Raw genomic sequence first — 144179 nt, 5'->3', positions numbered from 1 at the left:
AGCCATTTTTTTGTGGGAATATGTGTCTGAACCATTTGTTAAGAGCATTGTGGAAGAAAAAAAAACTTTAGCATTTTATAGCATTTAAGCTAGCGGACTTTTTCTATGTAAGTTAGCTAATTGTTCTTTTGTTGTACGTCCTCATTAAAAAAAAAAAAAATCTATACCTCAGCTCAGGTATTTTAATGTTTCATTTTCCTTATCCGATTACTCGATTATTTGAACTAACTAGTCCATCAATTAAACGACTACTAAAATATTCGATAGCTGCAGCCCTAGTAAATATATGAAAAAGAACATTTCGACCACTCCTTGATGTGTGCGATTTCTGCATCGCGACCCTTGCTATATAACCTTGTTTTACCCATAAAATCCCCAAAAAATCCAGCTAGGCCATTCACAGCTGTGTCTTGACACTCGGTGATACATGTGACATGGAGTTTTTGGATCGAAACAAGATAAGTATGCGATAATATCTCGTTAAAGTCATGGCGTCTGTAATTCTGCTCTCGCGTGCTCTTGCCTCCAGATAGGGTTTTGCTGTTAAAAAAACATTTTTTCTTAAAAATTGCCCTCCTGTCCAAAATTTTTCTTCCCCCAGAAAATTGAGATTTTAAACTGTCCAATGATGTATCACACATGCATATCGGACAATTTTGAAATTTGGCCAAATTGGGGGTCTCAGAGCCGAAATTCAAGTCACCTGAGTGTTTTCCGCCATAGACAAGTTTCCGACGGACTTCCACATTTCTGCTTGCGACTTCCGTTTTACACTTTCTCCAACCAAAACAACAGTGAAGCTGGAGGGGCATTACTCATCAAAATCCCTCAAAAAACACAATCTGGAAATGCCGCATCCGTCTGCCATCATCACGACATGGGAGGACAACATGAAGAAATGGCCAAGAGTCGCCACAACCAAATAGTTTTTGTATTTTACTGATTTAATGGCAGTAGATGGAAATGCAATCAGGGAACTGAAAAAATCTGAAGCATCCAGTTGAATGTGTCCAAAAGTATTGTCACTGAAGATCCCGATCGATCGGGTCCGATCACGTCATTTTCAGAGTATCGGAATCAGCAAAAGAATATCGGACATGCCTTTTTTTAATATATATATATATATATATATATATATTAGGGCTGTCAAACGATTGAAATTTTTAATCGAGTTAATTACAGCTTAAAAATGAATTAATCGTAATTAATCGCAATTCAAACCATCTATGAAATATGCCATATTTTTGCGTAAATTATATATATATTCTGTAAAATAATTTGTTGGAATGGAAAGATAAGACACAAGATGGATATATACATTCAACATACGGTACATAAGGACTGTAGTGGGCATTTCACTCTACTGTCATTTAAATCTGTCTATGCTGTCCTCACTCCGAAGCGTCTACTTTTTCCAAAGCTAGACAGCTAGTGAACGATGCCTTAATAATCAGACTTCTTCCTTTTTCATCTGATTTATTAAGAAAATAGCCTCAAACCATTGTCCTCTTTAGACCGTCATAAAACTACAAAAAAAAAAAGTACACAAGCATTGCATTAGCAACAACGTTAGCTTAGCACGCTATACAGGTTCACTAAACATAAACAAAAAGCGTCTCATACAAAAAATATAACATTTCGCTTACTAACATAATATGTACATTCTTTACAACAACCATACTTACGGACAAATCTTGTCCAAGGATCATATAAGCACAACATTACAACGTAGGCGTCAGCCCGGGACGTCGTGCAGCCATATTGAACTGGCAAGAAAGCAATAAACAATGTCGCAAAGCGACCACAAGAGTTCGCTGTTAGACAGCACAAAAAACCTTGCTGTAAAACTTACCAAAAGGCAGAATACTGTCTGAGCGGGACATGTGCGTTAATTGCGCCAAATATTTTAACGTGATTAATTAAAAAAATTAATTACCGCGCGTTAACGTGATAATTTTGACAGCCCTAATATATATATATTTTTTTTTTATTTAAATCGATTTCTACTTGTATTTAACATTACAGACAAAATGTCTTACACTCATCCAGAATAGTTTTGGCTTAAAGTAAGGCTATCAAATTTATTGCGTTAACGGCGGTAATTAATTTTTAAAAATTAATCACGTTAAATAATTAACGCATGCGCTGCACGAACCACTCATGCATTGTCGCGTTCAATCTATAAAGACGCCGTTTTACCTATAGATAGTGCTAACAGGCAGCGTATAATAAATAGAGAGAATTTTGACAGCCTTTGGAGCCATTTTTTATGTGGCTAAAGCCTTACAATACCTCTCTCAGCAATTAATTTCTTAACACCCTATATTCTTTCCCAACGCAGAGAAGATATATCAATTGGTGCCCCTATGCACAGTCATGGTTGCACTTCCCATCATGCATTTTGCCAGAAGTTAAATGGCTGCAGTATCATTTACTGAAAGCTCAACAAATACATTAGATGGCAATATTTAGTCATAATATACAAAGTCACATTTATCCTTTAAGAATTACAAGTCTTTCTATCGTGGATCCCTCTCACAGAAAGAATGTTAATAATGTAAATGCCATCTTGAGGATTTATTGTCATAATAAACAAATACAGTACTTATGTACTGTATGTTGAATGTATATATTCGTCCGAGTTTTATTCATTTTATATGATCGGGAAAAATTATCGGGAATGATTGGAATTGAATCGGGAGCAAAAAAAAAAAAGCAATCGGATCGGGAAATATGGGGATCGGCAGATACTCAAACTAAAACGATCGGAACAACCCTAATTGGCACCTGTGCAATTCTGTCAGATACTTTCAGATAATTTCTCCCAGAAAATGATTGCATTTACAAATGCTGTGGTAGTAATATCTTCACTTATTTGGCTTGCAATGAAAAAACACAAAAGAGAATGGAAAAAGAACTACATCATTATCATTTTACACAAAACTGGGTCGGACAAAAGTATTGACACCCTCAATCTAATACTTGGTAGCACAACCTTTAGACAAAATAATTGCGAACAACCGCTTTTGGTAGCCATCAATGAGTTTCTTACAATGCTCTGCTGGAATTTTAGACCATTCTTCTTTGGCCAACTGCTCCTGGTCTCTAAGATTTGAAAGGTGCCTTGCCTTCTCCATTCTGCCATTTTGAGATCTCTCCACACAGGTGTTCTTTGGGATTCAGGTCTGGACTCATTGTACCAAATAGAAAACTCACTTGCCTGTTAGTGGGAGTGTCAAAGGCTAGCCCTATAAATTCAACAAAATAATTACAAACAGAACTTTGGGATCAGAATAGTATCAATATTGACAGGCATTCTGCTCAAGCGACATTACAAAATTTGGACTGTGCGTCCCGAATTGGCAAATTAGCAAATCATTCACTTCCAGACAAAATGGAATTGGACACTTGTCGCAGTCACTGGCACAGAAAAGATGATCCTGACCCTGTATATACTGCATATAGGCCATTTCCAAACTTTCATTCCATAATCTGAGGTGGCTGACAGCAACCAAGCAAAGCAACTCGCACGCTGAATGTGACTTGCGGACTTAAACGGGTGCTTCCCAGATCTGGCTGTTTGCACAAAGTGTTTGCTTACCCGCGCCGACAGATGAGCCTGGCAACTGTGTTTGCACATATTAGCACAAAAACAAAAAAAAAAGTCTCCCCGATCCTTATTCACGCGGGCGGACACTGAACGTCCCCGCTCAGTGTTTGAGCAACACACTTGTTTGTGGAACAATTTGCTCCAAGCGGGTTTGGAGATGTCGTCGCCTCCTTAGTCAAGCGTTTCGCCTCTGGTCAGTTGAATGGCTCGTCAGATCGAAGAGAGATCGTTACATGGTTGTTTACGTTCATGTACCAGGGCAGCTATGTTGGCAGGTCGGAGCAAATATTGATTGTGATAAAGACACTTTCCTTTAATTTTAATTGATGACCTGTGTTGCACAGAGCTGGAAAACCAGAAGTATTAATTCTTGAGAGAGGAAAAGGAAATGGTGAAATTACTAAGGGAACGGAATTGTTTAAGAACGTCATACAAAAACTAGAAAAATTTGCTTGGGCATGCTTTGTTCTCTCATAGATCATTTCCTGTAAATTTTCGGTCACTTCCTATTCATTTTGGGGCATTTTCTGGTCACTCCTTGTTCATTGGCTGCCATTGACGGCACTAGACGTCCAATTCAATTTGACTTGAAGGGGCTACCGTTGTTTTTGGTAGCCCTTTTAACTCATACCCCCTCCGCTCCCAGCCGTTTTACTGGATTTTGACTGCATTTGCAAGGCTCACAGAAAATTATGCTCTATTGCTATACAAACATGGAACCAACTAAAACAAAGATTAGACTCTCTTCTTTCAGCAAGAAAAAAAAGTAAGTTCATATCTGTTTCCATTCTTTAGAAATCAGCATTAGAAAATAGCTTAGTTCGAGCAATTTTCAATTTCTGATGAAAAAACTGAGGAATTGAGCTTTTTGTGAAAGCATGCATTTCAAACATAGCTTTGACTTTAACACAGCCATTTTTTGCTTTAGTTAGATCCCAAACATCTGAATAATGTTTTCCTTATACAAAATATCATTAACAACAAGACAAATAGCACTTTTGATAGCAAAGTAACAATTAATTTACACTCGGGCTGTCAAAATTATCGCGTTAACGCGCGGTAATTAATTTTTGAAATTAATCACGTTAAAATATTTGACGCAATTAACGCACATGTCCCGCTCAGAAATTATTCTACCTTTTGGTAAGTTTTACAGCAAGGCTTTTTATGCTGTCCAACAGCGAACTCTTGTGGTCGCTTTGCGACATGGTTTATTGTTTTCTTACCAGTTCATTATGGCTGCACGACGTCTCGGGCTGATAATGTTGTGCTTATATGATCCTTGGACAAGATTTGTCCGTAAGTATGGTTGTTGTAAAGAATGTACATATTATGTTAGTAAGCGAAATGTTATATTTTTTGTATGAGACGCTTTTTGTTTATGTTTAGTGAACCTGTATAGCGTGCTAAGCTAACGTTGTTGCTAATGCAATGCTTGTGTACTTTTTTTTTTGTAGTTTTACGACGGTCTAAAGAGGACAATGGTTTGAGGCCATTTTATTAATAAATCAGATGAAAAAGGAAGAAGAATTATTAAGGCGTCGTTCACTAGCTGTCTAGCTTTGGAAAAAGTAGACGCTTCGGAGTGAGGACGGCATAGACAGATATAAATGACAGTAGAGTGAAATGCCCACTACAGTCCTTATGTACCGTATGTTGAATGTATATATCCATCTTGTGTCTTATCTTTCCATTCCAACAATTTATTTTACAGAAAATATATATAATTTACAGAAAAATATGGCATATTTTATAGACGGTTTGAATTGCGATTAATTACGATTAATGAATTTTTAAGCTGTAATTAACTCGATTAAAATTTTTAATCGTTTGACAGCCCTAATTTACACATAACTAACTGAGAAATGACGCTGTTGTGGCCGCGACAGCCGGGTAAAGTTTTCGCTCATCGCCGCCTGTCTCATAAAGATAGGGTTTTTTGAGTCTCTGCGGGGTCTGCTCGGCGAGCAGCACGGACTCAACGGCATCGTCCGCTGCACTGGTGGTCCTGGTCGTTCTGCTCGGTCGTCCAGCGCCTGGCATCCCGGGCGTCCTCTAGGTTGTTTTGGTCGTCCGCCGCCTGGCTTCCTGGACGCCATTCGGTGGTTTTCTGCCGGCGCCCCGGCCGTGCGGCCCAGCCATTCGTTGCTGTTGAATTAGGTTGCGGGTCTTACCAAATGCGCTCCTGCCCTCCAGTGGCCAGTTTTATTGCTTTAAAATGGGTTTTCAGCTTTGTGCTTTGGAGCTAAATTGAATCAGAACCCAGAGATGTCTCTTGTAAAAAAAAAAAAAAAAAAAACGTAAAAGACGTATAAATATGTCCTTGGGACACTGAAACAATTACAATTTTAGGAGCAAATGAGTTAATTTTCATCTTAGTCTAAGCCTTTTGGACCAAAATACTTATTTGTTTTAGTCATTTCGAAATGTGTTCGTCTTCGTCTAGTATCAGGCAACGAAAACTCAAAATTTTGACCATTTTTAGTCGACAATTTTCGTATTGGACAGCCCTTATTATAAGACGACCCCTTCTTTTTCAAGACTCAAGTTTAAAAAAAGACTTTTTGAACACCAAATTAAATAATTACAGTACATCTGAAACAAATGATTATAACAATATATTTGAGAGAAAAAGCATGTTATTTTGCCTCATTCAGATCTTAATATCGGAACATTTAAATATGTAAACTAAAGTGAAATTACATTCGTAAATGAATGACTTCTGATTTTTGAAATGTAAATAAACCAATCTTTTGTGATAAAACAACAAAATTGCAATAACTGCATTAACCATCGAAGTGAAGTCTAACTGTAGTCTTGAAACAAATCTGAATAAGGAAAAACATTGCAATAAAATAATGCAAGCTGGTTAAACTTGAGAGCCGCTGAGATCTGTCATGACAGAACATCGCTTCAATGATATCTGGCGCCATCTAGCGTCGTGAATGGGTATATGTCCAGACAGCGAAAATAAGACGACCCCCACTTTTTCAGTTTTATTTCAATGCTAAAAACAAACACCGTCTTACATTCGGGCCAATACGGTACATGGGGATGTGTCTTTTCTTTGTCGAATAACCTGCGTTTTTGCCCCTAACTGCAAACGTTAGGGACAAAATCAAAAAAAGAGCCTGCGTCACGTGAATTTTTGGAATGCTTGAAAGTTCTAACGTTGAGAATCTGTTAAAGTCTCGAGGCTTTGCTGCACACCGGGAAAAAAAATTGACGGCAATAGAATACGGATATTGTATGTGGGGAGCTTTTCTTTGCATCTCCACAGTGATGTGAAATAATTGCTGTAATGGTGAATGCTCATCTTTAGAGTGACAGGCTTATTTTGGCTCGCTCAGTTGCTGGCTGTTCATTGCAGAGACAACTAAGAAAAAAAAGAAAAAATAACAATGAAAGATTGGCAAGAAAATTGTGAAATATAATTGTAAATGGCCAAATTGCTAGCAGTCTATTGTATATCCAGAAAAGGATGACTGGGAAGGTTGAACTGATTTCAGGATTGAGGCAACCTTCTATTTGATAAATTTGAAAAAAAAAAAAAAAAAGGTTTCAGGATGTTTGATTAGCATTTAAAGATTAGCCATTATCGTATATGGCAGCCCCAGAAAATGTCAATCTTGCACTGTAATTACAGTGTTTTTTATTTTAATTTCTTTGTACACCTGCCAGAGGCAAAATTGTTAGCACCCTTCCTCTAAACAAAGAAAACAAAATGAGACTGTAATTTGCCAAAATCCTTTTTGTCAAGCCCCAAAGCTTTCGGGAAAACGAGTCTTGGACAGATGAGAGTAGGAGTGGGAACCCCTAACGATGATCTGACGATATGGCGATACAACGATTATCGATACATTGGTCAGGAAATCATTCTTCATTCAATCATAAACAGAAAAACAAGCTTCTGCTGTGAATTGGAATGAGTTTATCACTAGTAGACGTCCAATCCATTTGAAGTGGGAGGGATGGCAGCGAATGAACGAATGTTCATTCGCTGCCACCCTCCCACTTCAAACGGATTGAACATCTATGCAGGGCCGGCCTAGCCTATACGTAGACTATGCAGCTACTTGGGGCCCCTGACCACTAGGGGGCCCAGATAGGGGGCAATTGTTTTATTTATATTCTATTTTGTTTACTACAGTTTTCTTTATTTGACTTTTGTGAGTTTTGATACTTGATTACAAGCTTAAAAAAATAAACTTCTTTCTTTCCTCTTTTTGAAAAAGATTTGGCGTTATCTACTGTAAGTACTGACAATCATTTGGGGCGAGAAGTTTGAAGAATGCAGTGCAACAAAATCTGATTAATATACAAAATACGGACATATAGGTTGGATTGCATGTATGGGTTTCACAGTACACTGTGACGAAATGGTGGGCCAAAAATATGGGCCCCTTGGCATTATTTTGCATAGGGCCCCCAAATGGCCTGCGTCTATGGCCGTCTGTGGCAGCCAATGCCAGGCAATGAGGTAATTTTGTGCCAGTTAGGGTAATTTACCTGTTGATTTTTAGTTACTTCCTGTTAATTTTGGGGTATTTTATGGGTCACTTCCTGTTTATTTTGAGTTGCATAACAGGAAGTGACCTGAGAATCACCCAAATGAATAGGCAGTGACTCAAACTCAACAGGAAATGATCTGTAAATGAACAGCAAGTGACCTGTAAATGCCCTGAAAATCGGACAGAATGACTGTGAATGCTCTGGTTTCGAATGATTGAATGTTTCTAGTAGTGCTGCAACGATTAATCGATTAACTCGAGTGTTCGATTAGAAAAAAATATTCGAATTAAATTTTGTTGCTTCGAGTATTCGTTTAATTAAAGTGGCGTTTTAATGGTTTATTTTGAAAGTGTTTGCATTTAGTAGAGATGTCCCGATCGATCGGCATCGGGTCCGATCACGTCATTTTCAAAGTATCGGAATCGGGAAAAAAATATCGGACATGCCTTTTTTAAATATATATATATATTTTTTAATTGAATCGTTTTCTAATTGTATTTAACATTACAGACATAATATGTTACACTTATCCAGAGCCTTTTAGTTTTGGCTTAAGGTAGGGTTATCAAATTCATCCCGATTATGGCGGTAATTAATTTTTGTAAAAATGTATCACGTTAAAATATTTAACGCAATTAATGCATGCGCTGCACGACCCACTCACGCATTGTCGCGCTCAATCTGTTGTGGCGCCGTTTTACTTATATAGAGAGATAAAAGGCAGCGTAAAATGACTAGAGTGAATTTTGGCAGCCTTTGGAGCCTTTTATTATTTAGCTAAAGCCTTACAATCCCTCTCCCTACAATTAGAAATATCGTGGGAAGCAATACGGGGAAGCAAGGTAGTAATTGAGCTTTTTCTTAACACCATACGTTATTTCCCAACGCAGAGAAGATATATCAATTGGTAGCACTACGCACAGTCATGGTTGCACTTCCCATCATGCATTTGGGCATGGCTACAGTATAATTTACTGAAAGCTCAACAAATACACTAGATGGCAATATTTAGTCACAATATACAAAGTCACATTTATCCTTTAAGAATTACAAGTCTTTCTATCCGTGGATCCCTCTCACAGAAAGAATGTTAATAATGTAAATGCCATCTTGAGGATTTATTGTCATAATAAACAAATACAGTACTTATGTACTGTATGTTGAATGTATATATTCGTCCGAGTTTTATTCATGTTTTTCTTGATGCATAGCCAAAATGTATATGATTGGGAAAAATTATCGGGAATTATTGGAAGTGAATCGGGAGCAAAAAAAAAGCAGCGGCTCGGGAAATATCGGGATCGGCAGATACTCAAACTGAAACGATCGGATCGGGAGCAAAAAAACATGATCGGAACAACCCTATGCCACGAAAGATGCGCATGCTGAAAAGCACCTCATACCCACTGTGAAGTATGGGGGTGGGTCAGTGATGCCGTGGGGCTGTTTCGCTTCCAAAGGCCCTGGGAACCTTGTTAGGGTGCATGGCATCACGGATGCTTTGAAATAACAGGACATTTTAAATCAAAATCTGTTGCCCTCTGCCCGAAAGCTGAAGATAGGTCGTCACTGGGTCTTTCAGCAAGACAATGACCCTAAACATATGGCCAAATCTACACAGAAATGGTTCGCCAGACACAAAATGAAGCTCCTCCCATGGCCATCTCAGTCCCCAGACCTTGTTTTGTTGGCAAAAGGGGGTTGTACAAAGTATTAACACCAGGGGTGCTAATAATTGTGACACACGTTATATGATGTCAAATATATTTTTCTTTATGTGGGATTTTTTCCCCACTGAATGAATGCACTTGTATTGCAGGTTGGATTTTTCTCTTTTTTTCCATTAAGGTCCCATATTATTTGAATTTAGAAAATATATATTAGAAGCTAAAAAACACATCTTTTTCAGGGGTGCCAATAATTATGGAGGGCACTGTATATTTAGCCGTTTCTTGTGGGAATATGTATCTGAACCATTTGTTAAGAGCATTGTAAAAAAACAAAAAAACATTAGCATTTATAGCATTTAAGCTAGCGGACTTTTTCTATGTAAGTTAGCCAATTGTTCTTTTGTTGTACATACTGTAGATCCTCATAAAAAAAAAAAAAAAAGAAGAAGAAAAAAGAAATTATACCGTTTGAGGCTCAGCTCAGGTATTTTAATTTTCATGTTCCTTATCCGATTACTCAATTATTCAAACTAACTAGTCCATTGATTAATCGACTACTAAAATATTCGATAGCTGCAGCCTTAGTTTCTAGTCTAAATTAGGGGTCCCCAACCTTTTTTTACACCACGGACCGGTGAGATTGAGTCTTTTTTTTTTTCAAGAACCGCTGTTCTGTCAAATTTTGCACGCTTTTGCGGCGGTGAAAAAAGCCCTCTTTTATATTCAGTTGGACTCTCAATGTTATCCAACGGTGCTAAAAACTATTTACATCATAAACATACATGTGCAACACGAAAATGGCGTAAATTAATGCTTAACGACATGGCGAAGTCGTTAAGTGAGAGAGCTGCGTGCAGTTGTTGTGTGCAGCTAACATGGCAAACGTAAGTTAATATATAATATAATGGATTGGGCGTCGAGCACTGTCAATGAAGCCTTAGAGTGAACTGAGACACTATTTTGGTGAAAGATTTTGGTAGCAACTTGTCGGTTCCTTTTTATTTATTTATTTATTTTTAGACATTGACACCTTTTTAAAACGATATCTCGATTCTTTGCAGGAGCATATCGGTTACCTTTGGGCATACAAAGTATCACGATATATCACTATTTCGATATTTTGTCACACCCCTAGATGAGAGGAAGCTGGAACTTTTTTAGCAACTTACAAATTTCTGTTTGGAGACGGTAAAAAAAAAAAAATAAAATTTACATTCAGGGCTGCAGCTATCGAATATTTTAGTAATCGAGTAATCGACTGAAAATTCTATCGATTAATCGAGTAATCGGATAAAAAAAAAATTGGGGGGGGGGTAAAGAGCACTTATAAATATACATGAGAATAAAAGACATTTAATTCAATATTGAACCATTTTCAGTCAATCAATTTCTTTATTTTCGATGTACACTGTTGAAAACAGCCAACAATTGCATCTCAGATGTGATTAGAAAAAAAAATTCACTGCTTTCACTCAAAAAACTTCTAGATCTTATGAAAAACATATTTCTTTCCTAATAATGTAATTACGCTTGATAACACACATCCCTTGAAAGCTACGTGTTTTTCCCACGTGTTTCAATTGAATTTCCATTTGTGTCAAGCTATTTTTAAGTTCTAATTAAGTTTTAAGTTAGTCTAAACTGTAAGTACTGATAGGATTTTGAGTTTTTGCAGTGTTCAAAATAAATGTATGATACAGGCTGTATTGGAGCACATTAGGGACCAGTGCTACTTGGTGTTTTATCCAGCAATGACTACTGAGCTAAAACTGACAGTTAGCTTTATTATGTTTTAATTTTGCACCCTCATCACTCTACAGCGCTGAGTTTTTACAGATTAAATAAAGCCTGTATGTAAGACACGTTAGCCATGCATCGACAGTGGTCATAATTAATAGAAACTAGAGCTGTCAAACGATTAAAATTTTTAATCGAGTTAATTACAGCTTAAAAATTAATTAATCGTAATTAATCGCAATTAATCGCAATTCAAACCATCTATAAAATATGCCATATTTTTCTGTAAATTATATATATATATTCTGTAAAATAAATTGTTGAAATGGAAAGATAAGACACAAGATGGATATATACATTCAACATACGGTACATAAGGACTGTAGTGGGCATTTCACTCTACTGTCATTTAAATCTGTCTATGCTGTCCTCACTCCAAAGCGTCTACTTTTTCCAAAGCTAGACAGCTAGTGAACGACGCCTTAATAATCAGACTTCTTCCTTTTTCATCTGATTTATTAATAAAATAGCCTCAAACCATTGTCCTCTTTAGACCGTCATAAAACTACAAAAAAAAAAGTACACAAGCATTGCATTAGCAACAACGTTAGCTTAGCACGCTATACAGGTTCACTAAACATAAACAAAAAGCGTCTCATACAAAAAATAGAACATTTCGCTTACTAACATAATATGTACATTCTTTACAACAACCATACTTACGGACAAATCTTGTCCAAGGATCATATAAGCACAACATTACAACGTAGGCGTCAGCCCGAGACGTCGTGCAGCCATATTGAACTGGTAAGAAAAAAATAAACCATGTCGCAAAGCGACAAAAAGAGTTCGCTGTTAGATAGCGCAAAAAGCCTTGCTGTGAAACTTACCAAAAGGCAAAATACTGTCTGATTGGGACATGTGCGTTAATTGCGTCAAATATTTTAACGTGATTAATTACAAAAATTAATTACCGCGCGTTAACGCGATAATTTTGACAGCCCTAATAGAAACCTAACCCTCCGAAGGGCTAACGTTACGTGAGCGAGTGACAGTAACGTTATATTTATTCGCGCTGAGAAGTCTACTGCTTAAAGATGGCGGCTGTTTACTAACGTTGCCCAGACGCGGCCGAGTCTGTCATTTCGCATCTAGTTCTAAATGCATGCTAAATCTATGAGACGCCTCGGACATTACCTGCTACCACACTAGCATCATGCGGGTATAGTTTGTAGCAACGTCGGCGTAGTTTGTAGCGGCTGTCGGCTGCAGTAAGTTTTTTTTGGTGTTTTTTTGTTATTGCTTCTTCCTCTATGCACGTGACGTCAGCGCGTTGTCCCGCATTAAAAGTAGTCCGGGCAAAATGTGATGCTTAGAGCTGGCAAAATTAAACGATTCCTCGAGGTGAATAAAATTACTCGGCTCAGTTTTTAAACTCGAGTTGCTCGAGTATTCGTTTCAGCTCTAATTACATTTGATCAATTGTATGAAACATTTTAATATTGCCCATTTCTAATATACAGTCTCGAGAACAAATTTATCAAGTACATCCAGTGAAAGTGTTGGCGAACTGTCTGCTAGTCGCCACATCAAAGAAAGAAAAGCTCTTGCGTACGCCGCCGCAGAGGGAGGGCTCCTTCCAAAGCAGCCCGTAGAGACCGAACCATGCTGATAACCTTGCTGCTGTTGGGTGGCACATCACTGCCAAACTTCTAATCTCTTTCTGTTTATTCTACCAAGATGCATTCTCAGACTTTTCCCCATCTCTCTCTTAATGCTTTCAAGCCCTCGGAGGAGTTGGCTTCAACTTAGCAGTCTGTGCAAGCCTATCAGACCTCGGTTTTCTTCATCAAATTTGGTTTCAGAGGCTTCAGAGAGGAGCGGCGCTCACGGCGATCATCCTTTATAATTTCATTTCATTGGAGGATTTGGAAGCATATACTTTAGGTAGACTTGTAGTATCGATCGAGAGTTTTATACACAACCTATTGTTCATTTAAAATACGTAGTTTACCACATGTGATGGATTAAGAAGAAATTTGACTGTTTAATGTTGATTTTTATTTTTTTTTAATTTTACAGTGGGGCAAATAAGTATTTAGTCATCCACCAATTGTGCAAGTTCTCCTACTTGAAAAGATTAGAGAGGCCTGTAATTGTCAACATGGGTAAACCTCTACCATGAGAGACAGAATGTGGGGAAAAAAACAGAAAATCACATTGTTTGATTTTAAATAATTTATTTCCAAATCATGGTGTAAAATAAGTATTTGTTCACCAACAAACAAGCAAGATTACTGGCTGTCAAAGAGGTCTAACTTCTTCTAACGAGGTCTATCGAGGTCTGACGCGGCTCAACTCTTTAATTGGAGTAATGGCACCTGTTTTAACTCATTATCGGTATACAAGACACCTGTCCACAACCTCAGTCAGTCACACTCCAAACTCCACTATGGCCAAGACCAAAGAGCTGTCGAAGGACACCAGAGACAAAATTGTAGACCTGCACCAGGCTGAGAAGACTGAATCTGCAATAGGTAAAACGCTTGGTGTAAAGAAATCAACTGTGGGAGCAATTATTAGAAAATGGAAGACATACAAGACCACTGATAATCTCCCTCGATCTGGGGCTCCATGCAAGCTCTCACCCCGTGGCGTCAAAATGATAACAAGAACGGTGAGCAAAAAATCCCAGAACCACATGGGGGGGACCTAGTGAATGACCTACAGAGAGCTGGGACCACAGTAACAAAGGCTACTATCAGTAACGCAATGCGCCGCCAGGGACTCAAATCCTGCACTGCCAGACGTGTCCCCCTGCTGAAGAAAGTACACGTCCAGGCCTGTCTGCTACTGTTTTTTGGATTTTTCAGATTAATCTTTCATTGAATTACACAACAGTCGCCACAAATATTGCAGGAGGCCAACTGGAGCCCGCATGGATCGAGGTTCACTCAAAAAAAGCTGTCATATGAGCCATTTTGGAACCAATTGAATAATTAAAGGTTATTAGTAATTGTTTCTCCAAAATGGATAAGCAACAAGACTTTTGTCAGGCACTGTATAGGCAGAACATGATACTTTTAGGATTCTCAAAAATCTGTAAAAACTATCATTAGAGCTGTCCCGATCGATCGGGTCCGATCATGTCATTTTCAAAGTATCGGAATCAGCAAAAAAATATCATGCCGTTTTCTAATTGTATTTAACGTGGAGCCTTTTGTTAATTGGCTAAAGCCTTACAATCCCTCTCCCTATGATTGGAAATATGGGAAGCAGTGTGGGGAAGCAAGGTAGCAATTGATCTTTTTCTTAACACCTTATGTTATTTCCCAACGCAGAGAAGATATATCAATTGGTAGCACTACGCAGTCATGGTTCCACTTCCCATCATGCATTTGGCCATGGCTACAGTGTCATTTACTGAAAGCTCAACAAAAACACCAGATGTCCATATTTAGTCACAATATAATAAGTCACAAGTCTTTCTATCTGTGGATCCCTCTCACAGAAAGTATGTTAATAATGTAAATGTCATCTTGAGGATTTATTGTCATAATAAACAAATACCGTACTTATGTACTGTATGTTGAATGTATATATTTGTCCGAGTTTTATTCATTTTTTTCATAATGCATTGCCAAAATGTATATGATCGGGAAAAATTATCGGGAATGATTGGAATTGAATCGGGAGCAAAAAAAAGCAATCGGATCGGGAAATATCGGGATCGGCAGATACTCAAACTAAAACGATCGGGATCGGCTCGGGAGCAAAAAAACATGATCGGAACAACCCTAATCTGGATCATCTTTGCCTTGAGGAACTTTGAGGGAGAGATTGAAGTATGCGATGGAGCACCATCCTGCTGCAGAATTTGTCTCTTTTTATGGTTAGGAATGTAAGAGGCAACTAAGATTTGTTGATATTTCAGACTATTTATGTTGCCTTCCACCCTGCAGACATCTCGCACACCCCCATAACTGGATGTAACCCTAGACCATGATTTTGCCACCACCAAACTTCACTGTTTTGTGGCAAAAGGTGAATTTTCCAGATGAATCTTCCATTGAATTACACTACAGTCGCCGCAAATATTGCAGGAGACCAACTGGAGCCCGCATGGAACTTAGATTCACTCAGAAAACAGTGAAGTTTGGTGGTCTTAGCTTTCATATGAGCCATTTCTGAAACCAATTGAATAATTAAAAGTCAGGTTATTAGCAATTGTTTCTAGAAAATGGATAAGCGACAAGACTTTTGTCAGGGACTGTATAGGCAGACCACGATACTTTTAGGATTGTCAAAAATCTGTAAAAACTATCTAAAATACCTGGTTGGCTGTTTTGAAATATGGCTGGCAGTGGAAGAGATAGATGTTAACAATTATTTCTTTGAATGCAGAAACCCTGCTTGGAATAGTATCGGACACAAGTGACTCAAACGATGAAAGGTAAAATTCCGACTCGACGTTTCTCAAGGCTAATCATCATCTGACAAGTTTAATTGCTTGACCGCAATATTCCGCAAGATGAATGTCTTCCTTGTGTCCTTGCTGTGTTTTCTCAGCGTTGTACATCAGGTCGAATCAATGGATACGCACCATCGCTTCTGAAACACCCACGTTTTTTTGACTTCGCCTCCCTTTTCCCCAACCCCCCCAAGTTACGGGCTCCATTTAACTCTGGCTTCACGCTTATTAATTGCTCTTCCGGCTTAGGTTAAAAGCCCGGCGTAACAGCGGGAGGAGGAGACACATGGGGATCGGCTCCCGAGCGCGCATACGGGAACAAAGGGCCGCCACGAGGGTTCGTGCCTCCCATCGCTGGAGACCCGCATAGCGCCGTGGCTCAGCAGACAGAGGTTAGGACCACCACGACAAGATTTCCCTGGAGGGCTATTATCACCTACCTTCGGAAGATAAAAATGATTTCCAGACAGAAGAGCTTCCTTGCACACAGATGTACAGGCTCTGATACGGGGGGAAATAGCGCTCGGAGGATGTTTTTAATATAAGCAGTCATTGGTGTCTCATGTTGCAAAATGTGTGATTCATCATCAGTTTAGGCAAAAGGCGAGTCAAATGTGTTCTTAATCTCCCTCTTGCGACAAAATGTAAATATGCGTGCGTGGAAAACGAAACTGGAGGAAATTGGGTACAATATGAAGACTTAAAAGACTGAATTGTTAAAGGGGACATTCATAATATTTGATATTAGGTTTATTCTTAGAGTTAGCGGGGGTTTAACTCATTCACTCCCAGCCATTTTCACCGGTGCAACCCCCTTCGCTACCGGCCGTTTTACTGGATTTTGACTGATTTTGCAAGGCCAACAGAAAATTCTGTTCTATTGCTATATAAACATGGAACCCACCAAAAGAAAGACTCTCATCCTTCAGCAGAAAAAAAGTTAGTGCCTATCTTTTTCCATTCTTTAGAAATCAGCATGAGAAAATAGCTTAGTTTGAACAATTTTCCAATTTCTGATGAAAAAACAGAGAAATTGAGCTTTTTGTAAAAGCATACATTTCAAACATAACTGACTTTAACACAGCTATTTTTTGCTTTCGTTACATCCCAAACATCTACATAATGGTTTACCTCCAATTTCTGATGAAAAAACAGAAATGGAGCTTTTTGTGAAAGCATACATTTCAAACATAATTTTGACTTTAACACAGCTATTTTTTGCTTTCGTTACATCCCAAACATCTACATAATGTTTTACTTTGCAAGACAAATAGAGCTATTGATAGCAAAGTAACAATTTATTTACACATAACTAACTGAGAGATGACGGTGTTATGGCTGTGACAGCCGGGTAAACTTTTCCCTTATCGCCGCCTGTCTTATAAAGATTTTTTTGAGTTTCTGCGGGGTCTGCTCGGCGAGCAGCACGGACTTAACAGCATCGTCCGCTGCACTGGTGGTCCCGGTCGTTCTGCTCGGTCGTCCAGCGCCTGGCATCCCGGGCGTCCTCTAGGTTGTTCTGCTCGGTCGTCCGCCGCCTGGTATCCTGGACGTCCATTCGGTCGTCTTCAGTGTTGTTAATAACGGCGTTAGAATATAACAGCGTTACTTACGGCGTTATTTTTTTCCAGTAATAAGTAATCTAATTAATTACTTTTCTCATCTTGGCAACGTCGCTACCGTTACTGAGGCGGGAAAGGTGTGCATTACTATGCGTTACTAAGTTGGTTGAATAAAAAAAAGTCTGAGAGAGACGGACTCACGGAGACGAGAGAGCAGAGCAGGAGTGGGGAAGACGCTGTTGCAAACGCGATGCTAGGTGGCTCCAATAATACCTGACTGTAGCCATAGCCTACAAACTACGCCCACATGATACGGTAGATATCACATATTATAGAACTAGATGCAAACGACAGACACGGCTGCATTGGCAACATGTTTTAAGGACTACATGCGTTAGTAAACAGCCGCCATCTTAAAGCAGTACACTTCTCAGGAAGGCTCCGTTGTAGAGGACCTTCCTAGCAAATCTAAGTAACTTTTTATCTAAAATGCTCCTAAATCGACAAAACTTAACTTAAAATCTATCTTTAAACGATGAAACAGTTTTAAAACTTACACATGTTGAAAGTAGACGGAAGGGAACTAATGCAATAACGGGAGCAATTTTAACAACTTTAACGGTTGATTCACAACTTTAAATGACTTCCACACATAGCAAAGGTTACTATCTAGTTATTGCAATACCCTTTTGTCTAGTTAAGTGGAGGATAAAGAATTGGGCTCGGGCCAATTGTCCCCAAACCCTTTAAACTTCACATTGTGTGACCTGTTCTTTTTTTTTTTTTTTTTAGAAAAAAAAACAACATGAAAATTATCACTAGTTACTTTGCCAAGTAACTAATTACTGTTACATTCAGGTAACTGAGTTACTAAAGCAATTACTTTTTGGGAGAAGTAATTTGTAACTGTAATTAATTACTTTTTTAAAGTAAAATTAACAACACTGGTCGTCTTCCGCCGGTGACCCGGTCGTGCGGCCCGGCCGTTCGTTGCCATTGAGTCGGGTTGCGGGTCTTACCAAATGCGCTACTGCCCTCCAGTGGCCAGTTTTATTGCTTTAAAATGGATTTTCAGCTTTGTACTTTGGAGCTAAATTGAATCAGAACCCAGAGATGTCTCTTGTAAAAAAACAAAAACGTAAAAGACGTATAAATACGTGTTTAGGACACTGAAACAAAAATAGAACGTATTTATGCGTTTTTGGGAGCAAATGAGTTAATTAGTTGGCGGAGTTGATTTGATGAGTTGATCAAATTCCGTGCAGTTTCTCGTTTTTTTTTTTTTAAATTTCAGTGCTCCGGATTGGCTAAGCTAGCGCGATTCAATGGTCAGTTGAGCAACCTTCATTTACGTGAATGTCACTGAGGCCATGTTTATACGTAATAGGTTTTTTTTAAACAGATGCTCCTGCCCTCGTTTGTCTGGAAAAATAATTACATCTACACCATTTTGTTTGTTGGAAAAAAAGCATCCACAGCCAACCGCATTCATATATTTTCTAGTGACGTCACTTCCTCAAATCGGCAAAGAAGAATTACTTCTAAACTTGGTTTTAGAGTATTACAACAGAGTATTAGGGCCAAATAAAGAGAAGAAAAACTAGAGCTACAAGATTAAATTCATACTATTGCTAGGAGAAAAATTATACTGTATTATTACATAGGGCAATGTAGCTGAATAAGCAGCTATGTACTTTACGTAGCATGTTGCCACTTCCGTTAAAATCAACAATACTGAAAGGATGGAAGGGAATATCAATCTTTCCCCTAGTCACTGTTTGACCGTATTACTCTAACACACCCAATAAAAATAGCATTTAAATCATAATTTAAGAAAGAGAGTATATTTGATATTATGAGTAGTCGGAGTGATAGGAGTTTGCAGCGCCAAGACAACGGGCAGATAAGGGCATAACAGATACAGGATGCCTGCTGAATACAAAGCCCAACGCACGCGTCATGCAGCCTACTGAGCGAGATTGACGCTGACGGAGCAAGACAAGGTGATGGCCAAGACATCTACAAGACAGTCCAGAACAATGATTGGACCTCTCCTTCCACATGGAACATCTGATAATGTGGGAACCCGCGATTGAGAAGTGAACACTCAGCACTCAAGTGGTGCTGATAATTGCAAAATCCCCAACATCTCTTTGCCCTGACAACAATAACGGCCGAATTCTCCTGTCCAATCCACAACAGACAATAATCCTAAACAAAGCCCAAACACACCCTTCTTCCGGACAACAACCTGCCTCATCAGAGCCTTAAAAAGCCTGAATTCTTTAGCTAGCGCTGTCTTTTTCTCGGGAATCTTATGTTGACTTGTGATATGGTTAACCTGGAACCAGCTTTCCTCCCCGTCTGGGTCAATTTGCTGTTTTGCCTTGCTGTATGAGTGCTGTCGACTTGGAATAAATTGTCAAGTGGTGTTTCAAAACCTTTTCGGGTTTTTAAAATGGAGTCAATATAAGGGGAAAAACAAAAGTGAATGTGCGAGGTTTGGCCTTTTGGCTGGTTTCGGCCCGAGTCGTTGGAATTGCATCAGGGCAGTTCCGGCGGTTTGGCTAGCTAAATTCTTACAGTATCTTATGTTCTTTGAATCGCTTTTACAAATAAGGAAATCCTAAATGTTTCGGCTCATCGACATTAAATTATTATCCATAGAATGATTTATAATCTAATGCTTCGTTGTACCCCCCAGCTAAGGTACATGTACGTAAAGTGCGTAGCGGCTTACATTACTGCTACGTAATAATTTGTCTTTTTTTCTCGTAGCAATGGTACGATTTTAATCTTGTAATTAGAGATGTCCCGATCGATCGGGTCCGATCAGGTCATTTTCAAAGTATCGGAATCGGCAAAAAAATATCGGCCATGCCTTTTTTTAATATATATTTTTTCAAATTAAATTGTTTTCTAATTGTATTTAACGTTGCAAACATAATATGTTACACTCATCCAGAGTCTTTAGTTTAGGCTTAAGGTAGGGTTATCAAATTTATCCCAATAACGGCGGTAATTATTTTTTTAAAAAATGTATCACGTGAAAATATTTAACGCAATTAATGCATGCGCTGCACGACCCACACACGCATTGTCGCGCTCAATCTGTAATGGCGCCATTTTACCTATATAGAGAGATAAAAGGCAGCGTAAAACTAGTAGAGTGAAATTTGGCAGCCTTTGGAGTCTTTTTTTAATTGGCTAAAGCCTTACAATCCCTCTCCTACGATTAGAAATATCAAGGAAAGCAATGTGGGGAAGGAAGGTAGCAATTGATCTTTTTCTTTACACCTTATGTTATTTCCCAACGCAGAGAAGATATATCAATTGGTAGCACTACGCACAGTCATGGTTCCACTTCGCATCATGCATTTGGGCATGGCTACAGTATCATTTACTGAAAGCTCAACAAATACACCAGATGGCAATATTTAGTCACAATATACAAAGTCACAAGTCTTTCTATCCGTGGATCCCTCTCACAGAAAGAATGGTAATAATGTAAATGCCATCTTGAGGATTTATTGTCATGATAAACAAATACAGTACTTCGTCCGAGTTTTATTCATTTTTTTTCTGAATGCATTGCCAAAATGTATATGATCGGGAAAAATTATTGGGAATCATTGGAATTGAATCGGAAGCAAAAAAAAACAATTGGATCGGGAAATATCGGGATCGGTAGATACTCAAATTAAAACGATCGGGATCGGATCGGGAGCAAAAAAACATGATCGGAACAACCCTACTTGTAATCCTTTTTTCCTTTTTCTTTATTTGGCCCTAATACTCCGTCGTAGAAAATAAAATCAACAAGGCAAGCAAAAATGGCGACTAAAGTAGTCTATCGACCGCGACAGTATGCATGTTGACTCCAAATGTAAACATTCGTTTAATGTGTGATGGACGAACAACGTTTGTCACAGACAGTGACGTTTTCACAGTTACATCCAGTGTCCATATGATGGTGCTACAAACGCAGAATTCGCACATCTTTACTTTGGTCAGAGTTTTTAAAGGCCAAATGTGAAGTAAGATTGGCCAACCATGTTTTTGAATAATATCAATGGCTAAACAATTAAAAGCATATTTTCGTTATTTTTTTTAACGCAACACTTCCAGATTCTTTGTTTAACCCATAGCAACTCCCTTGACAACGAAATTGCTTTTCTTCGACAATCTTCGTAAATCTTCGGAATTATCGGCTCACCGAGAACTGCGAGGGAAGTCCGCCATACACACAGTATTGTTGCATTGCTTCTCGGTAAGATGCCACGGCGGTGTGTGGCGATGTATTGTTCTCAATCTAAAGAAAAGTTGTATGAGTGGCTTCAGGATAGAAGGGCACGTAAATGGACATCTTTTGTTCGCACTAAGTGAATGAATTTCACGCCATCATCGAGTCGTGTTCTCTGCTGCAAACACTTCGAAGATGCCTGCTTCCTCAACCGGTCTGCTTATGATCAAGGATTTGCCAAAAAGTGTGTGTGATTTTTGGATGGATGACTGATGACTTTGTCAAAGCAAAGCTGCCAACTGTTGTTGAATGAACAGTAGAAGCTAGCGACGTTAGCCGAAACTCGTGGCAATCCCCGATCATAGTTGTTGTTGCGTACGCTAGGTTAAGCATGTTTAAATTGTGCGTCATCTACGATCTTGTCCGAAAGGGTTAATCCACTGTCAATCGGGAAAGGGGTGTGGATGTGCATATTAGCGGGTCGGCGTCGCGGTAATTCACTGTCACGTTGCCGTAAGAGACACACACCGCCGGTGAGTTTGTGCACATTTATTTGTATTTGTATTATGTATTTCCACCTTCATGCTTCTAGCATTGCATTGCTTTTGGACGGTTCGGCGTTTCTTTCACGGTGATCGCATGAAAGCCTTCTAGTTTGTGTTTTATGAGAGCCACTGACAGGTGACAGCTGACAACTAGCGTGTTGATTTAGCGTAGCCATTGAGTCAATCTCGAAGCGAATCAGCGAGCGGCGCAGGTCACGCAGTGAATCATGGGAAATGTAGTCTCAGGACAACACTGAATTGGTGCTTTGTAATCTGTTCGCTTGTGTGAAAAAACTACATTTCCTCACGCCATTAGACGCCACTTCTACAGGCTCTAGCTATCGCTCCGCACAGCCTGCCGAGAGCCCCAAGCGTGTTCGTACTGTTAGCTCCATGTGTTAATAAAGAAACAAAGTTGTCAGCACGTCATGTGTTCGATACCTTCGTCAACAAAAAGCTCATAACAAGACACTATGCACGATCCGTTTAAGAGACGCTGGGATTTACCAATCTTGTAATCTCGATGGGTCTTGTCTCCATTCCATGTCAGGTAGTCTAGGCGCATTGTTTGCATCCTGATTAGCGTCTGGCTAATACATGTTAGGTCCAACATAAAATTCCAACCTCCTCTTCTTCCTCCAACTCTTCAAAAACTTGGATCTCCTCCCTTGCGCTCGATCTATCGCTTATCGCTGTTTGAATCATTGTTTGAAGGGTTTTGTATGGCGGCCGTATGGTGCGCCGCCATCGCTGTTCTCGGTGTGACGTATCACTTCCGGGTTCGTCCCTTTTCAGGCTCGAACTTCGGAAACGCGATTATTTTGTCAAATATACAACATATAAATTATTTTTTCATGCTTTATTTGTTGGACAATGTTTAATTACTTTAATTGTGACCCTATTTGCCATGTTATGAAATTACTTCACATTTGGTCTTTAAGAACCCTCGTTTTCAATGCCCAATATGTGACTTGATGGTAAGCCAAACCGTAGAATAAGTTTTTCTTTTTGCCAAGTACCCTGCTACGTGTAGACATGGCCTTGTACTAGGTGTCTTTTCCTTTTGAAATGGGCAGTCTTTTCCAGTTTTAATTTAATTGCATTATTCAGCAACCTGGGAACTCTCCCAGTTCAAATGAATCAGACAGATATCACCGTCAATGGCACAGAAACATGATCAAAAACGTTCAGTCCTTTCTTTCTAAATGGATTGGCCTATTTCACTTGGTTCCAGATGCTAGCTTTAAGAACCTCAAAGGGTACTACCCTGATGACAATACGACAGTGTGCTTTTATATGCCAGTGTTGCGGTCTAAAATTTAATACGACGGCTTATAAATTAATTTTGCATGGACGATTAATTAATAATTGGCCCCAACACGAAGTTGCAGAGGTGAAACGCGCACGCCACGGTTACTTTGTTCTAAACTACACCTTGAAGCCCGAGATGAATGTTGAGTGTCGAGGCGAGCGGGGGAGGTGGTGGGTAATAATCCTGGACGTCGATTGAAGTGGTGATTTCATTTAAACTCCCAAAGCCACAGGCACCAACACGAGCTGAGAGCCCACGCTGTCACGCGGGGGGCTTTCGGAATGAATGCGCGCGCTGTTGTGAGCCTGCGGGAACGGCCGTGGCACGTGTGGCCAGCAGGCGGGTGTTTAATGGGGATGAATCCCGGGGGTTTTAGCCATTATGGTTGTCGCCGGACGGAAGGAGGCAGCTCTGCACTGTTTAAATTAGCGCTGGATCAGGCAGCACATTTTGTACTGCTATAGTGCCTGAACTTTTAAAGATATTCAACCCTTTCAACACCCCGTATATTTTATCCAGCATTTATAAATCGAGTCAAACAATAGTGGATGAAATTGCGGTTCAGCAACGGTTTGATTTTTGAGGGCTGTTTCTACCAGAAAAGGCTAAATACTTAATCAGGACCTATGTGTTCAGATATACATAAACAGTGTTGTATGTTGTAGTGAGAAGACTGACCTGTTAGAGGCAGCATGGTGCCACTGGCATCAAGACTGCTGGAGAATACAAAGAATGAAGAACAGAGGCTTGGCTTGGCTTAGTTTGCAGTGGCAAACTTGTCATTTTAATTGTGTTTGTAAGACATGTTAGGTATTCATTAGCAAGTCAAGTCACATTTATTTGTATAGTCATTACATGGTTTCTCTCAGATATTTGCAAAGCCTGGTGGTAGAGAAGCCCACTGGAAGCTCACTACTTTATGGAAAAAAATAAAATGAAAATATTAATACTAGCGATGTCCTGATCGATCGGGTCCGATCACATCGTTTTCAAAGTATCGAAATCGGCAAAAAAATATCGGACATGCCTTTTTTTAATATATATATATATATATATATATATATATATTAAACCGTTTTCTAATTGTATTTAACGTTACAGACATAATATGTTACACTCATCCAGAGTCTTTAGGCATTGTTGATTTCAGTTATTAGTAATAGTAGTTTTTGTTTTATTTTTATTTCTGTTTTATTTATTTATTTTTATTCTATTTGTGATTAAATGCGATCTTTTGTCTTGGTTTTTGATTTAAATGTGATTTTTAGGATCTTCATGTGATGTAAAGCACTTTGAATTGCCTTGTGTTGAATTGTGCTATATAAATAAATTTGCCTTGCCTTGCCTTAAGGTAGGGTTATCAAATTAATCCCGTTAACGGCGGTAATAATTAAAAAAAAAAAATTATCACAATAAAATATTTAACGCAATTAATGCATGCGCTCCACGACTCTCTCCCGCATTATCGCGTTCAATCTGTAATGGCGCCGTTATCCATATATATAGAGCTAAAAGGCAGCGTAAAATGAGTAGAGAGAATTTCGGCAGTCTTTGGAGCCTCTTTTTAACTGGCTAAAGCCTTAAAATCCCTCTCTCATCAATTAGATATATCGTGTGAAGCACTTTGGGGAAAAACAGTAGTGGCTGATCTTTTCCTTAACACCCTATGTTACTTCCCTACGCAGAGAAGATATATCAATTGGTGCCACTATGCACAGTCATGGTTGCACTTCCCATCATGCATTTGGGCAGAACAGTTAAATGGCTACGGTATCATTTCCTGAAAGCTCAACAAATACACTAGATGGCAATATTTAGTCACAATATACAAAGTCACATTTATCCTTTAAGAATTACAAGTCTTTCAATCCGTGGATCCCTCTCACAGAAAGAATGTTAATAATGTAAATGCCATCTTGAGGATTTATTGTCACAATAAACAAATACAGTACTTATGTACTGTATGTTGAATGTATATATTCGTCCGAATTTCATTCATTTTTTTCTTAATGCATTGCCAAAATGTATATGATAGGGGAAAATTATTGGAAATGATTGGAATTGAATCGGAAGCAAAAAAAACAAAAAAACAATCGGATCGGGAAATATCGGGATCGGCAGATACTCAATCTAAAACAATTGGGAGCAAAAAAACATGATCGGAACAACCCTAATTAATACAGTCCTAACGAACAAAATACAATTCAAATAAATCATATGAATTGTGACTATGTATAATGAGTTCTAGTGAAAACGAACAAAATACAATTCAAATAAATCATATGAATTGTGACTATGTATAATGAGTTCTAGTGAATCTTTAAACAATCTATTGCTGATCACTCTTACACCTAGGCAGGGTTTCCCCTAGGATTTTTTTAAGCAGTGGTGCTGGGCTGCATCGGAGTCGGACAGCCTCACCATGTCGTGCCATGGCGAAATTGCATCATATGACAAATCTGAATTTTTTTTTCACATTTGTTTTCCTCAAGAAGAACCATAACAAAGATTTGTTTGAAATATTTCATTAGCCAGGCTAATGTCGAAGCTCACAGCTACGGTACATGTACGTAAAATGCGTAGCTGATTACGGCTACATTACCCTACGTAATAGTACCTTTTTTTCCTTGCAGCAATAGTACGACTTATATATCGTAGTCCTTCTTTTTCCTTTTATTTTGCCCTAATACTTACTTACCCCTTTCATGAGGCATTACCGCCGTCTACTGGGTTGACATTTTGGCCACAACGGCTGCCTAGTTGTTAAGTTTTTAACGATAAATACGTAAATAATGGCAACTGTTGACTAGGGTTGTTCCGATCATGTTTTTTTGTTCCCGATGCGATCCCGATCGTTTTAGTTTGAGTATCTGCCGATCCCGGTATTTCCCGATCCGATTGCTTTTTTTTTTTTTTTTTTCTCCCGATTCAATTCCAATCATTCCCGATAATTTTTCCCGATCATATACATTTTGGCAATGCATTAAGAAAAAAATGAATAAAACTCAGACGAATATATACATTCAACATACAGTACATAAGTACTGTATTTGTTTATTATGACAATAAATCCTCAAGATGGCATTTACATTATTAACATTCTTTCTGTGAGAGGGATCCACGGATAGAAAGACTTGTAATTCTTAAAGGATAAATGTGACTTTGTATATTGTGACTAAATATTGCCATCTAGTGTATTTGTTGAGCTTTCTGTAAATGATACTGTAGCCATTTAACTGTTCTGCTCAAATGCCTGATGGGTAGTGCAACCATGACTATGGGTAGTGGTACCAATTGATATATCTTCTCTGCATTGGGAAATAACTTAGGGTGTTAAGAAAAACATTAATTGTTACCTTGCTTCCCCACATTGCTTCCCACGATATTTCTAATCGTAGGGAGAGGGATTGTAAGGCTTTAGCCAATTAAAAAAAGGCTCCAAAGGCTGCCAAAAATTACTCTACTCATTTTACGCTGCCTTTTAGCTCTATATATGGGTAAAACGGCGCCATTACAGATTGAACGCGACAATGCATGAGTGGGTCGTGCAGCGTATGCGTTAAATATTTTAACGTGATAAATTTTTTAAAAAATTAATTACCGCCGTTAACGGGATAAATTTGATAACCCTACCTTAAGCCTAAACTAAAGACTCTGGATGAGTGTAACATATTATGTCTGTAACGTTAAATACAATTAGAAAACGATTTAATTAAAAAATGTATATATATATATTTAAAAAAGGCATGTCCGATATTTTTTTGCCGATTCCGATACTTTGAAAATGAAGTGATCCGATCGATCGACATCTCTACTGTTGACTTCTGTCTGAGCTTTGACTGTAAAATCCCATTTGGTGTCACATCGTTGCGCTGCCGATGATTGTAAACTTTTCTAGCAAAGTTTGATTTTTGACTCAGCTAGCTATCAGTAAGCCAAACCATGCTAGGCAATATGGGAAACGTAGTTTTGAACTGCTATGTTTGGAAACATACTGGTTGAATAGTTTGTCAGTTTACTTCGATTATTGTTTGTGTGCAATCTAGAACATTGAATGAGAATATCAATTGAATGGGAATAACAATTTGTCAAGGACAATTGTCGTGATAGTAAGTTATAAAAATGTTTAGTTGGCACATAGCCTACTGTGTGTATGTGTACTGACTGGACTACATTTCCATGGGTCTGCATTATATATATATATTTTAGTCATTATTATTAAAGATGTGATCGGGTCCGATCACGTCATTTTCAAAGCATTGGAATCGGCAAAAAAATATCGGACATGCCTTTTTTTAATCTATATATATTTTTTAATTAAATCGTTTTCTAATTGTATTTAACGTTACAGACAAAGTGTCTTACACTCATCCAGAGTCTTTAGTTTTGGTTTAAAGTAGTGCTATCAAATTTATCGCATTAACGGCGGTAACGCTGAATCACGTTAAAATATTTAACGCAATTAACGCATGCGCTGCACGACTTACTCACGCATTGTCACGTTCAATTTATAATGGTGCCGTTATACCTATATTTAGAGCCAAAAGGCAGCGTAAAATGAGTAGAGTGGATTTTGGCAGTCTTTGGAGCCTTTTATAATTGGCTAAAGCCTTATAATCCCTCTCTCAACAATTAGAAATATCGTGGGAAGCAATGTGGGGAAGAAAGGTAGTAATTGATCTTTTTCTTAACACCCTATGTTATTTCCCAACGCAGAGAAGATATATCAATTGGTGCCCCTATGCACAGTCATGGTTGCACTTCCCATCATTTATTTGGGCAGAACAGTTAAATGGCTACAGTATCATTTATTGAAAGCTCAACAAATACACTAGATGGCAATATTTAGTCACAATACACAAAGTCACTTTTATCCTTTAAGAATTACAAGTCTTTCTATCCGTGGATCCCTCTCACAGAAAGAATGTTAATAATGTAAATGCCACCTTGAGGATTTATTGTCATAATAAACAAATACAGTACTTATGTACTGTATGTTGAATGTATATATTCGTCCAAGTTTTATTCATTTTTGTCTTAATGCATTGCCAAAATGTATATGATCGGGAAAAAATTATCGGGAATGATTGGAATTGAATCGGGAGCAAAAAAAAAATCAATCGGATCGGGAAATATCGGGATCGGCAGATACTCAAACTAAAACGATCGGATCGGGAGCAAAAAAACATGATCGGAACAACCCTAATTATTATTTATTTTTTTTATTTTCAAACTGCATTTTCCCATCCAGCGTAAGGGGGCACACTTTATATTAAACTGATATAGACATCTTTGAGTGAACTTCGAGTAAAATTCAAGTATCTTGAGGCCGGGCTGAGTGTCCTCTTTTTTGGAAATCAAAATATGGTCACCCTAATGTACTACATTACCACAACAATAGTAGTCCTTCTGTTAACAGACCCATATCAAGCAGTATGGGGAAATTCTAATCGCCGTGTAAAGAGTTTTACTAATTTTGGTGTGAAGGTGAATAGTTTTTGTTGTTGTTCGTGAACTACAGTTCCACACAAACGCACCTCGAGGTATCATTTAGCTTAGCAAGAGAGGTATGAGAGTCATTTTTAGAGTGTTCCAGAGCTCGCGAAACTTGAAGAAAGCGCATTTATCAAGGTTTCGTCAGCCGTGATTACATATATCCATCTGCCAAAACAGCACAGATATACAGTGCCTTGCAAAAGTATTCGGCCCCCTTGGACGTTGCAACCTTTCGCCACATTTCAGGCTTCAAACATAAAGATATAAAATTTTAATTTTTTGTCAAGAATCAACAACAAGTGGGACACAATCGTGAAGTGGAACAAAATTTATTGGATAATTTAAACTTTTTTAACAGATAAAAAACTGAAAAGTGGGGCGTGCAATATTATTCGGCCCCCTTGCGTTAATACTTTGTAGCGCCACCTTTTGCTCCAATTACAGCTGCAAGTCGCTTGGGGTATGTTTCTATCAGTTTTGCACATCGAGAGACTGACATTCTTGCCCATTCTTCCTTGCAAAACAGCTCGAGCTCAGTGAGGTTGGATGGAGAGTGTTTGTGAACAGCAGTCTTCAGCTCTTTCCACAGATTCTCGATTGGATTCAGGTCTGGACTTTGACTTGGCCATTCTAACACCTGGATACGTTTATTTTTGAAACATTCCATTGTAGATTTGGCTTTATGTTTTGGATCATTGTCCTGTTGGGAGATAAATGTCCGTCCCAGTCTCAGGTCTTGTGCAGATACCAACAGGTTTTCTTCCAGAATGTTCCTGTATTTGGCTGCATCCATCTTTCCGTCAATTTTAACCATCTTCCCTGTCCCTGCTGAAGAAAAGCAGGCCCAAACCATGATGCTGCCACCACCATGTTTGACAGTGGGGATGGTGTGTTCAGGGTGATGAGCTGTGTTGCTTTTACGCCAAACATATCGTTTTGCATTGTGGCCAAAAAGTTCAATTTTGGTTTCATCTGACCAGAGCACCTTCTTCGACATGTTTGGTGTGTCTCCCAGGTGGCTTGTGGCAAACTTGAAACGAGACTTTTTATGGATATCTTTGAGAAATGGCTTTCTTCTTGCCACTCTTCCATAAAGGCCAGATTTGTGCAGTGTACGACTTATTGTTGTCCTATGGACAGACTCTCCCACCTCAGCTGTAGATCTCTGCAGTTCATCCAGAGTGATCATGGGCCTCTTGGCTGCATCTCTGATCAGTTTTCTCGTTGTTTGAGAAGAAAGTTTGGAAGGACGGCCGGGTCTTGGTAGATTTGCAGTGGTCTGATGCTCCTTCCATTTCAATATGATGGCTTGCACAGTGCTCCTTGAGATGTTTAAAGCTTGGGAAATCTTTTTGTATCCAAATCCGGCTTTAAACTTCTCCACAACAGTATCTCGGACCTGCCTGGTGTGTTCCTTGGTTTTCATAATGCTCTCTGCACTTTAAACAGAACCCTGAGACTATCACTGAGCAGGTGCATTTATACGGAGACTTGATCACACACAGGTGGATTCTATTTATCATCATCGGTCATTTAGGACAACATTGGATCATTCAGAGATCCTCACTGAACTTCTGGAGTGAGTTTGCTGCACTGAAAGTAAAGGGGCCGAATAATATTGCACGCCCCACTTTTCAGTTTTTTATTTGTTAAAAAAGTTTAAATTATCCAATAAATGTTGTTCCACTTCACGATTGTGTCCCACTTGTTGTTGATTCTTGACCAAAAAATTAAATTTCATATCTTTATGTTTGAAGCCTGAAATGTGGCGAAAGGTTGCAAGATTCAAGGGGGCCGAATACTTTTGCAAGGCACTGTAAGTACGCTTGCCCCTTTGCTATTGGATACGTTGTTGACGTTAGCGCGGCGGCGCTCTGAAAGGCTCTATTTTGGGCCGCACCTCTCGGCACAAATTCATTCAAACTTGCCGTTTCATCAAAGACGGCCTTACACCGCTCAGTTTCAACAAAAAGTCAGATTCAAAATACTGTAATGCCCCGGATGGGGGGGAAGAAGGAGAAGCAGAATGTTTTACAGAATGTTTATTTGGAAGTTGTTACATTTATCATTCGTAAAGCATCCAGTGAGGCATCACAATACAATTAGCCATAATATGTTAACGTGTAAAGCGCTTTGAGCGCCTTGAAAGGTGGAAAAGCGCTATATAAGTATGACACCATTTACCATTCTCTCCCAGCCATTTTCACCGGTGCAACCCCCTTCGCTTCCGGCCGTTTTACTGGATTTTGACTGATTTTGCAAGGCCAACAGAAAATTCTGTTCTATTGCTATATAAACATGGAACCCACCAAAAGAAAGATTAGACTCGCTTCTTCCAGCAGGAAAAAAGTAAGTTCATATCTTTTTCCATTCTTTAGAAATCAGCATGAGAAAATAGTTTAGTTTGAGCAATTTTCCAATTTCTGATGAAAAAACAGAGAAATTGAGCCTTTAGTGAAAGGATACATTTCAAACATAACTTTGACTTTAACACAGCTATTTTTTGACATCCCAAACATCTGAATAATGTTTTCCTTTTACAAAATAACATAAACAAGAAGACAAATAGTGCTTTTGATAGCAAAGTAACAATTTTATTTACACATAACTAACTGAGAGATGACGCTGTTGTGGCCGCGACCGCCGGGTAAACTTTTCCCTCATCGCCACCTGTCTCATAAAGATGGATTTTTTTGAGTCTCTGCGGTGGAGGCGTGCGAAATTTCCGATTCTTAGATTATTCACGATTCGGCCGTGAAAGATTCGAGAACGATTCACAAACATCCAAATTCCGATTATTCAATTGTACTAGGTTAAGCAGAACTAAAACACAGTCAGCGCGGTCTTCAGGACGCAATGAGGAACGGACCGAGAGTAAATATGTACAACTTATGCCACTAGATAAAAAACCATTAATACCTGACTGCGGCCGACAGTTGCTTCAAACAACGCCCATTTGTTATTTGCTAAAAACATACGGACTCATACGGCTATAATAGATATCACATACAGTATATGTAGAACTAGATGCAAAATGACAGACGACAGTGGTGTTAAAACATATAAATCAATAATCGATTTATAATCGAATCGGAGCCTCTGAATCGTAATCGAATCGTTAGGTGCCCAAAGATTCCCACCTCTACTCTGCGGGGTCTGCTCTGCGAGCAGCACGGACTCAACGGCATCGTCAGCTGCACTGGTGGTCCCGGTTGTTCTGCTCGGTCGTCCTTCGCCTGGCATCCCGGGCGTCCTCTAGGTTGTTCTGTTAGGTTGTCCGCCGCCTGGCATCCTGGACTTCCATTCGCTCGTCTTCCGCCGGCGCCCCGGCCTTTCGTTCCGTTGAATCGGGTTGCGGGTCTTACCAAATGCGCGACTGCCCTCCAGTGGCCAGTTTTATTGCTTTAAAATGGATTTCTAGCGTTGTGCCTTGGAGCTAAGTTGAATCAGAACCCAGAGATGTCTCTTGTGAAAAAAAATGTAAAAGATGTATAAATAAAAGATGTTCAATCGCATCATTTTCAAAATATCGGAATCGGCAAAAAAATATCGGACATGCCTTTTTTTAATATATATATATATATTTTAATTAAATCATTTTCTAATTGTATTTAACGTTACAGACAAAATGTCTTACATTCATCCAGAGTCTTTAGTTTTGGCTTAAAGTAGGGCTATCAAATTTATCGCGTAAACGGCGGTAATTTTTTTTTTTTTTATTAATCACGTTAAAATATTTAATGCAATTAACGCATGCGCTGCACGACCCACTCACACATTGTCGCGTTCAATCTATAATGGCGCCGTTTTACCTATATATAAAGCTAACAGGCAGCGTAAAATGAGTAGAGAGAATTTTGGCAGTCTTTGGAGCCTCTTTTTAATTGGCTAAAGCCTTAAATTCCCTCTCTCATCAATTAGATAAATCGTGTGAAGCAATGTGGGGAAGAACGGTAGTGGTTGATCTTTTCCTTAACACCCTATGTTACTTCCCTACGCAGAGAAGTTATATCAAATGGCGCCACTACGCACAGTCATGGTTGCACTTCCCATCATGCATTTCGGCAGAACAGTTAAATGGCTACAGTATAATTTACTGAAAGCTCAACAAATACCCTAGATGGCAATATTTAGTCACAATATACAAAGTCACATTTATCCTTTAAGAATTACAAGTCTTTCTATCCGTGGATCCCTCTCACAGAAAGAATGTTAATAATGTAAATGCCATCTTGAGGATTTATTGTCATAATAAACAAATACAGTACTTATGTTGAATGTATATATTCGTCCAAGTTTTATTCATTTTTTTTCTTAATGCATTGCCAAAATGTATATGATCGGGAAAAATTATCGGGAATGATTGGAATTGAATCGGGAGCAAAAAAAAAAAAGCAATCGGATCGGGAAATATCGGGATCGGTAGATACTCAAACTAAAACGATCGGGATCGGATCGGGAGCAAAAAAACATGATCGGAACAACCCTAGTATAAATACATCTTTGGGACACTGAAAAAATTAAAAATAGAACGTATTTATACGTTTGTGGGAGCAAATGAGTTAAGTCCACAACTGCATATATCGGTATGGGTTGATGTCGGTATTGGATTTTTGGAGTTGCACCATATTGGGATCAGAGGTTGCGCTAGACTTTTTCGTTGTCTGTGTTTTTGACTGACAGGGTCATAAAAATCCAGTCATAATCTATTTTTACCCGTCACTTAAATTTTTAAAATGATAATAATGACATATTCAATAGTATTTAGTTTTTGTTCATTTTTAATTAATATTCTGTCCGAACAAGCTTAACAGAGAATCCACACCGTGCCATCACACATCAAGCAGATGAATATGTAACTTTTTCTCCGCAGTGACAAAAACAGCTGACTGTGGCCCCAGTAGGTAGGCTACATATGGAACAATGAAATTAACAGTTCACCTGCTGTGGCCTGAACGCAGTATCACACCTTCCTCCTTGCTGCCGCTTGCTCGCTTGCCGAGGGCTGATTGCTTGTTTGCCCTTCATCCTCCACTGCATCAGTCCCTCTTTTTCACCTCTTTTATCAACACCATCGTCGTTTTGGGGCTTTTTGAAGAAACTTCGGAGTTTTGACACTCGGTTTCCTTGACATTTTTCCGAGTAAGGCCAACGACGTCATGCATCAAGAGAGACAATAGCTAATTAATATGCTCACTCGCCACCCAGTGGCCTGGGGTGTGAATTGCAACCTGTCAAAATGACAGATGGACTTCAGTTTTTTCCGTCACCGTTTTAAAAAAACGGTCAACGACGGAAAATATTCGGTTAACGCGACCCCTGATCGGGATATCGGTGAATAAGTCATTATGGCACAAATTGCTTGGCGCAAATTTGCCTCGAGTCTTACGTGCATGTTTTTGGTGGGTCTGATTGTCCCTAGACTACCTGGAGAAAACCCATGCAAATACATTGATAGAACAATGCAAACTCCACTTTTAGATGATTTGAGCTCATATTTCTGTTTTGCGGACTCCCTCTCCACGAGGACACTGTGCTGCCTCTATATCCTTCTCTCCTAATTAAATTATTATAGATAAAAAAATAAGCCAATATGCAGGTGCTGATATATGCCCCTGCACGCGTTGAGCCAGACCTCCCCACCCCCCTGCGTGTTTCTATAGTAATTTCCAGCCAATGATCAGTAGGTGTCCGCATCCCCGCGTCCTCACCTCAGCACCAATCAGCCACACACAGCGACAAGCAGCGGCGGTGGAGCGAGCAGGCAGGCAGGCGGAGAGACGCGCGCACACACACTCCACAAAGCCCGGGATCAAGACGCACACAACTCCCTCTCCTGCTAGGAGCGCCTCGTTATTCACCCAAAAAGAAAGGAAAATCAGCCTACACTTTGAAGGAAGAAAGTCGCTAACAACCAGAAGATGGCTCTTTTGTTTTGAGCGCCTTTCGGAGTGTGCGCGACTCTTAGTGGGGTTTTTTTTGGTGGTGTTTTGTTTTCCTGCTAGCGACCTCCACGCCGCGCTTCACGCATCTCTCAGCGGTAATGTGCGTGTGCACAGCCGCAGGCTGCTAGCACCTCAGGAACTCCTCAACGGGAACCTGGTAGGTAGGTGAAACCACCCTTACTATTCTGCTTCTAATGTGATTCAGCATCCTGCATGCATTCGTACGGCTTGAAAGTGACCTGCAGTTTTGGTATTTTTTCCCCAAAACGGCAATTTATTTGACTATTTTGATAATCGTGCCTGTGCATTTTTCTCCAGAGTTATGTTTATGCATGAATCTATTGGACGTTTCTATCTCTCTAAAGTTTGTTTACAGGCTGGAAATCAATGCCAGCCAGACTTGATTGCCTTTGGGCCCCGCGTGTTCTGCTCCACGGGTGAATTGATTAAGTAATAATCACCCCGAGGAGGTCTGATCATTAGGCGAGGTGGAGCTTCTGTTTACCGGGTTTGCATATGATGTCAATGTTAAAATCGCCTTGTGTGAAAATGCAGTTTTGACAAAATGTACACATTTTTGTTGATTTGAGATCAATTTAAACGGATAAAATGTCAGGTTTTCGAGCTATAGTCAACTGGCCATGTGGTGATTATAATGTATTTTGAGCCATGGAAGTGATTTGAATCGCCTTTTAGTGTCCCGGCAATGGATCGGCTTTGTCAATTAAGATGGGAGGCACAGCGAGGGAGTTGAGAAAAAAAAGGTAATGGAAGTAGGGCTAGATGTGTCTAATGGGGGCTTTTATCTGTGGAAACCGAATCCAGACAGACTGGGGTGAGAGATAGAGGAAATGAGGCACAGACGCACAGGCACAGACAGGATGACACTAGTTGGTCCAGGATCTGGATGCAAATTCCCTTGTGGCTCTCGGTGTTATGTCATTAGAGAAGTTAACCAGGTGATCTATTACGTTTGACGCATGGATTGTCGTTTTGTCTTATTTTGAATAGTTGCCGTCATGAGGTAAGAGTCTCTTAGTCTTAAACTAAAAATGTGTAACCTTTCAAAGGTATTTTTTTCGACTGCACATCATAACCTTGTCATGTTTTGAAGCACAAAAATGGGTCTCGCCCATTGGTAAAGACCATGGCTAGCGTGTAGTTGATAGTATTGGAAAACCTGACGTGTAACTGTTGTTCTTTTCTTCCCGCTTGTAGCACCAGACAAGATAGTTCAGGATGGTAGGACACTGTCGGTAAACAGTCGGAGTTTGACAAAGGCCGGAGTCATTTCGTTCGGACGCCCTCCTTTCGTCCCTAAACACCGACAAGCCCACCTCAGCCATGGCGAACCTAAGCAGCGCGCTTTGCATCGAAAACGGACAAAACGCGGACGTGTCGCTCTTACAAAAGGATAATCTTCAGGACGGTGGATTAAGCCAGCTTTTGGATTATAACGCGGAAATGGAAAGGTACCGGTCTTTTGCGAACTTTTACAAAACCAACGGGGCGTTCCCACAAACTGCCAAGATCGCCCGCATCACGACGCCCATTTTCCCCAGCGCCAGAATCGGCATGTCCCCTTGGAACTGCGATAACGCCATGCTTTGGGGGAGGAAATCAGCGGCAATAAACCCTAATAGGACCAGCATGCATAGAAACGACTCCCAGAGGCCGGGTAAGCCTGGCGTGCCGCCAGAGACGCTGCAAATGGCAAATAATAATTTCCTCTCTACCTTATCCCCCGAACACTGCAGACCTTTAGCAGGAGAATGCATGAACAAGCTGAAATGCGGCGCTGCCGAAGCAGAGATAATGAATCTCCCCGAACGCGTTGGAACTTTTTCAGCTATTCCGGCTTTAGGGGGCATCTCATTACCTCCCGGGGTCATCGTCATGACAGCCCTTCACTCCCCCGCAGCCTCGGCAGCCGTTACAGACAGTGCGTTTCAAATTGCCAATCTGGCAGACTGCCCACAGAATAATTCGTCGGCATCGAGTGGAAACCCGGCAAAGAAGAAGAGGAAAAGGTGTGGGGTCTGTGCGCCCTGCAGGCGGCTAATCAACTGCGGCGTCTGCAGCAGTTGTCGGAACCGCAAAACGGGCCACCAGATCTGCAAGTTCAGGAAATGCGAGGAGCTGAAGAAGAAGCCCGGCTCGTCGCTGGAGGTGAGAACCGGGGCTCGGCTTTGCCATCTTTTGCTATTATCCCCGCGCACTCCGGAGCATTAACCTTTTCATACAGTCACGTTCTAAGCCCTTGAAAATTGTTTCCATGCCCACCCGTGCCTGAACATCCCCCCGGCTTCTCAAATCTGCCTACCCGCCTAGCCTAATTGGCAGTAATTAGGGGTGTTTGTGCGAAGCGCAAGCTGAGCTTGGCTCAGACACCCTTAATTGCTGCCAGTCAGACTGGGGCTGGAACATATCCGAACAACCCAGCGCTTGGCTGGCCTCCAAGCGGGGCTGGGAAATGGTTTTCAGCAGAGAGCCATCCCTCTCGGCACCCGGTCATTTTAACCAATTATGGAAACCGTCTCTGGACGGAGAGAATCAATATCCCGCAAAGCCTCAGCCTCTGACCACCGAGAGATGCTGAAAGCGATGGGAGGAAGGCTGATGGCATTTCTCAAAACACCTCCTGACTTCAGTCTCCGTAGTAGTGAGGGTATTGGGCCCTGTTTGCTTGCTCTGAACAAACATGTATATTTTGGCGTCAAACTATGTGAATTACGATATGGGTCCAATCGTGGTTCAGTTTGGTCGGTGGTAAATAGGATTCGATGGTTGTCAAACAGGAAACAGAAGCATTAAGTGTATACTACCTTTGGTTTTGTGCAAATTTGAAGTTTTTTTTAACAGATTCTAAAAGTCTTGATCAAGTGCTGCGGTTTACGACATTGTCAAAACAGTAGTAAAGTCTTCATTGCGGTTACGTTTTTGTACAAAAATGACATAAAAACAAGTAACAAAAAGTGGACATTTCCTTACCTTTGATTACTTTTCATTAGGGCTGCAGCTATCAATTATTTTAGCAGTCGATTAATCTATCAACGAGTTAGTTTGAATAATCGAGTAATCGGATTAGGAACGTTGCAGTATTAATTTTAGGAGATGTAAAACAAAGGCTTGCTAAGATTGACCTTTCAAAATAGCATTAAATGCGAATACAAAATAAAAATAATTCAAAATACCTGCGATTAGACTCCAATGAGGATCTCAATACAACAACAACAACAACAAAAAACAATTGGCTAACTTCCATAGCAAAATTTGGGTAGCTTAAATGCTATAAAATGCTAACTTTTTGTTACAATGCTCTTAACAAATCTTTCAAACACATATTCCCACAAAAAAATGCCTAAATCTACCTATAAACTAAATTACAAATGCATTAAAAACAGATTAGCCCAAACAAAAACTTACCTTATGTTGGTCTTAACAAGGAGCAGCTGGATTCCACCATCTTAAATGAGTTGTGTCATATTCACTCTTGCCACTAGAAGGCAGTGTATCCACCCAAATCAATAAAACTAAATGCAAACACCTTCCAAGCAAACCATTACAATGCCACTTTAATTAAAGAATACTCGAAGCAGCAAAATTTAATTCAAAGTTTTTTTTCTAATCGAGTTAATCGATTAATCGTTGCAGCACTACTTGTCATCTAAAATCACGAAATACAAAAGACCCTTTCAACCTATATTTTATTCATATAATCGCTTAAAATGATAGTATTTGGGCTATTTGTTTGACATCATTCATAATACTCATTGTGTTGTTGCGGCTTTGCAGTCGAAAAAACTGTCAAAACTTTGCTTGAAAACACAATAACAGTAAAGCATAAGGTATAAACGAGGGGTGGGGTTCTTTATTGCCCGAGAGAGCCACAACACCCAACATATTTAAAATGCGGTTCCTCGAGAGCCATACAGATTGTGTGTGTATTTATATTATATAGTTGCAGAGTTGGATTGATAAAAATCTTGAGAAAACAACAACGAAAGCCTTACATCGTCACTTGAGATGTTACAATCGTTGGTCAGTTGCGTATATTTTCTGGAAGTGGAAACCACAACCAGAGGGACGTATGCATCACAGTGGCTGAGACAGGTGGAGTTTTTCAAGGCGGCAGTTTCATGAGTCTCACTCTCCTAGAATAAACAGGCGAAAAAGTCATGAAAGTGAAAACGATCTTCCGCCTGTGTGACTTGGGGTACGACACAGTTTACTTTCGTGGTTTTTAATTTGCCACTACACATTTTTATAGAATAAACAGGCGAAAAAGTCATGAAAGTGAAAACGATCGTCCGCCTGTGTGACTTGGGGTACGACACAGTTTACTTTCGTGGTTTTTAATTTGCCACTACACATTTTTATTTACTAAACTATATGTTATAGCCATGCTGCTGGTGAGCTCTGTAATGCCCGTCTCCGTGCTATCCGCGCCCACCAATAGGCATTGAATTGAAGCATATTGCAACGCACATTTGAAGTGTCCAAGATCAATGTAAGAAATTCGCCATGAGAACATCATAGCTCGTTCATGTCAAGCGAGCCGGCCAGTTCCATATTTAAGATTTACAAGTTGGTGGAGAGCCAGATGCAATCATGAGAAGAGCCAGATATGGCTCGTAAAGCCATAGGTTCCTGACCCCTGGCGTAAACAATAATCATGTCTGATGGCAAAATGAATAGAATTTGTTTAATGGGAGGAAAACTGTGATGGTAGTGATATGGGACGAGGGGGCCACGCCCCGCAGCTGTATTCCCTAACTACAGCTCTGCTGGTATTAGGGCTACAGCTATCGATTATTTTAGTAGTCGATTACCGTAATTTTTGCAAAATAAGGCGCACCTTTCTATAAGCCGCTATCCACCAAATTTGGCACGAAAACGACATTTGTTCATAAATAAGCCGCGCTGGACTATAAGCCGCAGCTCTCCTCACTGTATTCTGGGATATTTACACCAAAAGATATTAACCGGTAAAACTTTATTTGACAGCAGCAGCATACGACTGTCATAAGACCAAATGAACCACTATGAAACAATGAAGCTTTGCAGCCAAAGATTAATTTCTTCAAGACGTTTCAATTGGCCATCAGTGCTCCCTTGGGGGAGACAATCAACCTCTGCTGCCACCTGCTGTCAACACTGTTGTTGTCCAACCTGCCTCCTGGCATGCATTGCAGCGCTACAGATGTAAATAACAATCAAAATTCATGTTCTGTGCTAATTATTTCTTCAGTTACTGTTCTAGTTGTTTCATGAATTGCTAGTTATGGTATTTGGTAACACTTTATTTGACAGTGGTGCCATAAGACTCATTAAACCATCATAACTATGACATGACACTGTCATAAGCATTAATGAATGCTTATAACAGATGTCATTTAGTGTTATCTGGCAAATTATCACACTTTTGAATGGATGTAAAAGAGCCAAGCTGGACATAAATGGATGACACTTAATGACATAAGCATTCAGTAATGCCCATTATAGTGTCATGTCATAATTATGACAGTCTTATGGCAGTGTTATGACGACACTGTCAAATAAAGGTTTACCTATTAACCCAAATAAATCAACAAATAAACCATATTGGACTATAAGCCGTAAGATTCAAACTGAGGGGAAAAAGTAGCGGCTTATAGTCCGGAAATTACGGTAATCGATGAACTAGTTAGTTCGAATAAAATTTAGGTTAAAAATTAAAATAAATTAAAATACCTGTGCTGATTCTCAAACAGCATAAATAAATGAGGATCCAAGTACAACAAAAGAACAACAAATTTAATAGCAAAAGTCCGCTAGCTTAAATGCTATAAATGTGCTTTTTTTTTTTTTTTTTTTTTTTTTTTTACAATGCTGTTAACAAATTGTTCAAACACATATTCCCACAAAAAACGGCTTAATATATTTATAAACTAAATTACAAATGCATTTAAAAAAACATTCACTTAAACAAAACCTTAACAGGAAGCAATCCATTCAATCCAGCCATGTGAAATGAGTTGTGTCGTTTTCACTGTTGCCACTACAAGGGTGGAGTACAACAAAAGAACAAATGGCTAACTTACAAAGCAAAAGTCTGCTAGCTTAAATGCTATAAAATGCTAACTTTTTTTTGCAATGCTCTTAACAAATGGTTCAAACATATATTCCCACAAAAAAAAAATCTAAATTACGAATGCATTGAAAAAAGCATTAGCTCAAACAAAAACCTTATCTTGTGTTGGTCTTAACAGGGAGCAATCACTTCAATCCAGCCATGTGAAATGAGTTATGTTGTATTCACTGTTGCCACTAGAAGGCAGTGTATACACCCAAATCAATAAAACCAAATGCAAACACCTTCAAAACAAACCATTACAATGCTACTTTAATTCAACGAATACCCAAAGCAGCAAAATTGAATTCGAATCTTTTTTCGAATCAAATTACTCAAGTTAATCGATTAATCGTTGCACCACTAGCTGGTATGCCTGTAAATGAAACTTATAGGTTTCTCACAAAAGACGCAGTTGATGTTTTGATAGAACTTTGGAATAGTAAATACTGATATTGTTGGCAACTAAATTCAACCACGATGATGGACGTCCCGTTTTTTTGAATGGGTGACGCCGATGAAATTTCCCCCTAATTGTGGTTTAAGAAAATTTCAAGAGGTTTCCAAGTCTTGAATCATAAAGTAGCACTTAAAACTCATGACTTCCTTTGGCAGAAAGCTGTTTTAGTTTGTTGGCTGTGATGTTTACATGCATCGCATTGTTGAATGTGCAATAATGGCAGCACCAAGGTTTATGTGTTCTAATAAAGTGGTCCGCCCTGGTGGGTTACTACTTGAAATTGTACATCACATAAGGGGCAATTGGAAGCGTGTGGACCGTCTCTTCGCGTATTTTGTTTACAAACAGGTGTCTGAAACAGATGTCCGGGAAGTTGGTGTCACCGTGTCTTTAATGCATGGTTACTCACCAAAACAAATCCACACTTGCTTTTTAATACACCCTTCAGTGAATTTCGCTAATTCTGATTATGGGGTTTGATACTGGTAATTACAAGTGTACACCTTTCGTTTACGGAAATGGGTTGCAGGGTGTAAATCAGTGAGAGTGGGGAAACCCTTTTGCGGGTTAAATGTCAGTTCTAAGATTGCAGTCAGGTTGTACAACTCCCTCTTGGATTTGCCTAAAAATATATCTTGGAAACCCAAATACAGTGCTCAAATTTTTTTGGATTAATGCAAAGTTCTGTCAAATATAATGGCAAGAAAGAAAAAAATCTCAAGTACCGATTTCTGAAATTGAACAGGAAATCATCCATTTTGTTTTGAAGCAACCATTTTGGACGAATTCCAAGGCCCAAACTTTTACTAGGGAATTTACTTTCATTGAAAGCAGGTATCTAAACAGATGGGCAATGTTGGACTGCCATCTGATGTGGGCAGTGCATGGAATTAAAATTTTCTGATCGTTTCAAAGACTGGCCAATGGCAGCCAATGAAAAAGGAATTTTTTTAGGGATCGACACTCTTCTGGAAACATACATTTGTTTGATATGAGCCCCAGTGACAATGTATAGCCCTGAAAAGTAGTTTAACAGCAGTTTAGTTGTTTGTGGTCTCTAACATTGCCCTAACACCTCTAAACTGAGGCCTAGTCCACACGTCCCGCTCTTTATGATTTAATTTTTTAATCAGAAGTAGCAAACAAGTTGCATTTTAGGTGTTTATTCGAAACCTGGATATACATTGGTATGAAAAAGTGTCTGAACCTTTTGGAATTTCTCACATTTCTGCATAAAATCATCCTCAAATGTGATCTGATCTTTGTCAAAATCACACAGATGAAAAAACAATGTCCGCTTTAACTAAAACCACCCGAACATTTATAGGTTTTCATATTTTAATGAGGATAGTATGCAAACAATGACAAAAGGGGTGGGGATAAGTAAGTGAACCATCACATTTAATATTGTGTGGTAGCAATAATTTCAACCAGACGCTTCCCGTAGCTGCAAATCAGTCTGGCACAGGATTAGGACTAATCTTGGCTCATTCTTCTCTACAAAACTGCTGTAGTTCAGTCAGATTCTTGGATGTCTGGCATGAATCGCTATAATAAGGTAATGTCACAACATCTCGATACGGTTCAAGTCTGGATTTTGACTTGGCCACTCCAGAACGTGTATTTTGTTCTTCTGAAACCATTCTGAAGTTGATTTACTTCTGTGTTTCTTGTTGGTAAATGATGTTATACTTGTATAGCGCTTTTCCACCTTTCAAGGCCCTCAAAGCGCTTTACACTACATCGCCATCCACCTACTGGTGACGCAGCACCAGGAGCAACGTGGGGTTCAGTATCTTGGTCAAGGATACTCAGGCAAGTTCATCAGGGCGGAGAATCGAACCCACAAGTTGGGGGACAACTACTCCTACCACTGAGCCATGCCACCCCATGTTGTTGCAGCATCCATCCTCTTTTTAGCTTCAACTGTCTGACAGATGGCCTCAGGGTTTCCTGCAAAACATCCTAATAAACTTTTGAATTCATTCTTCCGTTAATGATTGCAAGTTGTCCAGGCCCTGAGGAAGCAAAACAGCCCCGAATTACGATACTTCCGCCACCATGCTTCACGGTGGGTATTATGTGTCGATGTTGGTGAGATGTTCAATTTTTCCTCCATACATGTCGTTGTGTGTTATTCCCAAACAATTCACTTTGGTTTCATCAATCCGCAAAATATTTTGCCAAAACTTCTGTGGAGTGTCCAAGTGCCTTTTTGCGAGCATTAAATGAGCAACAATGTTTTTTTTTAGACAGCAGTGGCTTCCTTCGTGGAGTCCTCCCATGAACACCATTCTTGGCCATTGTTTTACGTATAGTTGATGTGTGCACGGATATTAGACTGTGCCAGTGATTTCTGTGAGTCTTTAGCAGACACTCTAGGGTTCTTTTTTACCTCTCTGAGTATTCTGCGCTGAACTCTTGGCGTCATCTTTGGTGAATGGCCACTCCTTGGCAGAGAAGGAACAGTGCCAAACTCTCTCCATTTGTAGACAACTTCTCTGACTGTCGACTGATGTAAATCTAGACTTTTAGAGATTGTTTTGTATCCTTTCCCATCTTTATACAAATCAACAATCCTTGATCGCAGGTCTTAAGACAGCTCTTCTGACCGAGCCATGATGCACATCAGGCATTGCTTCTCTTCAAGACATTTCAATGTTTGTTTATTTATTTACTGTCATCATCATCGGTATCATTGACAGTTACAAGATGGCTTTGTGATATGATTAACCCGAAGAAAAAAAACGGAGAAAAGACAAGGGCTGACGGGAGGAGCATATGCTTATCAAGTCCCGTCCACTTCGACCAAGGACGCACAATCAATACATGGTAGAGTAGGCATTATACAGTGCGGTACATGAGCAGCTTTTTTTTTTTTTTTTTTTTTTGGTCTTCACATGAATTCTCTTCCCAAAAGTCATTGATTCAACGTAACACCTGGGTAAAGTTGTTGATCAATTGTAAGCTCATCGATTAGGATGATTGTCAGATTTGTGTAAGGAGGAATAGCCAGGTCTTACCAGGTGTGTGTTTTATAGTGGGCAGGGCAGCTTTAAGCCTCTCCTCAGTGATTGGACACACCTGGCTTAAATGTTTGGTAAAAATTGGTTTCAATCGCTTTTTTTTGTCTCCTTAGGCAGAGGGTTCACTTACTTATTTTTCCCCCTTCTGTCATTGTTTGCATGCTATCCTCATTAAAACATGAAACCCTATAAATGTTTGGGTTGTTTTAATTGAAGCAGACACTGTATTTTCATCTGTGTGATTTTGAAAGAGATCAGATCAAATTTGATGGGGATTTTACGGAAAAATGTGACAAATTCCAAAAGGTTCAGATACTTTTTCATACCACTGTAGTTGAACATGGTATAGCTTTGAATGTAGAGCCGTATCTCGGCTTGTAAGAACAAGAAAAAAAGTGCCCGGATAAGAAGCAACACCCAAAGCCCTGCGGGGCCATACATGCCATTTCAAATATTAACAGGTCGCTTATGTGATGTAAAACTTTTTTCGCAGTCAGTGACGGTTCCAAAACGTACCACCTTGGTAATTGATGTAGCAGACATGCAACATGGACAATTGCAAATCTTCACTTTGGTCAGAAGTGTCAAATTATCAGTCAATTTCAACACACGCTAATTGGTCCCGTGAAAAATAATGAAAACTGGACATTTTAATGAATATATAAAAACCCACCGGGGCCACGGACAGGACTTGAAAAGTGGACATATTCGGGCAAAAGAGGACATTTGGTCACCCTATCCAAACGAGTCCCACATGTGCAAGAGGCCTGTTCATCACTGCTAGCAGCTACCGTTGTTTTAGCGATGGGATGGCGGTTTGGATCGAATGCTTTCGGGGGCAGTAGGTTGCGCGTTCCTTGTCTAAAGTGGGCATCTGTCATGTCTAAATTGTTTACGGTTGAGTGATTTTTTGGTGCTGAACTTGACGAAGGAAGCAAACTTTTCCTGTCAAGACTGACAAACAGCCTCACTCTGGCTAAATACCCAAAGACACACAATCCCTCTCACCTCCTCTACCTTGTTGCCTTGTGAGCGATGATAAGCGACTGGCAGCCAGTTAGATTTGGCTGTCAGCATTTCCCACTCATGGGACTCACCCTGAACTAATTATATCTTAAGCAGCGGTTGGAAAAATGCAAATCAGAATTTTACTCACACCCCTGAAATCGGAGAGCCAATTTAATCTAATACCCCCTTTAATTTAGCGCGCTAATGCAAGGCCCTCGAGAGTTGCCCCGTGTCACCGCCGCGCCGTTCGCCGGCACGTTCCCGCCCTCGCTTTTCCCGCTCTGTGCTGGCGGGATGGATTAGCCGGGCGGAGGAATCTCATCTAACCTAGCGTTTTCCCGTGCAGCTATACCTTCGCTTAGGCTCAAAGGTCTTCAGTTATCTTTGTATGTGCGACCGTACGCGTGCCGGCGTTCGCCTCGGTTTAACTCGACTTGGTGCGCGGATAGTCACGTGGATCAGCCTCAGCAGTCGCGTGAATGTTAAATGCGCTCTTGGCAGTTTGCGTTGACACGGTGGTCCAAAAGGCCTCGGTGCGCCAAACAGGAAATGGCGAACAGCTGATACGAAGTGAATTTGGACTGCCGAGAAAGATTGATAAAGATTCATTCCGATGCATTTTGAATTGGAAGGGCTGGCAGTGAATATTTTTTTTCAATATTTCAATGCCATTGACGGTAATAGACGTCCAATCTTCAGTGGCACCTCGACATACGATCGCATCGACATACAATCCTTTCGAAAATTTGGCTCGACTTATGTCTCGACACCATAGGCGGAGTTTGACTTTTGGGGCAGGGGGGGCACAACATGTCGATGACCCTGAAACGCAGTGTTAGCAATAAAATTAACTAACAAGAATATGTATAATAATAATAAGTTGACAATGAGTTTCCCACCATTCTTGAGAGGAATTCTAAATCAGGCCGCTTAGGCAAGACTTTTTGCCAAGATCATCATCCATTGAATTTGGTATGCCTGCCGGTGTCGTGCCAATGTTGATACCCCAGTCATAAATTATATTCCCTGGGCGGAGCCATATGGAGGTAGAGCTGTGTCTTTATTAAAAAAATGTGTTTGAATGCAAAATAAATTTGAAACTCAAAAAAACAAAAAACAAATGCATGTGAAAGGTATTTTTCTTTGATCTTTTTTTTTTTTTTTTTTTTTTTTTTTTTTTTTGATTGAAGTACTGTTAATTTGTGTTTTGGCCACATTTTGGCTAGGACATTTTTTGCTTTATTATTCAATCAAAAAATAAGTTGCTTAAAAATATAGATTTTCAAAAAGAAAAATCACTTCAATCAAAAAAAAAAAAAAAAATTCAGTCATGGAAAAAAGTTTTTGAATGCGAAAAAATATTTGAGATTGAAAAATTTGCATTTGAACACAATTTTTCATTGAAAAAGTTTTCTTTGATTGAAGCAATCCTTTTTGTGTTTAGACCATATTATGATTAGGACATTTGTGTCTAAATCATTAAATCCCCCCCCAAAAAAATTCAATCAAAGAAAAAAAATTCTTTTTTAAAAAATATTTCTCTTCTCTAGTATACGTATATATATATATATATATATATATATATATATATATATATATATATATATATATATATATATATACAGTGCCTTGCAAAAGTATTCGGCCCCCTTGAATCTTGCAACCTTTCGCCACATTTCAGGCTTCAAACATAAAGATATGAAATTAAATTTTTTTGTCAAGAATCAACAACAAGTGGGACACAATCGTGAAGTGGAACAAAATTTATTGGATAATTTAAACTTTTTTAACACATAAAAAACTGAAAAGTGGGGCGTGCAATATTATTCGGCCCCCTTGCGTTAATACTTTTTAGCACCACCTTTTGCTCCAATTACAGCTGCAAGTCGCTTGGGGTATGTTTCTATCAGTTTTGCACATCGAGAGACTGACATTCTTGCCCATTCTTCCTTGCAAAACAGCTCGAGCTCAGTGAGGTTGGATGGCGAGTGTTTGTGAACAGCAGTCTTCAGCTCTTTCCACAGATTCTCGATTGGATTCAGGTCTGGACTTTGACTTGGCCATTCTAACACCTGGATACGTTTATTTTTGAACCATTCCATTGTAGATTTGGCTTTATGTTTTGGATCATTGTCCTGTTGGAAGATAAATCTCCGTCCCAGTCTCAGGTCTTGTGCAGATATCAACAGGTTGTCTTCCAGAATGTTCCTGTATTTGGCTGCATCCATCTTCCCGTCAATTTTAACCATCTTCCCTGTCCCTGCTGAAGAAAAGCAGGCCCAAACCATGATGCTGCCACCACCATGTTTGACAGTGGGGATGGTGTGTTCAGGGTGATGAGCTGTGTTGCTTTTACACCAAACATATCGTTTTGCATTGTGGCCAAAAAGTTCCATTTTGGTTTCATCTGACCAGAGCACCTTCTTCCACATGTTTGGTGTGTCTCCCAGGTGGCTTGTGGCAAACTTTAAACGAGACTTTTTATGGATATCTTTGAGAAATGGCCTTCTTCTTGCCACTCTTCCATAAAGGCCAGATTTGTGCAGTGTACGACTGATTGTTGTCCTATGGACAGACTCTCCCACCTCTGCTGTAGATCTCTGCAGTTCATCCAGAGTGATTATGGGCCTCTTGGCTGCATCTCTGATCAGTTTTCTCCTTGTTTGAGAAGAAAGTTTGGAAGGACGGCCGGGTCTTGGTAGATTTGCAGTGGTCTGATGCTCCTTCCATTTCAATATGATGGCTTGCACAGTGCTCCTTGAGATGTTTAAAGCTTGGGAAATCTTTTTGTATCCAAATCCGGCTTTACACTTCTCCACAACAGTATCTCGGACCTGCCTGGTGTGTTCCTTGGTTTTCTTAATGCTCTCTGCACTTTAAACAGAACCCTAAGACTATCACAGAGCAGGTGCATTTATACGGAGACTTGATTACACACAGGTGGATTCTATTTATCATCATCGGTCATTTAGGACAACATTGGATCATTCAGAGATCATCACTGAACTTCTGGAGTGAGTTTGCTGCACTGAAAGTAAAGGGGCCAAATAATATTGCACGCCCCACTTTTCAGTTTTATATTTGTTAAAAAAGTTTAAATTATCCAATAAATGTTGTTCCACTTCACGATTGTGTCCCACTTGTCGTTGATTCTTGACAAAAAATTAAATTTCATATCTTTATGTTTGAAGCCTGAAATGTGGCGAAAGGTTGCAAGATTCAAGGGGGCCGAATACTTTTGCAAGGCACTGTATATACTGTATATATATATATATATATATATATATATATATATTTTAATTGTATGCAAAGCAAATGACCGTCTAAGGTGCTCAAAAAATAATTTCGACCCATTATAATTTTTTTTTTTTTGTGTGTGCATTTCATTCATTTTTGTTGCAGTTTTATTGCTTTACACCTTTTATATATATCGGAAAGTCAATTACATGCAATGACACTTTTCGGTCACCGGGTGCAGGCCCCCCTGCCCCCTCTTAAAATCTGCTTATGTTCGACACATGACGAAATGCTCAATTTATGACAGCGTTGCAATTTCATTGTTTTGTCACAAGACAAACGCAAGGCAGATTTTCTTGTGAGAGAAATCAACATGGGTCCAAAGACTGTTCGTTCAGGTGTTGCAAACTTTGCGCTGGCTGAAAAAGACTCTCAGCCGCAAAAAACTCTACATTCAATTCAACAAGGAAGCACTTGGAATTACAACAACGCGGAATTACAGGACAACGTGACAAAACTCGAAACAAAGTTTGTAACCAGCCTTTATGCACATTTTATTGTCAGTGTTTGTAACCGTAGGCGGAGTTTTACTTTTGTGGGGCTGGGGGCAAAGCATGTTGATGACTGAAGTCAAAACTTTGGACACACCTAAACATTTTTACGTTTTGTATATTTTCACTAGTATTGTAAATCCTCTCTAAGTACATCAAAACAATGAACGAACATCTGGAATGGCCAAAAAAAGTGAAATAACTGAAAACGGGTTTTATACTGTACATTCTTCAAAGTATCCACCTTTGAGGTGTCGCCAAACTTTTGGCCAATACTGTATATATACGTATATATAAAACTGTTCAAGCTCAGTTGTTGTTGGTTGCGTTTGAAAGCTTAGGTTTACAGATATTCTAAATACCCATCTTGCCTTCAACAGGTGTAGTTTTGGCTTAGCAAAGCAAAAGCTAGTGTCTTAGGCAGAGGTTGCGCTAGACATTTTCGTTGTCTGTCATTTTGACTGACAGGGTCATAAAAATCCGGTCATAATCTATTTTTACCCGTCACTTAAATTTTTAAAATGATAATGATGACATATTCAATAGTATTTAGTTTTCATTCATTTTTAATTAATATTGTAACGCTTGCTTGGCGGCGAAAAATTAGACACGGAAGTCGTGGTATTTTTCTCCCTCTTTTTACTTTGCTTACCGCCAACAACACCAACAAAACAACAACTCCGCCCCCAAAGAAAAAGAGGCAACTATATAGACCCCAATCACCAACGTCACACAATAATCTTAATTGCGGTTGTCAGCCCAAAATCTTCTAAATATATATTAAATGCATCTTACCAGATATAAAATGACTACTACATAGCCTGTGGTGATCGTTTGGTGCCCAGATTTCTTGTCGAATTACAGCAGTCCATCTCGCTCTCCTCTTCGGGTCTCTCAGAATACGGTAGAACTTCAAGTCTCTCCGTCTATCTTCTCTGTTACTGCAACCAACCGCCACACACGCCTTCACCATTTTGATTATTAATGTTAAGGAGTAGAAAAACACTCCGTAATAGGAGGCATGTACGTAGCGGTAATGTGTAAACATGACGAGCTGACGGACAATATGGCGAATCCAGTCAGGGGGGCGGAGTTGTGACGTCATGTGATTGGGGTCTATACACAGGCGGCAATCTAGTCCACCAATTGGATGACGTGCTGGCACACCGGGTGCACCAATAAGAACCTCGCGTTGATGTGTCAATCATGGTGCCTCCGCCAGACCCTGGTGACGCTACAATATTCTGACAGAACAGCCAACGACGTCATGCATTAAGAGAGACAATAGCTAATTAATATGCTCACTCGCCACCCTGTGGTCTGGGGTGTGAATTGCAACCTGTCAAAATGACGGACGGACTTCAGTTTTTTCCGTCACCGTTTTAAAAAACCGGTCAACGACGGAAAATATTCGGTTAACGCGACCCCTGGTCTTAGGTTCTAGTCACATGATCTGCTCGAAAAATGATTCTGATCCATTATGAAATACGTTGTGGGATTGTTGTTCATTTCATTAATTTTGTTGTTTGTTTTATTGCTTTACAACTTTTATAGACAATATTTTAACAGCTAGGTCTTTATTTTAAAGGGGAAGTTCAGAATTTTTGACATTAGGCTTTATCTTGGAGTTAGCGGGGGTTTATTTAGTCGTTGGAGTTGATTTGAACAAATTCCGTGCAGTTTGTCAGTTATTTGCTAGTTTCAGGGCTCCGGGGTGGCTAAGCTAGCGCGAGTCAATGGTGGTTGAAATCAACTCCATCGACTAATTAAACCCCCGCTAACTCATAGATTAAGCCTTATGTGAAAAATTCAATTACATGCGTTAACATTTTTTTGTTGTCATTTTTATGTTGGGGCAGCAAAAGGAGAAAAATTGGTAAAAAGTAACTGACAAGTTACTTTGATAATAAAGTAATCAGTGAAGTAACTAGATTACTTTTTTGCGGTGTAATCCGTAATCAGTAATTAAATTACTTTTTTAAGTAATCTGTGACAACACTGCTTCCAAGACATGTTTTTAGCTCGTTAGCATCTTGCAATCGTCGTAAAAAAATGTTCCTCGACAGAATATTTTCGTTATCGTTAACGAAAGAGTCTTCAAGCCCTCCCAATTCAAATGAATTTGACGTCTACCGCTGTTAACGGCAGTGAATGAGTTAGCTGACCCCTAAATTTGAATCCAATTGCAAGTGACATCTTTTGTTTAGCTTTTGGTCCGTTCGTCTGATTGCATCCGGCGTCAAGTCATAACGGGCCTTCCCACACCAAGCGACCATTTAAATTCAACCTTCAGTCGCACTTTGAAGGTTACGCGTCGCATGCATAATTGATTTGTTTTTCAAGGTTTTTGGCTTGTGAGTGACGCCGCTAGACCTGGATGCGCTCCAGCGAAAATGCAAAAAGCAGCCTCTTATTAATTTCCGGATTCATTTTTGGGGGTAGAAATTGATTCCATAGGCAGTTTGGATGGATGAATATTATTCATCCATGAGAGGCATATATTGTTGTTTTTTTTAGTGTAGAACTGGAATAGAATAAAGGTCATAACAACAAGTGATGCGTTTCCCGTTTTGTAAGCGAATGTGGATGGCACGGAGGACAAAAACACAAATTGCCCAGAATTCAGGTTTTTTTTTTTTTTTAAATGAACAAAATGTCAAAGGCCGGCAGCGTGGAGTCACGTGCGTGGAAAATGGCACAGCATCCAAAAGCCACCCCACCCCCACCGCCTCACATCCCAGCGGGTTCCTTTGTGTCATGTTGATATGACGACGTGAAATGAGCGCCACGCGAAGGTGGCGCGTCTGCGTAGGAGCTTTTTTTTTTGCTTATTGTAGAAAAAAAAAAAAATGATAGGAAAAGAATGATAGGAAAATGCGGGACCTCGAGGAAAATAGCTGAGATTCAGCCTCTTAATGAGAGCGAGGCGACGACGGCGGCGGCGGGCCAGGTCTAATTTGTTGTAGGTGTGCTCGGAATAGATAAAGAGCAATCTGTAGCCTTCACCGTTCTCCTCCTCCATCCCCCGAACCTTTACCTCCCCCCTGGCCGATAACACAGAGTGCTCGCAGCCAATCTCAGTGGGCAGGGGGGAAAAAACTGCTCACGGAAAAAAGCCTGAGGGAGAGAAGACGGCCTTAAGATTTCCGTACTTAGCGGGTTTATTCAAGCTTTAAAACTGCAGATTAATTTGGGCTGAGCGGGATGAAGTGAGGCGACGTGGCGGCAAGCTTCTCAACCTAAAGGGCAACCTTAAGCCTCCATCAAGACAATAGGATTTCGCCGTCTGCCACAAATGATTATTTTCATAGTCGACTATTCAGTTATTTTTGCAATGAGTCGAATAATCGCTTAGTATTTACATTGGGGATGTCCTCGATCCAATCACCTTATCAAATCAAATCAGGCTGAACGCATCGTTTTTCAGAGGATCGGAATCGGGTGAAAATAATTGGGTTTTTAATTATTAAAAAAAAAAAAAAATAAATAAATATATATATATATATATATATATATATATATATATATATATTAGGGCTGTCAAACAATTAAAATTTTTAATCGAGTTAATTACAGCTTAAAAATTAATTAATCGCAATTAATCGCAATTAATCGCAATTCAAACCATCTATAAAATATGCCATATTTTTCTGTGAATTATATATATATTCTGTAAAATAAATTGTTGGAATGGAAAGATTAGACACAAGATGGATATATACATTCAACATACGGTACATAAGGACTGTAGTGGGGATTTCACTCTACTGTCATTTAAATCTGTCTATGCTGTCCTCACTCAGAAGCGTCTACTTTTTCCAAAGCTAGACAGCTAGTGAACGACGCCTTAATAGTCAGACTTCTTCCTTTTTCATGTGATTTATTAATAAAATGGCCTCAAACCATTGTCCTCTTTAGACCGTCGTAAAACTACACAAAAAAAGTACACAAGCATTGCATTAGCAACAACGTTAGCTTAGCACGCTATACAGGTTCACTAAACAGAAACAAAAAGCGTCTCATACAAAAAATATAACATTTCGCTTGCTAACATAATATGTACATTATTTACAACAACCATACTTACGGGCAAATCTTGTCCAAGGATCATATAAGCACAACATTACAACGTAGGCGTCAGCCCGAGACGTCGTGCAGCCATATTGAACTGGCAAGAAAACAAACCATGTCGCAAAGCGACCACAAGAGTTCACTGTTAGACAGCACAAAAAGCCTTGCTGTAAAACTTACCAAAAGGCAGAATACTGTCTGAGCGGGACGTGTGCACATTAATTGCGTCAAATATTTTAACGTGATTAATTAAAAGAATTAATTACCGGGCGTTAACGCGATAATTTTGACAGCCCTAATATATATATATATATATATATATATATATATATATATATATATATGTATATATGTATATGTATTCCCCAACCCCCCCCCCAAAAATATATATATATATATATATATATATATATATATATATATATATATATATATATATATATATATATATATATATTAGGGCTGTTCCGATCATATTTTTTTGCTCCCGATCCGATCCTGATCGTTTTAGTTCGAGTATCTGCCAATCCTGATATTTCCCGATCTGATTGCTTTTTTTTGCTCCCGATTCAATTCCAATCATTCCCGATCATTTTTCCCGATCATATACATTTTGGCAATGCATTAAGAAAAAAATGAATAAAACTCAAATATATTCATTCAACATACAGTACATAAGTACTGTATTTGTTTATTATGACAATAAATCCTCAAGATGGCATTTACATTGTTAACATTCTTTCTGTGAGAGGGATCCACGGATAGAAAGACTTGTAATGCTTAAAGGATAAATGTGACTTTGTATATTGTGACTAAATATTGCCATCTAGTGTATTTGTTGAGCTTTCAGTAAATGATACTGTAGCCATTTAACTGCCCAAATGCATGATTGGAAGTGCAACCATGACTGTGCGTAGTGGTACCAATTGATATATCTTCTCTGCGTTGGGAAATAACATAGGGTGTTAACAAAAAGATTAACTACGATCTATTCTCCCCACAATACTTCCCACGACATTTTCAATCGTAGGGAGCGGGATTGTAAGGCTTTAGCCAATTAAAAAAAGGCTTCAAAGGCTGCCAAAATTCACTGTACTCATTTAAAGCTGCCGTTTAGCTCTATAGATATAAGTAAAACGGCGCCATTACAGATTGAACGAGACAATGGGTGTGTGGGTCGTGCAGCGCATGCGTTAATTGCATTAAATATTTTAACGTGATAAATTTTTAAAAAATTAATTACCGCCGTTAATGGGATAAATTTGATAACCCTACCTTAAGCCTAAACTAGCCTAAGACTCTGGATGAGTTTAACATATTATGTCTGTAACGTTAAATACAACTAGAAAACGATTTAATTAAAAAATATATATATTAAAAAAAGACATGTCCGATATTTTTTTGCCGATTCCGATACATTGAAAATGACGTGATCGGACCCAATACATCTCTAGTATTTACATTGAGGATGTCCTCGATCCGATCACGTTATCAAATCAAATCGGGCTGAACGCACCGTTTTTCAGAGGATCGGAATCAGGTGAAAAGAATTGGATTTTTAATTTAAAAAATATATGGCGGAAAACACAGACAAGACTGAAAAAGCAGTTTCTGCTCTCGCACTCCTCTTTAAAAGAAACTGCTGTATTTTAACACAAAACATCTGTTATGTTTGATAGAACAATATGTCTATATGCTGCCATAGCAGATTCATGGCACATTAAGCCCCCGAACTATTTTTAATTTGTCTGTTTTACCCTGAAAATTCCGTTTACAGACATCGCGTAACCGCTTTTGTTTCAACCCAGCCATAAAACGAAGGTAGTTAATTATATTTATTAGGGTTTTTCCGATCATGTTTTTTTGCTCCCGATCCGATCCCGATCGCTTTAGTTTGAGTATCTGCCGATCCCGATATTTCCCGATCCGATTGCTTTTTTTTGCTCCCGATTCAATTCCAATCATTCCCGATCATATACATTTTGGCAATGCATTAAGAAAAAAATGAATAAAACTCGGACGAATATATTCAACATTCAACATACATAATAAACAAATATTATATAATAATAAACAATTAATATATATTTATATATTATATAATAAACAAATGCAGTACATAAGTACTGCATTTGTTTATTATGACAATAAATCCTCAAGATGACATTTACATTATTAACATTTTCTCTGTGAGAGGGATCCACGGATAGAAAGACTTGTGACTTTGTATATTGTGACTAAATATTGCCATAAAGTGTATTTGTTGAGCTTTCAGTTAATGATACTGTAGCCATGCCCAAATGCATGATGGGAAGTGGAACCATGACTGTGCGCAGTGCTACCAATTGATATATCTTCTCTGCGTTGGGAAATAACATAAGGTGTTAAGAAAAAGATCAATTGCTACCTTGCTTCCCCACATTGCTTCCCATTATATTTCTAATATTTCTAGGGAGAGGGGTTGTAAGGCTTTAGCCAATTAAAAAAAGGCTCCAAAGGCTGCCAAAATTCACTCGACTCATTTTACGCTGCCTTTTATCTCTCCATATAGGTAAGACGGCGCCATTACAGATTGAGCGCGACAATGCGTGAGTGGGTCGTGCAGCGCTTGCATTACTTGCGTTAAATATTTTAACGTGATACATTTTTTAAATTAATTACTGCCGTTATCGGGATAAATTTGATAACCCTACCTTAAGCCTGAACTAAAGACTGGATGAGTGTAACATATCTGTACCGTTAAAATACAATTAGAAAAAAAATTAATAAAAAAAAAAAAAAAAATTTTTAAAAGGCATGGCCGATATTTTTTTGCTGATTCCGCTACTTTGAAAATGACGTGATCGGACCCCATCCGATCGATCGGGACATCTCTATTTAAAAAACATTTGGACTATTTTTAGGTCAATCAACAATTCATCGCCTATCAAAACAGTCGATTCATTTGATAACGTGTTAGTTTAGAATTCGTCGATTAATCGTGGCGGCCCTACGGATAGATCCCCGACGCATTGCGCTTCATTAAACGCCTGCCCCCCTCCTGGCAAATGTTCTGTCAGCTTCCATCGTCGTCGTCCCCAGGCGAGCCCCGACACACGGCGCCGTTTGAGAATTCCCCCCATTTTTTGCACCGCCGCCAATTAGGGACAAAGCGTAATCGGAGGCGTCCGGATGATGCCCTCGCATTACGTGGCACGTCGCCTCCCTCTGCCCTTGTGTGATTTAACATCCCTGCTTCAGTGGTGACACAGAACTCATTGTCATTGTCTTTATGAGGAGAGAGAGGATGAGGACGGGGAGGGGAGTTAGCTCGTCGGAGGACGGACAAGCGTGAAAAGAGCAGGTGCGGCGAGGACGTTAATGTGTGGCGCTTTTAAATTTTAAACAGACGGCGGTAAATTATTGATGCCGACTCCAGCGGAGAAGTTAAAAGGTATCTCGTCATTACCGAGGGGCGAGAGAAGAAAAAAGCCCCGGGTGAACGCGTCGGAACGTCTCGAGGAACAAAGTGTTTTAATACTCCTCGCAACCTGATTGGTTTGTTTTGAATTTACACGTACGCCGAAGGTTTTCATCATATGCTTGGAAATGCTTGTCGTAAAAATCTGATTGCAAATTATAATTGGCACCCTTTGTCATTGACAGGGATAGACACCTATCCCTGTCAATGGCACTGAAATGTGATCAATCATTCACTATCCGCTTCAAATGGATTGGACATCATCTACAGTGGGGCAAATAAGTATTGTCAACCACCAACTGTGCAAGTTCTCCTGCTTGAAAAGATTAGAGAGGCCTATAATTGTCAACATGGGTAAACCTCAACCATGAGAGACAGAATGTGGATAAAAAAACAGAAAATCACATTGTTTGATTTTTAAAGAATTTATTTCCAAATTAGAGTGGAAAATAAGTATTTGGTGACCTACAAACAAGCAAGATTTCTGGCTGTCAAAGATGTCTAACTTCTTCTAACGAGGTCTCCACTCTTTACCTGTATTAATGGCACCTGTTTCAACTCATTATCGGTATAAAACACACCTGTCCACAACTTCAGTCAGTCACACTCCAAACTGCACCATGGCCAAGACCAAAGAGCTGTCGAAGGACACCAGAGACAAAATTTTAGACCTACACTAAGCTGGGGAGACTGAATCTGCAATAGGTAAAACGCTTGGTGTAAAGAAATCAACTGTGGGAGCAATTATTAGAAAATGGACGACATACAAGACCACTGATAATCTCCCTCGATCTGTGGCTCCATGCAATATCTCACCCCGTGGCGACAAAATAATAACAAGAATGGTGAGCAAAAATCCCAGAACCGCACAGGGGGACCTTGTGAATGACCTACAGAGAGCTGGGACCACAGTAACAAAGGCTACCATCAGTAACACAATGCGCCGCCAGGGACTCAAATCCTGCACTGCCAGACGTGTCCCCCTGCTGAAGCCAGTACACATCCAGGCCTGTCTGCGTTTCGCTAGAGAGCATTTGTATGATCCAGAAGAGGACTGGGAGAATGTGTTATGATCAGATGAAACCAAAATAGAACATTTTGGTAGAGACGCAGGTTCTGATGTTTGGAGGAAAAAGAATACTGAATGGGATCCGAAGAACACCATACCCACTGTGAAGCATTGGGGTGGAAACATCATGTTTTGGGGCTGTTTTTTCTGCAAAGGGACCAGGACGACTGATCTGTGTAAAGGAAAGAATGAATGGGGCCATGTATCGAGAGATTTTGAGTGAAAATCTCCTTCCATCAGCAAGGGCATTGAAGATGAGACTTGGCTCGGTCTTTCAGCATGACAATGATCCCAAACACACAGCCAGGGCAACAAAGGAGTGGCTTCGTAAGAAGCATTTCAAGTACTGGAGTGGCCTAGCCAGTCTCCAGATCTCTACCCCATAGAAAATCTGTGGAGCAAGTTCAAAGTCCGTGTTGTCCAACGACAGCCCCAAACCATCACTGCTCTAGAGATCTGCATGGAGGAATGGGCCATAATACCAGCAACAGTGTGTGAAAAGCTTGTGAAGAGTTACAGAAAACGTTCGGCCTCCGTTATTGCCAACAAAGGGTACATAACAAAGTATTGAGATGAGCAAATAAATTCTTTAAAAATCAAACAATGTGATTTTCTGTTTTTTGTTCCACATTCTGTCTCTCATGGTTGAGGTTTACCCATGTTGACAATGAAAGGCCTCTCTAATATTTTCAAGTGGGAGAACTTGCACAATTAGTGGTTGACTAAATACTTATTTGTTCCACTGTATGGCCGTCATTGGCAGCCAATGAGTTAATTCTTACTTGATTCATGGAGAAACACAAGCAGTTGCAAGGGCATAGGTTTGATCTCTATATTGGTAGGGACAATATAACAGCATAACCTGCATGTACACTTTTTGCTGGGGAAGGGACGTTAACTCATTCACTCCCAGCCATTTTCACTGGAGCAAGGCCCTTCGCTCCCGGATGTTTTACTGGATTTTGACTGATATTGCAAGGCCAACAGAAAATTCTGTTCTATTGCTAGATAAACATGGAACCCACCAAAAGAAAGATTAGACTCTCTTCTTTCAGCAGGAAAAAAAGTTAGTTCATATCTTTTTCCATTCTTTAGAAATCAGCATTAGAAAACAGCTTAGTTTGAGCCATTTTCCAATTTCTGATGAAAAAACGGAGAAATTGAGCTTTTTGTGAAAGCATACATTTCAAAAATAATGTTAAACATGGCTATTTTTTGCTTTGGTTACATCCCAAACATCTGAATAATGTTTTCCTTTTACAAAATAACATAAACAACAAGAGAAATAGAGCTTTTGATAGCAAAGTAACAATTTATTTACACATAACTGAGATGACGCTGTTGTTGCCGCGACAGACGGGTAAACTTTTCCCTCATCGCCGCCTGTCTCATAAAGATGGATTTTTTTGGGTCTGCGGGGTCTGCTTGGTGAGCAGCACGGACTCAACGACATCATCGTTCTGCTTGGTCGTCCAGCACCTGGCATCCCGGGCATCCTCTTGGTTGTTTTGCTCAGTCGTCCGCTGCCTGGCATCCTTCCGCCGGCGCACCGGCCGTGTGGCCCGACCGTTCGTTGCCATTTAATCTGGTCTTACCAAATGCGCTACTGCCCTCCACTGGCCAGTTTTATTGCTTTAAAATGGATTTTCAGCTTTGTGCTTTGGAGCTCAGTTGAATCAGAACCCATAGATGTCTCTTATGAAAAAAAGAAAAAAACAAAACGTAAAAGATGTATAAATACGTCTTTGGGACACTGAAACAATTAAAAATAGAACGTATTTATACGTTTTTGAGAGCAAATGAGTTCATAAGACCAAACAGATTGGGTGAACGGGGCTACATTTCTCACCAATATGAACCTAATTAATTGATAGGCTAAATGATTTATACAAAGTAAATCTGTATTGACCTGTACTAACTTTCACACCTCAAATTTATAACGTCTTAATCTAATCATTCTTGTTAAATCTAGTCAAATAATTTTCTCCATCTTGTTTTGAGTGTTAAAGGCACAAATTAACGTGTCATATTCTTCAATTTACTTTAAGTAAATATTATTATTTGTTCATATTGAGCCCATACATCTAAAAGTTGGTCATTTTTCACCAAAATCAAGAAAAAAAAAAGCTTTCAAACAATGTTTTCAGCAATATTCTTGAATTAAGAACACTCCTGACGAACAAGTTTTTCTTTTAAGATTAAACATACAAATAAATATACAATATAATATAATACAATATAACTTTTTGCTTAAAATAAGTCTGTTAAGCTTATTTTCAGCTAGCTTTTATTTCAAGAAATCTAAATGAGTAAAATTGAGCACTGTAGTAGTAGTAGTAGCAGCAAAATTAGTGTTGTGTTCCCCACCTCCACAACATTGACGTCTTTTTACATTACTTGCAGTGGTTGCTGCTGGAGGAAAAATCTTCTAATATCCCTCGTCTTTGAAGGGGGTGGGGGAGGTGGCATGTTGTATTTCTGTCAGGCTGTGAATGCGTGTGGGGGTCAAGTCATCAGCCAATCAAATGTGTGTTTGAGTGAAAAAAATAGACTGGCACATTCAGCGAGTGAAAAGGGGTCAATGTACAATGTAAGTCTGAACATAATGAAAGTACTGTAATTCACTTAATAATGGTAGGCTCAATTCTATCCTTACAACATATAGGAAGATAATCTAAATGACCTATATAACTAAAGTCATTATATGATGCAAATAATTTTGCTTAAAAGTTGGTGGGGATAATTTAAACATCCTGAAAAATTGGTAGTTTTATGTCCCTACCGTCCCTATCCAAACCTACGCCCCTTGAGCAGTTGTATAAAGACCTCTAGTTGTATAGAGACCTCTCAAATGCCATGGTAAATATTTTATTATGATTTATAATTCCATTATTTTCTATAGTAGTATTACTGCGCTTCCTCAAATAGCGAACTCAGCTAAATAAACACCTCTGCTATTTAAAAAAAAAAAATCGAAATGATTGATGAATAAATTCTCACCTCAGAAACTTTCACTGCAAAGTTTGCCTCGATAGAATTTTGGAGAAACCCGATTTTTTTAAAGCCTGACCTATAAATCTCGATAATTGTGATTCTGATTTGTCACATACACACAGCACGTACCTTGAACCTTCCAATCAATCTTGTTTAACTGTTAAACATTGCACATTATCTGTGAAACAAGACCGTTTTTAGTACTCTTAAAACAATAATTGAAAAGTTCAAAACATATCTTTCTAAACTACTCATTTTTAGGGTTACAGTTATACCTCGTTTTTCGCGGTTAATGGTTAATTTTTGTGTGTGTTCTATATATTTATTTGGATTTAGCATTGGAAAAAGATACATATAAGATATGTTTTTTTCTCACTTTTTTCCCCAAAGTACACAACCGTTCAAAAGTTTAGAGTGTAAGCAACCCCCAACTTTTGGACCGTAGTCTACATAATGAAAAATCTGTTGTGCGTGTGTATATATATATGGCGGAAAACACTCAGGTGACTTGATGTTCCCAATTTTTTTTAAACCTCTAAACCCTTACTCGAGGTGAGAGCATCAGAGAGCATAATTAAAGACACCGTGATTTTAACGAGATATTATCACGTACTTAGCTTGTTTTGATCAGAAAACTCTGTGTAGCATGTCTCAAGACACAGCTGTGAATGGCCACAGCCGGACTTTTTGGGGATTCTATGGGTGAAACACGGTAATATAACAAGGGTCCCAATGCAGTAATCGCAGACATCAAGGACTAGTTGAGATTTTCTTTTTTCAAATATTTACCTTTTAATGTTTTTTTTTTTCAATTTTTCTTTGTTTGGATCAATTATTCATCATCTAAAATATCTGGGGAAAATGAGACAGTAACAAAAAAAAAACAATTAAGCGATCGTTATGAGGTAGATATCCGTGACCTATTTACAGACACTATTTTTTAAATGCCTGTAATGGTGTTTAGCGTCTTATGACGCCGCTGTCAAATAAAGTGTTAACTATTAACCCAAATAAATCAACGAATAAGCCGCACTGGACTATAAGTTGCAGGATTCAAAGTGAAGGAAAAATATAGCTGCTTATTGTCCGAAAAGTACGGTAAAAAAGGCTCTAAGTGCAAGAAAAGAACAGTTGACCAACTTGCATAGTTAAAATCCACTAGCTTAAATGCTATAAAATGCTGACGATTTTTTTTAACAATGCTCTTAACAAATCGTTCAAACACATATCCCCCTCCAAAACAGCTAAATATACCTATAAACTAAATTATGAATGCATAAAAAAAACATTAGCTCAAACCAAAACTTACCTTATGTAGGTCTTAACAGGGAGCAGCTGTATTGTCATGTTAAATGAGTTCTCATATTCACTGTTGCCACTAGAAGGCAGTGTATCCACCCAAATCAAATAAACTAAATGCAAACACTTTCAAAACAAACCATTACAACGCCACTCTAATTAAACGAATACTCGAAGCAGCAAAATTGATTCAAACGTTTTTTTTCCGAATCGAATTACTCGCGTTAATCAATTAACTGTTGCAGCAATACTATATTCAATCGGTAGATAAGTTGATTTGATCAGTAAAAAATCAAAATTTATGAAATCGACCTCGACCTATCGATTTTAGCAACAAAATTGCTAAAACCGCGTTTTGTGTTTTTTTTATTGTGTAACATTCTGGTCATGTACATAATATTGTGTTAAATTGATCGAAGCCCCGGTATCATTGTGAATTTCGACTTTGTGATATCGTAATTAAAGAATTCATCACACCTAAAAATATTTTTCGCAGGGGAAAATGACAAATATTTCATTGAGTATACATTGGAAATGTTAGCCGCTAGCGCTAGAAGCGCTAACCAACTGCAGATGTTGAAGCCCCTGAATGAAATCGAATTTTGGCAGACTTTGTGATATCGTAATTCATAATTGATCACACCTAAAATATTTTTTGTAGGGAGAAATTAGAAATATTTCATTGAGTATACATTGGAAATGTTAGCCGGTAGCGCTAGAAGCGCTAACCAACTGCAGATGTTGAATCCTGTTTGATAAAATGTTGAATGTTGAAATCAGTTTTTTTGTTTTCTTACAGTCTTTACAGTTCAAATTAAGTAACAAAAGTCTATTTTTGTGCATTTCATCATATTTTATGATATCCAAATGCAATAAAAAAAATCAAATTTTTTAACAAACGGCCTTGTACAATAATTCCAGAAAATAACCTCATGAAGATTTTACGACCCTTTCAAATTCCACGATTTGACACCCAAATAGTCCCCGTCGAATAGCTTCTCGCGACGAGAGAGTTTGTCGGTTCAAAGGACGCCGAGAGCGCGAAGGGTGTCGTTCGTCACCGCGCGGCGAGCCGAAAGTGAAATCTGTGAGTGACAGCCGGAGACAGCGATATATATCGGCCAATGTGGGCTTTTTTTTCCCCGCGTCTCCATTTCTGCAAGTCAAATCCTCGCATGCCGCCACCTCCTCTATTGTGGCTCTGCTCGCACATTATGAATATTTCATGGCAAGCATCTGACACCATGCCCAGAAAGATATTTCAAGGTTTTTTTTTTCTACCCTTCCCCCCCTCTCCCACACTCCCTGACAGAAAGCCCGAGGTTAGAGAGCGTCGACGAGGTGTGAAGTGGGGCTTTGGCCCCCGGGCAATGGAACGGATTTACGATGGGTTGATCATCAGGTGGAGATTTCCCTTCCCCTCTTTTGTTTCCCACTGCTGATGAACTATTGAGACGTTCACAGTTTTTTGTCACTCGTTTGCTTAAGCGGTGTATGATTTCAGTCCAACTGGGAATGCCCCCCCCCCTCTCTATTTAATGAGGTGAAATTAGCACGGGAAAAGGGTTCTTATCTTACACCTGTGTTAACTGCTGGCGTCTTAAAAGTGGAGTAGACTGCTAATGTCGGTGCCAAACTCTGGTTAGGGTTGATATTCACGTGCAGTTAGTGACTTTAACCATTTACAGTCCGAGCATTTTTTTGTGAAATTAGGGGACGGTTTTTCTATGAGTACCTACAGTGGGGCAAATAAGTATTTAGTCAACCACCTATTGTGCAAGTTCTCCTCCTTGAAAAGATTAGAGAGGCCTGTAATTGTCAACATGGGTAAACCTCAACCATGAGAGACAGAATGATTTTTAAAGATTTTATTTCCAAATTAGAGCGGAAAATAAGTATTTGGTCACCAACAAACAATCAAGATTTCTGGCTGTCAAAGAGGTCTGACTTCTTCTAACGAGATCTAACGAGGCTCCACTCGTTACCTGTATTAATGGCACCTGTTTTAACTCATTACCTGTCCACAACTGAAGTCAGTCACACTCCAAGCTCCACAACTGCCAAGACCAAAGAGCTGTCGAAGGACACCATAGACAAAATTGTAGACGTGCACCAGGCTAGGAAGACTGAATCTGCAATAGGTAAAACATCTGGTGTAAAGAAATCAACTGTGGGAGCAATTATTAGAAAATGGAAGACATACAAGACCACTGATAATCTCCTTGGGGCTTGGGGCTCCATGCGAGATCTCACCCCGTGGCGTCAAAATGATAACAAGAACGGTGAGCAAAAATCCCAGAACCACACGGGGGGACCTAGTGAATGACCTACAGAGAGCTGGGACCACAGTAACAAAGGCTACCATCAGTAACACAATGCGCCGCCAGGGAATCAAATCCTGCACTGCCAGACGTGTCCCCCTGCTGAAGCCAGTACACGTCCAGGCCCGTCTGCGGTTCGCTAGAGAGCATTTGGATGATCTAGAAGAGGACTGGGAGAATGTGTTATGGTCAGATGAAACCAAAATAGAACTTTTTGGTGGAAATACAGTTTCTCTTGTTTGAAGGAAAAAGAATACTGAATTTCACCATACCCACTGTGAAGCATGGGGGTGGAAACATCATGCTTTGGGGCTGTTTTTCTGCAAAGGGACCAGGACGTCTGATCTGTGTAAAGCAGGGGTGTCCAAACTTTTTGCAAAGGGGGCCAGATTTGGTGTGGTAAAAATGTGGGGGGCCGACCTTGGCTGACGTCCTTTACAAGCAAATTTTAGCAAGCCATTTTGTGTGTCACATTTGCTTTATTATTTTATTTAAGTAATTTCAACAATCTCGCAACTAGCCTGTGTGGCGTTCTCTTTCGACTCTCGGGCTCTTGCGAGCTAACTTTAAGTTGCTTAAATTTTTAGCTGTGTATCTTCCCTGTAATCTTGTCATACATGTCAGCGTGTCTTGTTTGGTAATATCGCCTCACATTGAACTCTTCAAAAACAGCGACTGTCTCTTTGCAAATGAGGCAGACACAGTTGTTGCGTATTTTAGTGAAGAAATAGTCAAATTTCCACCTATCCTTGAAGCGTCGGCCAACGCAGTCAACTTTTTTGATGTTGTTGTTGATTATCGCCATTTTAGAAAATTGTAAGTAAAGGGTCACACGGGGTGATGTTGCCTAGAGTGCTGCTGCCTTTTAGTGGGTAAATGAGGAGCAGCATTTAGTGTGTAAGCTACTTCATATGCTGGTAGCAGTGCTGCTGACCAATTTATTCAGTCTGTGTGCGGACCAGACGTTATTGAGTTTATGACAGACGCTGGGGGCCGGATAAAATTTGACCACGGGCCGCATTTGGCCCCCGGGCCGGACTTTGGACTTGTCTGGTGTAAAGGAAAGAATGATTGGGGCCATGTATCGAGAGATTTTGAGTGAAAATCTCCTTCCATCAGCAAGGGCATTGAAGATGAGACGTGTCTGGGTCTTTCAGCATGACAATGATCCCAAACACACAGCCGAGGCAACAAAGGAGTGGCTTCGTAAGAAGCATTTCAAGGTCCTGGAGTGGCCTAGCCAGTCTCCAGGTCTCAACTCCATAGAAAATCTGCGGAGGGAGTTGAAAGTCCGTGTTGCCCGACAACAGTCCCAAAACATCACTGCTCTAGGGGAGATATGGCTGGAGGAATGGGCCAAAATACCAGCAACAGTGTGTCAAAAGCTTGTGAAGAGTTACAGAAAACGTTTGGCCTCCGTTATTGCCAACAAAGTAACATAACAAAGTATTGAGATGAACGTTTGGTATTGACCAAATACTTATTTTCCACCATGATTTGGAAATGAATTATTTAAAAATCAAACAATGTGATTTTCTGTTTTTTTTTTTTTCCACACTCTGTCTCTCATGGTTGAGGTTTAACCATGTTGGCGATTACAGGCCTCGTTAATATATCAACGTGGGAGAACTTGTGCTCTATAAGTGCTATATGTTCTGTGTTGTGTTCAATGAAGCCTATTAGGAAAAAGATAATATCGTGTCATTCTTCCCCATGCCATTCGCCACAATAGTTATGATTGTTGTGAAAGAGTTGCCATAGCTTATGCCAATAAATGGCGCGGCCTCAATGCATGCCTGTGTCCACTTATCTCTGCCTCTTAGATCTCAATGAACAAAAAACGGCGCCATTGTTGTATGTTTGCGGCAATGCATTAGCGGGTCATTCTGCGCATGTGTTAAATGCATTAGACATTTTAACGTGATTAATTTAAAAAATTAATTACCGCCCGTTAACGCGATAAATTTGACAGCCCAAATAATAATTCCTGTAATAATGTAAAGAATCCGGTTCTAATGTGCGGACGTGTTTTGCGTGCTGTACCTGAACGCACCACGTGGCTGACGTGACAGTGAGATAGGTGTGTTTGAGACTTTACTTTCTCTTTGAATATTCTGTTGTTGTTAGCGTCAACTGCGGTGGATAGTAGGCATGTTGTGTTGCACAAGTTCTGAAATAAATGATTTAAAAACCTGACCAAGCTGGCGATTTCTTTGGCAATGTTACCGATGTAAAAATAAAAGTGGTATCTCTACTTTCAAAATGAATTGGTTCTAGAAGCATTTTTTTTAACTTGAAACGCGTTTTCCATGTAAATGCCCTAATCCATACCAAGCCCCCCAAAATTCAGACAATATATGAACAAGTAACAAATACATGTTTTATTTAGATTATTGCACAATCATATCGAATTATGTATATATATTTTTAAATGGGGTGGGATCGGATACTGCGTCTTTCATCACCTCTCACTACTCTCACGGTATCTGTACAATATAGGCATTGACTTGCCAGACATGGTATCGGAACAACACTAATCGTCCTACAACGAATCTGTCTCGAAATTGGTGATTTAAACCCCTAATTTTTACACTTGTAAATATTGCTTGTCTAGTTACTACATGATAGTTTGACGCTCAGCAGACAGCGATAGATGTCCAATCCATTTTTAACCACCACATTTCAAAGAGACTGAACGTCCATCGTGACCCATGGCACTGAAAGATGATCATGCACGGCTTCGAATCAATCTTAATTGATTAGGTGAATCCTTTTTTTTCCCCTCTCTCGCTCTACTCGGGGAAGTGTTTCCATTTGTTGCAGCTGCTCTCCTCATGTTATTGTGTCTTTACTGGTTCAATTCAATACATTCACATTAGATTCTCTAACTCTAAATGCTAGAACGCTGCGTTTTCCCATTTTACAGCGACTGTTTTCAAACCACGGAATGGATCGCCCAACATTATTTGTCATTTAGATGGGATTGTTTATTTAATGTTGCTTGATTTCTTTTTAATGGCCCTGTGTTTGTATTGTTTTTATTTTTAAAATGGATCTTAGCCTGTAATAGATAAGCTGAAATCATGTCGTTTTCTTTCGATAACCATATATCAAGTTGATCGGGAACCTTCGGCTTCCTATTGGGTAAAGATGTATCAGGCACTAAAATAAAATGCTAAAAATACCAGAAAACGACTGACTAGTAATGGGAAAACAAGTTAAAATGAACTACAACCATCAGGTACTCAAACAAGATGCAACGCAACACTACCATCTTAAGGATAACTGGAATAAATACTTAACAAGGCAACAATCAATAGGTTAACAGTTAATCAGTGTTGTTTTTGGCAGCCATTTTAATTTTCCTCCTAGTCTTTTGGATGAAAATATTTATCAGCCTTAGTCATATTTTAGTAATTTCAAAATGTGTTCGTCTTCGTCTAGTTTTAGTCAACGGAAACTACAAATTTCATCTAGTTTTAGTTGACAATTCTCAAAATGTTTTCGCCTATAAACTTCAAAAGTTTTAGTCCATGAATAAATAAATAAAAGGTTTCCAACAATTTCGAATGAACATGACAGACGAGCACATAACTGTAGAGTCTATAAGGACATCACAATTTTCAGGATGATGATACACACTCAGCAGGAAAACACCACATTATTTGCAATTCATTAAACTCACCTGGACACCACGAACTGTATGCGAAAATTTTTTTCTAAGAGTTTAAGAAGAGTCACCGCCCTTAATGCTAATGCTAATGCCAACGCTATGCTAATGCTACAAATGAGTTTAGTGTGTGATGATCACTCAGAACCAACCTTTAAAGCTACATGGCAAAGCCAAGATAAGAAAACAAAACTTACCAAGCAGGACCTGACACATGTGTTTCACAAAAGGAGCCTGGAATGGGTACACACTTAAGCCTGTGTGAGGGGGAGGGGTAGGGGTGTGGTCATGGAGAGGCGCAGCACGTCACATGAGTGACACGGCCAAACACTGCTAAATGTGTTCTAACTACACATACAATAAGAAAATATCACACATTGTGGATTTATGACGGAAACTATGGCGAATTTTTATCTTGTTCTCGTGTCGTCAGACGACTGGCATCCATCTCGTTGTGTTTTAGTCTTTTCTAGCCACGTTTTCAGCGCGTCATCGTGACGTCATCGCCATGAAAAAAATTGTTCGTTTACAAAATATTTTCGTTATCGTCATCGTTGACGAAAACAACACTGCAGGTACTAAATCAGCCTTGAGACAAAAAAAATCAAAAATCAGGCTTCGAGGATCGGTGCGTATAGATCACTAGGATATATCTACCAAATTGCATTCTGCTCCTTAAAGAGAAAGTAAAGTAGGAGTTGGTTAGTACTCACCAAGAAAAGCAGAACAACGCAAGTGATTTATTTTGGAGCCCTCCCTCCAGGTGTGCTTAAAATGAAATTATATTTGGACAAGATCTACAAATATGAACTTATTTTAGTATTGCTAAATTTCATTAAAATTGTTCACACGTACACTGATGTGAAAATATACCAACTGTTGGTACCTCGACATACGGATTTACGGCCATGTCGTAAATCGTCGTATCTCAAGCATTTCATTATATGACGAGACAGATGACGAGTCAAATTTTACGTCGTATGTCAAAAAAATCGTATGTCAGTACCACAGTATAAATGCAAAAAATGAGTATCCATATTCATGAAAATACTAAAGCTGATGAAAACATATTGAAAACAACAACAACAAACAGAATTACGCTAACAAAACAGAAAACGTTGAAAAATTCCAAAATATTTATATATTTTTATTTTATTAATTTATTTTTCAAAATTGACCCCTTATTGATTGCCCAATCTTGTTTTCCCCCGGATTTTTCAGAACAAAAAGAAAAAGTTGAATTTTTCAGATTTACTAACACTTTTAAAATTATTTGAAGAAAGTGACGAAATATACACGACATTCGATATTCTAGCACAGAATTGATATTTTTTAGTCAAACCTATTCACATTAAATACATTTTCGGAAAGGTCTTTAAAGGTAACCACTGATAGAAAGACTTCTAGTTCTTAAAATGTTAGTATGAGGTAAAATAATTTGATATTAAAACCCCTCTCGATGTTTTCGTTTTTATAACATTTGTAAAATTAGTTTAACTAGTTTGTCACCATTGTTGTTAACACCGCAATGCACTGTGGGCAGTGACGTCAACGGGCGGGGCTGCCGGGCTTTCACAGTATGACTCTAACGATATAAGCATGTCATCTGTGCAGCCCTTTCAATTTGAACCCGAGAGGAACATTACTGAGCAGGACAGTACTGTCGATATTTCACAAACGAGCAGCAACAGTAAAATCAACAGGATAGACGGGATGATACGAGAGTAGACAAAATCGGTGTTCTGCTAAAATGTCCTACACTCAAAACATCCTACAAGAGGCGAATTTGACACTCAAAGTACTACCGTGCGCTTTCAGCTTGTTTTGTTTAGATGCATACCGGCAGAACGTACTAGCTTAAACGTAGTAATATGAAATAAGGTTGGTAAATAACGCTAAGTGACTAATCTGGTCAACAGATCAACAATCTGCTTTAAAGCTACCACAAGAAAACAATGCTTGGAAAAGTATGAGAGGGGAATACATGCACAAAGCATTTTGAGGCAATGAAAAGGTAATAAAAGACTCAATAAAACCACAAATAGTAAATATTCTGCGCTTTTAACTGATCTACGCATGTGAAAACGTCTCGCAACTTAGGAAGGAATAGCAGAACACCAGTAGTGTTCGTCACGTGAAAGCGACAGCTGAGGACTCCGCACTGTCGCTGAATGCAGGTAGCGTTCAAGACCACACTGTTTAATAACATTAACCAACACCACAAGAACCATGTTATTTTTTTCTACATTGATAGTATGTGTATTGTTTATCGATCTATTAGCTGCAATCAGTAACAAGTCCTCAGATGAAAACCAACAAATCTGTTATGGTCCGCGAATGTGGAAGCAAGCAGACCACAATAACAGTGGGATTGTGTAAAAGGGTTATTTGAACACACACAAAAACATGCAATTGCGAAAAGGGAGACAACAAAAGGGTCCGTGGCGGTAGGTTGGGATCAAATTTTTTTTTTTTTTTTTTTAATCTGAGTCAAAACCGTGGTGAGAGGCAGACAAATGAAAAACTAAAGGCAAGCATGCAACTCCTAACGAAGGGGTCAAGAATACAAACTGTCAAATGGCAGCAAGTCAAAATCTCGGCAAGCCGCCTAGGATCGGTTTAAAGACACTGCTGATATGCTAGGATTGGATGGAGGTACAAGGTCAGGAACTCATCCCACAGTTCTGTAACAAAACAATCCGACCAGGAGCAGAATGTGACAAAATCATGCCAGTCGTCATACTAGCTTTGCTTGCTAACTAGCACAGCTATTCTCCCAGTCCAGCTCAACTGCGTCATCACCCCCAGTGTGCATTGCGCGTGTAAAACATGGCACCCTCCGTAGGTCAAAACATGTACTAAATATTTTAGATTTTTGACTCAATGACAGTAATATATGTGTTTCTAATAACATATTTTAGTAAAAGAGTACAATTGTGGCTTACTAAAGCCTACAAGTCCGTGGTTCCCTGTAAATTTTCTATTTATTTGATAAGCTGAGGTCATTTTTTAGAATTGTCTGCAATTGACTTCTTCAATTTTGGCATCATTTACGGAAGTCTCATGAAATTCAAAACTTGGCATGCGTGAAGTAATTCCGACCAATCATAAGCAGCCTTTCAATGTTTGCATAACAACAAATGTTATGTGTACAAGTTTCCCTCTTTTTGGCCTCCATTTTTGATTCCCTCTTCTGTCTCTAAGCGCGAAATATTCCAACTTCTGCTCGAACCGCATTTTAATTAGGAAAAAGTTGATTTGCACCACGTCCCAATCGAGCTCCGATAAAGCCTCCACTTGGGCTGTTTGTCGTCACTAAGCCTAACCTAAATATTATGTTGATTTACAGTAAATATGCGGCGTTGTGCGTAAAGACCCTCTGAGTTGCCAGCTCCCACACAGATGCTGAGAAATCTGCTCCCAACAAGGCGGCCTCGCTCCTGCTTTGCATTTCAATTTGGCATTTCACAGAAGTTGCGGCGCGTTGCCTCGCCGTGAGCTTCGTTACACCCACGCGGCTCCTCGCTCGCTGTTCAAAGGCCCGCCACTCGGCTGGGAAATTGGGGATTTCCATAGCCGATCCCTCAGGTATCAAAACATCCAACGCACGTCCGGCACGTCTTTGCACCTTTTCGCGCTCTGAATTGATGTTCTGACCGCGCGGTCGTGCATTTCGCTACCGAGGCCTCCAGTTGGGATTTAGCGGACTTAATCCAGAACGTCGCAATTATTAAAGCTATTAATCCTGTATAAGACTCCCATTTGACTCATTGGCTGCCATCGACAGTGCGAGACGTCTAATCCATTTTGACTGGGAGAGGCTGGCAGCACGTTACATTAGTGACACGTCCAAACACTGCTAAATGCATTCTAACTACACATATAATAAGAAAATATCACACATTGTGAATATATGACTGAAACTATGGCAAATTTTCATCTCGTGTCATCCATCTTTTAGTCTCCCAAGACATGTTTTCACTAGAGCTGGGGATCTTTGGGCACCTAACGATTTGATTACGATTACGATGCAGAGGCTCCGATTCGATTATAAAACGATTATTGATGCACCCCCGTCCTTTTTTTAATTTATTATTTATTTTTTTAATGTTTTGTACATTAGTTCCAAAGTTTTTCAAAAATACTCTCAGGCTAAACCAAACTACTATTTCAGTATCAAGTTGACATATAAAAGTAAACAAATATACGTAAATAACAGTAAATAAAAAACTCCAGTCCCCATTCTGTATCAGCAGCTTTAAACTACATTCAATTAATTTAATGTTGTGAATCAACCGTTAAAGTTGTTAGAATTGCTCCCGTTATTCCATAATTTCCCTTTTGTCTACTTTCGACATGTGAAAGTTTTAAAACTATTTTAAAGATAGATTCAAGTCAATATTTTACCGATTTAGGAGTATTTTAGATAAAAAGTTAATTAGGTTCGCTTGGAAGGTTCGCTACAACAGCCTTGCAGGGAAGTGTACTGCTTTAAGATGGCGGCCGTTTACTAACGCCCGCATCTAGCTTTCTGTAGATGTGCTGCTAACGCTACCGAATCTATATTGCATTTAGTCCTATATAAATGATATCTACCGTAACATTATGTGGATGTACTTTGTATCAGCTTTTCGGCAGCAATCAGGTAAGTTGTTGTGTTTTTTTATCTCTTGGCATGAGTTGAGCATTGGCATTACCCGAGGGGCCGGATAATGAGAAGCATGATGTTTAGCTACTCTCGCTATGTTCTTCATTGCGTCCCGAAGACCACGCGGCGCGCTGAGTGCGTTGTACTTTCGCTTTACTTGGCATATTTCAATAATCGGAATTTGGATTTTGTGAATCGTTCTCGAATCTTCCACGGCCGAATCGCGAATAATCTAAGAATCGGAAATTTTGCACACCTCTAGTTCTCACCGCGTCATCGTGACGCCATTGTCCTGAAAAAATTGTTCGTTGACGAAATATTTTCGTTATCATCATTGTTGACGAAAACAACACTGGATCAAAGCCACCTAAGTACCGTATTGGCCCGAATATAAGACAGCTCTGATTATGAGATTATATCTCTTTTTCAAGACTCAAGTTTGAAAAAAGACTTTTTGAACACCAAATTAATTTTTATACAGAAATAATTACAGTACATCCGAAACAAATGATTATAACAATATATTCACGAGAAAAAGCATGTTATTTTGCCTCATTCAAATCATAATATCTGAAGATTTAAATATGTAAACTAGGGCTGTCAAAATTATCGCGTTAACGGGCGTTAATTAATTTTTTAAATTAATCACGTTAAAATATTTGACGCAATTAACGCAGATGGCCTGCTCAGACAGATTTAAATGACGAGAATGTGAAACGCTCACTTGTTAATTGTGTTTTATGGAGTTTTGCTGCCCTCTGCTGGCGCTTGGGTGCGACTGATTTTATAGGCTTCAGCACCCATGAGCATTGTGTAAGTATTTATTGACATCAACAATGGCGGGCTACTAGTTTATTTTTTGATTGAAAATTTTACAAATTTTATTAAAACAAAAACATTGAGAGGGGTTTTAATATAAAATTTCTATAACTTGTACTAACATTTTTCTTTTAAGAACTACAAGTCTTTCTATCCATGGATTGCTTTAACAGAATGTTAATAATGTTAATGCCATCTTGTTGATTTATTGTTGTAATAAACAAATACAGTCCTTATGTACTGTACGTTGAATGTATATATCCATCTTGTGTCTTATCTTTCCATTCCAACAATAATTTACAGAAAAATATGGCATATTTTATAGATGGTTTGAATTGCGATTAATTGCGATTAATTACGATTAATTAATTTTTAAGCAGTAATTAACTCGATTAAAAATTCTAATCGTTCGACAGCCCTAATGTAAACTAAAGTGCTATCACATTCGTAAATGAATGGCTTATGGTTTTTGAAATGTAAATATACCAATCTATTGTGATAAAACAACAATATTGCAATAACTGCATTTACCATCAAAGTGAAGTCTAACTGTAACTGTAGTCTTGAAACAAATCTGAATAAGGAAAAACATTGCAATAAAATGAGAGCTCTATCATGCCAGAACATCGCTTCAATGATATCTGGCGCCATCTAGCGTCGTGAATGGGGAGAGTAGCTGAGATCTGTCATGACAGAACAACGCTTCGATGATATCTGGCGCCATCTAGCGTCGTGAATGGGTATAATGTCTGGACCGCGAATATAAGGCGACCCCCTCTTTTTCAGGGTTATTTCAATGCAAAAAACACCGTCTTACATTCGGGCCAATACGGTAGTAAGAAAATATCACACATTTTGAATATACATATGACTGAAACTATGGCTAATTTTCATCTCGTGTTATCAGACTGGCATCCATCTCGTGATGTTTTAGTCTCCCAAGACATGTTTTCGCCGCGTCATTGTGACGTGTCCTGAAAAAATTGTTCTTTGACGAAATATTTTTGTTATTGTCATCGTTCACGAAAACAACACTGGATCAAAGCCATCTAAGTACACTCTCAGAAAGATAATTTCATCAAAATCCGCCCAGACGCACACACGTCCATTTATAAATGTATACATATCCATTTTTATTTGGGAGTATAACGGTACACAAAAATTTTAATTTCAGTTCGGTTTAAGTGCTCAGTTCTGTTAATTTCCGGTACAAAAAACGCAGGGGGGAAAAATACTTACAGTAGTTTTCACCTCACTATAAGCCGCAACCCACCAAATTTGACCAAAAAAAACCGCATTTGTTCATGCAGAAGCCGCATTGGACTATACGGCACAGCTGTACTCACTGTATTATGGGATATTTACACCAAAAGCTAACCAGTAACACTTTATTCGACAGCAGCATCATAAGACTATCATAAAACCAAATGAACTACCATGAAGCTTGGAACCAATTAGCTGCAAAGGAAAGGAGACAGTCAACCTCTGCTGCCACCTGCTTTAAACACTATTGTCGTCCAACATGCCTCCTAGCATGCATTGCAAAATTTATGTTCTGTGCTAATTATTTCTTCAGTTACTGTTCCAGTTTCATTAATTTATAGTTATGGTATTTGGTAACACTTTAATTGACAGTAATACGACCATCATAATTATGACGTGACATTTCCATAAGTATTAATGAATGCTTAGGGCAGATGTCATTTAGTGTCACCCGGCAAATTATCTCACTTTTGAATGGGTGTAAAACATCCGAGCTGGACATAAATGGGAGTTCGTGATAAAATAATCTGTCATAAGCATTCCTGAATGCCCATGACAGTGTCATGTCATATTTATGACGGTCTTATTATGCCCCTGTCAAATAAAGTGTTACCTATTAACCCAAATAAATCAACAAATAAGCCGCACAGGACTATAAACACTAACAGCAGGGTTCAAATGAGGGGAAAAAAGCGGCTTATTGTCCGAAATTTACGTTAAAATGCAAACAATAGAACTTATGTGAATAAATAAAAGTGACCCTTTTGGTGATACAGTGATCCCTCGCTACTTTAAGCTTCAAACTTCACACTCTCAAGATTGACATGCAATGAAACATGAAAGAAACAGCCATGACTGCTATGTTAATTTCACGCTTTTTGCAAAGTACTGTATATGGCTACTGTGATTATACTAATTGTGTGTAGTAACGCGTTACATGACTTGAGTAACTTTTTGAGAAAAATGGACTTCTAAGAGTAGTTTTACTAAGTTATACTTTTTACTTGAGTAGATTTGTGAACAAAAAAAAACAATACTCTGACTGCGCTACTTTGGGGTACATAAGAGTCGTTACATTTTTTCCTCTTTGTTCTACTTATTAGATTTATTTATTTATTTATTTATTTTTTGCTAGCGATGCCAAGCACAGAGATGTGCCTGGTGTATTACCAGGGGAGCTTTACCGATTTCACCAATGAGACGTCGAAACAATAATCACATGACTCCATTATACCAATCAGACACAAGCTTGCCGTTCTATCTTCACGCCAGCCAGCTCAATCGTGGTGTCTTTAAAGAGTATACGAAATAGCATTATTATGTGAATTAGAATTAGATTTGACTATATACAACAATTTAGCAAAGCGCAGATGACAGGAAATTAGTCTTTTAATCTGCCGGTTAGCCACGCCTACCGTTATAGGGCTCGAGCGTCCCCAACAGGTGGATGACGTCAAATGTCATTGTTTCAGTCTCTCTACTCCAATATTTTTACAGGATATTCTTTTTATCCAAGTATTTTCCCCAATAGCTAAATAAATGGCTTGAGAAGGACCAGTCAGCCCGTCGAGGAAGAACTATTCACAACGAGGAAAACGCGACAAAGAGAGCTGCAAAATTTCATTGTTTGTCTCTTTACTTCAATATTTTTACAGGATATTCTTTTTATCCAAGTATTTTCCCCAATTGCTAAATAAATGGCATGATCATGACAAATAACAGTCTTGTGCTAAATGGAATATGAAATAATAAAAATGCACTTATTCAGGACGACATGGCAAAATTACCACATAATGTTCATAACTGTCCACTTCACCTTTACTGTCGCACCTCCCGAACGATATTTTATGACGCTTAAATCGGACATATGTCATTTCCCTTCCCCGGCTTCGGAGAATGTAAACAAACCAAGAGGCGTGACAGCCAGCCGACATGCTAAGCCGAACCGAGTGATGTTTCAAAGTCTTCGAAGCGGAAAATCACACATAACTAGCCCGGATTATTTGACATGACGACTGGGTTGTCGATTGTCTTCGCGGATCGGCAAACCGCCTGGCAGAGAGCAATTTACAGCTGGTTCCCCGGAGGAGGGCGGCTGCAGCTGTTGTGCAGTTGACGTGCAGCTAATGTGCACGAGGAGAGCTTTCTACATGCCTATCAATGATCAAACGTAAGTAGTCCTTTATTTAAAGAAAGTTTGTAGTGTTTACTTTGTAATCGCTGTATTAATACAAAACAAGATGTTTACTCACTTCCTCGTAAGTCCAATGGTCCCACAGTAGTAGGGCTTGGCCAATATCCATGGTGAATGGGAACCTTTTGAAACTCCAAAAAGGCGCACACGCCTCTCCCTCATACAGCAAGATTTTTCTGCAGCCGTTTGGCTGGCGTGATGCGAAAAATAAACGTATTAATCCGCAAAATCAGCTGAATCCTTAGTCCTCATACACAACAGTAGGCTGTTTAGTGAAGAGGAGTCCTTCTCCCGTACACGTCACAGCGCCCTCCTCCTCAATGCAAGACCGAAGCCGGAAGTCACTCATTTTCATGCCGCGGGATTAAAATAAATATATATATACAGTGCCTTGCAAAAGTACTCGGCCCCCTTGAACCTTGCAACCTTTCGCCACATTTCAGGCTTCAAACATAAAGATATAAAATTTTAATTTTTTTGTCAAGAATCAACAACAAGTGGGGCACAATCGTGAAGTGGAACAAAATTTATTGGATCATTTAAACTTTTTTAACAAATAAAAAACTGAAAAGTGGGGCGTGCAATATTATTCGGCTCCCTTGCGTTAATACTTTGTAGCGCCACCTTTTGCTCCAATTACAGCTGCAAGTCGCTTGGGGTATGTTTCTATCAGTTTTGCACATCGAGAGACTGACATTCTTGCCCATTCTTCCTTGCAAAACAGCTCGAGCTCAGTGAGGTTGGATGGAGAGTGTTTGTGAACAGCAGTCTTCAGCTCTTTCCACAGATTCTCGATTGGATTCAGGTCTGGACTTTGACTTGGCCATTCTAACACTTGGATACGTTTATTTTTGAACCATTCCATTGTAGATTTGGCTTTATGTTTTGGATCATTGTCCTGTTGGAAGATAAATCTCAGTCCCAGTCTCAGGTCTTGTGCAGATACCAACAGGTTTTCTTCCAGAATGTTCCTGTATTTGGCTGCATCCATCTTCCCGTCAATTTCAACCATCTTCCCTGTCCCTGCTGAAGAAAAGCAGGCCCAAACCATGATGCTGCCACCACCATGTTTGACAGTGGGGATGGTGTGTTCAGGGTGATGAGCTGTGTTGCTTTTACGCTAAACATATCGTTTTGCATTGTGGCCAAAAAGTTCAATTTTGGTTTCATCTGACCAGAGCACCTTCTTCCACATGTTTGGTGTGTCTCCCAGGTGGCTTGTGGCAAACTTTAAACGAGACTTTTTATGGATATCTTTGAGAAATGGCTTTCTTCTTGCCACTCTTCCATAAAGGCCAGATTTGTGCAGTGTACGACTGATTGCTGTCCTATAGACAGACTCTCCCACCTCAGCTGTAGATCTCTGCAGTTCATCCAGAGTGATCATGGGCCTCTTGGCTGCATCTCTGATCAGTTTTCTCCTTGTTTGAGAAGAAAGTTTGGAAGGACGGCCGGGTCTTGGTAGATTTGCAGTGGTCTGATGCTCCTTCCATTTCAACATGATGGCTTGCACAGTGCTCCTTGAGATGTTTAAAGCTTGGGAAATCTTTTTGTATCCAAATCCGGCTTTAAACTTCTCCACAACAGTATCTCAGACCTGCCTGGTGTGTTCCTTGGTTTTCATAATGCTCTCTGCACTTTAAACAGAACCCTGAGACGATCACAGAGCAGGTGCATTTATACGGAGACCTGATTACACACAGGTGGATTCTATTTATCATCATCGGTCATTTAGGACAACATTGGATCATTCAGAGATCCTCACTGAACTTCTGGAGTGAGTTTGCTGCACTGAAAGGAAAGGGGCCGAATAATATTGCACGCCCCACTTTTCAGTTTTTTATTTGTTAAAAAAGTTTAAATTATCCAATAAATGTTGTTCCACTTCACGATTGTGTCCCACTTGTTGTTGATTCTTGACAAAAAAATTCAATTTCATATCTTTATGTTTGAAGCCTGAAATGTGGCGAAAGGTTGCAAGATTCAAGGGGGCCGAATACTTTTGCAAGGCACTGTATATAGCGATCGCTTCCACACACATCCAAGCGGTTCATATCATTCAGGAGCATAAAATACCGCGTGTATTATGAAATAAACATGCTTTTTCGTGTCACATGCACTTTATTAAAGCACTGTAAAAAATAAAAGTATTTGATATAGAGCAATCAACATGACTCGAAAGCGCAGATTTTAACCTCACTCTCAGTTTTTATTTGGCACCGACTGACCACGGAAAATCTGAGATATGATCCTTTTAATTTCAAAATAGTAATTATGAAGGAACGCTTCACTATTCACTAACTCGGAACTATTTTCTCCACTAGAGGGCAGTCATGCTCTTTGGACGAATAATGCTTCATTTATTTAGGTTTTTTTTCTCTTGTCGGAAGTCAGATTTTTTTTTTTTTTTTTTTTGGTACTTCTTTTGCTCAATGTGGTTATGTAATGTATTATTGTACAGTATCTTTAATACAATAGTCCATATACCGTATTGGCCCGAATATAAGACGGTGTTGTTTGCATTGAAGTAAGACTGAAAAAGTGGGGGTAGTCTTATATTCGGAGTCTAGACATTATACCCATTCACGACGCTAGATGGCGCCAGATATGATTGAAGCGAATGCTGAACTTGACTCCCCAGGCCAAAGCAACCCCTTATGGTTAAGGCAGTTATTGCAATTTTGTTGTTTCATCACAATAGATTGGTTTATTTACATTTCAAAAACCAGAAGCCATTCATTTACAAATGTGATTGCACTTTAGTTTACATATTTAAATGTTCAGATAATAAGATTTGAATGAGGCAAAATAACATGCTTTTTCTCTCAAATATATTGTTATTATCATTTGTTTCACATATACGAGTCATTTTTCAGAGGATCGGAATGGGTGAAAAGGATTGGGTTTTTAAAGTAACTCTATGTAACTTTTCAGTTTTGGTTGATTTTAGCGATGCCGGTGGACAAAAGCGGTAGTGTTTTGTCTTATGGAAGACTGCGTTTTGCATGAGGACCAGAGCTGCGTTTCCCATTAGGACCAGCACACACCCACAGTGTCGTAAAATCAATCAATCAATTGATCAAAATTCAATCTCCGGGTCGCCTGCAGATGGATTAAACAACATTTGCGTTTCCACCAGCTGTGTGAAGGATGAATAGTTCCGTATTGTCCCGAATATAAGACGGTGTTTTTTTGCATTGAAATAAGACTGAAAAAGTGGGGGGTCGTCTTATATTCGCGGTCTAGACATTAAACCCATTCACGATGCTAGATGGCGGCAGATATCATTGAAGCGATGTTCTGTCATGACTGATCTCAGCTACTTTAACCAGTTTGCATTATTTTATTGCAATGTTTTTCCTTATTCAGATTTGTTTCAAGACTACAGTTAGACTTCACTTTGATGGTTAATGCATTTGTTGCAATTTTGTTGTTTTATCACAATAAATTGGTTTATTTACATTTCAAAAACCAGAAGCCATTCATTTACCCATGTGATTGCACTTTAGTTTACATATTTAAATGTTCAGATATTAAGATTTGAATGAGGCAAAATAACATGCTTTTCCTCTCAAATATATTGTTGTAATCATGTTTCAGATGTACTGTAATTATTTTCTGTATAAAAATTTCCCATTTGGTGTTCAAAAAGTCTTTTTTCAAACTTGAGTCTTGAAAAAGAGGAGGTCGTCTTATAATCAGGGCCGTCTTATATTCGAGCCAATACGGTAGATAACTGCTCAGAAAAAAATACCATTGTTTTAAAAAAAAAAAATAGTAATCCAACAAAAATATAAACAGTTACTCACATTGTTACTCATTATTTGAGTATTCTTTTCACCAAATACTTTTTTACTTGTAATTGAATACATTTTTTGGAGGACTACTTTTACTTGAATAATATTATTTTGAAGTAACGTTACTCTTAATTGAGTAATATTATGGGCTCCTCTACCCACCTCTGGGCGTGGCACAATTTTTGTGGGAGTTTCTTGTCAACTGATGGTGAAGTTTATGTTGTGTGCAAGTAGTAACACCATAGTAAGTATGCTGTTTTTAGTTTTAATCTGCATAAAAATCTAAACAGATCATTTTTTCCCCATATTCTTCCACAGCATTGCAGAACACGATATTTTGTAGTTCTTGAAAAATCTGAATCCCCTAAAATGGCTGTCAATGTATGGTTGGCTTTTAAGAAAACAGCTGATTCATTCCACACCAGCCGTCCCAGTTCAAAATCTCACCTCCGCGGCGTCTCAAGATATCGAGTTGGGTCCCGCAGGAATCGGTTTTCCGAGCAGCCTCGCCCGAGATGGCCCCGCTCGGACAAGGGTGCTTATATAAAGCTAATTGAAATGGAAGCAGGCGCCGGTCGGAAGGTGATCTTGACTGCAGACGGCCGCCTCTGACCCGAGGGTGCGTAGAGCTCAGGCTCCCATCTGCGCGAGAAGGGATTTTCCTCGCGTGACAAATTGAAGCGCGGCGACGTCTACCAGCCCCTCTCCGGCAAATGACGTCCCCTGCGCTTTCGTCTGTGATGTTTGGAATTACAGACACGCACATTAGCGTCCCGGAGTCGAGCTGGCAAATATCCCCGAGATTTTAATGGTAAACTCCTACTGAGGCACATGACAAGCAGATGGATCTTGTGGCTACACCTCAGCTGGTGATGTCATGTATCCAGCAGGTGTTTCGCCTTTAGCTGCTGATGGAGAACATCTGCACTGACATCAGTGAATCGGCGGTGTCCGTAGCGGAGGATGGATGCTACACCGTTTATAATGTCAACCCTGCCTCTGTTCAGTATTCATGAATTTTTGGTCAGAAAGTACACCGAGCTGTTGTTTGTTTTATCTGAATGTAGCGCCACAAATGCCAGCTTTAAAAGCATAGTTGCACTTTTTGGGCTCAATTCTCATATATGATGCCTTAGACCTCACTATCAGTTGAGAGACAGCTCCTGCAGACATTGTGCCACGGCTTCCCGTAGGAGGCCGGGCAGGGCAGGGCGTCCTGGCAGCTTTCACTGCGATAAACTCAAACACACTTTGCGTTCTAATGCCGGATTTGGTAGAAACAGGACAAAGGTTTTAGTGCATACAAGCAGGAAGAAGTGTCTCAAGAGTGATTTGGTCGAGGATTCAAGGTAATTATTATACAACCATAGACTTCATAATGTATTGACAGGAGCCCTGTGTCTCAGCCTGGGGCCGATTTATATCTCTGTCAAAGCTGACCGGTGGAAACACAGACAAAGAGCGTTTTGCGTTGAAAATTCTTGTGAATAAATGCTTAAATCCCTGAATTCTTTATAGATATGGACGTATAACTCTCGACTCTTGGTTAAAAGCAAAAAAAAACGTGCAGTTAGCATTTATTTTACGTAAATATTGCGAACTATGAGGCTAGTCAATAAGCAAATTAGTGGCCACCATATGTAAAAGAGCTTTTTGTGTTGAAAATTCTTGAGAATAAATGCTTAAATTCCTTAATTCTTTATAGATATCGACATAAAACAGTCTCGACTCTTGGTTAAAAGCAAAAAAAATGTGCAGTTAGCATTTATTTTACATTAATATTGCGAACTATGAGGCTTTTCAGTAAGCAAATTAGTGGCCACCATATGTAAAAGAGCTTTTTGAGTTAAAAAGTCTTGTGAATAAATGCTCAAATCCCTGAATTCTTTATAGATATGAACGTAAAACAGTCTCGATTCTTGGTTAAAAGAAAAAAACGTGCAGTTAGGATTTATTTTACGTAAATATTGCGAACTATGATGCTAGTCAGTAAGCAAATTAGTGGCCGCCACATGTAAACAAAGAGCTTTTTTTGTTGAAAATTCTTGAGAATTAATGCTGAAATCCCTGAATTCTTTATAGATATGGACATAAAACAGTCTTGACTATTGGTTAAGTGCAAAAAAAAAGTGCAGTTAGCATTTATTTTACGTAAATATTGCGAACTATGACGCTAGCCAGTAAGCAAATTAGCGGCCGCCATATGTAAACAAACAGCTTTTTGCGTTGAAAATTCTTGTGAATAAATGCTTAAATTCCTTAATTCTTTATAGATATTGACATAAAACGGTCTCGACTCTTGGTTAAAAGCAAAAAAAATGTGCAGTTAGCACTATTTTACGTGAATAATGCGAACTATGATGCTAGTCAGTAAGCAAATTAGCGGCCGCCATATGTAAACAAACAGCTTTTTGCATTGAAAATTCTTGTGAATAAATGCTTAAATTCCTTAATTCTTTATAGATATCGACATAAAACAGTCTCGACTCTTGGTTAAGAGCAAAAAAAAATGTGCAGTTAGCATTTATTTTACGTAAATATTGCGAACTATGAGGCTAGTCAGAGAGCAAATTAGTGGCCGCCATATGTAAAAGTTTTTTGCGTTAAAAATTCTTGTGAATAAATGCCTTAATCCCTGAATTCTTTATAGATATGGACGTAAAACAGTCTCGATTCTTGGTCAAAAGAAAAAATAACGTGCAGTTAGGATTTATTTTGCGTAAATATTGCGAACTATGATGCTAGTCAGAAAGCAAACTTGCGGCCGCCATATGTAAACAAAGAGCTTTTTTTGTTGAAAATTCTTGTGAATAAATGCTTAAATTCCTTAATTCTTTATAGATATGGACGTAAAACAGTCTCGATTCTTGTTTAAAAGAAAAAAAACGTGCAGTTAGGATTTATTTTGCGTAAATATTGCGAACTATGATGCTAGTCAGAAAGCAAACTTGCGGCCGCCATATGTAAACAAAGAGCTTTTTTTGTTGAAAATTCTTGTGAATAAATGCTTAAATTCCTTAATTCTTTATAGATATGGACGTAAAACAGTCTCGATTCTTGTTTAAAAGAAAAAAAACGTGCAGTTAGGATTTATTTTGCGTAAATATTGCGAACTATGATGCTAGTCAGAAAGCAAACTTGCGGCCGCCATATGTAAACAAAGAGCTTTTTTTGTTGAAAATTCTTGTGAATAAATGCTTAAATTCCTTAATTCTTTATAGATATGGACGTAAAACAGTCTCGATTCTTGTTTAAAAGAAAAAAAACGTGCAGTTAGGATTTATTTTGCGTAAATATTGCGAACTATGATGCTAGTCAGAAAGCAAACATGCGGCCGCCATATGTAAACGTAGAGCTGTTTTGCGTTGAAAATTCTTGTGAATAAATGCTTAAATCCCTGAATTTTTTATAGACATGGACGTAAAACAGTCCCATCTCTTGGTTAAAAGCAAAAAAAAAACGTGCAGTTAGCATTTCTTTTAAGTAAATATTGCGAACTATGAGGCTAGTCAGTAAGTAAATTAGCAGCCGCCATATGTAAATAAAGAGCTTTATGTGTTGAAAATTCTTGTGAATAAATGCTTAAATCCCTGAATTCTTTATAGATATGGACGTAAAACAGTCTCGATTCTTGTTTAAAAGAAAAAAAACGTGCAGTTAGGATTTATTTTGCGTAAATATTGCGAAGTATAATGCCAATCCTGTAGCGGCTAATTTCTCCCATTGATTTTTTTTCACGTTTCAAAATGCATGCATGGTACGAAAAATATAATAATTACCTTGAATCCTTCCTGTTTGTATCCAGTACATCTTTCCTGATATTTCAACCTAAATCCGGCATTAGATCGCTACATGTGACCGACTGCTAATAAATGAAGCGGAGCGTGGGACGGCCCCCTGCATCATGCATGCACGGTGAAACCTTTTGAAAAAAATTACATGAATGGAAAAAATTTGTGTAAATTTAGCGTGGAATATTTACTTTATTAAAATGAATGATAACTGCCCTTTTTTTTTTTTTGCTTTTAACCAAGAATCTGGACTATATTACGTTCATATCTATAGAAATTCTGAGATTTACGCATTAATTTACAAGAATTTTCAACTTAAAAAGGTATTTGTTTTGTGATGGCCGCCATGTTGGATTTTGTATCCATACACAATAGCGTAACTTTTACATTCAAATAATCAGGTAATTTTCTGTCAACTGCTCATTTTTTGGGCAAAAAAATAGTAATTTCGATATTTCTGCGTCAAAACAAAAAAAAATTCGGCTCTTACGTGTTTTCTTTAACATTTCAATCTAAAAACGACAAAGGCCAGATAGCTGGAAATCAATCAATCAATCAATCAAATTTATTTCTATAACCCTTTTAAAACACCCGAAAGGTCATCAAAGTGCTTTACAACAAAGACAAACAAGGTTCATGATAAATAAAAGGCAGGAAAATATTATACAATGACATTAAGAAGAAAAAAAAAAAACTAAAACTCAACCAGCGCCTCAAGATAAAAGTCAAACAGCAAATAAAACAGATAAAATCTGAAAACATTAAAAACACTTAAGAAATATAACCAGGCTACCCTAGTCTGGGGAAAAGACGAGTCTAAAAAGTGTGTCTTAAACGGAGATTTAAAAAGGCCTAGATTCGTAAAGGCACGGCTTCCAGGGGGAAGGCTATTCCACAACCTGGGGGCAGCAATCGCAAATATCGGTCTCCCCACTTTTTAGGTTTCGACCTCGGAACATGCAAAAGAAGCTGGCTGGTAGAACGAAGAGTCCTGCCAGAGTTACGGAGGGTTAAAATTTCCGATAAGTAAGAAGGAGCCTAGTCATTAATATAATTAAAAACAAACAATAAAAGTTTGAAATCAGTTCCAAAATGGACTGGAAGCCAGTGGAGCGATGAATGCCACAAGGGTTAAATGTTTACGTATAGGTGTACCGGTTAAAAATCAAGCAGCAGCTTTTTGAACAAGTTGCAGATGAGAAATAGAGGACTTGGGAAGACCAACATAAAGTGCATTGTTGTAATCCAGCCTTGAGCTGATAAAAGCGTGAATTGGCAAGACGTGCTGAGGCAATAGTGACATCGGAATTCAACCAAAGTAAGCCACTGTAGATAGAAAATGCAAAATTTGCTTTTCTTGAGTAAAATTAAGATGATTCTGAATTTTATTAGGGAACGACTTTGAATTTTATGATGCCGTTGCTTATGGAGACTCATATATGCCTAAGGGAGAGGCCTGTTTTGGTTTTAGGTCACTAGCAGCTTTGGTTCTGAAAATACTATACTTAAAATAATATACTGTGAACTGCTGCAACTTCTATTCACACATATTCACATATGTGCAATACTTAATTACATGCAATATTATTGTGCAATAGTAGGCCTTGACTGTCAACTGCTGCCACTTAACTTCAATTATTTGCACTGCCTGAACATAGGACTACCTCATACACATTTTATATTATTTAGATTTTATACTTTTATTCTTGCAAGCCACTTTTGAGATTTTTACTTGTCCTGCACTGTAAAGAGAGATGCTCCACAATTTCATTGTACAACTGTATCATGACAATAAAGGGCTATTATATTCTATTCTATTTAAATTTTAGTTTTTTGAAAATAGGCCCCCTACGGAGCGGCCCCATGTCCCGTTTCCCGTGAACTGCTACTGACGTCTGTGATTGTGCAGCTGTGCTATTGTGTAAAAATCGGTGCATCTTGGTATTTGTGTGAGATGGCTGTATTGGTGGCACCAGAGTCTTTTAAAGGCTGGGTAAAGGGTAATCTGTGTACTCTAGGCCTGCACAATGTATCATTTGAATACCGCCATCGCAATGTGCACATGCACATTGTTTTTTGTAAACTTTTGTTTTACTTCATAAAAGCAAGTGTGAAGATCCTGAATCCTGGATCTCTTTTATATACAGCTAGCCCGGATTAAACGGCATTATATAAATTAGGTGTATCCCCGATTCGATCACCTGATCGGAAATCGGGCCGATCGAGTCATTTTTCAGAGCATTGGAATCGGGTGAAAAGAATTGGATTTTTAAAGTAACTATATAACTTTCCAGTTTTGGTTGATTTTAGCGATGCCGGTGGACAAAAGCGGTAGTGTTTTGCCTTATGGAAGACTGCGTTTCGCATGAGGACAAGTGCTGCATTTCCCGTTAGGACCAACGCACACCTGCAGTGTCGTAAAATCAATCAATCAATTGATCAAAATCAATCTCCCGGTCGCCTGCAGATGGATTAAACAACATTTGTGTTTCCACCGGCTGTGTGAAGGATGAATCGTACCGTATTGGCCCGAATATAAGACGGTGTTTTTTTGCATTGAAATAAGACTGAAAAAGGGGGGGGTCGTCTTATATTCGCGGTCTAGACATTATACCCATTCACGACGCTAGATGGCGCCAGATATCATTGAAGCGATGTTCTGTCATGACAGATCTCATCTCCTCTCAAGTTTAACCAGTTTGCATTATTTTATTGCAATGTTTTTCCTCATTCAGATTTGTTTCAAGACTACAGTTAGACTTCACTTTGATGGTTAATGCAGTTGTTGCAATTTTGTTGTTTTATCACAATAGATTGGCTTATTTACATTTCAAAAACCAGAAGCCATTCATTTACGAATGTGATTGCACTTTAGTTTGCATATTTAAATGTTCAGATATTAAGATTTGAATGAGGCAAAATAACATGCTTTTCCTCTCAAATATATTGTTATAATCATGTTTCAGATGTACTGTAATTATTTTCTGTATAAAAATTAATTTGGTGTTCAAAAAGTCTTTTTTTCCAACTTGAGTCTTGAAAAAGAGGGAGTTGTCTTATAATCAGGGCCGTCTTATATTCAGGCCAATCCGGTAATAAGGTAATACAGTGATACCTCAGCTCACGAACGCTTAAGCTCACGAACTTTTCGCCTCAAGAACATTAAATTCGCGAGCATATAGTCTCTGCTGACAAACTAGTTTTCGGCGGACGAACCAAACCACACGGTCGAACAGCGCCACGAGAAGCTGACGCACGCTCACGGCGTCCCAGTTCGTCCCCTCCCTTTCGTTGAGTGCGGACGTGGTTTGTGTTTGATAGACATTTTGGACCATAATGAGTGTACTTTTGCGATTATGGGACCGAAAAAGACCCCACCACAGGCTAGTGTTAAGCCTAAGAAGACATTAAAGAAAATAAGGTATATTTTTGTGTAGTTTTAAGGCTTATTTAGTAGAAAATTATGTTTTAAGGGGACCTGGGAACGGATTATTCTCATTTTAATGGTTTCTTATGGGAAATAAATGTTCGGAAAACAAACTTTTCGCCTTACACACACTTTCTGGGAACCAATTATGTTTGTGAGCTGAGGTATCCCTGTAAATCCAGTTGTGGCTAAACAATAGCATATGACGGTTAGCAACCTGTGGCTTAGTGTGGCAAACCAATCCCCATCCCAACCAAACTCTTCAACGCTGATGAGTTCAGTTGTGTGGGGGCGTTGTCACCATAGGCGGAGTTTGACTTTTGGGGCAGGGGGGCACAATATGTTGATGACCCCGAAACGCGTGTCAGCAATAAGATTAACTTACAAAAATATCTAAAATAATAAGTTGACTACGAGCGTTTTTTGTTTCCCATCATCTAAATCTGGCTGCTTAGGCAATACTTTACGCCAAGGTCGTCATCCATTGAATATGGTATGCCCATTGGTGTCGTGCCAATGTAGTTACCCCAGTCAAAAATGTCATCCCCTGGGCAGAGCGATATGGAGGTGGATTTGTGTCTTTATTATTCAATCAAAAAATATATTTTCAACCTCCAAAAAAAGTTGCTTCGATAAAAAAAAATGTGTTTGAATGCAAAAATTAATTCGAAACAAAAAAAATAACCTCAAAAAATGCATGTTAAAGCTATTTTCCTCTGATTTTTTTTTGTTTTGTTTTGTTTTTTGTTGATTGAAGTAATGTTGATTTGTGTTTGGGCCACATATGGCCAGGACATTTTTGTCTATATTATTCAATCAAAAAATAAGTTGCTTTAAAAAAAATATATTTTTAAAAAGAAAAATCACTTCCATTAAAAAAAAATAAAAAAATTAAAAAAAATTCAGTCATACAAAAAGTTTTTAAATGCGAAAAAAATATTTGAGCTTGAAAAAAATTGCATTTGAACACTTAATTTTTCATTGAAAACGTTTTCTTTGATTGAAGCAATCTTTTTTGTGTTTGGGCCATATTAAGTGTAGGACATTTGTGTTTCAATCATTCAATCCCTCAAAAAGTTGCTTCAATTAAAACAAAAAAATTTTCAATCAAAGAAAAAAATCATTTAAAAAATAAAATTGCCCTCCCCTAATATTGATTTTTAATGAAAATTATTTGCAAAGCAAATGGCCGTCTAAGGTGCTCGTCACATGATCTGTTTGAAAAATAATTTTGACCCATTATAAAAATATTGTTGTTCATTTCATTCATTTTTGTTGCAGTTTTATTGCTTTACAAATTTTATATACTAGTATATCGGAAAGTCAATTACATGCAACTTTTCGGCCACCGGGGGCTAAAATCCCCTAATAGTTGTCACACCAGCAAGTGAAAGCCGGGCCAATGTTTTATTCTGTATACCCTTTCTGTCTCTTGTTGCTCTGCTATCTTTGCAGAATTAGCGCAGAAGCCTACGCATCGACTTCTGTCTTTATAATGAATTGGGAAAGTGACGTATGCCGTAAAGCAGTCAGCACATTTGTAGTTTTTTTTTAATGTGGCAGGATTCCTGCCACCCTCCTCAAAGTTAATTAGTGCCGGTTAAAGCAATACAGACCCCCTCAAGATGCAAAATAGGTGTCATTCAACTAGTTGTGAGTCGACATATTACAAATATTATAAAGATATTTTATAAAGGTTGAAAAGTTACCTAGTGTTGCTTTAATTAATTAAAAAAATGATGTTTTTCTGCTTCACGCTCACCATGCAGAGTGGCAGCATTGCCTATTTCCAGTCCGTCTCTCCCCAAATCCGTGTCCGCCGCTGACGTCGGCGTAATTACATTGGCCGTGAGCATGAGGCGTCACGCCGAGCTCGGCCTTCGTCGCCATATGCTCCATCTGTGCCCGGGCGATATTTTGGCGAAGGTCAAAAAATGAAGTCAGAGGACGCTGGCGGAATTGCATCTAGGCTAATTGCTTTCTCCTCCATTCATCTCTCTCTCTCCTCGCCTCCCACTGAATTTACTAATCTGCTTTAGGATGTTTCAGAGATGGAGATGGATTTGGTTTTTCTACGCCCCCCAACTCCCCCAAGCCTAATCTCCCCCCTGTGACCACCCCGCGTCTCGCGGCTCTTAAGCACACCATCATACATCTCGCCCTCCCCTCGTTCTCGCTCTCTTTCGGCACATGAGCCGAGTCAGCAAAAAACTCCCAAATTCCTCATTACTCACAAACAGCCGCAATACACTTACCGTGATTTGCTGGACCTCGGAACGAAGCGGTTAGCGGTGGCTCGCGAGCACGTGACAATGTGTGACATGATTTTTTTTTTTTTTGTGTGTGTGTGTCTCTCTTTAGCTGCCATTGACGGTGATAGGCGTCCAAAACATTTTCACTGTGAAGGGGCTGCCATGATTTATTGACTATATGATTGTGAAATTAATGCAAAACTATTTTAATAATTGATTCTTCATTTAGTTGACCTAAAAATTACCAAATTGTTTTTGGAGAGTCTGAGTAGTCAATTTCCTTTTATGTTTCTATTCTGCTGTTTCTTTCTTGCTGTCTTTTTTTCTTTTATTTATTTATTTTTTTCATACTTCCTTCTTTCTTCCTTTCAATCTCTTCATTCTTCTTTTCCTTCTTGTTTCTTTCCTTATTTCTATTAAATCCTTTCTTTCTTTCCTCTTTTTTTTTACTTTTCTTGCTTGCTTTCATTTCCTAACTTCCATTATTCTTTCTTTCATTCTTTCACTCTTTAGCTTCATTCTTTCTCTTTCTCTTCCTGTTTTCATTTTCATGTCATTATATCCTTTCCTTTTGTCTTTCCTTCCTTTCTTCCTCCCTCCCTTCTTTCTTTCCAACCACCCTCCCTCCCTTTCTTCCTTCTTTGCTTCTTTCCTTCCTTCCCTCCTCTCCTTCAATCCTTCCATCCTGCCTTCCTTCCTTCCTCCATTCCTCCACTTCCTTCCCTTCTTCCTATCTCCTTTCTTCCTTCCTTCCTTCTTTTCTCCTTCGTTTCCTTCCCTCCTCAATTCCTTCCTTCCTCACTTTCTTCCTTCCTCCCTCTCTTCATCCCTTTATTGCTTCCTTCCTTCCCTCCAACCTCCCTCCTTTCCTTCAATCCTTCCTCCCTCCCTTCCTTCCTTACATCCTGCCTTCCTTCCTCTGTTTTTCCTTTATCCCTCCCTCCCACCCTTTCTTCCTTCCTTCATCCCTCCTTTCCTTCCTCCCTTCTTTTCTCCGTCCTTTCCTTCCTTCCTCCCTTCCTTCCTCCCTCCCCCCTCCCTTCCTTTGTCCCTCATTTCCTCCCTCCCTTTCTTCCTCCCTTCCTTCTTTCCTTCATTCCTTTCTTCCTTCCCTCCTCCCTCCCTCCTTTCCTTCAATCCTTCCTCCCTCCCTTGCTTCCTTACATCCTGCCTTCCTTCCACCGTTTTCCCTTTCTTCCTCCCTCCCGCCCTTTCTTCCTTCCTTCATCCCTCCCTCCTTTCCTTCCTTCCTTCTTTTCTCCGTCCTTTCCTTCCTTCCTCACTTCCTTCCTTCCTCTCTTTCTTCCCTATTTCCTTCCCCCTTCCTTCCTCCCTTTCCTCCTTCATTCTTTCCGTCCTTCCCTTCCTCCGTCCTTTCCTTCAAACCTTCCCCCTCCCTTCCTTCCTTCCTTCCTTCCTTCCTTCCTTCCTTCCTTCCTTCCTTCCTCCCTTCCTTCTTTTGTCCCTCATTTCCTCCCTCCCTTTCTTCCTCCCTTCCTTCTTTCCTTCCTTCCCTCCTCCTCCATCCTTTCCTTCAATCCTTCCTCCCTTCCTTCCTTCCTTACATCCTGCCTTCCTTCCTTCCTCCGTTTTTCCCTTCTCCCGCCCTCCTGCATTTTCTTCCTTCCTTCATCCCTCTCTCCCTCCTTTCCTTCATCCCTCCTTCCTTTCTCCGTCCTTTCCTTCCTTCCTCACTTCCTTCCTTTTTCCCTTTCTTCCTTATTTCCTTCCCCCCTCCCTTCCTCCCTTTCCTCCTTCATTCTTTCCTTCCTTCTTTCCCTCCCTCCTTTCCTTCAAACCTTCCCCCTGCCTTTCTTCCTTCCTTCCTTCCTCCCTCCCTCCTTTCCTTCCTTCTTTTGTCCCTCATTTCCTTCCTTCCTTCCTTCCTTCATATTGTTTTCTTTATTTCCTCTTCAACTTTTTCTTTTCTCCCAGTCCATTCCAACAGTATCATCACCCCCAGAGTGCATTGCACACATAAAACACGGCGCCCTCCGTAGGTCAAAACATGTACTAAATATTATAGATTTTTAAATCATTGGCAATAATGTATGTTTTTAATAACATATTTTAGTAAAAGCAGATCTTAGTGTTTAATCAAAATGTGATATTTGCAAAAATCTGCTTTTGCAATGGAAAATGATACTTAACTAGTCTCATCATAACCATCTCATCACTGGCAGTCAAAATGGATTGGACGTCCATCGCCGTCAATGACACTGAAACATTATTCTTCAATGCCAAACCTCCCAGTTCAAATGAATTAGACGAACAATAGCTGTCCTAACAAGCAGAAAGAAATTGGCCGGTGCTTTTTCACTTAACATGAGCATGTTAGTCAAGCTTCTGTCTCACTGAAAGGTCTCAAATTAACCATTGTAGGGCTGACATATGTAAAATGATAATTAAAATCGCAAGCAGCGATGAAAGGGCCTTCGACATCCCCGTTTCAGAAACGATCAAGCTTTAACGTTGTGTTCTTCCCGTTATGTGACGAGAACACAACCAAATGGTAAATTTATATTGAGTATGTACTGCCTCATAGGGCTGCCACGATTAATCGACTAATTGACAAACAATTAATAACTATTTCGATTCATCATTTCGAGACCTAAGACTTGTTTAAATGTCTAACTTTTTCAGCCTTTTAACACGTGTGTCAGTGCCAGTGACGGCACTGTAATTAAAAAAAAAAAAATAATAATAAAAAATATATATATATATATAATATATATACACATATTTTTTCCCCAGTTTATTTGCAAATAAAGAAATAGTGAAAACATTAAACATTCTTTTTTAAAATTTAAATTTTTCAAAATATTTTAAATGAGAAAAGGAAAAATAGTTTCAATATTTTGATTAAAAACTGATAGTTACAAAGTCATTTAATTATTTAAATATACTGTTATTTTAAATTTAGTAAATTAAATAAAATTTAAAATAACTAAAAAAAATAAATTTTAATTTAGTAGTTTAAAACTATATATATTTATGAATAATATATTCTTTTTTTAATAAACCAGAAATGTAAAACCATTAACTATTATTATTATTATTTTTTAAACATGAAAACAAAAGAAAAAGCAGTAATAATAATTTTTAAAAAAACAATCTTTAGAAACAGCCAGTGACCTAATATACTCTTATTTATTTGAAAAGGTAAAAAGGTGAAAAGGAAAAACCCATTGGCAGTGTATCAAATACTTGTTCTCCTCACTGTATATATATATATTTATTTATGAATATTTGTATTTCCAAATAAGCAAAAATGTAAAACCATTAAATATATATATTTTTAATTTTCCAAAACATATATTATGGAAAAAAAAAACAAAGTAAAAAGGTGCAATAAAAAAAAAATGTGTTAAAAAAAAAAAAAAAAAGATCCAGTCATATTTAAAATGTAGTAATTTTATTTCTTATTTAATAACATGTTTTATTTATTTTTATTTATTTTTAAAGAAACTAAAAAGGTTAAAACACCATTATATATAAAAATTTTAAATTAATAGAAAATACTCTTATATGTAGTAATTAAAAAATATATATATTTATGAATATTTGTATTTTCGAATAAACAAAAAATGTAAAACCTTTCAAAATTTTATTTTTTCAAACAACATTTTTTAGATTAATATATCTTTTATAATTATAAAAAAAAAAAACGATAGATACAGCCATTGACTTAATAGATGTACAGTACACTTATAAATTTAAAATTTTGTAATTGGATTTTTTTTTTATTTATCAACATTTTTATTTTCAAATAAACAAAAAAGGCAAAAACACAAAATTTGCTTTTTTAACCCCCCTCCTTTTCAATTATTATTCTTAAAAACATGTTTTCAATAAATGTATCAACAAATTCTGATAATTTGTTCTTTCCCTGGCCAAGATGCAAATTCATTTGCTCATTTTCTGCCACCCTGCCACTTCAAATGGATTGGACGTCTAACACCAGCAAGATCAGCCAATGACTTAATGTCCTCCCATTTTTGGAGCGGTTGCACATATAACAGTACTTTCTTTCACACCGACGCCGACCCTCCCAGGGTCACTGGCGCGCGTACGACTAGATGAGCGTCCCGTCCGTGATGGCGGCCTTGGCAAGCGCTTCCTTTTATAAATGGCATTGGGGTAGCGAGAATATTGGCTACAAGCTTGGAGATGAGATTCCACCCCGCCTCCTCTTCCCCAGCCTGCGGCACAGGTGATGGATTGCTGTACCTTCCAGGTTTGAGCTTGGCAACGCCCCAATATTCCCGCCGAATAAAGTGACAGGCAATATATAACCCATCAGTTAAGGCCGACTGCGCTGCTGAAACTCCCACTCGCCGCTTCTTTCTTAGCCGCCGCCCCCTCCCCCCTTCCCGGATGAATGTGTGCTGCCTTCCTACTTGAGCGTGATGAAAATGATCCCCGGCTCCGCTCGCCTGATTCCGGTTCGTTTTAAACGCGGGCCTTAACAGCCGCGCTGATTTCGGTCGAACGGCGCCGTCGCTTAACATTCTTAGACTAACTCTGGTTTCAGAATATATTTTTTTTAAGGTTCACATAAGCGAAGACAACCGTAGCGATAATTTTGAGGAGTTCTGCAAGCTATCGATTATTTAAAGTGCCTGTCACACCATAAAAAAAAAAACATGAATAGCATTATTGTGTGAATTAAAATCATATTTTGAGACCATTCAAGTGTAATCAACAATTTGGCAAAGCGCAGATGACGAGGAATGAATCGTTCAATCTGCCGTTTAGCTACTCCTTTCATTATAGCGCTCTGGCGCCGCCATCTGGGTGATGACGTCAGCATAGTAACGATTTCAATTGATTAGAATCTAGCCCAATGGAGGAGGAAGATTCTGAATTAGGAAAATGCGACTGAGAACAGCAAAATGTCTTCATTGTTTTTATCTCTCCAATATTTTTACTGGATATTCTTTTTATCCAAGTATTTTCCTCAATTGCTAAATAAAATGTATGGTCATGAAAAATAACAGTCTTGTGCTAAATGCAATATGAAATATTAAAAATGCATTTATTCACTACGGCAGGGCTAAATGACCTCATCACGGTCAAAACTGCCAACTTCTTCAACCACCCGAACGGTATTTTATGCCACTGGAGTAGTTAGTCGGCTCATGTCATTTCTCTGCATAGACTCGAGACAAGGAAAGGGTGTAAACAAAAGAGTGTGAGGGCTATGCTACATGCTAACCTAAACCGAGCGGCTCTTCCAAGACTCTTCCTCGCCTTTCGAAAATAAAAAAAATCACACAAAACTACCCTGACACATGTCACACACGGCGGCAGGGGTGCTAACCTTCACCGATCGGCCATCCCCCGGCGGCGAGTAAGTTTCGGCTCGTCGTTAAAAGCCGAAAATGTCGCATTCTCGGCGGACAAACCGGCTGATGTCGGAGCACGTGGCTACTCGAGCCCTAGTGCTCTCTCGGCGGGCACACGAAGAGGGCTGAGAGGGGTGGAAGTCTCACAATCGAGAACCGCAGTAATAAGCGCGTGGCTGCCCGAGCACGGACGCTCATTGGCCGGCGACCATGGTGTGCAATAGGAGTGGGAACCTTGGTAACTCACGATACGATTTGCGATACAGAGCTTACGATAACGATTATCTCACGATATGGCGATGCAACGATTATCGATACATTCGCTACTCAGCCTTCACCGTGTACAGATGCACTCTGAGCTCCTGAAGCACTCTCTTATCTTAACCGATAAGCGCTCAGGGCCAGCAAGCTCGACTCCCAGTATGGCTCCAAAGAATTTGAAACCTGGAGACTTGGACAAAATAAAATCCTCCATACAGAAGTCGGAGGTCTGCTTGACTGGCTTGATTCAAAACCAGAATCAAGAAATCGTATTTCTGGATTACAACTGATGCCTAGCCCAGGGGACACAGTGGTGCAACTGGCAATTGCTAAGCTGAAAGAGTATGGAATAATTATGGAACCGCTGGACATCCGTCGCTGCCTTCTGCTCCCATCTAGGGGGAGAGGACCGGCGGCGGTGCTCATGAAGCTTGCAGACCACAAGACCAAGACTGCCCTGCTTAACCAGCGCCGCCACCTGAAAGGGTTGAAGATTTTTTTGAATGACAACTTGACTCGCCGAAATGCCGAAATTGCAAGAAAAGCACGTCAACTCAAGAAAGCTGGGAAAATAGCCAACACCTGGGTCTCGGATTGCAGGATCCTTGTCAAGACGCAAGATATGAAGATTAAAGCACTAAACCCAGATTGTTGATTGTGTTATTGTACAGTTTTGTGGCCATCTGATGTATGTACCATGTCTGAATGTGCGTCTTTAGTTTTATGGGGGATGGGAAACTGATAAGCATATGCTTCATCCCGTCTGCCTTTGTCTTCTTCTTCGGTTCCTTATGGCAAATCATATCACATTTTGTAATTGTCAATGATTGTCAATGATACCGATGATGATGACAATAAAATTTCATTTCATTGGTCAGGAAATCAACCTAAGATATTCTACAAAACGACTAATAAACAGAAAATCTAGCTTCTGTGAATGTGACCTGTAAATGCACTAAAATGAACAGAAATTGACCGGTAAATGGCCTGAAAATCTGAAAGAGTGACTGTGAATGCTCTGGTTTCAAATGAATGAACGTTTGTTCGACCCTCCCAGTCTAAATGGATTGGGCGTCGAGCGCCATCAATGGCAGCCATATAGTTAACTAAGACACTATTATAGTGGAAGATTTTAATAGCAACTTGTTGGGTCTTTTTTTTGTACATTGACACCTTTTTAAAACGATATCTCGATTCTTGGCAGGAGCATATCGATAACCATTTGGGATACAAAGTATCACGATATATTACTATTTAGATATTATGTCACACCCCAAAGGCCACTCCCGCCTTTTCGGTGGACAGGGAGCATTGTCACCCACAAAATGCAAGCTACCTCCTTATTAAAACGTGTTCCATGATCCCAGTAGTTCACATAATATAAAACACGTAGCTTACTCACTTAGTCATCCGTCCATTGGTCTCACAGTTGTCGGACTTGTTTTGCCCATTTTTCCCGGTGAACAAGATCTTTTTTATACCCAAAAAGGCTCAGGCGTCTCTCCCTGGTGCAGCAACAAAAGCCTGCAGCACATTGGGCTGGCGTGATGCGAAAAATAAACGAATTAATCTGCAAAAATCAGCTGAATCCTCAGTCCTTCTGCATAATATATTAATGGCTGTATTGTGAAAATGATTTGCATGCTGACGTCACATTCGCCTTCTTCCTCAATCCGGACTCATTTTCACTCATTTTCATGGCGCGGGATTTAAAAAAAAAATTGAATAAATATATCGATCGCTTCAACACACATCCAAGCGGTCCATTTTATTCAGGAGCATTAAATACCGCGTGAAATATGAAATTTTTGCCGTCATATGCGCTTTAAGTCGCGGGTTTCAAACTCATTTTAGTTCACGTGTCGCATTTATGGCAATTAGATCTCATGTCGGCGGTAGTTTATTTTTGGCCAACAGTGTTGTTTTCGGCAGCCCTTTTAATTTTCGTCTTAGTCTTAGTTTATTTGGCCCTTCCCAGTTAATTTTAGGTCACTTCCTTGTAATTTTAGGGTTCTTATGAGTAACTTCATGTACATTTTGTGGTATGTCAGTGTCACCTACTGTACATTTTGCATCATTTCCTATTGATTAGGGCATTTCCAGGTTACTTCCTGTTGATTTCAAGTCACTTTCTGTTGGTTTCGGGGTATTTTTGGGTCACTTCTCTGTGAATTAATTGGTTGTAATTTACGGCGCTATGGACTGAGGGCGTGAAGTTTGATGCGCGAAATAGCAAGGGATCACGGTACTGTACAAATCTCTGGTTTTACTGAGCCAATATCAAAATAATAGCATGTTTCTTTACTGTCATGTTAATTAATTAGGACACCCCATTAAATATTCCGTTCTTTATTAAGAAATGTCCATATATCAATGTCTGATCTTGTTTTTCTTTCTGAAAAAGAAAGTGATTTAATTGCAGGTAAACAAAAAAAAATTAACATTGTTTTACTCCTTAAACTGAATATCTCAACAGAAATGCATATTCTAAATGAGGAAAAAGTTAGGACACCCTACCACCTTTAGCTAGTGTTACCCCTCTTTGGCTGAAATGACCACAGTGAGACGCTAATTGTAGCCATCTACCAGTCTTTGACATCGATCTGAATAAAGTTTGCCCCACTCCTCAACGCAGAATACTTTCAACAGTGACTGACTGTTGAAGTGAGAGAAAACAGCATGGTGAGATCAAAAGAGCTGTCTGAGGCCTTCAGAAAGAAGTTTGTAGGCGCTTTTGAGTCTGGTGAGGGATTTCAAAAGATCTCAAAAGAATTTAAAATCAGCCATTCCACTGTACGGAAACTAGTCTACAAGTGGAGGACATTCAAAACAACTGCCAACATGCCCAGATCTGGCCATCCAAGCAACCTAGAGCAGACCGCAAGATGCTAATAGAGGTCTCCAAAAACCCTAAAATGTCGTCACGGGACCTGCACCAGGCTCCTGCTACTGTTAATGTGAAAGTGGATGCCTCTACAATCAGAAAGAGACTACACAAATTTAACATTCATGGGAGGTGTGAAAGGAGGAAACCTTTGCTCTCCAGGAAGAAAATGAAGGCCAGACTGAAGTTTGCCAGAATGATTGTAGACAAAGACCAGGACTTCTGGAATAATGTTCTTTGGACAGATGAATCTAAAATTGAATTATTTGGACACTAGAACAGAGGACATGTTTGGTGTAAACACAATACAGCATTTCAGGAAAATAACTTCATACCAACTGTAAAGCATGGAGGTGAAAGTGTCATTGTTTGGGGATGCTTTGCTACAGCAGGACCTGGCCAGTTCACCATCATAGAATCCACCATGAATTCTATCATGTATCAGAGGGTGCCTGAGGAACATGTGAGATCATCTAGGAAAAAATTAAAGCTGGAGCAAAGCTGGACCCTGCAACACGACAATGACCCAAAAGATACCAGTAAATCCACCAAGGACTAGCTGAAAAGAAATGGAGAGTCCTGGAATGGCTGAGTTAAAGCCCAGATTGTTACAGTCTGCGAACGCGGAAAACAAGATTGGACCCAAGAGCAGACAACAACTGAGGGAATAGTACAAGGGTTTATTAATACAACCAAAAAGCACGCGATCGCAGAAAAAGGGAGAATAACAAAAGGAGTCCGTGACAAGAGGTCGACGGGGATCGAATAACACTAAACTAAGCGGTGGGCAGCGAGCCAATAAGATATGTAACAAAAATAATCACACTCAATACCTGCACAAGGTAGAGGAATCACCAAACGAAAAAACAGCTGACGTATAAACTAGCAAATCGACGAGCCTCGAAAGTACCAGTGTCAAATGGCGAACAGCAAGCAAATATCTCGGCAACATTGGCTTGGATCGCCGGCGTTATATAATGTTGATTTGTAGATTTGCTGGAATTAGCCGCAGGTGCGTTGATGGGAACGCCCACCCTGCCGGCTCTGTAACAGAACAAAATCTAACCAGCAGCAGAATGTGATACAGATCTTAATCCCATGGAGATGCTGTGGGGTGACTTGAAACGGGCTGTACATGCAAGAAACCCCTCAAACAGCTCACTGTTGAAAGTATTCTGTGTTGAGGAATGGGGCAAACTTTCCTCAGACCAATGTACTGGTAGATTGCTACAAAAAGTGTCTCACTCAAGTTATTTCAGCCAAAGGGGGTAACACTAGCTATTAGGTGGTATGGTGCTCTAACCTTTTCCTCAGTTAGAATATGCATTTTTTGTTCATTTATTTGGTTTCATGAGTAAAACAATTTTGGTTGTTTAGCTGCAATTAAAACACCTTCTTTTCCAGTGACAAAGAAACCAAGATCAGACATTGATATGTGAACATTTCTTAACTCATTAACTCCCAGCCATTTTCACAGGCGCAACCCCCTTCGCTCACGGCCGTTTTACTGGATTTTGACTGATTTTGCAAGGCCCACAGAAAATTCTGTTCTATTGCTGTATAAACATGGAACCCACCAAAAGAAAGATTTGACTCTCTTCTTTCAGCTTCAGCTTCTTTCTAGCTTAGTTTGAGCACTTTTCCAATTTCTGATGAAAAAACATAGAAATTGAGCCTTTTGTGAAAGCATACATTTCAACATAGTTTTGACTTTAACACAGCTATTTTTTTGCTTTAGTTACACCCCAAACATCTGAATAATGTGTTCCTCTTACAAAATAACATAAACAACAAGGCAAATAGAGCTTTTGATAGCAAGTAACAATTTATTTACACATAACTAACTGAGAGATCACGCTGTTGTGGCCGCGACAGCCGGGGTAAACTATTCCCTCATCTCAGCCTGTCTCATAAAGATGGATTTTTTTATCTTTCTTTTGTGGTGACCACTGCACCGTAGCGGAGTTCGCCTGGGCAACTTGTGTCCCTGGGGGGGACTGGTTTGGCCGTGCGCGTTTCCGGCTGAGTCGCGGGACACTGGAGGGTAGCGGGGGACGCGAGCGGCCGAACACGCCGGCGCGGGCTCTGCTCGCCGAGCAGTACGGACTCAACGGCATCGTCCGCTGCACTGGTGGTCCCGGTCGTCCTCCCGGTTGTTCTGCTCTGTCGTCCGCAGCCTGGCGACCTGGACGTCCATTCGGTCGTCTTCCGCAGCCACCCCGGCCGTGAGTTCCGTTGAATCGGGTTGGGGGTCTTACCAAATGCACTACTGCCCTCCAGTGGCCAGTTTTTTTGCTTTAAAATCGATTTTCAGCATTGTGCTTTGGAGCTAAGTTGCATCAGAACCCTAGAGATGTCTCTTGTGAAAAAAAAAACGTAAAAGACATATAAATACATCTTTGGGATACTGAAACTAGGGGTGTGACAAAATATCGAAATAACGATATATCGTGATACTTTGTATCCCAAAAGGTTATCGATATGCCCCTGTCAAGAATCGAAATATCGTTTTAAAAACGTGTCAATGTTTAAAAAAAAAAAAAAAAAAAGGGACCATCAAATTGCTATAAAAATCTTCCACTATATAATAGTCTCTCAGTTAACTCTAAGACTGCTATTAACGGTGCTTGACGCCCAATCCATTTAGACTGAGAACGTTCGTTCATTCAAAACCAGAGCATTCACAGTCATTCGGTCCGATTTTCGGGGCATTTACAGGTCACTTGCTGTTCATTTTAGGGCATTTACAGGTCATTTCCTGTTGAGTTTGAGTCATTCATCTGGGTGATATTCCCAGGACATTTCCTGTTCTGTAACTCAAAATAAACAGGAAGTGACCCATAAAATACCCCAAAATTGACAGAAAATAACTGAAAATCAACAGGTAAATGACCTTAAATGGCCCAAAATTACTAGTGTTGCACCGATACCATTTTTTGGCCCGGATACCGATACCTGGCTGTGCAGTATCGGCTGATACCGATACCATACCAATACCACCCCGATTATATATATATATATATATAATTTTTTTTTCTTTATTTTTTTTTTCCAAAGAGCTACATAATTGGATGTGAAATCATTGCTATCAAGGCTTTGTCAGGCTGTTGCTTACCTTTGCAAAATAGGAAAAAGTACACTAAACCCTAGTAGACAATAGTTGAATAAACCTTCCCCTCTCAAAGGCCAAAATAGTGCTAAATTTGTGAAATTAATAAAACATGTATAATACTAGCCCAACAGTAAGAAAGTAAAAATAAATTCATAATAATAAACTCTGAATGAACTGAATAAACTTTTTTAAACCTCTCAAAGTCCAAACAGTGCAACTTTCATGAAATTATTGTCACATTCTGCTGCTGGTTAGATTGTGTTTTGTTGCTGGGTGTGGGGGCGTGGCACTTGAATCCAATGCAGGCTCATCAACCCAGCATTTAAGCACAGGTGATCTCAGAGAAGCCTGCAGAGATATTTGCCTTACTGATCGCTATTTGACATCTGGCACAATAATCTCGCTACATTTGCTTGTTATGCCCCTGCATTGGGTTTTTCTGTTAGTGTGCTGCTCTCGTTTGTAACCGCTGCCTATCGTCTTAGTTTGTCCGTCGACCTGCTGTCACGGACTCCTTTTGTTATTTCTACTGTCCCGCGATCGGGTGTTATTTTTCTTTTGCAATCATTAAACCCTTTTATGTATCCCCCGCTTGTTGTCTGCTTCGAGGTTCAACCTTGTTTCCGCATTTGCGGACGCTAACAATTATAAGTAATAATAATTGACCAGAGCATCCCATCTCTCCTTTTTTTCGGGAGGTGGGAGTCCCTTATTTCTATTTCTGAAAGGTGGCAACAATACTTTGGAAACACTTCCCAAATTACTACGGCATTTCTTTTAGTAAAAGACAATAAAAGTAAAGTAGACGAAGTGAACTGAACAGAGATTGTTGCTCCGGTCCAGCGGCCTTCTTCCTCTGGATAGCAGTCCTGCTCTTGCAGACTCAAACTCGTTGTGTTCGTTCACGTTTCGTCTTCAAATGTTTTATCAAGTTCAAGGTATTGAAACTGGCCGATTTAACTCCACATCTCCAAACTTTCAGGCCGAAAATCTTGCATGCAGCCATTGATTTTAATCGACGGGATTTCTATTTGGAAATATTTCCCGACCGCCGCCATATTTCCTGGTTTGTTTTTCGTCCATATGAAAAAGCCCCCTTTTGATTGGTCAGGAGTGGCTATTGGCCCGCTCTCATTGGTCTGGAGCAGGCCAATAGCGATAGCTGCTTGGTGTTCACGTGTCATCACACAACACAGAGACAGAGTGTAGTGAGCGCCAGGAGGAGAAAAAAGCTGTGGTCAAATGTTATAGTAATGGACCGGTAAATGGTATCGGCGCCGTCTTTGTTGGTACTCGCCGATACCGATACCACCATTTCGGGCCGGATCGGCGCCCCCTGCCGATACTAGTATCGGTATCGGTGCATCTTTAAAAATTACCTCATTGCCGCATTGGCTGCCACTGACGGCCATTCGTTCATTCGCTGCCAACCCTCCCACTTCAAACGGATTGAACGTCTACTAGTGATAAACTCATTCCAATTCCTGGCAGGCCGCTTCTGGCCGGTGGGCCGCAGGTTTAAAACCCCTGTCCTAAATGATTCATCAACTGTCAAAATAGTTGATTAGTTGTCGATTAATTGTGGCAGTCCCATAGTTTAAAATGGACAAAATCTTTAATCTGTTCATATTTTGCCTTTTTTTTTTTTTTTTTAAAAGATCTTCCTACTCTGACATCTCGGACACGTTTTTCAGCTCGTCGGAGGAGGAGAAAATTAAAAGTTTCCCCATGATTGCATCGCTATCGTTCGATCAGCGGGTAGCCGTGAGCACGGAGGTTTGTGCCAGACACGTCTGGGGAGAAAGCGGGGCACATTTGCAATCACCCCAAGTTCAAAAGGGTAATTTATTCGCCGCCTGCGCTTAAAGTCAGTCTGCTCGGGATGCCGCCGGGGTTGTGCCGGCGGAAGAAAAGACACATCATTTTCATTTTTCGCCCGCTTTCCTCCCTCCGCCTCTGCTCGCCGTCCTCCTCCTCCTCCTCGCTTGTTGTTGTTCGTCCCAGAAGCCCCTTCGTGGCGTCTTTTAGCGCGCGCCGGCGAGCATATTTCACTTTTACATTCATCCGCGCTGACGTGCCGGCGCTGATTGAATTCTGAGGCGCGGCGGCGTCTGCCATTATCGCCCTCATCGTCTTGAGTGGTTTATCTCTGGCCGTGGCTCAGCGTGAATCCAAGGCTGCGGGGTAAACCCGGGTAGGGGGCGGACTTGTGGACCTTATTATTATTTTGGGGGGTGGGGTTGGCTTGAGTTCAACCCCGTATACACATGCAACTGCTTTTAGTTCAGTGTAATCCAGTCAAACAAGAATACAAAATAAAGTCATGGGGAGCGCAAGTAAGACACCAGTCATAAACGGATTTTAAGGGGGGGGCAGGTGGCCGAAAAGTGTCATTGCATGTAATTGACTTTCCTATAAATATAAAGGTTGTAAAGCAACAACATTGCTATAAAAATGAATCAAATGAACTAAAAAATATATTTTGATAATGGGTCAAAATTACTTTTCGAACAGATCATGTGACTAGCACCTGAGACGGTCATTTGCTTTGCATAGAATTTTCAGAAAAAAAATAAATAAATAAAAAAATATTAGGGGAGGGCAATTTTATTTTTCAAATGATTTTTTTCTTAGATTGAAAATATTTTTTTGGATTGAAGCAACTTTTTTGGGATTGAATGATTTAGACACAAATGTCCTAACCATAACATTGGCCCAAACACAAAAAGAATTGCTTCAATCAAAGAAAACTTTTTCGGGTAAAAATTAAGTGTTCAAATGCAAATTTTTCCATCTCAAATATTTTTTCGCATTCAAAAACTTTTCTATGATTGAAATTTTTCTTTTTTTTTTTAAATGGAAGTGATTTTTCTTTTTGAACATATATATATTTTTTCGAAGCAACTTATTTTTTGATTGAATAATAAAGACAAAAATATCCTAGCTAAAATGTGGCACAAACACAAATAAACATTACTTCAATCAAAAAAGTTGCTCCAATCAAAAAAAACTTGACTTCAATCCCAAAAAAAAAGAAAAAAAAAAACAAGTTCAAAGAAAAATAGCTTTCATATGATTTTTTTTTTGTTTTTTTAGTTTAAAATTTATTTTTGAATTCAAACAGTTTATTTGATTGAAGTTTTTCTTTGTTTGAAAATATATATTTTGATTGAATAAACTTTTTTTGATTGATGCAACTTTTTTTTTTTTTTTTGATTGAATACTAAAGACACAAATCTACCTCTATATGGCTCCGCCCATAGGATACAATTTTTGACTGGAGTAACTACATGGGCACGACACTGGCTGGCGTACCATATTCAATGGATGACGATCTTGGCGAAAAGTATTGCCTGAGCAGCCTGATTTAGAATTCCCCTCAAAAGTGATGGGAACCATAATACACTCATCGTCAAGTTAATTTTATTGCTGATACTACGTTTCGGGGTCATCAACATTCGTGCCCCCCTTGCCCCAAAAGCCAAACTCCGCCTATGGACACCACCCTCCCTCAAAGAAGTGACCTGTAAATACTCTGAGATCAACAGGAAGTGACCTTAAAATGCCCCGAAATGAAAAGGAAGTTACCCGGAAATGCTACAAAATCAAAAAGAAGGGACCCAAAATTGAGAAAATCCCCCTAAAACTACGGGAAGTGACCCAAAATGTCCGACAACAGGATGTGAGGCATCAACAGGAAGTGACCCATAATTACTGGATATCAACAGAAATGCCCTAAAATCACAGGAAATAACTAAAAATCAACAGGAAGTAGGCCTGCATAATACTGTGGTATGAAAAAGTATCAGAAAATTTTGGGAATTTATCACCATCAAATGTGATCTAATCTTTGTCAAAATCACACAGATGAAAAAACAGTGTCTGCTTTAACTAAAACCACTCAAACATTTATAGGTTTTCATATTTTAATGAGGATTATATGCAAACAATGACAGAAGGAGGAAAAATAAGTAAGTGAACCATCTCATTTAATATTTTGTGGGACCCCATTTGGCAGCAATAACTTAAAGAGCATACGACAGGAGACAAAAAGTCTTAAATAGTATTATTATGTGTATTAGAATTATATTTTGAGACGATTCGACTATATACAACAATTTAGCAAAGCGCAGATGACGAGAAATTAGAATCTTTTAATCTGCTGTTAGCCACACCTACCATTATAGGGCTCAAGCGTCCCCAACAGGTGGATGACGTCAGCGGGACACTGGGCTCATCGGTTTTACCATACAGCCCATTGAGGGGGAATTATTCAGAACGAGGAAAACGTGACGAAGAGAGCCGCAAAATGTCATTGTTTCAGGCTCTCTACTCCAATATTTTTACAGGATATTCTTTTTATCCAAGTATTTTTCCCCAACAGCTAAATAAATGGCATAGTCATGACAAATAACAGTCTTGTGCTAAATGGAATATGAAATAATAAAAATGCACTTATTCAGAATGACATGGCAAAATTACTCCATAATGGTCAAGACGCACTTCCCGAACGATATTTTGTGACACCTAAATCGGACATATGTCATTTCCCTTCCCCGGCTTCGGAGAATGTAAGCAAACCAAGAGGCGTGACAGCTAGCTGACATGCGAACCCGAACCGAGTGATGTTTCAAAGTGTTCGAAGCGGAAAATCACACATAACTAGCCCTGATTATTTGACACGACGACTGGGTTGTCAATTGCTTTTTGCGGGTCGGCAAACCAGCTAGTTCCCCGGAGGAGGTCGGCTGCAGTTATTGTGCAGCTAATGTGCATGAGGAGAGCTTTTTCCATGCCTATCAATGATCAAACGTAAGTATAGTCCTTTATTTACCTAAATGTCCCCAAATGACCTGATATGAACAGGCCACGCCCCCTAAAGGCCCCAAAAAGACCTGATATGACCAGGCCACGCCCCCCAAATGTCTCCAGGTGACTTGATATGACCAGCCCACACCCCACTAATGTGCCCAAATAACTTAGTATGACCAGGCCACGCCCCACAATGTGCCCAAATGACCTGATATGACCAGGCCACGCCCCCAAAAGCCCCCGAATATCCCCAAATAACCTGATATGATGATATGACCAGGACACGCCCCTCAAATGTCCCCAAATCAACAGGAAGTGACTTGATATCTTCCCCGAAAATGTCCCCAAACCAACCTGACTGGGGCTAAGATCTGTATCTCCACACAGGAAAGACCTAGAGTAATTTCTCCAGAAATTGCAGTTTCTAGTTTTGTCAGTGTTGTCCCATGAAAACGACTGGGTTGTCAATTGCTTTTCGCGGATCGGCAAACCGCCGGGTGGAGAGCAATTTACAGCTCGTTCCCCGGAGGAGGTGGGCTGCAGTTATTGTGCAGCTAACGTGCAGCTAATGTGCATGAGGAGAGCTTTTTACATGCCTATCAATGATCAAACGTAAGTAGTCCTTTATTTACCACGCTCCCTAAATGTCCCCAAATGACCTGATATGAACAGGCCACGCCCCCTAAAGGCCCCAAAAAGACCTGATATGACCAGGCCACGCCCCCCAAATGTTTACAGGTGACTTGATATGACCAGCTCACACCCCACTAATGTGCCCAAATAACCTAGTATGACCAGACCACGCCCCACTAATGTGCCCAAATGACCTGATATGACCAGGCCACGCCCCCAAAAGCCCCCGAATAACCTGATATGAGCAGGCCACGCCCCCCAAATGTCCCCAAATGAACTGATATGAGCAGGCCACGCCCCCCAAATGTCCCCAAATGACCTGATATGAGCAGGCCACGCCCCCAAATGTTCCCCAATGACCTAATTTGATTAGGCCACGCCCCCAGAATGTGCCCAAATGACCTGTTATGACCAGGCCACGCTCCCAAAAGTCCCCAAATATCCCCAAATAACCTGATATGACCAGGATATGCCCCTCAAATGTCCCCAAATCAACAGGAAGTGACCTGATATCTTCCCCGAAAATGTCCCCAAACCAACCTGACTGGGGCTAAGATCTGTATCTCCACACAGGAAATTTCTCCAGAAATTGCATTTTCTAGTTTTGTCAGTGTTGTCCCATGAAAAGATAAATATCTGCAGAAATGCGAGGGGGGTGTACTCACTTTTGTGATACACTGTATGCTTAGTTGCAACTTGACTTCAATTCTCTCCCTTCTATTTTATGGTATTAATATGATCCTCGTAACAGAATGAAAGCAATTCCTAAGTTAAATTGCCATTTTATTTGCTCCAAATCTTACGCTCACTTATTAATAATGCGTGTAACGAAAAGCCTAAACGATCAAGTCAAGCTTGGCCAAAACGTGGTCTGACTTTGACTTTAACCATTCAACTTGTTCCTTTCTTTCCAGCGGGCCTCAATCAGATGGCATTGCGGCCCCACCTGCCAGGTTGAGTGAGGATCACAGGGTGTCACGGCTGTCCAGAGGGCTTAAGCCGCAATCAGCTGCAAATTCTTCCGCCACGTGTCATTTTTTTCCCCTTTCTTTCCCAGTCTTTATCGCGGCGAGCTGGCATTTAGAATGCGCCGTCTACCGTGGACGCGTGCCTCATTTAAGGTCGAGAGACGTCGCTCGGCCCGTCGATACTTGGCCGCCGGAGCGGGAAATTGTCTTCCCGCTGTGCGTGCGGTCGCAGCCGCCTTGTTATGTATGCTCCGCTGCACACGCCGCGCCGATCGCCGGGGGTTGAGCGGCTGCCGCGCCGTCTTGATTTGAGGTGAAACCTCGGGGTGTCGCGCCCGCGTCGATCCTTCCTGTTTTTTGCCCTTGCCTGTTCCATCTTAGGTGATTTCCTCTTTGTCCTATTCGGAATTCTCAGCACAGTTTTGAGGAATTTGGAGCCTGTGAGAAATTAGCATGTCCTCCCTGTGCCTTTGAAGGTTTTATTTCCTGTTTTAGCCCAAATCGATAGTCGTTCAATGGTGTACCGCAAGCAACACGTCACTTTTGCTCATTAATATTCATGACGTTAGCAATTGTGGCTAGGCGGGTCAACCTCCTGTTCGTCCCCAATAGTAAATGAATAGAAATAGTGTACGAACGAGATGTTTACTGAGCTAAACCTACCAATTCTGTCCGAAAATGATGTCCCAGGTGCCAAATTAACCGGTAAAGATGTGGAAGAACATACGAATGTTCAGTCAAAGCAGTGCTTCTCAATTATTTTCTGTTATGCCCCCCCAGGAAGACGTAACCAGTCCGCGCCCCCCAACTGTCTGCCGCCACTGTAAATATACTGTAGTATCATTTGTATACAAAATTCTTATTATTATAAGTACACCTCTGCTAAGCCTGTCGCAATATGAAATAATTCCATTTATCGCACGATAAATAAAAATGAAAGCAATAATTTTTCCGCTGCGAGGCGACGTGCTGCAGACGTGCTGTCAAATGTTCGGATTCCTTGTTACCAACTACGCAAAATGCATTTTCGTTCCAGGTCCGGCAAAAAATAGCGCCGGATCCAATCGTTCCCATTATAACCTATTGTTCAACGTATACTGGCCGCGTCAGTGCTCCGGATTGACTGCAGACCATCTTCGGCGCTCCCGTCAGGGGTGGCCTTTCACGCGGGGCGGCTATTTTTCGGCACAACACCAGATATTTACAACGAAGTCCGCCAAAACATTGTTACTGATTTGGCTGCTACGAACAACCTCGCTTTGACAACGGACAGCTGACATGATGAACATTAAGTGGCAAATTAAGAGCGCTGTGCTTCAAACTCGTCCTGTTTATGAAAGTCGATTGTCATATACTGGTGTTGTGCAGTAATGAGCAGACCTTGCTTCTGTTCTGTGGCGTTGCTAACTTTTTTATGCGCGCACACACTAGATATCATGAAATAGCAAACTAGATGTGCTACGTCCCGTGCCATTGGCTATGTGAGCCCAGAGTGATTATGGGACACGTAGTTCATATACTACACCGATGAATTATAAACCACCATGACTGAATGGAAGTTAAGAAGGCCAAATCAATCTATACCAGTGACTATAGATAATGCTGCAAATATTGTTAATTCACTACGTGACACAGATGGATTCGGACCACAAATAGGATGTCTTGCTCATGTAGTAAACCTAGCTGCTAAGAGAGCTGTAGCAATCAACAGTGTGCCTCGCCTCACTTTACAAACAGTAAAGATTGTTCTCAGCACTTTTATACAAAATTTCTTCAGATCAGAAAGAAGTAAGCACATAAACATTATGCACTAAAATGCATGTTTATATGATGGCAATTTAATTTTTGCTTGTTAGCAAAAAAAAAAAAAAAAAACATTTTTTTTTCAGAGCATTAAATGTATTGAATCGGATCGAAAATTGTGTCCCCCGTATCGAAAATCGTACCGAACCGTGACTTAACTGTATCGTTGCATCCTTATGGAACACCATAGCAGAATCTATGAGGGGAAAAGTTTTCATTTGCCTAAATGCTTAAGTTATTTGGTGAAATTTTATCTTTTTTTTCTCGAAAAAAACATTTTATTTATTCTGTGTTTCTGTGCGGTATTAGCATTGTTGTCTTTTACTTAAGAGGCATGGTCTATTGTTTTTAGTTGTGATTTCTTAAAAAAGTATCTTTGAATTTAAGAGTAAATATCGCGTTTAAATGGGTGTACTTGATCTATTAATATATACTGTATTCTCACTGTGTTATTGTAAACTGGTTTAAAAAAAAAAATTGGGGGGCGTAATAATATCGCATATCGCAATAATTTATGAGATAAATTATCGCACACTAAAATTTGTTATCGCGACAGGCCTAACCTCTGCATAACATTGTGTTCTTTTCAATTTTAAAGAAAAAAGTAATAAAGATCAACTTAAAAAAGTGTAAAAAAACAAAACACATCCATACTGTAAAAAATACACTCAAGATACTTTTTTGACCGTTTGATACTGAAAAATCAAATCAAAAAATAATAATAAATTCAAATTGATTAGCAAAATTAACTCACCAGGACAATATGCCAAACAATCAGACCAAAAAAACAAAAATTAATTGAACAAAAATGACAATTTCATTGGACAGAGGGACAGTTTTTATATTTGCTGCAGGCAGTATCAGCTCCTTTCTTATGGTGTGGTTTCATTTTGCACTTAGCAACTTGGTATGCCACCTTATATGATGCTGACAGTGCTCACTAGTTTACTGATGTAACACTGACAAAGCGGGAGGATTGTTGGCAATATTCGGCACGTTTTGGTTGAAAAAAAAAAAAACAACAATTCCTGCTGTCCGCTGCAAACATTTTTAGACAAAATAAACACTGTACTAAAAATCAAAGCAGAAGCCAAATGCTACCGACGCTTCGTCACATTTCCTTGACTTAGCTTTTCATATCTCCAGTGCTCTTTGCTGTGTGCTCTTGTTTGGGTCAAAAATATTACGCATACACTGAAAATGACAGTGGCGGTGCCACCCACTGAACGGATGTGCAATTACACTTTATTCTAGTACAGTAAAAAAGTATGTTCCCCAAGGTCACATGTGCCTTCCTGGGGAGGCCCGCCCCAATATTTGAGAAGTACTGAGTTAAAGAGATGGCTTGAGTGTTGAGGGCTAAAAAAGACGGGGAAAAAGAGCTGAGCCGACCTCACCCTTTTTCTTGTGTGCATTGCCTTACGAAACTGACAATGACATTTTTCTGTTTAAAAAATCTATCCTTTAAATGTGGCAACTCAGGAAAAATGTAACGATTCTTGTAGTCTTCTGTAGTCCAAAGTAACGGAGTAAGAGTAGCATTTTTTTTTTCACAAATCTACTCATGGAAAATTAAAAAGTATGGCTTCGTAAAACTACTCTTAGAAGTACAGTGATCCCTCATTTTCGCGGTTAATAGGGACCAAAACCCGCCGCGCTTCATTGAGTGAATCCACTCAAATCCGCTGAAGCTGCTCTCTTACCCACAATGAGTTGCCACAGCAAGTGTTTAACAGGTTAAACGATGATTGACGCATGCGGCGCTTTGAAGCTTCGGGTTCCAGGCATCTTTGGCAAGATCATACATTAAATGTCTGTCAATCATCGTTAACTTGAATAAGCAACTTCAGTGCATTGCCTGACTAACTAAAGGCAGGGATAGGGAGGAAGGGCCTACGTCAGGGTTCACTAAATCCGGACCTCGGTGCCACTTTTCCTGTCATGTTTTCCATGTCTCCCTCCTCCAACACACCTGAATCAAAATAATCGGGATCATTATCAGGCTTCTGGAGAGGTTGGTGATGACATAATCATTTGATTCAGGTGTGTTAGGGAGAGAGACGTGGAAAACACGACAGGAAAAGTGGCACCGAGGTCCGGATTTAGTGAACCCTGGCCTACGTGATCAGCTGGGGACAGCTCATCTGTATTTATTTTTTCTAATTGAAAAAAAAAAAAAACAATGGACTGATGGCGCGAAGTTTGAAGCGCGAAGTAGCGAGGCGTCACTGTACATTTTTCTCTAAAAGTTACTCAAGTAAATGTCACCGAGTACATGTAACACGTTACTACCCACCTCTGTCGCCAAGCAATGAGTTAATTTTGAGACATTTCACATCATTTCCTGTTGATTTTCAGTGACTTCCTGTTGATTTGGGGGGCATTTACAGGTCACTTCCTGTTCATTTGGGGTTATTGAAAACGAAGTGATTCAAGAATGTCCCCAAATGAATAGGAAGTGACTCAAAATGAACAGGAATTAAACCTGTAAATGCCCACAAGCTATGAATGCGCTGGTTTCAGTGCCATTGACGGAGTTAAAGGGACCCTCTATTTTTAAGACAAGTAACTCTTAAAAGATAAATGTTAGTATGAATTATAATAATTTGATATTAAAACCCCTCTTAATGTTTTTGTTTTAATAAAGTTTGTAAAATTATTTTGAGTGATAGGTCGCCATTCTTGTTACGTCGCAGTGCGTGACGTCACCGGTCCCGTTGCCGAAATTCCAGCGTGTCACTCCTTAGCTTTCCCAACATGTCGTCGGTTCTACCCTTCCTATTTGAACCAGATCTGAAAAGTGAAGAGCAGGACAGCACTGTCGGTCGTTCACAAGACGGGCTTCAGGGAAAAATGCATGCAGCAAATACCTGATAAGACAAAAGTTGGGCAAAACTGGTGATGCGAGAGAGTCCTGTTGGGAACTCCAGGTGGGAGCGAGAGTGTATGCTGTTCGGTTTTATTAGCAGATATTCAGGGTAAGCATATTGCGTTTTCAAACTTATCCCAATATAATTATGTAGATTGTTAGCATCCAGAGCTGTCGTGTGCTTTACATACAGTACAGGCCAAAGAGCACACCTTGTGTAATCCATGTCTTGTACATTGTAACGCGTGGTAGCTAGGATACGTGTATAAAAGTACCAAAAAGGGGAGAAGCTTCCACTTATGCACATTTATTCACAAAAAATATTTCCACCTTGACCACTCTTCACTCGGGAGCTCAGCAGTACGCAAACACGCGTTCCCTGACGAATTCAACATTGTTGTAAGGTCCACGTCAGAGTCACTGTCGTCAATGTAGCATGCCATAGTGCTTTAATTATTTAGTATGATTTGGGGAAAACTCCCACGAAGAATAGTCAACAAAAAAGATAGCAATAGTAATCAAATCCGCGTTTTTTACCCACTCGAAGATCCAGGAATTAGACCGATCCCATGGCAATGTCGGAGCCGCGATCAGGCCATCGATCCCACAAAATAGACTGATCCGAAAAGCTGCTGTGGGACCGACGAATCAAAAAAATGGACAGATCCGAAACCAATATTGCAGACGCGGTGGGACCTTCGGATCCAGAAAATAGAAGGATCCCTTACTTGACTGAGGATCCAGGAAAAATGTTCAGGCGCCAGTTGTAACGCGTGGTGGGTAGGATACGTGCATACAGGGACCAAAAAGGGGGAGAAGCTTCCACTTATGCACATTTATTCACTAAAAATAATTTCACCTTGACCATTCACTTCACTCCCCTTGTTTCCATTTGACTGGAAATTGCATCCAAAAGCAGCACATCGTGGCATTTTACTTCGCGAGTTTAGGCAGCAATAAGCAATTGTTGAACGCGCTACACATTTGGAAAGATCCCAATGACGTCATCACTGCGAGCCCGCAAACCATGGCGACAACTAACTGTCAAAATATGGACTAAATATTAGAGGTGTGCAAAATTTCAGATTCTTAGATTATTCGCGATTCGGCCGTGGAAGATTCGAGAACGATTCACAAACATCCAAATTCCGATTATTGAAATAAGCGAAGTAAAGCGGAAGTACACAACACTCAGCGCGCCGCGCGGTCTTCGGGACTGAACGGAGCGAGAGTAGCTAAACATCATGCTTCCCATTACCTGGCCCCTCGGATAATGCCAATGCTCAACTCACGGCTCTAGCTCAACTCATGCAACGAGATAAAAAAACACAACACCATACCTGACTGCTGCCGAAAAGCTGCTCCAAAGTACATCCATATAATGTTACGGTGGATATCATTTATATAGGACTAGATGCGATATAGATTTGGTAGTGTTAGCAGCACATCTACAAAAAGGTAGATGCTGGCGTTATAAACAGCCGCCATCTTAAAGCAGTACACTTCTCTGCAAGGCTGTTGTAGCGAACCTTCCAAGCAAACCTAATTAACTTTTTATCTAAAATACTCCTAAATCGGTAAAATATTGACTTGAATCTATCTTTAAAATAGTTTTAAAACTTTCACATGTCGAAAGAAGACAGAAGGGAAATTATGGAATAACGGGAGAAATTTTAACAAATGGTTGATTCACAACATTAAATTAATTGAATGTAGTTTAAAGCTGCTGATACAGAATGGGGACTGGAGTTTTTTATTCAATGTTATTTTTGTATATTTGTTTACTGCTATATGTTAACTTGATACTGAAATAGTAGTGTGGTTTAGCCTGAGAGGATTTTTGAACAATTTTGGAACTAATGTACAAAACATAAAAAAAAAAATTAAAAAAAAGAGAAAAAAAAAGGAGGGGGGTGCATCAATAATCGTTTTATAATCGAATCGGAGCCTCTGAATCGTAATCGTAATCGAATCGTTAGGTGCCCAAAGATTCCCAGCTCTACTAAATATTATAAAATATTGCCATTGATTTAACATTTTATGTGTATCTAACAACATATTTTAGTACAAGAGAACAATTGTGGTTTATTAGAGCCTACATGTATTTAAGTTAGAGGATCACTTTAAACATACAGTCCAGTCAAAATGAATTGGAGGTCTACAGCCGTCAATGGCAGCCGTTGAGCTAACGTAGACACATTTCTCATAAGAGAATTTTCGAAAACAGTGACATCTTTTTCAAATGATGCATCAATTCTTGGTAGAAGCACATCTATAACCTTTTGGGTTACAAAGTATCGCGATATATCACCATTTTTATATATCGTCACACTCCTAAATCTGAACGCTCGTTTCAGCACGTAGATTGATTTATTGACCCATGTATCGATAATTGTTGCATCGTTATCGTGAGCCTTACATTGTATCGTGAGGTACTCAGAATTTTCCACCTTTAGCTCAATGTCAGCTGGGATAGCCACCCAAGGATAATCGCTACAAAAAAATGAAAAGACAGATGTCCTTGGTTCTCCTCCCTCCGGCCGCCGTCTCATGTGGAAGTGTGCTAATTGAGCCTCGGTCCCGCCCGGTCACCGCGACGACGCCAGGCGGAAAGGCCACGGCGTGCGATTCCCAGCGGCGACTTCAGCCTCAGCGGATCGATACGCTGAAAAGTTAACAAAACGAAGACATGCCGAGCGCCCAGATCAGGGTCATTATCGCCTCTTGCCCGCCACACTTCAACCGCCGAGCGATCAATGTAAGGATATGGATTTAACACCAGCATTCTCACCTCACCTTGCTCGCCGTGGCGACGTCGCTCTTAAAGAGCATCCCGCTCCAGATCAAATCTGAGGTTTAGTAGAGTACATGTGAACTTTAGGAATGTTACAATACATCCAACTGGATTGGTAAAGCAACGCTCTAATTTTTCAGATGCCATTTTGTAAGGGTGTAACGGTACATGTATTTGTATTGAACCGTTTCGGTTCGGGGTCCTCGGTTCGGAACGGAGGCGTACCGAACGAGTTTCTAACGTAATGTAACCCTTACTTTTCGAGGCTGTGAGTCGATCGGGTTACAGTTTCTTTGTGTAGACTATATTTACTCCGTTTTCTCTACTATAATGAGGACCAACACGGTAGGACGTCAACCGCGTGACAACATGGCCGCCGCGAGTACGCAGTGAAATGCGGGCGTTAAAGTCAATCAGCCAATGTACACCAGTCGCAGTTCGGCCGCGTGTTAGACGCGTCCCAGAAGCGGCTCAACGCGACGTACGAAAACGGCAGAGTTGATTATTTGACGCGAGACGCGGCCCTCGTGCATCAACACTACTACCGGTAGCTAGGATCGGGCCGGAAGTCACTCGTGTAAAAATACGGTAGATCCGGTCGATTTTCAAACTAATATGCAATCGTAACCCACTTTTTGAGTCCATCAGATCTCTTGAGTGGTAGATCGGGGCACAGTTGACTTGTCTTTGTTGATTTACTGCTGTCTTCTCTGCCATAATAATAACCAACACGGCCCCGTGTTCAATACAAAATCCTCCTACCACAACAAAACAAGTAGGAACTAATATTCACATAGGAACTAAAGTTATGCAACATAAAATATACAATATAAATGAATACTACATCACATTTGTAAAGTATAAACAGATAATAAAATAAATAATAGCCCATTTAAATCAAATAAATTGAAATAAGCTAAAACACCTGTAATTTAATAATAAGAATTAGGGTTGTTCCGATCATGTTTTTTGCTCCCGATCCGATCCCGATCGTTTTAGTTTGAGTATCTGCCGATCCCGATATTTCCCGATCCGATTGCTTTTTTTTGCTCCCGATTCAATTCCAATCATTCCCGATAATTTTTCCCGATCATATACATTTTGGCAATGCATTAAGAAAAATAAATAAATAAATAAATAGCCCATTTAAATAAAATAAATTGAAATAAGCTAAAACACCTGTAATTAAATAATAAAAATAATACACACATCCTGCTTACACAATTAAATTTATTAATTTCTGTGTAGCGCTTTAACTTGAGAAAATCTACCAATAAAGCTTTTGAAAACCGTTCATAAGAAAAAAAAATGTTTCAAAAATACATGTAAAATCTTTGTCATTGGGATTTCTTTTCTCTTTAGCACAGGACTTCTTTTTTCTTCTTTCTTTCAGAAAGAAAGCTGACCAATACGCGGGGTCTGAAAGGCAAATTGTTGTTGGATTATCTTTAAATACCTGCTACTTTTTGAGCAGAATTCTAGCTTTGCATAGGCTAATGTTCCTATTGTTGAAAGCACAAAAGTGTGTAATAAACAACTAGCACATTTATATTTTGCATTTTGTTTTCTTACTGTACCGAAAATGAACCGAACCATGACCTCAAAACCGAGGTACGTACCGAATCGAGATTTTTGTGTACCGTTACACCCCTACAATTTTGATCAAACGAATGGTTTAAGCAACAAAATTGTCAAAAATGTCATAACGGCTTTGAATTTTTCGTTGCTTTAGGTGAAACGGAACTGATTGGGCTAATTATGTACATATTATCATTTTACCGTATTGTCCCGAATATAAGACGGCCCTGATTATAAGACGACCCCCTCTTTTTCAAGACTCAAGTTGGAAAAAAGACTTTTTGAACACTAAATTAATTTTTATACAGAAAATAATTACAGTACATCTGTAACAAATGATTATAACAATATATTTGAGAGAAAAAGCATGTTATTTTGCCTCATTCAAATCTTGATATCTGAACATTTAAATATGTAAACTGAAGTGCAATCACATTCGTAAATGGCTTCTGGTTTTTGAAATGTAAATAAACCAATCTATTGTGATAAAACAACAAAATTGCAATAATTACATTAACCATCAAAGTGAAGTCTAACTGTAACTGTAGTCTTGAAACAAATGTGAATAAGGAAAAACATTGCAATGAAATAATGCAAACTGCTTAAACTTGAGAGTAGCTGAGATCTGTCATGACAGAACATCGCTTTAATGATATCTGGTGCCATCTAGCGTCGTGAATGGGTATAATGTCTAAACCGCGAATATAAGACGGCCCCTACTTTTTCAGTCTTATTTCAATGCAAAAAACACCGTCTTATATTCAGGCCAACACGGTAAATCAATTGAAGCTCCTTAAATTGAACCATATCGTCATGAAATTAACTGATTTACACCCCGATATCTATTTAACTTTTAACGTGGTGGTCCTACAGTAGGTTAGCTTGAGACTTCAGCATGCTAACGTATTGAGTGGTTGCATTTTGGAGTGGAGCATTTTAAATATCTGACAAGATGTGATATGTTGAGTTACTTGATTACATCGTTATGGCATCAATTCACGCGTTGATATTTTGATGGAGGGTCTACCAAATTTGCCATTTGTTCTCGTAGCCAACTTCAAATAAAGCAAAGCTAGTAAGCTCGTATCTAAGTGCTTTCCAGTTGTAATTTATTCAAATTAACTACAAATTAGGGGTGTCAAACGATTAAAATTTCTAATTGAGTTAATTACAGCTTAATAATGAATTAATCGTAATTAATCGCAATTAATCGCAATTCAAACCATCTATAAAATATGCCATATTTTTCTGTAAATTATTGTTGGAATGGAAAGATAAGACACAAGATGGATATATACATTCAACATACGGTACATAAGTACTGTATTTGTTTATTATAAGAATAAATCAACAAGATGGCATTACCATTATTAACATTCTGTTTAAGCGATCCATGCATAGAAAGAGTTGTAGTTTTTAAAAGATAAATGTTAGTACAAGTTACAGAAATTTTATGTTAAAACCCCTCTTAATGTTTTCGTTTTAATAAAATTTGTAACATTTTCAATCAAAAAATAAACTAGTAGCACGCCATTGTTAATGCTAGGGTTGTTCCGATCATGTTTTTTTTTTGCTCCCGATCCGATCCGGATCATTTTAGTTTGAGTATCTGCCGATCCCGATATTTCCCGATCCGATTGCTTTTTTTTTTGCTCCCGATTCAATTCCAATCATTCCCGATAATTTTTCCCGATCATATACATTTTAGCAATGCATTAAGAAAAAAATGAATAAAACTCGGACGAATATATACATTCAACATACAGTACATAAGTACTGTATTTGTTTATTATGACAATAAATCCTCAAGATGGCATTTACATTATTAACATTCTTTCTGTGAGAGGGATCCACGGATAGAAAGACTTGTAATTCTTAAAGGATAAATGTGACTTTGTATAGTGTGACTAAATATTGCCATCTAGTGTATTTGTTGAGCTTTCAGTAAATGATACGGTAGCCATTTAACTTCTGCCCAAATGCATGATGGGAAGCGCAACCATGACTGTGCGTCATGGTACCAATTGATGTATCTTCTCTGCGTTGGGACATAACATAGGGTGTTAAGAAAAAGATCAACTCCTACCTTTCTTCCCCACATTGCTTCCCACGATTATTCTAATCGTTGGGAGAGGAATTGTAAGGCTTTAGCCATTTAAAAAAGGCTCCAAAGGCTGCCAAAATTTTCTCTACTCATTTTACGCTGCCTTTTAGCTCTATATACTGTATGGGTAAAACAGCGCCATTGTAGAATGAACGCGATAATGCGTGAATGGGTCGTGCAGCGCATGCGTTAATTGCGTTAAATATTGTAACGTGATAAATGTAAAAAATATTAATTCTCGCCATTAACGCGATAAATTTGATAACACTACCTTAAGCTTAAACTAAAGACTCTGGAAGAGTGTAACCCAGTATGTCTGTAACGTTAAATACAATTAGAAAACGATTTAATTAAAAAAATATAAAAAGGAATGTCCGATATTTTTTTTGCCGAATCCGATACTTTGAAAATGACGTGATGCCGATCGATCAGGACATCTCTAGTTGATGCCAATAATTACTTACACAATGCTCATGGGTGCTGAAGCCTATAAAATCAGTCGCACCCAAGCGCCAGCAGAGGGCGACAAAACTCAACAAGTACACATTTCACTGTGCTGTCATTTTAATCTGTTTGAGCGGGGCATGTGCGTTAATTGCGTCAAATATTTTAATGTGATTCATTAAAAAAATTAATTACCGCCCGTTAATGCGATAATTTTGACAGCCCTACTACAAATACTTTCGTTGTTGATTTTCCACATCCTTTCATTTCAAACTTGCTTTTTTTTCTCGTCTACATTTGAATTTTACTGTCACATCCTTGCATCACATTCTGGGCGCTGGAAACCTAATTTCCCTAAGGGAAACGTCCCAAGGGATTAATAAAGTGCATTGAATTGAACATACTTTTTCATGGCGTAAAATGTGACGAAAATGTTTCTTAATTACTTCCTTATACCAAGTGCGAGTCAACCTTCCACTGAGCAAACCAGTTTCGCCTTCCATTAGAAGGCTAGCAGTTGAAAGAAATGGAATAAAGCCTGTAATTTCGGGGTAAACTAGTCCAAAAGCTCGCCAAATCGACTATTTGCCTTTAGTCAACGTATAAAATGGGGCCCTGTGTGTCTTAACATTCGCCGAACCCCTCAGACATAATAATTGAACCCCTGGGGTTTGATCAAACCCAGGTTAAGAACCACTGTTCTATTTATATATGTAGGTGTTGTTTACTGGCTCCCATTGATGGTGATAAACATCCAATCGATTTGATATGCCTATAGCTGGCAATGGCAGCCAATTTTAGAATCCTTGCAGCTGTCAGAATAGATTTAAAGCTTTTACTAATTCAGTAAGGTGAAAAGCTTGACCTTTAACAACACTTTTATATACATATCTTATATACAGTGGGGAGAACAAGTATTTGAAACACTGCCGATTTTGCTGGTTTTCCCCTTTGCAAGCCATGTAGAGGTCTGTAATTTGTATCATAAGTTCTCTTCAACTGTGAGGGACGGAATCTAATACAAAAATCCAGAAAATCACATTGTATAATTTTTAAATAATAAATTTGTATTTAACTGCATGAAATAAGTATTTGATACATTACCAACTAGTAAATATATCGGCTCTTAGTTCTTTTTTAAGAACCCCTTCTGTTCTCCACTCATTACCGGAAGTAACTGCACCTGTTTGAACTTGTTACCTGTATAAAAGACACCTGTTCACATGCTCAAACAAACAAACTCCAACCTCTCCACAATGGCCAAGACCAAAGAGCTGTGTAAGGACATCAGGGATAAAATAATAGACCTGCACAAGGCTGGGATGGGCTACAGGAAAATAAGCAAGCAGCTTGGTGAGACGGTAACAACTGTTGGAGTGATTATTAGAAAATGGAAGAAGTTCAAGTTAACGGTCAATCTGCCTCGTTGTGGGGCTCCATGCAAGATCTCACCTCATGGGGCATCACTGATCATGAGGAAGGTGAGGGATCAGCCCAGAACTACACGGCAGGACCTGGTCAATGACCTGAAGAGAGCTGGAACCACAGTCTCGATGAAAACCATCGGAAACACATTACGCCGTCATGGATTAAAATCCTACAGCGCACGCAAGGTCCCGCTGCTGAAGCCAGTGCATGTCCTGACACGTCTGACGTTTGCCACTGACCATCTGGATGATCCAGAGGAGCAATGGGAGAATGTCATGTGGTCGGATGAGACCAAAATTGAACTTTTTGGTCTAAACTCGGCTTGTCGTGTTTGGAGGAAAAAGAAGGATGAGTACAACCCCAAGAACACCATCCCAACCGTGAAACATGGAGGAGGAAACATCATTTTTTGGGGCTGCTTCTCTGCCAAGGGTACAGGACGACTGCACCGTATTGAGGGGAGGATGGATGGGGCTATGTATCGCCAGATCTTGGCTGACAACCTCCTTCCTTCTGTGAGAGCCCTGAAGATGGAGCGTGGCTGGGTCCTCCAGCATGACAACGACACCAAAGCACACAGCCAAGGCAACTAAAGAGTGGCTCCGTAAGAAGCATCTTAAGGTCCTGGAGTGGCCTAGCCAGTCACCAGATCTGAACCAGATAGAAAATCTATGGAGGGAGCTGAAAGTCCGTGTTGCCCGGCAGCAGCCCTGAAACCTGAAGGCTCTGGAGAAGATCTGCATGGAGGAGTGGGCCAAAATCCCTGCTGCAATGTGTGCAAACCTTGTCAAGGACTACAGGAAACATGGTATCTGTATAGCAAACAAAGGTTTCTGTACCAAATATTAAGTTGGATTTTTGTTATGTATCAAATACTTATTTCAAGCAATTAAATGCAAATGTATTATGTAAAAATCATACAACGTGATTTTCTGTTTTTTTGTATTAGATTCCGTCCCTCACAGTTGAAGAGAACTTATGATACAAATTACAGACCTCTACATGCTTTGCAAGTGGGAAAACCAGAAAAATCGGCAGTGTATCAAACACTTGTTCTCTCCACTGTATTTGACTAGACTATATTAACATGTTTGCAGTGCACTACCAATTGCAAATACCATCGGGGTTTTAAGAGCATACTAATTCACTTTCCTGATTGTTGCACTGTCCCAGTGTTGTTTTTGGCAGCCATTTTAATTTCTGTCTTGGTCCTTCGGACAAAAATACTAGCATAATTTTTGGACTATAAGCTGATACTTTTTTCCCAAATTTTGAACCCTGTGGCTTATAGTCCAGTGTGGCTTAGTTGTTGATTTATTTGGGTTAATATGTACAGTCCCTGACAAAAGTCTTGTCGCTTATCCATTTTGTAGAAACAATTGCTAATAAACTGACTTTTAATTATTCAATTGGTTTCAGAAATGACTCATATGAAAGCTAGGACCTCCCAAATGATGTTGAATGTATATGTGTTTCACTGAAAAAAGATTTATCATTTAATGAAGACATAAAGGTCAAATTTTGGCAAGACAAAAGTTTTGTCGCCTACAGAAAGTAGTGTGAAAATTGAACAAAAAATGTACGTCAAATACAAAAATATGTTACACAAGCGAATTAAGTAGTGGTGCTGTGAGATCCATATTTAACATTTTGTATGACTTCCTTGGGCTTCGGCAAGGATTCATACAATTTATTGTTGAAGTCATAAGGAACATCAAAGAAAGCAGTCTTGCATGCCTCCCAGAGTTCATCAACATTCTTGGGTTTCATCTTCCATGCTTCCTCTTTCATCCTAACCCAGACATGCTCAATGATGTTCATGTCTGGTGACTGGGCTGGCCAGTCCTGGAGGATCTTGATCTTCTTTGCCTTGAGAAAATTTGAGGTAGAGATTGAAGTATGCGATGGCGCACCATCCTGCTGAATTTGTCCCTTTTTATGGTTAGGAATGTAAGAGGCAGCTAAGATTTGTTGATATTTCAGACTATTTATGTTGCCTTCCACCCTGCAGATGGTGGAAGGCACACCTCCATACTGGATGTAACCCCAGACCATGATTTTGGTAATGATGTAACCACCAAACTTCACTGTTTTCTGAGTGAATCTCGGATCCATTCAGGCTCCAGTAGGTCTCCTGCAATATTTGCGGCGACTGTGGTGTAATTAATTCAATGGAAGATTCATCTGAAAAATCCACCTTTTGCCACTTTTCCAGTGACCATCCTTTTGACAGGCTGTGGGCCTTGGCAAATGCCACACAGTTTTTTAATTGTCTGCACCATGAGAGATAAATAGTCTGAAATATCAACAAATTCGTATTTGACGACAGCGTCATAAGACCATCATAATTATGACATGACACTATCATGGGCATTAATGAATGCTTATGACAGATGTCAAGTGTCATCCGGCAAATAATGTCACTAACTCCATTTATGTCCAGCTCGGATCTATTGGATCCATTTAAAAGTGAGATAATTTGCCGGATGACACAAAATGACAACTGTCATAAGCATTCATTAAAGGTCATGGGAGTGTCATGTCATAATAATGATGATCTTATGACAGCCTGGGGGTGTCTATAAGCTTAGTGATTGAAAGGGATAGAGTGTACACAAATCAGTTCTGTGATCTAGAACCCAGTAATCGTGTGAATCTCTTATGAATGTAAGCCCGTTGGCGACCAACCCTACGCCGCCCCATCGCCAATCCCGGCACCACGACCCCAAACCCGAGCATGCCCTACCACATCCAGCAGCACGCGAGCCCCACCGGGCGCGTGACAGCCACGCAGACGGGCAGACCCCCCCACCCTCCCCCAAAAAATATTTTCGTTATCGTCACAGTTGACAAAAACAACCATGTATTCAAGCAGATAGTTGCTTCCTGGTCACGACTGCAGCTCGCGCCTCTTTTTCCCGATTGGCTCGAACATCACATCACATCAGGAAGTGGTTGGACAGTTGAAGTTTGCAATATGGTAGTGCATGATGAATCAATGAATCAGGAAGTAGGGTCTTTCAAGAATAGAGCTGAGCCATGACCAGTATTGTCACAGATTACTTGAAAAACTAATTTAATTACTGATGACTTATTACGCCTCAAAAAAGTGTTCTGGTTACTTTACTGATTACTTTTTTATCAAAGTATTTAAGTTACTTTAAAAGTAATTTATCAGTTACTTTTTACCCATTTTTCCCCCTTGGCTGCTTCAACATAAGAATGACAACAGAAAAATGTCATGGCATGTAATTGACTTTCCTATAATCGATTTTAAAGGGGAAGATGGGAATTTTTCACATAAGGTTTGATCTTAGAGTTAGTGGAGGTTTAATTAGTCGATGGCGTTGATTCCAACCACCATTGACTCGCGCTAGCTTAGCCACTCCGGAGCCCTGAAACTAACAAATAACTGACAAACTGCATGGAATTTGTTGACATCAACTCCACCGACTAATTAAACCTCGCTAACTCGAAGATTAAGCCTCATGTCAAACATTTTGGATTTCGGGTTAGGGTTAACAGTATATCAGTGCCAATGTAAAAAAATGCAAATTGACTACACAATAATCAACAACATACAAATGAATTGCACAGTTCAACAAACACAAAGGTCCGGGCGGGCGCGGATGCGCGCGCACAACCCGGAAGTACGCCGTACGCATAGGCGATTGACTTTTGGGGAAGGGGGGGGCACAACATGTTGATGACCCTGAAACGCAGTGTCAGCAATAAAATTAACTTAAAAGAATATTTATAATAATAAGCTGAAAATGAGCGTTTTTTTGTTTCCCATGAATATTGAGGGGAATTCTAAGTCAGGCCACTTATGACAGCTATACTTTTCTCCAAGATCGTCATCCATTGAACATGGAACGCCCACCGTTGTCGTGCCAATATAGTTACCCCCGTCAAAAATTGTATCCACTGGGCGGAGCCACTGCACGGCACTGATTTGCTTGATTTCCGTGTTTTGGTGATGTAGTAATCTACGTGGTTTTAAAACATGGCCCATCCATCAAAAAAATATATATTTCTTTTTCTGTGGTATAACGTAACATACGTACTGAACGTAAAAAAAAGGAATGTTTTATTGTTTTACTCGTTGGATGACCTATAACTGTATGGAGTTTCTCCAGTTTAATAAACGTCTATGTCCAAAATATATAACTGTAGTTCTTTTCTGTTCTTCAGTCGACATAACTCATAACTAATGTGTGTGTTTGCGCCCCCGCTGCCACGGGATACAACTTTTGACAGGGGTAACTACATTGGCTAGACACTGGTGGTGGCTCTGTTGTACGATTAGCGTCTTTAGTGGGGCAAATTGAAACTCTGCTCACCATTTTGGCTGTGCTCTCTGGCGTTTCATGGGCCACATTATCAATCGTTGGTTTTTGCTCAGTAGTTGTTGTCGCTTTTGAAAGCTTAGGTTTGAAAAAATTGCGTATATCCATCTTGCCTCCTCGGTTCTCAGGATGTTTTGGCTAAGCAAAGCAAATGACCGTCTAAGGTGCTAGTCACGTGATCTGTTCGAAAAATAATTTGACCCATTATAAAAATATCTTTTTTTGTTCATTTCATTCATTTTTGTTGTTTTATTGCTTTACAACTTTTATAGACAATATTTTACCGGAAAACGCTTTCATTTTAAAATCATATAGAGGAAAGTCAATTACATGCAGTGACACTTTTCGGCCACCGGGGGGTCCTGGCCCCCTTAAACTCTGCGTATGGCCGTACGCCATACACACATGCGGTCAATTTGGCCACAATCGTGGCAGCAACCAAGCACTTTACACTCAATCAGACTTACAACACATTCCAAAGATGCTAAACGAACGTGTCACCTTATGGCATAAATGTGCAACACGAATATGTTGTAAACAAGGCTTGCCAACTTGGAGCGACAACTACCCGCCGTTGCAATGGCAAAGCTATGAAACGGCCGCGCATGTACTGACTTTAACCTATCACTGGAACCCTCCTGAATGAAGGAAAAATACGTTCATTCATGGACGCACACAGATCAACATTCCCTCGTACATGTCAACAAGTGGCTGCACTTGGCTCGAATGTGCCTCCGCGCTGGCACACGTCAGTCCCAAAACAATTAGCACTTGTGAGTCGAGACCAAAACAGGAAGAGCGATCGGCGGTTTCCATGGAAATGAACACTTAGCGAGAACCTTTCTAATGTTTTCTATTCAAAATGCTCTTCGTACATGACTACAATATTTTTAGTTCTTGATACATTATGAGGCAATAACAAAATAGTAACGCACAGACATTGGCTCATTCGCTCCCAGCCATTTTCACCGGAGCAACCCCCTTCGCTCCCGGCCGTTTTACTGGATTTAGGCTGTTTTTTGCAAGGCCCACAAAAAATTCTGTTCTATTGCTATATAAACATGGAACCCACCTAAAGAAAGATTAGACTCTCTTCTTTCAGCAGGAAAAAAGTTAGTTCAAATCGTTTTCCTTTCTTTAGAAATCAGCATTAGAAAATAGCTTAGTTTGAGCAATTTTCCAATTTCTGATGAAAAAACAGATTGAGCTTTTTTTAAAAGCATACATTTCAAACATAACTTTGACTTTAACATAGCTATTTTTTGCTTTTGTGACATCCCAAACATCTGAATAATGTTTTCCGTCTACAAAATAACATAAACAACAAGACAAATAGTGCTTTTAATAGCAAAGTAACAATTTATTTACACATAACTAAACTATTGAACTGAGAGATGATGCCATTATGGCTGCAGCTGTTGCCCCGGCCGTGCAACCCAACCGTTCCGTTAAATCGGGTTATGCCTGGCGTCCAGTGTGGGTGAATTCTGTTGGGGACCTGTGTAGTGACCATTACCTCATAACAGAATTCATTTAGGGAACTTGTGTGGGGCATGTGCCTTGTGTTTGACATCGTTCTCCACATTTTTTTCACGCTTCTTACTTCTTCCAACTTCCGTTTCCTGACTATTTCTCTTCATTCACTTCCTTTCATGGTCCGATATGAGTTCTTACCAAATGCGCTACTGCCCTCCAGTGGCCAGTTTTATTGATTTAAAATGGATTTTCAGCGTTTTGCTTTGGAGCGAAGTTGCATCAGAACCTGGAGATGTGTTTTGTGAAAAAAAAAAACGTAAAAGACGTATAAATACGTCTTTGGGACACTGAAACAATTAAAAATAGAACGTATTTATACGTTTTTGGGAGCAAATGAGTTGAGGAAACTACTCAGATTACTGGTTTGTAAATACAGTGGGGCAAATAAGAATTTAGTCAACCACTAATTGTGCAAGTTCTCCCACTTGAAAATATTAGAGAGGCCTGTAATTGTCAACATGGGTAAACCTCAACCATGAGAGACAGAATGTGGGAAAAAAAACCCAGAAAATCACATTGTTTGGTTTTTAAAGAATTTATATGTAAATCATGGTGGAAAATAAGTATTTGGTCAATACCAAAAGTTCATCTCAATACTTTGTTATGTACCCTTTGTTGGCAATAACGGAGGCCAAACGTTTTCTGTAACTCTTTACAAGCTTTTCACACACTGTTGCTGGTATTTTGGCCCATTCCTCCATGCAGATCTCCTCTAGAGCAGTGATGTTTTGGGGCTGTCGTTGGGCAACACAGACTTTCAACTCCCTCCACAGATTTTCTATGGGGTTGAGATCTGGAGACTGGCTAGGCCACTCCAGGACCTTGAAATGCTTCTTACGAAGCCACTAATTTGTTGCCCAGGCTGTGTGTTTGGGATCAGTGTCATGCTGAAAGACCCAGCCACATCTCATCTTCAATGCCCTTGCTAATGGAAGCAGATTTTCACTCAAAATCTCTCGATACATGGCCCCATTCATTATTTCCTTTAGACGGATCAGTCGTCCTGGTCCCTTTGCAGAAAAACAGCCCCAAAGCATGATGTTTCCACCTCCATGCTTCACAGTGGGTATGGTGCAATTCAGTATTCTTTTTCCTCCAAACAAGAGAATCTGTGTTTTTACCAAAAAGTTCTATTTTGGTTACATCTGACCATAACACATTCTCCCAGCCCTCTTCTGGATCATCCAAATGCTCTCTAGTGAACCGCAGACGGGCCTGGACGTGTACTTTCTTCAGCAGGGGGACACGTCTGGCAGTGCAGGATTTGAGTCCCTCACGGGCATTGTGTTACTGATAGTAGCCTTTGTTACTGTGGTCCCAGCTCTCTGTAAGTCATTCACTAGGTCCCCCCGTGTGGTTCTGGGATTTTTGCTCCCCGTTCTTGTTATCATTTTGACGCCACAGGGTGAGGAGGGAGTTGAAAGTCCATGTTGCCCAACAACAGCCCCAAAACATCACTGCTCTAGAGGAGATCTGAATGGAGGAATGGGCCAAAATACCAGCAACAGTGTGTGAAACGCTTCTGAAGAGTTACAGAAAACGTTTGGCCCCCGTTATTGCCAACAAAGGGTACATGAGATGAACTTTTGGTATAGACCAAATACTTATTTTCCACCGCGATTTGCAAATAAATTCTTTAAAAAAAAATCAAATAATGTGATTTTCAGTTTTTTTTCCACATTCTGTCACTCATGGTTGAGGTTTACCCATGTTGACAATTACAGGCCTCTCTAATATTTTCAAGTGGGAGAACTTGCACAATTAGTGGTTGACTAAATACTTATTTGCCCCACTGTATGAACGCGTTAGATTACTCGTTACTAAGTAATCGGACTACAGTAACGCAAGTCACACGTTACTGACAACACTGGCCATGACCTTACCAAACCAGAATTTTCTGCCACGTAGCTTTTATCATTTCTATTCTTAATCATTCAGTAAGCACGGCAAGTGCTGTCCATGCATCTCGGCGTCAGCGTGATACAAAATGTTCCTCAGCCTTCAAACGCGTGATTTTTTTTTTCCTCAGTCTGTCCATGACTTTTGAAATTGGCAATGACGGCACCCTGGTGTTAAAACACCCGAGAGTTATTTGCCTTAGCGCAAAAACAGGCTAAGTGCTTCTCTTTTGGCGATAAGTCAAATAAGTCTTTACGGGTGCCACCAAAACAGAGTTGGATTGACAGGCCAGCATGCTAAAGGAAACCTCGTGTCCACATCGTGTTGTTTTTTTACGTGGAGTAACACGCCCTCATCAGTATGCCTTTAAGAAGCCGCCGGGCATTAAAATGCAAAATTGCCCTCCACTCAGGCTAAAGTGATTTTAGTTGTGATTATGCACCATTTCCTCCCACTCAACAGCAGGGTAAAAAAAAAAAAACGGAGCGAGGGGGGCAGAAAAAATAAAAAGAGCGCTAATTGGTCATGGGGATTGGTGGGAGGCTTCGCTATTTTATGTCTCTGACTTCTAAATGAGTTTGGGAAAGGAGAGGCTGCCACTCTGCCGTGGAGCTTTCTGTTGGCGCCGGCTCAAATTGAAATGATGCACTGTTCCCCCTCACTGCGGCTGCAGCGCGCACTAATTAAATGCCTCATTGTTGCTTCCTGGGAATTGGAATGGAATATTTCATGCGGCGTGGTGATTATTTGGGGGTGCAGGAGGGGCGTGGATGTAATCACCTTGGCTGGATCTCTGATGAAACGCTTTGCTTGCTTTGGTGCTCGCCGACGCCTAAAGTGGCCCCCTGGGTTTTTGACATTTTTTACTAAGTGCTTTTATTCATCACCGACTTGTCGTCAGGACTTCCTGTTTACTGAGGAGCCTTTTAAAGCGACGTTGTGGGGGAAAGTTTAACCAATTTAGACGAATGTGTTAGCCGTGGTGCTAATGGCCTTTTTTTTTTTTTTATTATTACTGGGTAAAAGTCAAATCATATAAACTACCGTTTAAAAGTTTGGGGTCACTTAGAAATGTCCTGCTTTTTGAAAGAAAAGCAGTTTTTTTCAATGGAAATACAGTGCCCTCCATAATGATTGACACCACTGGTTAAGATTTTTAGCTTCTAATAATTTTTTTTATTCAAGTAATATGGGACCATAATGGAAAAAAATGAAAAATCCAACCTTCAATACAAGTGCATTGATTCAGTGGGGAAAAAATCCCACATAAAGAAATAATTACTTGACATCAAATAATGTGTGTCACAATTATAAGCACCCCTGGTGTTAATACTTTGTACAACCCCGTTTTGCCAACAAAACAAGGTCTGGGGAGTGAGATGGCCATGGGAGGAGCTTGATTTTGTGTCTGGTGAACCATTTCTGTGTAGATTTGGCCATATGTTTGGGGTCATTGTCTTGCTGAAAGACCCAGTGACGACCCATCTTCAGCTTTCGGGCAGAGGGCAACAGATTTTGATTTAAAATGTCCTGGTATTTCAAAGCATTCATGATGCCATGCACCCTAACAAGGTTCCCAGTAGGGATGTCCCGATCCAGGTTTTTGCACTTCCGATCCGATACCGATATTGTTTTGCACTTTCGATCCGATACTGATACTGGCCGATACCCGCCTCTCTGAGCATGTATTAAAGTTTAAAGTTAATTAGCCTCCTTACTTAGTTGTCAGACTCATGTTGAAAAGGGTTTTAGTAGTCTTGATAACAACTTGCCAGCTGAATTAGGTTAGTTGGAATAACACATAATGGTTGGTAACAAGAAACTGACCTGTTTATTAAATGATAAACACAAAACATTATAAATAACAAACAGAAATGACATATTCAGATAGTAAAACATGCTAATAATATTGTAAACTGTCTTAAAAAAGCAAAACACAAAAACAACCTCAAACTATTAACTAGTACACACTCCCTTTGATTTGCTTGCCCAGCCCCAAAAAAACCAAAATTTTATGTTTTATTTGTAGGCACGAGCCCGAAAAAAAACAAAATTTTATGCTTTATTTGTGAGGACTCAGGAGCGATGCGTGGTTACGTTTTGTGTGATCACGTTTGGTGACGCCAGTGCATAAATGCATAAAGATAACAAATTATAGCCTGTCTTTTGTAACAAATTCTCCCAGTTAAACAAGACTGTAAGATGGATATTCAATAAATATTTATATATTTTATATTTGCATGTGTGTTCTAACAGGTGGATAGTGGATTTGACATTTATTTTAATCTCCTCGAGTTGGCAGAAAAAAAATGCAAGTTTTCTCAATGTTTAAATACTCTACATATTTTTATCATTACAAATGCATTTACACAGCGAAATAACGCTGGAAAAGTACATACATACATACATACATTGTTTTAGTATAAATATATGAATATATATTTTGTGAAAAAAGTCTGCCTGATGCGTCTAAATCCCACTTTACTCACGAGAGATAATGGCTCGTCATCCAGAATGATTCCTTCGGCAATGACTCTTCCCTGGGCTCTGGGACTGTCAAGTGCCAGTTTGTCACGCATAGCAAAAGTTTCTGCTAGTATTCGTTGCGTATGACCTTTCTTTCTGTCTTTGGTTTTCTCCTTATACTCCTCATATACTCCTCATACTCCTTGTATTGTTTGTGGTGGTATTTCGCTAAATGCTTGATTAGTTTGGTTGTATTAACACTTCTTACAGCTTTACCACCACGCTTGACTTTATTGTGGCATATGTTGCACTCTGCCTCTTCGTCTTTATCGTCCTTTAAAGTGAAATAATCCCACACAGCTGACATTTTTACCGATAGTCTCTCAGTCATTTGGGAGACGGTAATATAGTGTGTTGAAGCTGTCCGTAAAATGCGGACCGGATTTTAGGGAAACCAAAGCAAAAACTGGAATGGATTATGTAAGTCGGTGCACTGGAAAACCCGGACCGGACTTTGAGAAAAAACTCGATCGGAAGTCTGGATCAGAATTTTTCCGTGTCGGCCGATCCGATACCGATACGCATTTTTTTGCCCATATCGGCGTCCGATCTGATCCAGATATCGGATCAGGACATCTCTAGTTCCCAGGGCCTTTGGAAGCGAAACAGCCCCACAGCATCACTGACCCACCCCCATACTTCACAGTGGGTATGAGGTGCTTTTCAGCATGTGCATCTTTCGCGGCACGCCAGACCCACTAAGAGTGTTTGGTTCCAAAAAGCTCAATCTTGGTCTCACACAAAAATACACACGGTCTTCAATCTTGGTCTCATCTGACCAAAGCACACGGTCCCAGTTGAAGCCTGGGACCGTGTGTATTTTTGTGTGAGACCAAGATTGAGCTTTTTGGCAACAAACACTCTAAGTGGGTCTGGCGTGCCACGAAAGATGCGCATTATGAAAAGCACCTCATACCCACTGTGAAGTATGGCGGTGGGTCAGTGATGCTGTGGGGCTGTTTCGCTTCCAAAGGCCCTGGGAACCTTGTTAGGGTGCATGGCATCATGAATGCTTTGAAATACCAGGACATTTTAAATCAAAATCTGTTGCCCTCTGCCCGAAAGCTCAAGATGGGTCGTCACTGGGTCTTTCAGCAAGACAATGACCCTAAACATATGGCCGAATCTACACAGAAATGGTTCACCAGACACAAAATCAAGTTCTTCCCATGGCCATCTCAGTCCCCAGACCTTGTTTTGTTGGCAAAAGGGGGTTGTACAAAGTATTAGCGCCAAGGGTGCTAATAATTGTGACACACATTATTTGATGTCAAATAATTTTTTCTTCATGTGGGATTTTTTCCCCACTGAATGAATGCACTTGTATTGAAGGTTGGATTTTTCTCTTTTTTTTCCATTAGGGTCCCATATTATTTGAATTAAAAAAAATATATTAGAAGCTAAAAAACACATTTTTTCAGGGGTGCCAATAATTATGGAGGGCACTATATATACCTATATTACATTTTTGCATCGGGGGAAAATACTTTTACGTTTTACTTGTAAAGTCAATTTTAAAGCAAGTACTCTTGTACTTGAGTAAATTCTTTCTTGGATACTTGTACTTAAGTAATTTTTTGCAGCTTTATCTGTACTTTTACCTAAGTACAAAAAAGTGAGTACTTCATCCACTACTGCGTAAAATACATGCAGTCAACACTAGAGCCCTTTTCACACACAATTCCCGTGTAAGGTGATGCGGGATTTACTCGCGTCATTCACGCATGTGGAGATGTCCCGAGAATGACGTTGGAAACTTTCATAGACCTGTCCCGTGTTGCCCACTGGCGCTTTTTTTGCGGGGAGGGCTGCTGGCACGATTGCAGTCCCATATCATCAAGGACTGAGGGAATTTTGATGTCTTCTTCAGGCAGTCATCTTTGTAAATCTCACTGGAACAGCACCAAACAAAAGTTCCAGCATCATCACCACGTCAAGAGTCAAGAATCTTTATTGGACAAGGTGTCAAGAGTCAAGAATCTGCATTGGACAAGGTGATGATGCTGGAACTTTTGTTTGGTGCTGTTCCAGTGAGATTTACAAAGATGACTGCCTGAAGAAGACATAAAAATTCCCTGAGTCCTTGATGATATGGGGCTGCATGTCAGGCAAAGGCACTGGGGAGATGGCTGTGGTTAAATCTTCAGTAAATGCACAAGTTTGCATTAAAATTTGTAGTGTTAGTCGACCTGGGAAATTGTTTTCACATACAACTGCTGCACGGTTAAATCCCGCAATATTTGGAGTGTGTGAAAGGGGCTTAATACTACAAGTGACTGTCAAATGGGGGCCACAAAATATTGTCCCACAGGGAAAATTGTAATTAAAATTTGCACATGAAAAACTTAATATCAAGTAATATAAATCTTCCCACAATTTTTTTAGACAAGCTTAACTCTTTGACTGCCATTAATTAATAGCAGTGAAACGTTTCCTTGAATGCGCAAATTCAGCCTGATTTTCAGTCCAGCATCACTATCTGCATATGAGTAAACACCAGATGTTACTAGAACCCTAGAGCAAAATAATGCTCATCAACAAATATTCCTCTGAGTTGCTTGAATATGTCAATAACACACAAACCTTGTGTCTCCCTACAGAGGACGCCGGTCTCTAACGGCGAAGCATTCCGGTGGTTCTTCTAGAAACGCCACCAACCATCGTCTATCACCGGATGGGAGGTGACGATCGACCACGGACCCTCCGCTCGGACCCAAAGCGCCCTAAAAGCACGCACGCACACGACACACACATTTGGATCGCAAGGACGGAATACAAAGTGGACGCAACGGACGAGTTGACAAAAACATACTGGGTGTTGTTTCTTTTCGGTGTAATTATTGTACCTTTTGACAGTATCATAATGTATATTTTTGGTGTCTTATGAATGTGTTTTCAGTGTTTGCGGACTGGCGGGAATTGGCCGCCGAGCTCGTGTAAAGAACGGACTGGAAAAAGGACAATCTTTTTGGAACCACACAGACTCGGGAGGGGGATTGACGATAAACGCAACACACTTTACTCTGGAGCAATAATTATTCAACCTTTTTTTCTCCGCATTTCTCTTCTTTCACTTCCCAGGAATCATCCGGAAGCCATCGAAGCAAACTTTTTTTTTGTCTTGACGAGGCAAAAAATGGCATTTTCTTTCCACTCCTCTTTTTTGGTTTCCTATTTGTGATGACTCACCACAGTACAGGGCACATTGTCTTGAGTGGTGGGTTGCACTTTAGAAAAATGGAGCATTTATTTCACTGGAGGGATCCGGATGGAGGAGTTTTTAAAAAAAAAAAAATGGATGGATGTCCGCGACGGCATCGTCATGAAACCCTTTCCCGTTTGACACCAATGAAAGTACACTTATACATATTGAACATATCAGGTGTTGTTCTGGAGCTGCAGGGGCTTATCCCCAAAAATGATCCGATAAGGCTGGATTCACACTGCTGGTCCAAGTGCACCATTCCCATTTAATTACTTATTGTTGTGGTTTTTTTCCTCAGTGTTTCAATGAACGTTTATTTGAAGGGACTCAAACCCAAAGTTGGCTAAACATGCGACAAAATAGTGACAATATAGCGAAAATAAATAACATTGTGGTGGTCAGTAAATGTTACTTTTATAGAGCAAGTGCAGGGAAATATATATGGAATCACTCTATTCTGAAGACAAAGATATGGAATCATGAGAAACAAACAAAGAAATAACAAACAAAAAACACCTCTAGTATTTAGTAGCACCACCTCTGGATTTTATGATAGCTTGCAGTCTCTGAGGCATGGACTTGATGAGTATTTTTCATCAATTTGGTGCCAACTCTCTTTGATTGCAGTTGGCAGATCATCTTTGCAGGTCAGAGCCTTGCTGTGGACCTTTTTTTTTTTTCAATTTCCTCTAGGGCTGTCAAATGATTAAAATTTTTAGTTAATTACAGCTTAAAAATTACCGTAATTTCCTGAATATAACGCACAGTTCTTTTCCCCAAAATCAACTTGTAAAATCATGGTGCGTATTAAAAACGGGTACTTGGATGGAGACAGAAATATATATATATATATATATATATATATTATATAAACCGATTTTTTTTTTTTTTTTTTTGGACACGGCCACGTTGTGTTGAAGAAACGTATGTAGCGATCCGTTGCCGACCATTACGGTACGTGACGTCACCATTTTGTTTCTGTAATACTTCACTCTGATCGGCCGAATGATTTTGTCTGTGTTAAATTCTGCTTTTTTCACTCTTCATAAAGCACAGAATTTAGTTTCTTGAACTCATTTGAGTCAACGTTTATTGCAGCTCCGCAGCTCGGACCATAACAAACGTAACAACACAGACTTCCTGTGTGTGTCCGTCAACTATATCTGTCCCTCGGGAAACCCAAACCCAAATAACAATAGTTCCTATTGTTACTGTCGTGTCAACAGCAATGAGCGCTCTCGGATTTCCGACTTACGTTCACTTTCATTTTACCGTACCTATCCATGGAAGAAACATTTATTCATCATGATGAAAAGAGCAAGTTATACAGCAGCCTTTAAAAAAAAGTTACATCTGTTTTGTTTTCTCCTAGATTCTGGTCAGTTGGAGAAGTTGTCAAATCATATTATTACAGTAAATATTGTCAGTTTATGGTTATGTTTTGAACTACCAATATGCTATGCTTGTGCTGTGTTTCACCAGTCAGTAAATTGACATTTCTGTATCTGTACACGAGCTCTGTTTTCTTGTATTCTTCTATTTATTGGTGCTAAAATTAGGGTGCGCGTTATAAACGGGTACAATAATTTCCCCTAGATTTTACAAGTAAATTTGGGGTGCGCATTATACACGGGTGCGCCTTATATTCGGGAAATTACGGTAATTAATCGTAATTAATCGCAATTCAAACCATCTATAAAATATGCCATATTTTTCTGTAGATTATTGTTGGAATTGAAAGATAAGACACAAGACGGATATATACATTCACCATATGGTACATAAGTACTGTATTTGTTTATTATAACAATAAATCAACAAGATGGCATGAACATTATTAACATTCTGTTAAAGTGATCCATGGATATAAAGACTTGTAGTTCTTAAAAGATAAATGTTAGTACAAGTTATAGAAATTTTATATTAAAACCCCTCTTAATATTTTCGTTTTAATAAAATTTGTAAAATTTTCAATCAAAAAAATAAACGAGTACCTCGCCATTGTTGATGTCAATAAGTACACAATGCTCATGGTGCTGAAACCCATAAAATCAGTCGCACCCAAGCGCCAGCAGAGGGCGAGAAAACACCAAAAAACACAAGTAACAAGTTGACATGACACTGTGCTGTCATTCTAATCTGTTTGAGCGGGGCATGTGCGTTAAATGCGTCAAATATTTTAATGCGATCAATTTTTAAATATTAATTACCGCCCGTTAACGCGATAATTTTGACAGCCCTAATTTCCACCACAGGTTTTCAATAAGGTTGAGATCTGGGCTATTTGCAGGCCATGACATTGACTGGATGAGTCTTTCTCCAAGGAATGCTTTAACAGTTTTAGCTCTGTGGCATGATGCATAGTCATCTTGGAAAATGACATATTTTCAATTAAAGGGATAATAAAGCTGTCTAAAATTTCAATGTAAACTTGTGCATTTATTGAAGATTTAACCACAGCCATCTCCCCGATGCCCCATATCATCAAGGACTGTGGAAATTTTGATGTTTTCTTCAGGCAGTCATCTTTGTAAATCTCACTGGAACAGCACCAAACCAAAGTTCCAGCATCATCAACTTGTCAAGAGTCTGCATTGGACAAGGTGTCAAGAGTCAAGAATTTCATTGGCCAAGGTGATGACCTGCTCCGACCTGCAAGGATGGTCTAGTACCTGCAATCAAAGAGAGTTGGCGCCAAATTGATGAAGAATACTCATCAAGTCCATGCCTCAGAGACTGCAAGCTGTCATAATAGCCAGAGGTGGTGCTACTATATACTACAGATGTGTTTTGATTGTTATTTCTTTGTTTGTTTCTCATGATTCCATTTTTTTCCCCTCAGAATGGATGATTCCATATAGATTTCCCTGCACTTGCTCTATAAAAGTAACATTTACTGACCATCACAATGTTTTTTATTCATTTTTTAGTGTTTCTGAATGCTAAAGAGTTGCACTTTTGAACTGATTCATTATTTTTTCAAGCTTTTTATCTGAGTTTGTTCTACATGATAAAATATCTGAATGAGTGCTCGTCAAAGACTGGTGATTCCACACTTTTTTGCTAGTGGTTGTAGCATAACCTGGGGATTTTCTATCAGAAAAACATCTTAAGTTGAGACCTTGAGAGCTGGTCCCGGCTGGTACAAACAGTGAGTCATAGAGCCAGTTTCTGATTAGGCAGTCAACAGATACCGATTGTGGTCATTCAAAGCCATAGGGGAGCATACAAATATGGCCAAATATGGGCATGCTATGATACAGTCTTTAAAATCTAGCCATATATCCCCAAGGGAGGTGCCTGTTTTGGTTTTAGGTTGCTAGTGGCTTTGGTTTTGAAAACATTTGGATTTTAAGTTTTTGAAAATAGGCCCCCTATGGAGCGGTCCAGCGCCCATGTTTCCCGTCAACTGATAGTGAAGTCTATGGTATTTCTAATTCGTTTAGGTGAATTGTAACTGATGAAGTGCAATGTAAAAAAATTCTATTAGTCATGCTAACCAGATTTAAGTAGAACTCGAATTTTAACTCAAGGACTCCATGTATTAGCATGAACTGATACCGCCAGGGGCGTCGCTAGGTTTTAAGAACAGGAGGGATTTAGCCCTCAGGAGATGCACAGGATGTAAGTGAATGTAGCATTCAAGCAGAAAACTTAACAAACAGCTAACAAAGACTGATAGTTTATTATTTATTATTATTATTGTTGTTTCCATGTATTTTTAATACAGTCGAACAACAGTAAAAATGGCTACAATTGCAAGTTACTTGGTAGATGGAAGGATCAAAGGCTGCCTTTTTTTGACTCTTCAATATACATCAAACAACAATTCATTGAATTAATATCATCCATGCGTAAAGTGAGAAACACAGCTGATGCTCCAGAAGGAAGTCACCGCAAAGATAGTGGTAAAAAGAGTACCCACTAGCCAGGACATTCACAATGCATTTCAGACTAACTAGTTAGCAGCAGCTAAGTAGCAGTGTTATTTTAGAGCTTGGATGTAACTTTTGACCGCAAAACAACAAAGGTTAAACGTGTGCAGAGATTGTCTGTAGTGCGCAAGCCAGTTTTTTTTTTTTTTGTCAAACCAAATTATTTAGGGGGGCATAAGAATATTTTAGAGGAGCTGAAGCCCCCCTAAAATAGGCCTAACGACACCACTAGATACCGCCCTGCAAAAGCAAATAACTGAGGATCGATACTTTTGCAATCAAATATCATATCGGAGTACAACATTTCAGTATGAATATGATTCACAACCCTACTGGTTAAAGCCTGTAACTGTAGGCTTTTGTAGTTTTTATGCCTTTTCCCCACTTTTTTGTTGTTGTTGTTAAAAAGACAATTTCAGCGCAGTTCCATGTCTATGTTTATAGCTGACTCAAAACTACATATCTAGTTCATTCACTGACATCCCTCCCGGTTCAAATGGATTGGACGTCTACTGGTACAGTGGGGCAAATAAGTATTTAGTCAACCACCAATTGTGCAATTCTCCTCCTTGAAAAGATTAGAGAGGCCTGTAATTGTCAACATGAGTAAACCTCAACCATGAGAGACAGAATGTGGAAAAAAAAAAAAAAAGAAAATCACAATGTTTGATTTTTAAAGAATTTTTTCCAAATTCGAGTGGAAAATAAGTATTTGGTCACCTACAAACAAGCAAGATTTCTGGCTGTTAAAGAGGTCTAACTTCTTCTAACAAGGTCTTAAGAGGCTCCACTCATTACCTGTATGAATGGCACCTGTTTTAACTCATTATCGGTATAAAAGACACCTGTCCACAAGCTCAGTCAGTCAAACTCCAAACTCCACAATGGCCGAGACCAAAGAGCTGTCGAAGGACAGCAGAGACAACATTGTAGACCTGCGCCAGGCTGGGAAGACAGAATCTGCAAAAGGTAAAACGCTTGGTGTCAAGAAATCAACTGTGGGAGCAATTATTAGAAAATGGAAGACATACAAGACCACTGATAATCTCCCTCGATCTGGGGCTCCATGCAAGATCTCACCCCGTGGTGTCAAAATGATAACAAGAACGTTGAGCAAAAATCCCACAACCACACAGGGGGACCTAGTGAATGACCTACAGAGAGCTGGGACCACGGTAACAAAGGCTACTATCAGTAACACAATGCGCCGCTAGGGACTCCAATCCTGCACTGCCAGACGTGTCCCCCTGCTGAAAAAAGTACACGTCCAGGCCCGTCTGCTGTTCGCTAGAGAGCATTTGGATGATCCAGAAGAGGACTGGGAGAATGTGTTATGGTTAGATAAAACCAAAATAGAACTTTTTGGTAGAAACACAGGTTCTCGTCTTTGGAGGAGAAAGAATACTGAATTGAATCCGAAGAACACCATACCCACTGTGAAGCATAGGGGTGGAAACACCATGGTTTGGGGCTGTTTTTCTGCAAAGGGACCAGGACGACTGATCTGTGTAAAGGAAATAATGAATGGGGCCATGTATCGAGAGATTTTGAGTGAAAATCTCCTTCCATCAGCAAGGGGCATTGAAGATGAGATGTGGCTGGGTCTTTCAGCATGACAATGATTCCAAACACACAGCCAGGGCAACAAAGGAGTGGCTTCGTAAGAAGCATTTCAAGGTCCTGGAGTGGCCTAGCCAGTCTCCAGATCTCAACTCTGTGGAGGCAGTTGAAAGTCCGTGTTGCCCAACAACAGCCCCAAAACATCACTGCTCTAGAGGAGATCTGCATGGAGGAATGGGCCAAAATACCAGCAACAGTGTGTGAAAAGCTTGTGAAGGGTTACAGAAAACGTTTGGCCTCTGTTATTGCCAACAAAGGGTACATAACAAAGTATGGCGATGAACTTTTGGTATTGACCAAATACTTATTTTCCACCATGATTTGCAAATAAATTCTTTAAAAATCAAACAATGTGATTTTTTTTTTTCTCATTCTGTCTCTCATGGTTGAGGTTTACCCATGTTGACAATTACAGGCCTCTCTAATATTTTCAAGCACAGTTAGTGGTTGACTAAATGCTTATTTGCCCCACTGTATGTAGTTCATTCACTGACTTTCCTCCCAGTTCAAATGGATTGGACGTCTACTGGTAATCAACTAATTTCAAAGGGTTTTTAACTGAGTTTTTAATGAACTCTCCCAGCCTTCCCAATTCAGTTAATCAGTTGTGACAAGCCACTTTGAGCGGACGGTGTGAATCCAGCCTAGGTTCCTCATTGTCCTGAACCCTGTTGTTGCATGTGCAAATGTGTTTTTTCCGTTTTAAAGACGACTTGACGAGAATTTGTATATCGTTGTTGTGATGCTTTTATGTGTTCTAATAAAATAACTTCAAGTACGTTTTGGGGCGTCCTGACATTGGTTGCGGAAGAACGGGATTAATTAAGATCTGCTGATAAGTCATACTTCTTGGAGGGGTTTTTTTGCGTTGACGTGGAGGTGATGGGCTGAATCTAACGCCGTCGCTTTGCCTCCCCAGTCACGTATTCCCGGGAATGCTAAAACGGCGTGCCGGGGAAGAGCGCTTCCCGGAGGCAGCAGACTTTAAAGGACGAGCGAAATCCCATGTGGTTTGTCATGCTAGAATGCGTCGAGAAGAGTGAGGTGGAAGGGGTGGGGAGGGGGTTGATGGCGGGGACTGCGTGAGGGAGGGGGTTAAGAAAGGCGAGATGTGCTCCTGAGATAGCGCCAGCATCAGAGTGATTGCCGGGGTCTTTGGGATTCAGGCAGGGGTGGTGTGAAGGGGGTGGGTTTGAGGAGGAAATCATCCAGGAGTGACTGCGCTTCTGCACGCAATCACCTAAATTGAGCTCCTTCTCGCCAGCCCGACATTTCGGCGGTGGCGTAAATGTTCTATACTAGCCGCCCTCCCCCTCGTTGGTCATCAGAGGCCGGATATCTGGCTCGCTCCCTGGCCGGTGAGATTAAATAATATCACAGACTGATTTAATCCTCACAATGCCAGTGTACACACACGTGCATGCTTAACGTTTGGGATTTAAAATCGTCGGGATTCTGGCGGGGATGAGAATCCATGTTCTGGCAGGAAGTGAGGGTTAGGGACTTTTTTGTTAATGATAGAAAAGGTCAATTTTTTTTTCAATAGAAAAGGTCAATTATTTTTTCAAGGATTCAGGGAAAGAGAGGTCAACTCTCATGACAAATGTGACCCAGCACAGTGACCCATTTTTCAGAGGTGGGCTGAGTAGCCATGGTTTTTAGTCAAATAAGAGCAGGGGTGAAAGTGGGCCAGAACGGTCAGGAACGCAGTTCTGGTAGAAGATTCAGGGCCAGAACGCAGTTCCGGTATAAGATTCAGGGCCGGAACGCTTTTCCGGTATAAGATTCAGAGTCGGAATCCTGTTCCGGTAAATGGTGCTTTGATTCCGAAAATATGACAGCAACTGTCAAAACGCTATGTAGAAGAAAAAAAAAACGCTCAGCTGCCACACATGCATTTCATATCCAAGAAGAAACAATCTACAATCAGATTTACATACACAAGTGTTAACAGCAAGTATAATAAAGTGCTTGTGTAGCGTCATCCGTTTCCACCTATATTTATTATTTATTTTATTCCACGGACGGCATGGAGGTTTCCCCAGCTGCTGCAGTTATCAGTCTGATGATGATAAGTCATGTCAATGTGCGAATGCACGCAGCAAAGCAAAACGCCTGGACTCATTTAACCGTTCAATTGGCTGACATACTGACATGTGATCAGCAGAGATAGTTAGCTCTGATTGGTTCAAATATGCATGTTTTCTGGAACAGCAAAAAAAAAAAAAAAAAAAAAAAAAAAAGGTTGAATTGATGTGACAAAAAAAGGGCAATTCAACATAAAATGGATCAAATTTTTAAAAGCAAGGAAAGAGTTGAGGAGGCTTACTAATCATATTTAGTTTTATTTGCTCTGATGGGGAGGTTAAAAATATCTTAGCTATCAATGTGCACTTTGGACTTATATATGTTTATTCATGTTAGGCTACTTATTAATTGCCTTATGATTTAGAAAAGTCAATGTTTGCGTCATCTTCAAAATATATTCCATTTAACTGCATAAGTCATTTGTATTTATTTTTCTGAATGTATGTTACTTATATGTTATTTAAAAAAAAAAAAGAAGTAAATGTTTACATTAACTTCAGTTTTAATATACATGCTAAGTTCTGAAGTAGTAAAAATTGACATTTGGCATTTAGTATGTGAGGAAATGAGGGAAAATAAAAATTAGGAGATAGAAGTTGGGGTTGTTGCTGTCTTTGTTAACTTTTATTTTGCAAATCATTGAAAAAATACAATTTTGAAAGAAAATCAGTTTTTACAGTGGGGAGAACAAGTATTTGATACACTGCCGATTTTGCTGGTTTTCCCACTTGCAAGCCATGTAGAGGTCTGTAATTTGTATCATAAGTTCTCTGTCTAAGTTCCACCGGGAACTCCTGTTTCCTCCCACATCCCAAAAACATGCATGGTAGGCTGATTGAACACTCTAAATTGTCCGTAGGTATGAGTGTGTGCGTGAATGGTTGTATGTCTCCTTGTGCCCTGCGATTGGCTGGCAACCAGTTCAGGGTGTCCCCTGCCTACTGCCCGTAGTTAGCTGGGATTGGCTCCAGCACCTCCGCGACCCTCGTGAGGAAAAGCGGCATGGAAAATGAATGAGTTCTCTTCAACTGTGAGGGACGGAATCTAATACAAAAATCCAGAAAATCACATTGTATCATTTTGAAATAATACATTTGTATTTAACTGCATGAAATAAATATTTGATACATTACCAACTAGTAAATATTTCGGCTCTTAGTTCTTTTTAAGAACCCCTCCTGTTCTCCACTCATTACCGGAAGTAACTGCACCTGTTTGAACTTGTTACCTGTATAAAAGACACCTGTTCACATGCTCAAACAAACTCCAACCTCTCCAAAATGGCCAAGACCAAAGAGCTGTGTAAGGACATCAGGGATAAAATAATAGACCTGCACAAGGCTGGGATGGGCTACAGGAAAATAAGCAAGCAGCTTGGTGAGAAGGTAACAACTGTTGGAGCGATTATTAG

At 39.6% G+C, this 144179-nt stretch overlaps 1 protein-coding gene across 2 annotated transcripts; it reads left to right on the top strand.

Moving 5' to 3' along the window:
* The first annotated feature begins 33455 nt into the window (after positions 1-33455).
* Positions 33456-137804, top strand: cxxc4 (CXXC finger 4). Of its 2 annotated transcripts, none has more exons than XM_057843654.1 (3): positions 33456-35260; positions 36322-37272; positions 134521-137804. In XM_057843654.1, exons 2-3 carry the CDS (start codon positions 36448-36450, stop codon positions 134563-134565), a joined length of 870 nt encoding a protein of 289 aa, XP_057699637.1. In that variant the 5' UTR covers positions 33456-35260; positions 36322-36447; the 3' UTR covers positions 134566-137804. The 2 variants fall into 2 exon arrangements, with proteins under 2 accessions (XP_057699637.1, XP_057699636.1); XM_057843653.1 differs by having other exon boundaries at positions 33456-35264.
* Positions 137805-144179: the final 6375 nt, after the last annotated feature.

Source organism: Corythoichthys intestinalis, chromosome 8, assembly GCF_030265065.1.
Source record: "Corythoichthys intestinalis isolate RoL2023-P3 chromosome 8, ASM3026506v1, whole genome shotgun sequence".
Classification (NCBI taxonomy): domain Eukaryota; kingdom Metazoa; phylum Chordata; class Actinopteri; order Syngnathiformes; family Syngnathidae; genus Corythoichthys; species Corythoichthys intestinalis.
This window is presented reverse-complemented; position numbering and strand designations above follow the sequence as displayed.

Bases quoted from the DNA above. Each gene is read 5' to 3' on its own strand.
- cxxc4 (XM_057843654.1), top strand. From the start codon at position 36,448: ATGGCGAACCTAAGCAGCGCGCTTTGCATCGAAAACGGACAAAACGCG. The intron at 37,273-134,520 runs GTGAGAACCGGG...GTCTCCCTACAG, and splicing joins AGCCCGGCTCGTCGCTGGAG to AGGACGCCGGTCTCTAACGG.